The sequence below is a fragment of the Pezoporus wallicus genome, unplaced genomic scaffold, assembly GCF_028554395.1.
Source record: "Pezoporus wallicus isolate ANWC-B61680 ecotype Strahan unplaced genomic scaffold, APGP_CSIRO_Pwel_v1 contig_4191, whole genome shotgun sequence".
NCBI classification, from domain to species: Eukaryota; Metazoa; Chordata; class Aves; order Psittaciformes; family Psittacidae; genus Pezoporus; species Pezoporus wallicus.
In genome coordinates, this window is record NW_026641383.1 from 1,151,727 (window position 1) to 1,259,807 (window position 108,081).

Genomic DNA, 108,081 nt, shown 5'->3' on the forward strand with positions numbered 1-108,081 from the left:
CAGGGAGGTGTTCAGCCACCTCCAGGACAGTAGGGCTTCATCAGGCACAATGGCTACCTGGGAAAACAAACACCATCACTCCCAATATTCCTCTTTTCCTTCTTCCCTCGGCTTTACTGCTGAGCATGATGTCATGCAGTATGGGATATCCCTTGGGGTAGTCAGGATCAGCTGTCCTGGCTGTGTCCCCTCCCAGGTCCTTGTGCACACCCAGCCTACTCATTGGTGAGGAGCAGAACAGCCCTTGATGCTGTGTAAGCATGGCTCAGCGGTAACTATATCACCTCTGCGCTATCAACAAATCCAAAAGTAGCCCCATGCTAGATACTATGAGGAAAATTAACTCTATCCCACCCAAACCAGCACACCACCACCAAAAAATGGTATTAAGCAGAACTGGACTGGAAATCCCAGGACCTCTCCTTCCTGTGCCAGTGGTGAAAACTGTGTTGGCTGTCTCTTCACTGAGAATGAAAGAAATGTTAAAATTTTATTTAAAAGGAACTGGATTTGGTTTGTTGTTGCCTGTTTATGACCCCTGATTTAGAATCGTAGAATCACAGAACAGTTAGGGTTGGAAAGGACCTGAAGATCATCTAGTTCCAACACCCCTGCCATGGGCAGGGACACCTCACACTAAACCATGCCACCCAAGGCTCTGTCCAACCCGGCCTTGAACACTGCCAGGGATGGAGCATTCACAACCTCCCTGGGCAACCCATTCCAGTGCCTCATCACCCTCACAGTAAAGAACTTCTTCCTTATATCCAATCTAAACTTCCCCTGTTTAAGTTTTAACCCGTTACCCCTTGTCCTATCACTACAGTCCCTAATGAAGAGTCCCTCCCCAGCATCCCTATAGCCCCCCTTCAGATACTGGAAGGCTGCTATGAGGTCTCCACGCACCCTTCCCTTCTCCAGGCTGAACAGCCCCAACTTCCTCAGCCCATCTTCATACAGGAGGTGCTCCAGTCCCCTGATCATCCTCGTGGCCTCCTCTGGACTTGTTCCAACAGTTCCATGTCCTTTTTATGTTGAGGACACCAGAACTGCACACAATGCTCCAGGTGAGGTCTCACAAGCGCAGAGTAGAGGGCACTCTAATCCTGTGCAGGTAAAAGCCAAAAACATCCTTCAAGTCACAATAGGGAAAGTCAAACCCCTAATTTGGAAACACCAGCAGGGTGGACATCGGAAACATGCAGACTCACTCACTGGAGAGCTCCCAAGACCGACAACCGCTGAAATGAAAACATGACATAACAGATCAGTCAATGGTTCCTACTGAATAAGTCAGAGGGCTTCACAGTTAATCACTGCAGCCATCCATGAACTCTCACAGGGTGCGGACAAACAATCAGCTTTGCCTTTGGGATGATGTCCATTCGATGGCGGGAGGCCCACATGCTCTGATTTCTTCTTGGCAAAAGCCTTGTTATCTGAGGATGTGTTAAGAGAAGAAGGATAACTGTTTGGATCAGTGCTAAAATCAGAAAATCAAGAGGGGAAAAGGAGGAAAACTGGGAATCTGAATTCTCACAGTGTCATTGACCAGGAGGCTTGATGCGAGCATCCCTACATCAAGGTGTAACTCATGAAAGGTTGGCTGTCACCAGCCTTAGCCCTGGTTGAAAACCATGCAGTGGGATCCACGCCTCCGGAGGTGTGTGTTCCTGCAGGTCTCCTGGCTGCGCTCTTGGCACTGCTCTCATCAAAGTCATCCCTGCAAGGACATGGGGAGATCCCCCAAAAGAGAAGGAGCCTACTATTGATTCACATGCTGGAAGAGGCTCTGTTTTAGCTCTTGTGCTGATGTCGTACATGTGCTGCTATGAACGAGTTCTCCTATTTAGCATGTTTGGACTTCCCTGAATCTCTCCCCTTGCTTTTCAGTTTGTGTATGGAAACAGCATTTCTGGCCAGTGGTTTTAGACTCCTTTGTCAACTGTAGCATAGAATAAAGACTGACATATTTTTGTATTTATTTTATATTTTTCTGTTGTACTTTCCCTTCCCCTTTTCTCTTCCCCTTTTCACAGGTAAATGGAAAGAAAAAAGGGTGAGGTGGGTAGAGAACAGCTGGGAAGAACGTAAGGGAAAAAAAATGAAGCATGATGTTTTGAGGAACAGTCTCAAACTAGGAATGAAAAATCCATTTTAGAAACGCTTCCGATGGGGAAAGAAACAATTATTTTGGAGGGTTAATTCTTTATTATTCACAAGAAAAAAGCAATCAAAACTGATTTTAAAAGAACCACATAGCTTTTTGTTGCTTTTGAGGTTGGTGGAACTGAATGTCTTGACAGAGTTTGCAGATACTTGCTTTCCTGTTTAGTTTAGTCTGTTTCCTGTCTCTGATTACCCTAATTTGGTGGAATATTCATTCCCAGACTTCCACAAAGCAAATGTTCCTCAGAGGGAAAGTTATCGAGAGAAAAGCATTTAAAAACAATAAGAATATGCCCGGTATCTCGAGTCAAATTTTGGTGCTAGGGCAAGCTGGGGGTCAAGACTTTGCATTGAGCTCTGGGGTAGGTGGTGGGGGATGCAGTTGCTTGTCGATGGTGTAGTTACTTATTTAGACAGAGATGATTCCCAGGAGCTCTGGCCATGGTGTAGGGATCATTAGGTCTGTCCATGAGGCTGGAAAGCAGAAAAGAGTCTTATTAAATCAGGATTATGGCCCCATCATGCCCTGCCAGTCTCTTTAGCCTGGTCTACTCCAAAAGCAGATGTGTGGCTGGATGTTTTCACAGTGTTTTCTGCTGTGCCTTGCTGGTGCCAAGGGGAGGAACTGAAATGAATCTCCTTCTAAAAGCCAAACATTGGCAAAGCTTGGGCAGTGGGCTCTGTACAACCACGGCAGGGCTGGACCTTCACGGCGCTTGTGGATTTGAAAGCTCCAGGTGCCCCTGTCAGACCCTTGTACCGTCAGAGACATCGTCTGCTCCTCAGACAACCTGCTCCTGACAACCAGACAACCAGGTTCAGGCTGGTTCCTCAAGGAAGCATGCTCAGAGCCCATGCTTCCATGCTGCCTGCCACCCATGAGCCTGTGGGATGGATGGTTGGACTGTGGGGACCCGGAGCACAGCCACAACCTGTCCTAGAGCAGAGGGTGGCTCCTGCCTCTCTGAGGGGTTCCTGGAGAGAGGAGGGGGACACTGAGAGGATGTGTGTGATCTGTGGGGACACTGTGGGCATGTCTGTGAGGCATGGGGACACTCAAGGGGACACGGAGGGGACATGTGCAAACCATGGGGACACTGCGGGGGATGCTGAGAAGAGATGAGTGAGCTGTGGGAATGTTGATACAGGGCCATGTGTGTGAACCAAGGAGACACTGAAGGGGTGTGTATGAACCATGGTGAGACTGAGGGGACATGTATGATCTGTGGGGACATTAAGGAGACATGTGTGAGCTATGGGGACACTGGGCGGGACACTGAGAAGAGATATGTGTGCTCTGGGGACACTGACAGAGACATCTGTTGAACCATGGGAACATTAAGGGGACATGTGTGACCTGTGGAGATACTCTGATGGGAATGTGTGTGAACCATAGGGACACCGAAGGGACGTGTGTGAGCTGTGGGGGCACTGACGGGGACAATGATGGGGATGTGTGTGAACCATGGGGACACCGAGGGGACATGTGTGAGCTGTGGGGACACGGAGGGGGACACAAACACGGATGTGTGTGAACATGGGGACACTGACGGGGATATGTGTGAACATGGGGACACCGAGGGGACATGTGCGACCTGTGGGGGCACTGACGAGGATGTGTGTGAAGATGGGGACACCGAGGGGACATGTGCGACCTGTGGGGGCACTGAAGAGGATGTGTGTGAAGATGGGGACACCGAGGGGACATGTGTGAGCTGTGGGGGCACTGAGGGGACAATGATGGGGATGTGTGTGAACCATGGGGACACCGAGGGGACATGTGTGAGCTGTGGGGATACTGATGGGGACACTGATGGGGATGTGTGTGAACCATGGGGACACTGAGGGGACATGTGTGAGCTGTGGGGACACAGAGGGGGACACAAACACGGATGTGTGTGAACATGGGGACACCGAGGGGACATGTGTGAGCTGTGGGGACACGGAGGGGGACACAAACACGGATGTGTGTGAACATGGGGTCACTGACGGGACATGTGCGAGCTGTGGGGGCACGGAGGGGACTCGCATGCTGGATCCACGGTGACGCCTTTGGGGACCCTGAGGAGACCCCGGAGCGCACACGTGCGAGGTTGGCGCGGACACTGAGAGGGTCACGTGCGACCCGGCGCGGGTGGGCGGGGCCGCAGGGCGGGGCGGGGCGTGTCGGGGCGGGGCGCGGCGGCGGGGTCCGCGCTGTCAGTCTGGGCGCTGCCGCTCGGCAGCATGGAGGCAGCGCGGGACGGGAAGGCGGGCAGCGGCTCCAACGGCCATGCCGAGGGCCCGGCGGCGGAGCGCGGCCCGGGGCGCCTGCGGGGCTGCCGCGGCTTCCTGCGCCGCAACGCGCTGGTGCTGCTCACCGTGTCCGGCGTGGCGGCCGGCGTGGCGCTGGGGACCGCGGTGCGCGGAGCGGGGCTGAGCCCGGCGCAGGTGGCCTACCTGGCCTTCCCCGGGGAGCTGCTGCTGCGGATGCTGCGCATGGTGATCCTGCCGCTCGTGGTCTGCAGCCTGGTGTCGGGAGCCGCCAGCCTGGACACCCGCTCGCTCGGCCGCCTGGGAGGCATCGCCGTCGCTTATTTCCTAGGGACCACGCTGCTGGCGTCCGGCCTCGCCGTCGCGCTCGGCTTCATCATCCGTCCCGGCGCCGGAGCCGCCGGCCTTAACGCCCCCAGCCTGACGGGCGCCGTGCCCACCAGCAAGGAGACGGTGGACTCCTTCCTCGACCTCATCAGGTGAGGCCGCCGCGCTCCCCTTCCCCCGCCTTCCCCGCCGGAGGATGATGACAGACCCGGCAGTATTGCATGCTGCAGCCGCGGAACACCCCCCGTTCCCCCTCCTCCCCTCCCTCCTCCGCCTGGCTTTCCCAGCGGCGCCGCTTGCTGCCCGGGTACCCGGTCAGGTTTAGGGCCGCGTGGTGCTGAACCTCTCCCTCCTTCAGGCTTAACTGTGGCTCGAGGATGGGCCGGGGCTTGCTCGGAGATCTGGGTGCCGGGACCCGTCTTTAGTCACGCCTGGAGGGAGAGCGGCTCCTGGGTGCTCGCTGCAGGGCAGGCATGGCTCGCTTGGCACCTTCTCCTGTCCCGCTGCCTGGCCTTGCCCGTGTCCCGCAGGCAGGGAAGGGCAGGGCAGCTCTCCACATCCCTCTTTCTTTTATTCCCCCACGCTTCGCTTAGTCTTCATACACAAATCATAGAATGGTTTGGGTTGGAAGGGACCTTAAAGCTCATCCAGTTCCAGCCCCCTGTCCCAGGCAGGGACACCTTCCGCTAGAGCAGGTTGCTCCAAGCCCTGTCCACCGTGGCCATCCAGGGATGGGGCATGCCAGCCTGCCTCTTACAGCACCCTCTCCATTGGTGCGGGCATGGAAATGCAACCCCATGTTTCCATCATATCCAAACATAGTCCTGGTATGAGGACACGATGTTAGTGAACTTCATTCCACCTCTGCACCTTGTAAAAGATCACCCAAACTAGCTAGAAGCAAGGCTTCCGCTCATAACCAGGTTGCAGTCTTGGTTTATCCTTATTGCTCCTTGCAAAGCTGTAGACTTCACCATTGTTTTTTTCTCAGAGCTGAGTTCTGTCCAGCTCTTTAAATAAGAGAGGAACACTTACATAAATGAGGCAAACATCCAGCCAGCTTTTTCAGTGCCGGACTTCCAGTTGCAGACTCTTGTGCTTTGATGAATCTTGGTGCAGAGCCCCAGATGTGAACAGCTGATGTGGTTTTGTTATCCCATGTCTGGCTCTGCTGCTTGTTCACATCCAAGCAGTGTTGAGCAGTCATGGAAAAGTGTATTACAGGTGCCTGAGAAAAGCAGTGGAATAAAAGAAAACCGGGTCTCTCCCAGTGAGTGTAGCTGAGGGGGTGATGGGAAGTGATAGCCATCAATAGAGAGCATGGAGGTTTGCTGAAACATAGGAAGATGAACAGCTTTGGAGGTAGTGAATGTTGCTATGAAGATGCAAACAGAAGAGCAAAGGGAGGTGACCTGCATACGAGCAAAGTGGCTGGACAGTTGTGCTTAGCAAATATCTTGGTAATTACAAAGCTGTAACCCTAACTGTGTTTACAAATCCATGGTAATGCCCTTTTCTTTCCCAGAGAGAAGTATATTCCCTTTGCATAGAAAGCAAGCTCTGCTTTGTCCCATTGGCAACCACGTGCTTCATGTCCTCAGCTCACCTCTTGTTCCTGACAGAGCGCGCTGAGAAGTATAACAGGGCAGTGGGAGTAGGTGGGCTGGCAGTGGAGTGACTTGGAGTTGAATGGAAATGTAGGGAGGTGAAGGAAGATTGCAAAAGAAAGGAATCAGCACAACCGGGATAGTTGGGAAGACGACTGCAGCAGCGGCTGCATCGGGTGCATCCTGGCGTGGCTGCTGTAGCTGGTGTTTCAGTGCTTTGTTGCCATGCAGCACAGAGTAGGCTGTAGCTGAGAAACAAGGCAGGGATGCTCCAGTGAGCTTCAGGCTGTGGGTAACATCTGTGAAGTTGGGAGCAGAAAGCAGCATCTTGCTCTGGCCTGTAAATGCAGGTGGAGAGTTCATCTTGAAGGGGTTATAATGGTGGTGGGATTGTGTCCTTAACTCCAAAGTAATGCTCATAATGATGAAACTTGGGTTAAGCATGTGGGTTGCAGAGGGATTTCCTTCTGGGAAGTGAAGGGCCAGGAGCTTTCCCCCAGTGCATGTACAGTGGACTGTGAATTCAGCTTTTCCTTGGAGCCCCAGGGAAGGGCTGTTGCAGCCACACTGTTGGGCAGTCCAGGTGTCACAGCAGCAACAGCGAAATCCAGTCCAGAAAAGATGTGTTTGGACACAACCATCACTGAAAGTCCCAGTCTTAGCGCAAATCCCCAACAGCAAGTGATGTGATTTTCTAGAAATAATATCTTTCTCCCTCTGCCTTTTAATTTATTATGACTTTTTTTTAACTATTCTTGAAAATGTGAGTGTTCTGGTTTGAGCACTGATCTCGGTCCCTGCTGTGGTAGAAGGTACCAGAGTAACCTCATCTTCACTTAACCCTTCAGTCTATTGGGCCTGTGGGGCTGAAACCTTTTCTTTCTGTGTGAGTGGGTCTTGCAGCATCCCACTCTTTGCTTTTCCTTTTCTCTCTTTTGGTCACGAAACCAAAAAAGCAAAAAAACTTTGGTTTCAGTTGTGTCCCAAGAGTGGCTGTGTCCTTCAGAGCTTCACTGCTCAGTTTCTGATAATGGGTAAAAATGAGGCACAAATGGGTAAACTGAGTCCGTCTGCAGCACTGAAAGCAGATGTAAAACGTGGACCAAGGAAGAAAGAGCAGAGGCAATCACAGCTGTGAGTCATGGCTCCTTCCGAGATGACACAGGGTGTCCTTTCCCAGGATGCAGATTTCTTCTGCTTTTGGGAAGGGTGTTAGTTAATGACCAAAGACATTAGTTTCCGTTGTCACAGCAGTGTCTGGAGGCCAGCTTAATTCCTGGTTGCGGTTTTCCAGTTTTCCATTTCGACGTCTAAAGCTTCCACATAAACACACACATACGCATGCAGGCATGGCCTCTGGAAAAGACATTTGTCTTGGGCTTTGATAGCAAATGAATGATTACTCACTGGTGAATTGAAAAGCTGTCTCTGTTTTGTTTTGTCCATTGACCATAACCTCTGGGTCTAATTTGTCTGATGGAGCACCTTCCTAGCTTCCTTTCTGGCAAGTGCAGGAGGCAAGCCTTGAGTGTGTCTGGCCACTAAACTCTGGGACATGGGGTGGGGACAGTAGAGCTGTCCTGGAGGTGCCTTTGTGCCCCACAGCAGGAGTGGTGACGGCCCATCTCATCTCATCTCATCTTGGGTCTGTCATGTGGGCAGATCTTGGAGCTCCCTAAAAGATGAGCATGGCCCAAGGCAAGGAGAGGCTGCAGCTTAGTGATCATGGAAGGGATCCAGCAATTCAGAGGTGCTTCCACAAGGCTGGTGACTTAAAAAAGCCAAGATCAACAACAACAAAAGAAGTGGGGTGTGCTCTGAACCCAAAGGGTGACCTTGGATTTCTTAAACTCTGTCCTACACCAGTGAAGAAGGCCAGGCTCTGGAGCACTCTTGCTCCACAGGGTCTTAACTGAAGATGGGCCTCATGAGCATCTCCAGAGCATCTGGCATGAAGAGCAGCTTGGGTGTACCAAATAGGCAAGTGCCAAGCACCAGCAGAAGATGAGGAGAATGGAGGGAAACTGGTTTTGTCCCTTACTCATGTGTTGATGGAGAAGGCAAAACAATGGAGAATAAAGAGTGCTCGCCAGCTTGGCTATGAAGTGGGTAGCAGGTGGAGGAAGATGCTAGGTGTGATACCGTGGGATTTGGGGCTCAGCATCCCCTTGGGTAGGTGACAGTTTGGCTCTGATCATGTCAGATCTCTAACCAGAGAGAAGCAGGTGAGGAGGAGAGAGATGGTGACAAGGAGGTGCCTCCAGCCACCAGCTAACACAGCCTATATAGTTTGTTGGAAAGCAGTTGAAAACCACCAGGGTCAAGTGTTGTGCAAGAGTCTATTGATTAGTTACTACTTTTGACGGGCAATTGTCAAGAGTGCATGTTTTGATAAGGTCAGAGTTTTGATTCAGCTCTGATTTTTTATTTGCTGATACAACAAAATCAGACAGTTTCACAGAAACCTATTGATCCTGTCAAAGTTTCCAACAGTGGGTGATCCTGGCAATTCATTCCAGTGAGGTCAATGTTTTCCTGTAATTTTGTACAAAAGACTTCAGTAGAAAATCTCAGTCATCAAAAAGGAACAAAATATTTTATAATATATTTTTTTTTAGTGGCTTTCTTTGCCCGATGTTGGGATGAAAACATGTTTTGAAATTGCGGGACTGGCTTTGGGAAGGGAATCCTGTTTCTAATCCAGCCCTAGTTGTAATAGTCTAGGGAGGGAAGGAGGTGGTAGCATCATCTGCTTTTTATAGTAAGGGTACACAGAGGTTCAGGTGTCTGCCCTGAGTAGGGTCAGGGTTCCTCAGCCTGCCAGGCAAGCCTGCAAAAGCAGTTTACATTTTATTGCTCCTCACTGCCCATTCTGTCTCTCTGCCAGCGTTCACCAGCAGTGCTGCCAAAGGGAGTACCCACAGCACCATTAGCAAGCCCATGCATTGGCTCTGTGTGCCTTCAGAGCGGGAGGGGAGGCAGGATGAGCTTGAGTGCAAGGAGAAGCATCGGTCGTGTTCCACTGGCTGGGCTGCAGAGCGGGTGGCCAGGGTGGACCGTGGGGTCCAGAGCACTCAGCACCAGTCGCTCCGGTAGCACTTGTTTCTCATAGCCTTGGCCTTCCTGGTGAGTCACTCAAAAGCAGCAACCATGAAGGCTCTGGAATCCCAATGTGGAAAGAGAGCAAAGCTTGAGGAAAGGAGCGGGAGATGGCACCTTTGTAGTGATAAATAGAGCAAGAAGTGGCTGGGGAACAGCTGCAGTTACACCACAGCACATCCCTGAGTTAGGCTTACCACTGGGTTTGCAGCTGTATCTTAACTCTGGGTACCCTCAGAAAAAAAGGAAGTAGTAAATGTTACTGTCCACTTTGTGTCATTTTCTGAGTCTGGATCCTCTCTTGAAGTATAGGGCGTCCTGACTGGGTTTTCTAGGAAGAACTCTGCTTTCTCATTCATGTGCTGGCACTGTCTGATGGGGTTTTTAATGAGCCTCTGAACATTTCTGCTCTTTCCTTTTGTTCTTTATATTCCCTGCCTTTTACTACTGACTCCCCCTAGTTACGGTTTATTTTACAAACAACGAAGATACAGACTGCACCATTAAGGCAAAAAAGGATTAAATGATCTGCTCTAAGTAAATACGTTTTCATGTTTCTCTGTGTTAAAGCAGATGCATGCACTCATGTATCTGTGCAGGACATGCATCGTGCACTCACGTACATGTGAAACAGCAGATGAGAAGGACTGGTGTGTGATACTGAATGAAAATCTTGGGACAGGAAAACACTAAAAGTACTGGAGCAATCCAGGCTGAGCTCTGGCAGGTTGCCACCGATGGCAGTGAAGTTGCTGTCAGTGGACTCCTACCACTGAAAACACTTCATTGAGACAGGAATAGGAGATAACGCAACAGTTTTTTCTAGGCTTCCTCACAAAAGTGTGTTTTCCTGCAGCAAGGGTTTTGGCCTCAGAAATGGAACGTTTTTGTAAGAGGCAATGCAAGAGGAATGCGTAGTATTTTAGGGTTTTGTTCTGCTTGCCTGGATTTCCCTTCATGCTTTTGCTGCCAGAGCAAAGTTGTTTGCAGAGCTCTAGCAGAAGAATTGCTTAGAAACAGTTATTAATGATAACCCTTACACATGCAATGAAGGAGTTCCGGTGCCATCCTTATCCCACTGGTGGGAAGCTACCGGGGTAAAGAAGAGAGGAATTTGACCATAATAGCAAAATTGAGAAGGAGGGGACCTGAAGCCCCTTTTTGCTTCTGTTAGATCTTGAGGTTTCCGTAGGCATCTGGAATTCACAGCAGTGGATGTTACAGCAAAAATACAGTGAGACTTCCCTGCTAAATTCGGGGAGTGATGGTCCCTTTTCGAATGGTAGGAAAAGCTTTTCACTGGAGAAGAGGAAAAAGCTGCATTTATCTAGATGTGCATGGGGAGATGGTATGACAAGCACAACATTCGAGCAGGAGGTATTCAGACCCTGAAACTCCTGTGACTTTCTGGTTCCTGTTTTAAGAGGATGTGAGATGGGTGGTTTCTCACACTGTGTTTCGCAGGTACATGAAGGTTTCCTGGCTCAGGCCAGCTGCCAGTTGAGCCCCAGGACACGGATGTCACCCTTGACAGTTCTCTGATGGGTTTGATTTTGGTGGGGGTGGGCTCTCTGTATAAATCGCAGCAGGCAGAGACTTTCCTGCCTGGTGCTTAATAGGGGGGTACAGTCCCTCTGTATCACTTACTTTGCCTTTCCACCACAAAGGCAGTTTGGTCCGTAGGTGGTTGATCCATCCCTCTCCGTGGAGGAGATCCTGGCAGCAGTGAATCACTGGGGTGCATGCAGCCCATCTGTCCCTCTGCTGTAACGTCATGCGTCGCTGGCTCATCTCATTCTTTCCACGTACAGCATGTTTTGTCTGTTTGCATCACGGGGCCAAGGCTGCCTGATCCCAGACTCCTGTGCTGGGCTCCTTATCACCCAGACTCAGGGTTTCCCCAGTGGTGTGCTCTTGAGATAGCTCACATCTGCTTCAAAAAGGTGATTGTGTTCTGCGGCCCATGGCATGGCAGCAGCAGGGATGGGGCCGTTAGAAACAGCAGCAACAGTCAGCAGTCCAGTGATACAACCATGATGATTTTCGTAAGCTCCATGTTCACATCTGGTACAATCTTTCAAAGCAAAAAAACCCCTTTCTCAACATTTGCAAAACCAGCTGGCAGACACCCACATTTAATTTGCATGCCCAATTACCCAGCTCATCAGCTTTCCTGTGTGCCGCTTCACCCGGACAGGAGGGATGTTCACACATCCCCATGCTTGGGCTGCTTGGGCTTGGGGACACAGTGGATGGCGAACACCAGCTCGCAGGGACAGAGCTGGGTCTGGGTTTCTGCAGCGGGTGAACTTTGCCTCGCTGCGCGTGATGAGCAGTGCCTGCAGGCACGAGCGCATGATGAGCCCAGGCAGGTCACCAGCCTGCTTTTGCCTCTCCCTGCAGCACACAGCATCCTGACCCATTGTTCTTTGTAGGTGCCGCTGGGGTGTTGTTGCATGAATCTATCTTAAGGTGAAATCCTGTGGTCTGACCCACCTGTAATTAAAGCTTAATTTAATTTGCATGCTGACTGATCTTAGGTGAGCAATGAGTGTAGTCTGTGCAGAACTCGTGCCTCTGAGACAAGCCATTTATTTCTTGGTTGCTTTTTATGAGCTGATGCATTTTGTTCTCTAACTCCAGGATTTGAAGCGGAGAGGAACAAATCATTACTTTATGTATTGCTGGGACTTTGCAGGCAGGTGTACCTAGAAGTTGGGTTGAACAAAACAGAGCTCCCTCTGAGCTGCTGAACTAAGATCCATATATTTTACTTGTTGGATTGTCAGAAAGGCTCTTTGCTGTCCTCAGAGTCGAGTCCTGTGACCAGTGCTCCAGGGATAAAGAGTAGTGAGTGCTATACGCTTGTATTTGAATAGCTTTAGTGCTATTCACACTTGAAGCAAGAACCTGCCCCTTGTCTTGCCGTAGCAGGGCTGGTGGCATCACTCAAGTATGTGCATTAAGTATATGCTTGGAGTTAAGGTTGTGTTTAATTACTGAGACCCATGACTGACAGACTGTAAATTACGGAGGGTTTGGTTTCTTGGCCACATTCAAACGTTGGAGAGCCATATTATTTAGGCTTTAGGATTGCTTCCTTTGGCTTTGTTTTGTCAGGACAGAAAAGCTGATTTAAAGAAAAAAATAAAGTGATCTGATTCCTGGTTGTGTTTCAGTCTTTTTTCATCTCTTTGCTTCTTCAAAACCCAGTCAATTCTTTCCTCTTATAAAGCAATCATCCTGCTGTGAAAAGTAGAGGGAAAAAAATATCCTCATTATCCCAATGGCATGTTTTCCTTCTTTTGGTTAGAACTGTGCATTGAGCCGGGCCCATTTCTGTATGTGATATTTTACTCCTGATAAAAGTAAGTTTGCTTTTATTTTACATGAGGTTTTTACCAGGTGGCTCCAGCTGTGCAAGTATTGATGCACGATAGCGGCTCCGTTGCTCTTATGTGACCAGTTAGTTCTTAGTGTCTTTGCAGCGTTAGAGCTCACTCTCTCACTTTCAGACAGACACCTATTTTCCCAAATTTTAATGGGAAAAAGTTGCTGTTGCTTTCATGCTCAGTGGAACATGGGCCCAAGAAGCCAAGTTATTCTTACGGCAATTTGGCTTTTGCAACTGCCTCCCAATACACTTGTAATGCTACAGATAGAGGCTGAGGTAGTTCCCAGCAGCCACTTGCTTGATGAAGGTCCATGTACTTTACCTTGCTGTCAAGGCTGTGGGAAAACCCTCGTTGTATGGCAGGATAATGGAGTTATGCCATGAAAAAGACCCAAGTCCTTCTCTGTGCTATATCTTAATCTCCCTCTTGCTTTCAACGACTGGACTCTGCTGCTCTGTTCCTTGCTGCTGTCTGGATTTGCACTTTCCATGTCATTCATGGGCTGATCACAACCAAAAGCCTGGTTTAATATTGGGTTTGTCAGAGTAACTGTGGCAAAATCCAGGGGGAGGTTGGCAGGGCACAGCCTGCAGGTAGCTGCAGCTTCCTCGGAGCAGGACAAGGAGCAAAGGATGGGAAGAAGCTACCCCACTGTTACTGCTCTGGGTAATGTCTTTTGTTTCCATGAGTTCTCACGCCGCCTTGATGCATTTGGCTGGGAGTATATTCAGTCCATACCCCTAACCTTCCTGCTCCCACCAGCAGGGTCCTGCTGTGACCCCAGAGATCAGCTTTTACGCCTATTTGCTTTTTGTCACAGCAACAAAGGCTGCCATTTGGGCTAGGGGAGCACAAGCTCTTTGCCTCATATAAGGGAGGAAAGGAAGCATAGCCTTAAACCAACTATAAAGTACAGCAAGAAACAACTTTTTTTCTTACATGGTGCAGTTAACCATTTTTCCTGTCCTTGTTGCTTCGCAGATGCATGTAACACTGGAGGCCCAGTGGAAATGGACATCACTTTGCATGCTGTCTCCTCCACACAAGCCTGATGCTCGATTTGTGTTTCTGTATGAAGGCATTAGCAAATCCAGATGTTGCAGCTTTCCATATGAGCTGCCCTGCATTCATCTGTTCTGTTTAAGCCCTTGCAGAAAACTGTGGCCCATGTATGTCAGTGTTGAGGGAAGCTGACCTTGTTGTATTGAGGTGTTGAGCTGTTCTAAGTGGATTTTGCCGACTGGCTTGTCCTTCGTGTTGATGCAGTGAGCAAAGTGTAATCACATGAGTAATGTTAAAAGTCTGCCTGACCCTGGAGCTGTTGCTGCAGCTGGTGTGGCTAAGCCAGCTTCAGTAACCACTGGCTGATGTATAGCTAGCATCGTGTCTGATTGCCCCTGGTGTCTCTACCCACATGGTTAGGTGTGGAGACAGGCAGGGACCTTTTTGTGTGAGCAAAAGAAGATGGCATTCACACCTCTGGAGATGCAGCAAGACGTCTGCCCTGTGCTGCCACAGTATCTTACGTAGTGTGTATCTCACTGATGCCAATACGCTTGCCTTTGCAGAAGGAACTCGGTTTCTGAGGGTAAAATCTTGTGGTGTGTTTGTTGTAGAAGTTCTACAAGAAATATTTCATTCTCTTGTTTGTATTTTACAGAAACCTGTTCCCTGCAAATCTTGTTGCTGCAGCTTTCCAAACGGTAAGATATGTGTGGGCTTCGGACATGAGCTACAGTGCACAGACAGACAAAGGGACTCCTCTTTTGTAGAAAAGGACTAGTCTCATAGAGTCACAGAATAGTTAGGGTTGGAAAGGACCTGAAGATCATCAAGTTCCAAACCCCCTGCCATGGGCAGGGACACCTCACACTAAACCATGTCACCCAAGGCTCTGTCCAACCTGGCCTTGAACACTGCCAGGGATGGAGCATTCACAGCTTCCCTGGGCAACCCATTCCAGTGCCTCACCACCCTAACAGTAAAGAACTTCTTCCTTATATCCAATCTAAACTTCCCCTGTTTAAGTTTTAACCCGTTACCCCTTGTCCTGTCACTACAGTCCCTAATGAAGAGTCCCTCCCCAGCATCCCTATAGGCCCCCTTCAGATACTGGAAGGCTGCTATGAGGTCTCCACGCAGCCTTCTCTTCTCCAGGCTGAACAGCCCCGACTTCCTCAGCCTGTCTTCATACGGGAGGTGCTCCAGTCCCCTGATCATCCTCGTGGCCTCCTCTGGACTTGTTCAACAGTTCCATGTCCTTTTTATGTTGAGGACACCAGAACTGCACACAATACTCCAAGTGGGGTCTCACGAGAGCAGAGGGGCATGGTGCAGAAGATACCAAAAGTTAATTTACTTACAGTAGGTTGGATTTTTGAAAGCACCTGATGCAATCAGACACCACTTCCATGGCAAATGGTTTGATTTTGAAAAATATTCCTCAAGCAAAGGCATATTCATAGCCTATTTCTGTACCTCCACCAGAAACGTTCTTTAAACCTTTATACTACAGGTGCTGTGTTGGGCAGCAGTGGCAACTCTGCTTTGTGCCAGGCTGCTGGGACAGCCTTCCCCTGCTTTGTAGGGAAACCCTTGGGTACATAGTTTGGAGCTGAGCTCAGAACAAGCTAAAGACTTTTAGGCTCCCATGCGTGTAAGCATTACCTGTTGCCTGCTGCTTTTATTTGCTATTTTTCCATTGTATCCCTTGCTGGATTAACTGTTCAGCCTGGCTTCTCTTCCGGCAGAGGACAAAGTGTGGTAGGGTGGCACTGACACCAGAACGTAGCATGGTTTAAACTGATGGGTAGGAGCTGTGGGGCTCCTAGAAGATTTTATTTAGTTTTTATTGCTTATTTTAGACATTGGGATAAACACTGTTGAAAACATTGCTATAGGGCAGAGTGATTCTTTACGGTACAGGAGCAGAATAGTAGTTTTTGCCTTCATGGTATTCTGTGGGTTTGTTTTTATATCAAAACTAAGGTCAAACTTTCAAAATCAAGTTCCATTTTTAGTGTCTATATAATACTGTACAAGTCAGTATGCCATAAATAAAAATAGGAGCAGTACAAAAATACAAGTAAGAAAAGGGTATTCTATGATATCTCAAGTGTCAGGGTTCTGTATGTTCAGGGTTGAAATAAAGAAGTACTCCTTTCCCCTGTGCTGCTGTTGTCACTGGTTGTCACATAAGCTTTTCTTTCCCCTACTTTAGATCTAAAGAAAGCAAGCCCAAAGAAGTGCCCTGCTTTTGCGAGGTGTCTCACTTATTTATCAAAGTAAACTGCTGCCCTAGATTTTAGGTATTTTACTGACAATATTAATGCCTGCCCTGCCGTTTCTAACAGTGAAACAGCCAAAGTGCCACTTGCCTTCTGCAGGAGCCAGTGTGACAGCGTGGTGTGTGAGCAGCAGCAGGGTGGAGGGAAGGACAATTCCTTGGCTGCTGCCCAAACCTGGTTGCTCAGGGGGTCACTGAGCACTTTCTCTGTCACCACATAGGGAAGGAGCCGCATACGCTGCGACTCCCTTTCCTTGCACAGGGCAGACTCCTTACCTTTCTCAGGAGGGTCTCCAGAAGAGGTCTTCTAGCAGTAGTCTCCTCCTTGTGCAGTCCTAGATGATATGGTCATAGTGATGGTCTGATCAGCAAACACTGTGGTTGTGTTTGTTTTTCTTACCTGCAGTATGCGACAGACTACAGGATGCTGTCCAGAAACACTACCTCTGGAAATGTCACATGGGAAAAGGTAAGGTCACTTCTTAAGTTCCCATACAAACCTGTGTCAACTGTGATATTTGACTGCTTTGCAGTCTTTAACCCTTTCCAGCAGTCATTGGAAAGAAACAAGTACTTTTCTTTGCATGGAACTGAGACGCACGCAGAGCAGATGAGTTACTCGCAGCCACACAATAAAGCTGCCGTGGACAGGAAACTCGGGCTTAGCCGATCCTACCCTTGAAACCTTATTTTTAGGCATCCTTTCTTAGACCTGATCTCACTTGATCTAAATTTTGATTAGTCACTCTGTTATTTCCAAATAACTTTCTGTAGACCTGGAATTAAACAGCAACCAGGCTGGCTGGGTCTGTCCCCCAAACCTGACTCTGCAATAACAGTTTGGGGAGAATGAGCTTTTTTCCACTACTTAAGGCTATTTTAAGAGTTAGTTGAGAATTTTTTCTTGTTGCTATGCTGCTGGAATTTTGTTTGAAGCGGTAACAAGTGGTCTGATATAGACAGAACATTACAAATAGGCATTCACCCCATCTGACATGCGTGCACAGCAATGACTGCAGAAGGGCCATGCGATCCTTAAAGAGTACTTTCTCTTCTCGCGCCATTGCATCCTTGGGCAGTAATTCCCATACAGCCTAATGCTGCTAAAAACCAAGTTCAGTGTGAAAGGCTATAACAGTGTTAAAAAAACTCTAAAAAATTAGAGTTTGCAGGGTGTAGTTATTCTTCAGGTACCTTTCATTTCCCCCTGCTTAAGACTCTTATTTACCTTCAGTGTCAAGTTGATAAGGGCTCTGTGGCAACCAGGCATCGATCAGGGCCAACCATATCCCCTGGACACAGACTTGGCTGTTGAGTATTTTTTTAATGCTTGTTCACAGCCATCACTCTTCTTGAAGATACCAGAATGCATCTTTTGGCAATTTAAAATGGGAGGTGGTTTTTCAGTTTTCGTCTTTCCTTTTCCCACTTATCAGGCTCCTGTTTGATGCAATATCAGAAAAAATACCCCAAGTTTGTCACCAGCACCTGTTTTTGCCAGGGGTAATGATGTAAAGGTTATTTCTGCTATGATTTTTCCAAAACTTTTCATCAGATGTTGGAGCAAAACCAGAGCTGAGCTGCTTTAATTCCACAAGACGCCCGACTGGCCCTAGGGAAGAAAGGACCAAATAAAAAGAAAGCATTGTCTCAGTTTTGTTAGCTCAGTTTCAGTACTGCTCTGACCATATTATTTATGGGTAGATGAGGGTTTAGTTTGGAAAGGAAGAGTTATGATTTTTGGATAATATGTAGTATAAATATCAGAGAGATAGAAGCTGGGTTCCAGGGAAAAAGATGCTATTCCTATATAATGTTTTCTTTAATCAGCAGAATACTTGATTGAAGAGGAGTAATGTTTTCTGTTTTCCATCTGAATAGGGTAGAGCAAAATTTTCCATTGATTATATTATTTTCCCCCTCGCTGGTTAATAGGTCTTGTCTTCTCTTGCTGTTGATAAGAATAGTGGGGCACGTAGATGTCTGCTCAGCCTTGTGGTTTTTGTTGTTTCACATGCTCCCTTCATGTTTACCTTGCTTTCATGGCTATATCCTCTCCGTCCCCTCAGCAGCAAGGTTTCCTGGGGCACAGACTATCTCAGTTCCCCATCTGCAGCACAGGGAAGCTGTGGGGGGACTCTGGGTTCCTCCTGTGTAAAAGTACACAAACCAGCGGTTGCTCTTCTTCCTCACATCACACGGCTGCATTCTCTTTTCAGCCGCCTACTACTGGGAGAGCTCAATGGCAGCAGTTGTTTCCTTGATAAGCATTTCATTTCAAGAGCTAAAAAACAATAGGATTTTCAGAGAAATTCAAGGACCAGAAGAGCTCCCTGCATCTTGCTACCAGAACACATGATTTAAAGCAAACAATAACGCATCCCATAGTTTATCCAGGAACAAAGCTCTCATTAAAGCTCTTTTTGTTTGGTGTCCACAATGCTGCTTAGTTTGGCAGCTCCTTTGGGGTGATGCACTCTTCTATTACAGTACAAAAAGGCTGTTCAGCATTGGCCAGTTTTAGGGCCTGGGATTGAGAGAATCTTCCGCTGAAGATTTACTGCTGGACTCTTTCCATGTTGTGCTCCAAGGAGGTGAAATTCCCTGGATGCTGGCAGATTGTCCTCTTGATTTGCAGGGAGCAATTTCTTGCAGTAAGTTACTAGTCTGTGCAAATGATGCACCTTCTGCCCACATCTGTGGTGATGGGAGGCAATGGTGAATGTTGGGTGACATAAAGAAACTGGGTCAAGAGAGAGAAAGGGAGAGCAAGACCTGAAAACAGGGACCTAGAATAGCCCTGGCCTTGTCTAGCCAGGGAAGTGGCATTCCAAATTAAGCACTAGGAGATTTGGCCACGGTTCTCCTGTGTGCCTTCCAAGCTCTGTCCTGCTCTGTGATCCTGTGTGCCCTTCACAGCTGGTGGGAAGCTGAGCTGAATCTTACAGATTCAGTACACTTCTGCCCTGTTCCTGAGAGTAGAGCTGTGAAAGCCCAAAGGACAGCTGGTTGCCTCAGGCTCGTACAGACTCACACCACTGCTTTCAGTGAGTCTCCGGTAGAAGGAGCTTATAAAGGACAGATGCTTTGCAAAGCTTTCGTATAAAGTAGTATAATGGAATTCCCTCCCAGTAACATCCATGTGGGAATGCTGGGCACTTCCAGCAGCTTAAAGCACTGAATTTCTGTTCCACAGCAGAGTCTGATGTATATGTTTTTGTCTGAATGAGAATCAAAAAAAAAATCACTCAGTGTCTTTAAGATTATTTTGTGTGTGTGCATGTGGAAAATGTTTGGGCCTATTATGGTAAAATTGTTGAATGAACCCAATATAAGATGTTATATTATAAACTAATGAGTTGGGAAAAAAACCAAACCCTAAAACAACCCCCCAAAAAATCCCAAACCAACAAGGTGAAAAGTTGTGTCAAAATGAGAACGGGTTGCATTCACTCCATATGCATAAAGTGTTTCTTTTCCGATGTAAAAACTTTCACATTTTGCCCAAGTTCCCATTTCCCAGAGAAAGCTTTGGTTTTGATGAACGGACGTGGCAGTGTTATTTTACTCCACATCGACTTTCTTCCTGTTAATGAATCAGTCCTATAATTTGAGACTCGTACATAGATTTGTGTTTGTACTGATAAATTGTCACTGAAATTCTTAGTTTCTCTTCAGCCTCATGGTAAGCTGTATCTCCTACCTAGAGTTATGTTTTGCCAGCAGAAGAGAACATGTGTGCGCCACGTACACAATCAGTTCATTCAATAAATAGAAGAGTGTCATTTTTTTGTCTTAACTTTTCTAAGCACAGAAGAGTTTAGGGCTTTCAGGGACACAAAATGGAATATAGACAAAAATGTCCAGAGAGAAAAGTGTTACTGTGTGCGGAGAAAACAGCACATTTATTCAGATAGCTTTGGAAATAACCTGTGCCTCGTTCTTAATACCCTGTTCATGACTGCAGATCTTTCAACTGGAATGCTGACAATTTAGCCCTGAACAAGTAACTACCATTACATTGCAGAGCTTATATCTGATTATTTTGTAGGTAGCTAATAAAAAAGCCATAACCTTTGTTGTTCGTAAACGCTTTTGTTAACAGCAGTTCAGAGTTAATGCTTTTGTGTATAACTCATGGTTTATCCCCTTCCCTGCAGTACTTTATTTCCCCCTGCCACTGAGAGACAGGCCAGGTGAGCAGTACTTCCAGCAAAAACATCATCTTGAGCAGGCTGGATTTATAGAATCATAGAATCACAGAATAGTTAGGGTTGGAAAAGACCTTAAGATCATCTCGTTCTAACTCCCCTGCCATGGACAGGGACACCTCACACTAAACCATCTCACCTAAGGCTTTGTCCAACCTGACCTTGAACACTGCCAGGGATGGAGCATTCACAACTTCCCTGGGCAACCCATTCCAGTGCCTCACCACCCTAACAGTAAAGAACTTCCTCCTTATATCCAATCTAAATGTCCCCTGTTTAAGCTTGAACTCGTTACCCCTTGTCCTGTCACTACAGTCCCTAATGAAGAGTCCCTCCCCAGCATCCCTATAGCCCCCCTTCAGATACTGGAAGGCTGCTATGAGGTCTCCACGCAGCCTTCTCTTCTCCAGGCTGAACAGCCCCAACTTTCTCAGCCTGTCTTCATACGGTTTAGCATACCAGGTTTAGCAGCTCAGTATCCCAAGTTCTTTACTCAATGTTCATTTCAAGCTTTTAGCTCAGAATATGTTTTTCTTTCTTAAGGTTGAGCCAGCGTCTACTTAAACCAGCCAAAAGGCCAACACTTGTACACCGACCTAATCTGTTTGAGAAGCTCTTCCAAATAAAACAACAATTTGACATGAGCTTATGCTGCCAAGGTGGGGAGAAAAAACACTGTCAAAGCAGTTGTATTTTTATGTAGCCACAAGAACACTCATTCAGTTCATAGGATACTACCCTGGCAAACCAGCTCCGGTTGTCTTTGAGAACTGTGAAGGACCAGCAGAGCAGACTGGTTTTTGTCAATAGGTGGATCTTGGTTTTCTCCTCTGTTACTGTGCAGCCGCATGATTTTTGGGAAGGGGAACGGGTATTTCTTCTATTCTCTCTGCATCTCCCACAGCTGACATGGACAGATGAATGAGCAGTTTTCACAGTTTGCTACCTTTCTCTACCCCTCTCCCCCCTTTCTGCTTCATAACGTTGGTTATTTGCCCTGGTTTTCACCTTGGTATAAATATTGCACTAAAGCAATGGATGGAGCTGGCAGTTTCTGAGAGCAGATTCCCATCAGAGGTGTCAGAAATAAGAGATGTTTGGGGCCAGCCCACTGCAAGCCTCTTGGAGGTATGATTTGTTTAGGCAGTAGAATATCGTAGTGTCAGCAGTGAATGATGCTTTGTGGAATAAGCAGAGGTAGGAAGTCAATATCACCAGTATCTGCCATTTATGTCTGCGGTCTCTCCAACACCCATCTTCTTTTATGGGGAAACAGGGGTTTCAGTCTTTTAACCACAAATGGATTTGGTGCCCTTACTGTTTCGCATCTGCAGTGGAGCTTGTTGTGAGTAAACTGGGGATGTTTGCTGTTCAGGTCACTGAAAGCACACATTTCATATTGAAGGGAATGAGGGAAGGTAGCGTCAGACCCTTTCCTTCTCCAGTGAATCCATGCCAGCTCATAACTAGGAAGGTTTGTATCTGGACTGTGTCCAGATCTTGTTTGGTTTCCTTCAACAAATAGGTTCTTCCTTCCCAAGGTAGGTTCTGCTTGTTGATTTCAGATCAATTGGACAGCAACAAAATGAAGTGATACCTTTGTTGGGTTTTGTGCTGGTCTTGCATCTAACAAACCGCCGGTTTTCTGCCTCTGCAGATCCCTGTCGGTACTGAGGTCGAAGGGATGAATATCCTGGGACTGGTGCTGTTTGCTCTGGTTTTAGGAGTAGCACTGAAAAAGCTTGGCCAGGAAGGGGAAGATCTGATTCGCTTCTTTAATTCATTCAATGAGGCAACTATGGTCGTGGTTTCCTGGATTATGTGGTAAGTGTGTGACTGCAGTGTATCATTATGTTTAGCTAAGGAATCTCACCATTTATCCATCTTTCCAGCTTTTTCCTACCAGATCTCTCATCACAGCAAAAGCAAATGTCATTGTGTCACTTGATGGGGTCTTTCCTTCTTGCTTGTGCCTTGTAATTAGTCAGTCACATACCTTAAGGTACCAGTCTGGAACACTTCAGAGGCTCTCCAGGACTCATTTTTGATTAATCAGTGGAAATGTGGGTTTCTACTTCAAAGCAGCATAAGCCGATGGCTAGCTGCCATCATGTGCCTAAAGGGACTGACCTTGAATGAATACAGGAGATGGAAGCAAGTGAGGAATATGGTTATGTGAAGGCCAGGAGTGTCTGTGCTTGGAGTGCACTTGCAAATGCAGTGTGTAACTAAAATCATACTCATAGCTTCATGCCTTCATTTTTCTGTTGGTCAGAAGGTTACTTTTAGTGACCTGAAAGATATCCAAGGGGTTTGAGAGAAACCCTGTTGAGTGCATGAGTACAGAGCACCACCTCTCCACTTGTATCAAAGTGTGATGGAGAACCTACATCCCTTTGTATAGAAGGGAGAAACAGTCTCTAGGGCTATGCTCTGAAATGGTAGTGCTGGCTATTGAGTGTTTGCCATTGTTGCCAGCAGAGCCTGAGTTACACAGTGGATTTTAAACCTCTGCTCCTCTTTTAAGATCTCCCTTGTTTTCTTGGGTAAAGCAGGAATTAATGTTCCCAGCAGCAATCAACTGTTTGTGCTTGTTTCTCCAGAGATTCTTCTCTTTTCCATTTCACATCCCTGAGAGTAGATATTTCCTAAGGTTGATCTTTTATTTTGTCTCCTGCTATTAATGAGCAAATCCATTGTTTCACTTACTTCCCTGTAGTCCAGACCTGTTTATAGGCTGAATGTTGCTCTGACCAATCTCACAAAGCTTTTGGCACCAAATAAAGTCTGTATGTTAGGAACTGGAGTGCACTGAACTTTCTCTCTAGGCAAGAAACCAGCAGTGGAGGAGGCAGGCACCTCTAGAGAGCAGTTCAGGCCACCTCAGCTGGGGTAGGACCAGCCTCCTGACTGGGTTTTGTGTCAGGTAGGGTGAATCTGGGCCTCAGAGCAGTATTATGGCTGGTTTTGTGCAGCTGGATGGGTCTAGGCTGCTCCTGTGAAACCAACAGTTCTAATACCTCACACACAAAACCAGACATATTCCTAGGGACAGCTAGCTAAAAATCAACAGTGGGACATTCCTTGCTCCCTTTCTAAAGCTGCTGGAAAAGCTATGAGCTTATCTTAGAAGAGGTATTTTTATTCCCTTCATTCTGCATTTTTCGTTCCTGCTATTTGCTTCCTTCCAAGAAGTAAAAAGGTTTTAACAAACCACCTGATTTTACACAGGCAGATCTCTGTTAGTTGCTGTCATAAAGGATTGAAAAATTCAAAGTCTCAAAGTAGCTTAAGTCTTTTGAGTGTAATTCCTTGGACACTGAATACTGATACGAGGCAGTTCTTGTATTCAGCTGATTGCAGTGCTAACACTTGAAGCCAATCAGTTGGTATATAATCCTTTACTTTATGGATTATTGGGACCACAGCTGGCTTTTAACACTGCAGTGCACCGTAGCCCTTACTTGTTCTCTTTCCTTACTTATACCTCTTGTGTCGTCCTGGTATTTATTCAAAGTCTGTCAAGCTGCATGTACCTCCCAAAGGATATTTTGGAATGGGGGAAATCATACTACTAATTAAAAAAGGCAGCTTAAGCTTGTATTTAGTCCCATGCAACAGCAGCACTTTGGTCTCAACTTTAGTTCCCTCCCTCATCAATGATCCAGTCTCAGCTCTGAATCAGTGTTCGTGTTTGCAGAGCTTGCACAGAGCCAGGGCTCAGCTAGATCTGGCTGATTGGGGTGCTAAGAAGCGAGGTTCAGAGGCAGTATGTGCAGAACTGGCAGAGGCTAAGTGGGGACAGGTCAACAGGTTCCCCATGAGATTTGACCGAGGGAGCACAGAGGGAGTGTGCTCACACAGGCTACGAGGAGCTCATAGAAGGAGTGATGTGGGTAACTTTAAGGCTTGCCCCTTTCCAAACCTTTGCATGTGTAACCATACGTTCTCAAGTTTTGTCCTGACTCCACAGATCAGCTTTTCTGAACATGGGCAGTGGATTGGAGGGAAGAGTGGGAGAGAAACCATTCTTTATTCCCTTAATGTACAGGCAGATCTCCTGTAGTCATGTGTGTGCCTGGGGCAGGGTTCTGGGGAGCTGGGTGATCTTTTTGTGTTCTCAGTCTTAGAAGCAGAAATCTGTGGAGCATGGACAGCATCTGTAGAGGTGCTCATACACAGGCTTCCCAAGCAGAACTCCAGAGGAGCTGACCCTGGGCATGAAGTGATTCCTGCAGTTCATTAGTAGATGTGCTGCTGTAGGAGCAAGGGCAATTCCGTGTTTTCAGGGCTGTTCCCAGCTGGGACCAGAGGTGTGGCTGTGGCTCGCAGGTTGGCCCTACCCCTGGATCAGCTCCAAGTGCTCCTGACGAAGGCAACATCAAACAAATGCTGACGTCCTAAGACGTGGCACGTTTCTAGATAGGGGGCATGGGAGTGTGTGTGTACGTGGCTGTTGGCTTGAGTGTTGCTCTGAAAGCCTGGTCACTTAACTTCGTCTTTGTAGGCATATAGCAGAGTTAGCTGCTGTCTTTGGCATGTGCATCCACAGCCTTCAGCTGCTATGGGCATAGCTTTTTCTTTCCTGCGCTAAATATGTTGTCACCCTGTATGTCTGCCATTGGAATGACCTAACTTCATACTTCTGCTGGTAGTCACCGTGTCTGTAAGATCCTACTCTTCCATCCCTTTCTGTGCTCCAGTGACATGACACGGCTCCTTTTTCTTTCCTACCATCTGCTGTCCCTTCAGCAGTGACTTTAACTTTAGGTCTTTGCCTGCCTCCCTGATAGACTAAAACTCCACACCAGTGTGTTGTGCTTATGGCTTCTGCCAGCATTTCTGCTTCCCGCTTGGCTTCCCTCAGCATTCTCCTAGCTGAAACAGAGCTCTTTCAGTTTGACACTCTTCCAAGCAAGAGTGTTAAGAGAAGCCTTCCAGATCTGCTTAACCTGTGCGTGTGATGAATAAGGTGTTACCTTTCACTAGAAGCAGCATATTCCTTAGGAGAATGCTGTCTCCAGGACAGAAAATGCCATATTTTCCAAGACCTTTTTGTTTGTACTTAATGACAGGCACTGTTTCTTTACACAGGTACGTACCTATTGGCATCATGTTCCTTATTGGGAGCAAGATTGTTGAAATGGAAGATATTGTGGTTCTGGTGACCAGTTTGGGAAAATACATCTTTGCCTCTATTCTGGGCCACTTCATCCATGGAGGAATCATTCTGCCACTTATTTATTTTGCATCCACACGTCAAAATCCGTACCGTTTTCTCTTGGGACTTATCACACCATTTGCCACTGCTTTTGCCACTTGCTCCAGGTGGGTTTCTGTGCTTCTTTGGGGATTATAGTCTGGTTACATTTGTCAGTGGAACCTGGTTATATCCCAACACCAAACTGTTTTGAGATTTAGGTGTGAGTATTGTTCCTGAGATTGCAAACAGATACTTGTGAACATAGAGGGCCTCGCTGCTGTCAGCAGCTGCCACACAGCACATACTGGTAAATAGCTGTTGAAAACAGTTCCTCAAAGTATTAGGACTGTAGCATGATGCTGAGTTGGAATTTTGGGGGGGGAAATGTGAAAGAATTGGCCTTAAAAATGATCCTGCCAGCTCTCTTTTCAGTTTTAAGTAAAGTGAGGGTCAGTGGTGAGGGACTTTGTCCTGAGAATTTCAGTTCTCCAAGTTCAGAAGGATCTGGAACAAGGTTAGGCTAATTTTGCAAGAGCAAAGCAGATGACATGGGTGACATGATTTAGTGTGAGGTGTCCCTGCCCATGGCAGTCGGGTTGGAACTGGATGATCTTAAGGTCCTTTCCAACCCTAACTATTCTATGATTCTGTGATATATTAGTTAGTGTAAATGGACTTCATATTGTTGATGTCAAAGATTTGGCCTGATCAACTTCCATTTGTCATATCCAAGCTGTCAAGCATTTCATTTACACTTCTCTCAAGAGGCAAACACCTGATCAAATACCATAACTATACACAGTCTTTTCAGGTCATCTCCAAAAGCAGATGCATGTCTGCCACAGGAGCTAAGTACATCCAGTAGGAGAGGGTAACTTATAGTGCAAGAAATAAATGCAACAGTGTTCATTCTGTTTGTTCACTTGAGAAGGTACTCGTACAACGTTAACAGAGATTGCTGTTGCATGTGTTGTGTTTATTTTGGCATCTGCCAGTGTCTTTTTGTGGGTTGAAACTTGATCATTCCACAGCCCTGCTAGGCTGCATTACTGCGTTAAGTCATGAGTTCTTGCTTCTGGGAGATTAGAGTTCTTATCAGCTATTTCTGGACGGAAGCAGATTATTAAATATCACTGCTCAAGACCAGCAAGGCGGTTCCCTCATTGCTGTCGTGTCAGAGAGGGACTGTTGAAATGGCATCGTTGTCTTGACAGCCCTGTCTGCAGCTTGTTAGAAACATGAAAGCCATGAGCCAGTGGCTTTCCATTCAGTGCACCCTGACGCTTTTGATGTTTGATTTTTCCCTGTTCTCTGTTTTCTAGCTCAGCCACTCTCCCGTCAATGATCAAATGTATTGAGGAGAACAATGGAGTTGACAAGAGGATCAGCAGGTTTATCCTTCCTATCGGGGCGACTGTAAACATGGATGGAGCTGCTATCTTCCAGTGCATGGCAACTGTGTTTATTGCTCAGCTGAACAACGTGGACCTCAACGCTGGGCAAATCTTCACAATTCTGTAAGCTGCTTGCTATTGCAACCGCGTCCTTCTGGCCCCCAGACACATTCATGCCTGTGGTTTCTCTGTTAATAGCTAGCAGTTTGCATTCCACATCTCTGACCTAAAGCTGGTGAACTGCTATGAAACATAATTACAGGGTGATTAAAGGATGGAGTCTTTCAAACTTGGTAAGATTTGCCTGAATCTCAGTACAAGGTGGAACCTGGGAAGGGTAATTGAATTCCGAAACAGACTTTGAGCTGTTTAAAGCTGTTTCTCACATTCCTCTCCTTCCTCAAGCATTTCACTTCCCTACCCTAAGCTAGGTAATCGAGGCATGCTGCTCTACCCAGAAAACTACCCCTGATTCCTCCTCTGGATGTCCTGGAAGATCCTTCTGCCACCTCCTCAGTTCCTTATGTATTGATTTCATATGAAAGACTCTGCTCCTGCTTACCTCTGCCCTTCCTACCATGATGTCATTGCCTTCCCGGGTCAGACCCGTTATCATTCCCCTCCTGGGTGCTTTGCTCCACTATTCCTCTACCACCTCAGCCCTGCCTCCTTCTGTAGGACTCTCTCCCCTCCCATGTCCCATAACCTATAAAGTGTCATTGCTTTCATTTCCCTGCTCCTGAAATGAGGATCCTACAAGGAGTTCTAGCCCCTCACTGCTAAGAAGTCAGACCTGTATCCACCAGATGCCTCTTAAGGCTGGTTCCTGGCATTTTTTACCCTCTGTGGCCAGGTTTTATTTCCTTCCTTATTGCATTTCTTGGTATATTATTTGTTTATCTAAGGCAGGGCTGGCCCATTATTTTCTTTGCAGCTGGTCAAATTAGCCTTTCAGGTATTCTTAGTGAATCAGGAGTTAACACAGGCCTGAGGATTACGCAGTGATCATCCAAGGAGAACTCAGTTGTAGACATCCGTACATGAAAAGGTGTGTGGTCCATGTCTATACCACATGGACTGCAGGTTTCCAGCTCCTGATGTAGGGTTTGTGCTGGAATGCAAATGAGACAGAGAAGGGGCAGTACTCTGTATGTCAGGGTTTACCTTTATACACTTAGGGGCAGGAGGCATGATGTACTTGGCATATTTGAAGTGACAGATGACTTGGAAACGGATATATCGGTAAGGCAGCAGGATCTGGTTGTGTTGGTTGGGGTGTTTTGCCTTTTTCTGAAAGGGCAATCACTGTATTAAACACAGAGCCATGGCCTTGATAGCTGCTGTGGATGCCTGCTGAGCCACTGGGCTCTGCACCCATCACTTTGCATCAGCAGGCAGGAAAAAGATTTGCCTGGGAAGCAAATGATCCTTGTGTCCCATGCTGGCAAGTTTGTTTACAATTCCCATAGTGGGGAAGCGTGGGATGCGAGTGTGGAAGAGGAGCTGCTGCTAATGGGGTGTGCAAATTGATTTGCAGTGTGACAGCTACTGCATCCAGCGTGGGCGCAGCCGGGATCCCAGCCGGAGGAGTCCTCACCATCGCCATCATCTTGGAGGCCATTGGACTTCCAACCAACGATCTTTCCTTGATATTAGCGGTGGACTGGATTGTGTAAGTACTTCAGGCCACACATATCTGCTGTTAATGATGTGTAGCTGGAAACATGGAGCTTCGTAGTCAAAACAGTGCAGGGTAAAATAAAACCGTACAATATATGGTTGCCTACAGGACTCTTGATAGATAATGGAAAAGGGGGTCCCTTCTCAATTAAAAGAGTAGGATAAAATCAGAGTCACAGAATGGTTTGTGTTAGAAGGGACCTTAAAGCCCATCCAGTTCCAGCCTCCTGCCATAGGCAGGGACACCTTCACTAGAGCAGGTTGCTCTAAGCCCCATCCAACCTGGCCTTGCCAGTTTTGAAGTCCTCCAGTGAGTTAAATGTGGTTGCACACTCTGTTCTGCTTTCACAGTGGTGCCTTTGAGCAGGCAGTTCCTTATGCAGCTGGAACTGGATGGGCATTGCCAAATGTTTCTCTGTGAGCACTTGGCAAAATGAAAACATATTTCTTCCTGGTCTCAATTTCCGTAGGAAGATTGTTAAAAGTTTGTTCAGAAAGTGTTGGTATTGCTGGAAATCAGTTGGAAATTCGTGTGGAAAGGGGGGAAAAAGGAAATGGAGTCTGCATGGTGGTGGCAAGCTTTTTTGTCACAGGTGGGAAGCAGTCTCCATCAGAAGCGGTTGTCAGCTATTGTTGTTTGAACTGTTTTTATAGTTCAAGACTGGTCAAAGCAACAACCAAAACGTCACAGAGAGGTGCCATCCATTGGCAGGGTAGGGACATAGAGGGTTCGTGACACTCATCACAGTGTCACAGCTGGAACATGCTGCTGGGAGTTCCAAGTTTAATACACAGTATTGCCACCTTTCTTTTCCATCTTCTGGGAAACCGATAAAAGGTCAGGATTTTGCTTTTCTTCTTTACAAAGCCCATTCCCTCTGCCTGCCTTCATTTCAAGATGTGTAGCATCCCTCTGTGGTCAGCAGTGTTCTAATCAAGGAACTGAGCCTTGTGGTAACAAAAGGGGAAAGGAGGGAGGGAGAGTCCAGTGTCTTGTTTTAGTGCCAGCTGTGTGATCACCAGAAAGGACCACAGTTACATGTTGAGCACATGTTGAAGTTGGGCTCCAGAATGACCAACAGAAGTCTCAGAAGGCACGAGAAGAAATTGTTCTTCTTTATGACCCATAAACTGCCTCCATTAGACCTCAGGACACAGTAGTTTTGTGACATGGGACCAAAGCTACTACTGGCAAGAAATCCAGAGAACGCAGTCATTCTGCCTGCTCCTCTTCAGAAGGCGTTTGGGTTAAGGTACAAGTCTCTATAGTTAAAAAGAGGGCTGAGTGCTCTGAGTCACCTTCTGGATAAGCCCAAATTAAGGTCCTGCTCTGAACTTGCATTTGAAAGCTGCTCACCTGGGGAAGGGGAAGAGGAAGGAGGTGGGCTGGGAAAAGCGGGATGCCTGAGAAAGAGTAGTACCATTGCTGCAACCCACTGAGAGACCAGAACCTGGTCTGATAGTAACAGTTGGGCTGACCTTAAACTAGCTTTGGTGCACAGTTTTGGTTCTGAGATGGTGATGATACTTCTGTGGAAAATACCTGTTGTAACAACCTCTCCTTTGTGTAGCTCCACTGAAGCCAGTGGATCAGCAGGGCTGAATCAGCTCCTCTTCTTGTGTTGTAACTCTCTTAAGCTAAAAGCCTGCTGCTTTGTTTCTTGTTCCTGTTTAACCAGGGACCGAACCACCACAGTTGTGAATGTGGAAGGGGATGCCCTGGGAGCAGGCATCCTCAATTACCTGAATGAAAAGGAAAAGAAAGACAAAGAGCAGGAGCTAAAGGAAGTCAACGTAGAAGCAGTTGCTAACAGCAAGTCTGAAGCGGAAACATCGCCTTTGGTAACCCACAAAAACCAAGTCTCCAACACGAGCAGTACAGCAGACCCTGAATCCAAGGAATCAGTATTGTGATGAGGCTGTTCGTCAACACGTGTCCTAGAGGTGGACCAGGGACTTGCTAACGCACCTAGACCTTTGCAGTGCTAACAAGGGCTGGATGGCTCTTGAAAGCTTTCAGTTCCAGTCTGTTTTGGGATATGCTGGCCTAGGGAAGGAGAGGGAGGTGGGGTGGGCAGAGCAGGGGTGTTGAGAAAGAACACTCCCTTTATAGTAGTATTTTGATAATTCATGTGTGTACATGTGTATGTGCTCCACACGCACACACATATACATGTACGTGGAAACTGCCATTGAAACTTCTGGTTTAACAAGGCTTCTGTTAGTAAAGGCACATATGGGTTGGAGATGGGGAAGTAGAGAAACCCAGTATGTGCTTGTGATAGGGAAAAATTAGTAAGCTTATTGTGCTGCTGTTCGAATGGAGATGCAGGCTAGAAACTCCAGAGTGGGGGAAAATGTTGCTTGAACTTAGTTTCTGGCCTGGAAACACATATTGACCGTTACAGACATGATATGAAGCAACATTTTTCACCTACTCCTCTTCCTCTCCTCTTCTCCAATCCCTTAAAAATGTCAAATATGTCCTGAAAAATAGCTTTGTTTTTTTTTCCATATCTGAATTAATAGCTTGTTCCATCCCCCCCCCCCCTCCCCTGCAGTGCAGCTCATAGCAGCTTTTCTGCCTTTTGGTAAGTCACTCCCAAACTTTGGGACCAAACATAGGAGATCTTCATGCAGATCAAGGACTGGTCTTCTCCTTTCCTTTAACCAAGCTGTTAAGGAAAAAAATCCAGAGGAAACACAAATTTTGTTAAAGTAATCCTTCGGGAGCTGAAGAAAATGCAGAGTCTGTTCCAGCATAAATAGGTCTGAAAGAAGCTTGCCTGTGACAGCATCAAGAGATCAAGAAGTCAGTTCCCTTCATGCAGACTCCTTCGCTAGCACGCTATGTGCTACTCCTGTTTATTTAATGGGCCAGTCCAAACAAGTTACGTCATATCCCTCTTCCAGCAAAATTGAACAGGGGAGGAAAAAATCTGAGCACACATCATGTGGGAACTGGCGACAGGCAGGTCTGAGTGGTGGCTGGAAAGGGGAAGAGGCGGGTTTATAACACCACGTAGGTCAGTGATGTGTGTGTTGGGGCAGCTGCGTACCTGTTACTGGAGTCTGGTCCTTCTATAAATGTTTTTCTGGCAGCAGCTTAACGTTTAGTGCTTGTGGGTGGTGCCGGGCCAGGGTAACACGTAGTGGCAGATGGTAACCGTTGCTTGAGGCTGAGCAAAACGCTTCTGGATTCTGACTCCATCTTTTTCCCTTTACAACCTACTTCCTGAATTTGCACCCCAAACCTGAACCCAGTCCAGCAGAACTCATTGCAAAACTCCCATTGATTTATCTGGGCTTTTTGGACAGCACATAGTTATGAAATGATATCTGTGCATATGCCAAGATCTGCCTGGACCTGCGACACTTCCCCTTGGCTACTTTAGCAAGATGACTGCGTATAGTCAGTCTCCACACAGTTAATTCAGCAATATACATTTACAGTTAGCTTTGACATAAAGTAATACTGAGTCTCCCTTTTTTCTTTCTCCTGTCTTGCTTCAGAGGAAGCTATCTTGGAAGGATACCCAGCTGCTGATGCGTATGGTCACGGCACTAGGAAAAGGCACCTTCAGTTTCATGCGCTTAAGTTGCAAAGCATCCTTCCTGGTAAAGGGACACAATGAGCGTTGCAAAAAAGATGCTCAGAGTGAGATGTGGCTGCCTCTGAGGGAAAACACAGTGAGTGCATCAAACGTGGCTCTTTAATCATGTGCAGGAGGGCTGCACAAACAATTGAAGTAGGAAAGCATTAGTCAGCCCACTGAGCAACTGCAGGTGGACTTTCTTTTTAACCAGCTTATTTATAGCCATGTCCACAAAATTTGGTCATTCCTTGGCTCATCTTCAGAATGGAAGGAGACAAACACGATTTCCTCTAGGGACATCTTTTGCCCAGTATTTATTATTCCATTTTTAGCAGATCAAGACTTGCTGAAACTTTGCATTTCCTCCCATTAGATTCGTCCCAACTCCTTTCAACTCAGGAAACCAAAAGCGCGCTTTGTAGCTGACAGTGAAAGTCAACAAATAAGAAGTGTTTTGAAAAATGTTGGAGGTTTGAAAAAATGGGTCTCAAAAACCTTATTTAAAAAAAAAAAACCACCAAACACAAGTATTTATTTGAAAAATCTGAATTTACCAGAACCCCAAATACTTTGATTTTAAAGTAATATGTGTCTGTCTCAAGGAAGCTGAAAAACAAGACTGTTCCTTGTGGGCTGGGTTCTGTAGCTGCATTTCATCCCCCATCAGACAGCTTAGCTCCTGTGATGTTCTCCCTCACCATGACACATGCAGCTGGGATGAGGACGTGAGAGCAGGCAGCACTCTCACGACATTTCCCATGGAGCATCACAGCACCATTGTAGACTAGAATATTTCCCAAGTTTTACTTTTTTTAACCCAAAGGCTGTTACTGCTCACAGTTAAAAGTACTCTCCTGGAGAAGTCCAAAGGCTGGGCTTCCTCAAAGGCAGCACCTTCCCATTGCTTTCTTCCTTGTGGTGCTGCAGCTTGATTGCACCTCCCTTGTAATAGTGTGCCATAGGCTGCAGCACATTCCTTCATCATAGAATCAGCATGGAATGGTTTGGGTTGGAAAGGACTTTATGATCATCTAGTTCCAACCCCCTGCCATGGGCAGGGACACCTCACACTAGACCATGTTGCCCATGTCCTTCTGACAGCAGATCCCAGGAAATGGTAAATTAAGGCCAATACTTAAGAGCTGTCATAGTATTTTCCAGTATGCAGAATCTCAGTCTTTGCTGAAGGATGCCTCTCCCAGTCCCTCCTAGTGGATTGCTACATTTGCTACATTCCATTTGGAATGGCTAGTCCCATGTAAAGCTTGTTAGAGCAGTCAGATTTAAAGAGGTCAAATCATTCTCATAGCAAGATTTTAACCAAGGAAACCTAACACTCCTCCTGGAAACAGGTGCTGTGGGGTTTATATGAATCACTAGTATTTGGGTTTTAACCAGAAATCTGTAATCTTACAGAAGCCACACTTTAGACTTACAGAGATGCCAGTTCTGTTGTTCTTGCACAGCAAGAGGGATCTATGGAAGCAGGAATGCTGGGTAGTTACTGCTTGTCAAAAGATTTTCTTTGTCTTTTCTTTGTCAGCTGTGTCAGAAATGGCATTTCTTGGTTTTCTGTGATGTTCCCATTCCTCATGATAGCCATCCCGCATCTCCTAGGGCTCTCCACCCGGCTTCACATTGTTTTTTCTTAAGGTACAAATGTGAAATATCCAACATTACACTCCATTGGACTGTAAGATATTTGACACATTCCAGGAACTGCCCTTGTAACGATGTGAATCCTGATCGAAAGCCCGATGAGACAGAAGACTTGCCATGTGCTCCAAGTGGTCCAGGTCTTCAGGTAAGGCCACTGGGAGAGAACTGAAAGGGCTGTTGAAGGGGGTGCATTTCGGATGCTGTCCTGGACCTGCAGTGCAATGTGTTATACTGGGAACTTCCTATTTCAGCCTCACTCCAGAGGCTGAGCTCAGAAGGTGCTCGGCAGCGGTGCAGGTACAGCCGGTGGGACCTGCTCTGCTCTCACCCAGGCACTCCAGAGCCTGGTGCCGCTGTGGTACTTCACTCCAATGCCTCTGGACCAGATGTGTGTTTTATGTCCTCCCAACGTGACTGTACAGTGGAAGCCTTTAGCCAGTTGCTTCTTCTTTCAAGAGGAAATAAATTCCGTCGAGAAAACACTAATTTTTTCTTTCTGGTTTTAGTCTCTTTCTTTAAGGTACAAATTCTCTCCTTAGGAAAGCAGACAAACAGCTGGGGTCCTGCCCTCTAGTACAGCAGTTGCTTTTGGGGGGAAAGATACAGGAATACGGAAGAGACGAGTCTGCAAGCCTTTGGCATATGCACTCTCATTTTGTCTCTGATGCCGTTTATTCTTCCACTTTTACCTTCTGTTTTTCAGTGAAGTTTATTTGACTGTTTTGGACCATCTTTTATTTATTTTTCTCCAGGATTGGCTTTCCACTCCATGCTTTATCCATCACTGCCTGGAATTCCACTTCCTGGAATGCCCGATGCTGGTTTTATATATAGGATGCTCAGGTATAAATGGGAGAGTTTTGAGGGCTCCAGCTTGTCCTTGGAAAAGTAGTTCACATTCTGCCTTGCTATGATGTGCTTGGTATTTCAGTAAAGACCCATTATTCCTAGGAACCAAACTTCAGCTGGGTCTCGCTGGTGTGTTGGTGATTACACTACAAGAGGCAGTAATTACAAAGGGCATTAAACCCTTCTGGGGGCGTCTTGTGCAGTCGGGGTGGGTTTTGTGTTGAGAACAGTCTAGGGCCAAACCCAGAGCTTCCCCTGCAGGGGTGTGCCCTTTGGGCATGACAGAAACGTGGAGCCAGCCGAAGTGCCACATGAGCTGGTGAAATAACCTCTGCTTTGTCTTTTCCAGGCAGCCCTGTTACTGCCTGAAGAGGTTGGAGGGACAGTATGGGGGCAGGAAGGTTTCATATGTACTTGCTCTGTTCCTGTGCTCTTCCCTGGGTGCTTGCTGTGGCCAGGGCCAGAGATGGACATGACTCAGTGTCACCATTCTTAGACTCATTCTGCTGTGGTTCCTCTGTATTTTACAGCAAGAACACAGATGTTTAGGCAGTTCCTCTTTCAGCTGAGTCAAAGACCCTGGTATCTTTGTGACTGGCCACCCTGCCGTATGTTACAGGTTATGTCCTCGAGTGCTTTTAAAAGGTACAAACCCACCTCCTCTTTCTGCAGAGATTTGCAGTCCCCAGTCCTGACTCTTCACTCTGCTCCTTTGCTAGCACAGCACATTTCACCAGCCTCTGGAAAGCACCTCCTGTTGGGAATCATCATTTTTAATCCTGAGCCTCCCACAGGCAGTGAGCAATGGGCCTCAGGTAGGAAGTCCAAGGACCAAAAGACAAGCTGTTGAGTTTACAGATACTTTACCTGTGTCTCACAGGCAGTAGTGTGGAGGATAGCGAGTTGCAGTGTTTGGAGAGCACTCCTAAGACAGAGAGCACTAAATCTTAAATAATAATGAGCTTTCCAACACTCTGAAGGGAATCAAACAGCTACAGTGTGCACCATGAAGTCAGGATTGCATTGTGCTACAGTATGAAGGACTGATGGAAAGGAGATCTAGTGTATGCATTTGCTGGGCTAACTCAGGGGAAGCAGGGGAGCTAGTGTCAGTGTGAACTGCATTTCAGAAGGCAGATGTGATTTAGTCAAGGGGGCACAGTGCCCTGTATATCTGCCTCTTTCCATCTTCACCTGGCATGCCATGAAAGCACACGTTCAGGTAAATTAACAGACCTCACCATGAATTCAACATTAATTAGGAGCCTTGACAGCTTAGTTTCTGTCTAGTTTCAGTGGGAGAAAGTGCTTTTCAGCTGAAAGAACAAGTTGTCTTGTTGACAGTATTGGTGAAAAGAGGGGAGAAAAAGAAGGAAGAGCTGGAAGGATGCAGGGGGAGCATTGCAGAAGGCAGGGTAACAAAATGGATAAAGAAGCTAAGACCTGAAGGAACCATCTCTCCCTTGGCATTTCAATACAGACAGCATCAACAAGACCGCAGGCATCTCTCCACCATGTAGCAGAGGATGAAAATCCCTGCCCAGGGATTAGCAGGGAGAGGCAGACACGAGCGTTGGTGTTTCTGAGGTACATCATCACTGAGCAACAACGAAGCATGCAGCGTGTCAGCGTGGAGCTCTGATAAGCTGCTCCTGGCTACGAGCCATGACCACAGACATAACGGTGCAGTTCTGGATCAGGGATTGACCCACATTCCTCCTTGCAGGATAGCTAGGACAAATGCTCCTCAGATAAATGCGTGGTAGCCATTATTCTCTGGGGACAAAGATGTTATCTATGCGAGCATACTGATGAAAGCCATGTTCGCTTGCTGCTTCAGTGTCAGATAGGAGGGCAAAGGGTATGACGAATGAGTTGAAACCTTTTCCAGGCATTGGGCAGCACACTGAGACAGTTGCCATTGAGTATTTTAAATCTGTTGAGAAGTGATCAAGAGCCCTATTTGGCTCGCGTAGCTCTGTCTTCACATCCAAGCAGGAGCTGGGAAATGAATGTTAACATGGTATTCATTCCCTGCACGGGGTCTTCACAGACATTTGTGACCAGCAGGCACTGTTTCACAGCTGCAGCAGTGAATGCATGCAGAAAAAGGTGAAAGAATGCTTCTTTGAGTCACGTGAGGAGTTGCCAGGCAAGCGAGGAGCAATCTTGAATCCTGAAACCAAGTTCATTTTTAACTATCACCTCCCTAAAACCACTAGCATTGCACGTTTGTAAGTACATTTGAGTATTGATACACAGCAGTGTTAGTGCAGGGTAATACCTTCTCTTTTTTGGAGGAATGGAAGAAGTGTAGACGTACGAGAGCTCTCTTCCTTCTACGATGTTTCTTTGATGGAAAAGGGAAAAGGAAATCTCTTTCATTCAAGAGTTCATGGTACGGTTCCCTATCAGATCCTGTCTCAGTGTCAGCAGTTACATCATCCTCACCAGCAATGAAATCTCATTGGGTTTAACCACTGATGTCGGTGCCAGCAGGAGGTGAGGACTGCGGACGTTTCAGCAGACCAAGTGCTCTTGAAGTCCTGCTCAAGAAATATTTGTACTTGTCTTTCCCAAGGCCACAGATGCTGTTTGCCTGCCGACAGGAACCAGAATGAGGAAATGAATCTGGAGCCAAGCCTGTTGTAATGCAAAGTTAACAGTGTGGGTTAAAGCCACAGAAACCAAGAAAGTTGGTATTGGATTAGATTCAGATCCTTAGAATGACTTTCACTTGATCCTTCTGATAACAGAGAAAGTAAGACCCTTCTGCAAGGATGTAAGTTAGCGGCTGAAGCTAAACCGCGTATGACATGTTGGTGTGACTGAAGTTAATTGCAGCTACAGGCTGCAGAAAGAAATCGCCAAGGGAAAACTCTGTATGAAGCTGTTTCCACATGCCTGAATCCCCCTGGATTACATTCCCACAGAAAGAATTGTGCTTAGCCAGAAAAGAATACTGCAAGAGTTAACTGGATTGGACTGTAGCTTAAGGACCAGAAGGAATGCTACCAAATGGACAGGCCAGGGCCTTCACTGATGTGCACGAATGCAATTTCCTAAGCTTACAATGGCCTGTGGGCTCGTGATGGAGATGATACCTCCTTAGCAGTGTAGGGGTTTGGTCTGGTCCTCTTTAGATGATCACGTTCAGTAAAGCAGCAGTAAAGGAACATGTTTAAAACCCCTTGGCTGTAAGTAGAGTCATTTGTCATGCTCACGGTATTCTCATGCCGTGGTGCCCTCAAACACATTGTCTTTCCTAGATAGTGTTGATGCGGAAGCAAAGCTTCCTCATTTTTTAATTGGTTTTCCTTCTCCATATCCCTCCTGCAGAGTCTGCTGCGGTCCTTGGGAGTCTGCCCAGACCCCAGTAGGTCCAGGCTCCTATAGTACATAGATCAGAGATATTAGAGTCCCACGTGAGGACATAGGCTGTCTCACACCCTGTTACGAGGGGATGAAGATGTAGCTTAAACTTTGGAGGAGGGACTGCTTAATTAAGACAATACCTTCATGATGTTTTACAGTAAGTCAAATAACTATTGCCAAGCTGGCCCAGCCCTGGCTGCCTCCCTGCGCTGCCCCACGGTATGTCTCTGCCCCTCTGGTGACATTATTTCCCTAAAAACCAATGGAGGAATGTGTTGGCCATCCATGAATATTCAAATCTTTTACAAATATAATCTTATTTAGACTTTCTCTGTTGCTATCCTGGCTACTCTTTCATAAGGTCATCCACATGCTGTAGGCGATGGAGACCACTTGTAGCACTACAAATAGCTGAGTGTACCTCTGCTAAAGGGAGATGAGCCTCTTCTGTCTGACTAGCTTCATGGTTATAGCAAATTGAGACTGACGCACCCACACCTTGTGAGGGTGAGGATTTTGATTAGATTCTGATTAATGCCTCTACATTCAGGGACAGCAGGACCACTCTAGGACATGAGGAGTCTCCTTCTGCAGCAGAGGTATGCAATCTGCCTTACTATCCTTAAAGGTGCCTTGTCCTGGTTCCCTTCGGGACAAATTCCAAGTTGCTATTTGGCTTTGGAATACAACTATGCACCAAAGGTGAGAGAATCCATTATCCCCGAAGACAGGAGGGAGAACATGATGTCCTGGTGTGGGACAGGGAAAGTGAGTTTCTTTTCTTTATCCCATAAGCTCTCTGTCAGCCATCCTGCCTCTGATGTGTGTATGCGTGTGCGTGCTTTTATTTCTACATGAACACAAATTGCTCTAATTAGGAGGGAGGATTCTTGTATTTTTATATGCTAAGCCATTTTGATTAATTACTTTAATAAAATGACAGACAGATGAACTCTGGAATTCACTGCCATCTGCTCCAGTACAGTTCACTATCACCGATACGAAGGTGTCGGCCTTCAGATAAACCCTAGTGTTTAGAGTAACCACTCCATTGAATAAGTACTTGTGCCATGTGGATGTATTGATCCTTGTGAACATCTGCAACTATTCCTCTGTAAAAGCTATGGGTTTGATCCATGTGGCTCTGTATCAGCCTTTTTATTATCTACCAAGAACAGATGTATGTGCATATATGCAAGAACAAACCATATTGCTGTGTCTGGGGGTGTGTGACCCTGGGGTAGATATTACAGATGTTTATTGTCTAGCGTACCCTTTGGTGTAAAACCTCTCCCTGCCTGTCCAGGAAGAAAGCAGTCCTGTGGCTCAGGTTGAGATGGTTTGTTGTATTAGAAGGGTGACACAATAGGATGCTCTCTTTCTTCCCTTCTCTCATGGAAATGTATATTTGTTCTTTCTTCGTGTAACTTCTCAACCTGAAATAAAAATCACTCCGAATAGAATTCACGTTTCCATCTTTGTTTGGAGAACATCCAGAGTTTTAGCTGGGTCAGCCTTCCATAAGCAGCTGTTGCCTTGCTGGACCGGGCTTTTTGTCTCTGTCACCAAGCAAGCTCTCTGTGACTCCTTTGGGAATGCCCCTTAATGAGAACTGTAACTTGGTATTCGACTTCAGCTTCCCAAACTGTGCCCTTTGCCAGCATGCCCCCTTTGCCTGCATGCTGGTGTCACCGGTTACCAGCATACCACTCCATTTAACCCCTTTCCCTGGAATCCAGGGCAAGTCTACCCAGGGTAGCATTTCTGCAAGCCCTCTGCGCAGGTACTCAGCTCTCAAGGGCCTTTGGGAGAGCCCAGTTTAGTAGGTATTTGTATTGATGTGCGCCATAGTGGAGCAGCAGGGCTGACAGACCTGTTGCCTATTCTGCCAAGCAAAGGGACTTTGTTCCCTGGAAGAGGATTGACAAGTGGAAGAAATGATGGAGCAAATCCTTTGCAATGGGCAACTGGGATGGTAAGGTCAGGGAAATCTTGCATTTGACACACAGAGTGAGTAGTGTGCTGGCTCCCCAACAGAGGGCCTGGGTTTGCTATCAAAGTGGGTTTGATACAGCTTTTCCATTAAAAGCCTACATATCTCCATAGGGTAGACTTTATCCTGAGATGCACAAAACAGAACATCAGAAATCCTGAAGAAAATCTATTCAAGTGTAGTGTGGTTAATTTCAAGCATGAAATTCTGCTCCCAGAACTAATAATAGTGCAATAGTTGCAAGAATTGCAAGCACCAGAAGAAAGAAGTATCATTTGAAGACCTGCCCAAGTATGACTTACAAATTGTGACTGGTATTGTGCCATCAATGTGGGGGCTTCCAAAAAGCCTATCTCAACCCATTGGTTGTGTCTTTGTCTTCTCACTTCCTAGCTGAAACCCCAAAGAGATACCTGGAGGAATCCTAGACCAGCAGTTGACAGACATGTCCTCTTGCACCTTAGCCTCTGTCAGTTTTGGATGCAGAGATGGCTGTTGCCTGAACCAAGCAGGTAAGTGGTGGTTGTCAGAGCTGTAGCGCCTTGCCATTTGAAACCCATGAAGCTTTATGAGACCTGCGGAAAAATGTGGCACGATCGCTTGTCTTTAATGAGAACTGAGTCAAGACTTACACTGAGTCCCAGCTGACTCAAGCCAGACATTATTAGAGCTTGCTAAGCCTCATTATAGATAAACAGGTAAAGTTTCTTGTGATATTTCAACAGAGATAAAAGTTGGAAGAAGTTCTAATTAAACTTCAATGACTTTATTCTGTTTTCATAGAATCATAGAATAGTTAGGGTTGGAAAGGACCTTAAGATCATCCAGTTCCAACCCCCAGTGGTGGTTTCTACTACCATCTACCAATCTGGCCATGTGTTCCTCATTTCTGCCTTCTAAAATGTCTGGGCAGACAATATACATTTGTCTAGTTCACACGAAGAGAAGCATTTCAAACTAAGTATGTAACAAAAGCCACTGCTATTGTTGTAACTTAATATTTGCAGAGGAAATCCAATTACAGCCAAGGAACAGATTAGTCCTTTTTGATTAGTCCTTTTATTTCAATCCCCAGTTTGTCTGATTAAGATAGATATAATGACAAGGAAGTGCTTTGTGAGTTAGTTAAAGGGAAGACAACACCACTTTGTTCTGCTGTGAAATGAATGGTTGGAGTCAAACAGAGTGTGGTAGAGCTGTGCTAAGAGGTCATCTTTAAAACGTGGATGGATGTTAGCTCATTGAAAATCAAACCTCTGCTACCTCCCCATTATGAGCATTCAAGTGAATGTACAAGTATGTTGTACCTCTTGGGTGTCTTGTGAGCTGTGATGTGCGTGAAAATAGCTTGACAAGCTTATGGCTAGCTTGCTGTTCTTGCAAGTTCTTGCATCTTGGGTGGTAGAGTCAAGCCATCATGCTATGGAATACACCTGTGGTTTTAAACCGGGCAAGCAGGGTGGCAGCTGGAATTTATTTCCACATTTTGAAAGTTATCCTCCTGACTGTAAGGGTTGGGTTTGCCAAAATACATACCAGGGACCAGACAAATTACAAACTGGCTCTGAAACCTAGGACCGGAGATGCAATGCAAAGCCACTCCACGGGCTTGGGTAACAGGACTTTGCTGTCTCTGCAGGACACTGATCAGCAATGCCATGTAAATGACTGTAATCACTGTGTCACCAAAGCATGTACACAATCAGGCAGATCTGGATTCTCTTCATCGTACTGTGCTAGAGTATAACCAGATGGCGATGCCTACAGCTACTGGAGTTTGAGGGAGGCCTACCAGCATTCACAACTGAGTGGGTTTCAACCAACAGCAACCAAATCATTAAGATTAAGCTTCCCTGGTACTGCATCATTAATCAGTTCAAGTAATTTGACTCACCAAGCATCCTGAAAACATCAGGCTTTGAGCTTTTAGCAGTACCATTCTTGCTAAGATAGAAAACCAGCGTAGCCAAACTCAATATGAGATCTTACAGAAGGGGAATATGGTATTATTTACATTTCAAGCTGATTTTACTAGCCTGCACTTGTTCTCGTATAGATACAATTCACTCGATGCTCACAAGCAATGAAATAAGTTGTTGAAGTGGTCTGGCCCCAGTCACTTGCATGCAACATACACAACAAGGGATGACAGCTGTCAAGTCTTCACTAAGCCTCTCAATTTTGGGACAGTTCTTAAATAATCTTTAAGAATTGGCAGTTGCTTTGTAGTGATCCTTGGGTGCAGTCTCTGCTCCTGCTGGGCTGCCAGGAGAAGGAATGGGATGTGATACAGAGGGTTTTTCATGAACGAGTTGTGTGTGCTATGGGCTTATCAGTGTGCAGTCCTTCTGGGCTTAACAAAAACAACATAGTCTCAATTGTTTCAGCTGGGAATGGTGTCATTAGTTATGGATACAAGTTGTCCTTAACCCCCCTGCCCTGCTATTCCTTCTGACACTTCTGACACTGAAACGGATTTTCATTCATACCAATCCCAATATTGCTTTTACAACTGGCTCCTGCAGATCCCAGCTCCGGTTTTGAAGAACCTCTGGGTTTTGCTCATGACTGCATACAAATGACAAAGGGCCAAGACAGTCCAGTAATTAAAAGTGAAAAATAAGTCCCTCACTGACAGCACAGTAAAACCTCACGTTTAAAAAGCAAAAATAATTCCAATTATTCATTTCCCATTATAATTCACATTGATCAAAAGCTGCCATCACCTCCTGACCATCTGGCTCCTATTGCTTTCACAGCCATGTGTCACCTTCATCCAACAAGAGGAAAGGTGAAGCACCTGGACCACACGAACTCCGTCCCCTTCGTCCCCTTTGTCCCCTAACCCTGATCTGCGGCTATGGGGTGGTATAGAGGGGCTGGATAGAGGCAAGGAGATGCTTTGTCCTTCAACCTTCAAACACCTGCCTTTGTGGCCGGGTCTCTTGCTGCTGGCAGTCCATCCAGGCTGTTCGTGGTGTGATGGGTACATCGTGTGGCCAGAAAGGAGAAGTGCAATGTCTAGTTGAGCTTTTTCTTGGGCTAAATCCTTCTGCTCTGCCCAGCTGAGCAACCGAATGATAAAGCTCTGAAGCTGCCCAGCTGCTAGCACTAAAGCTCATTGCTCTGCACTTCAATGTTTGCATTAAACCAGATGTCATTCTAGTTTTCCCTCTGTTCTTTATTAATCCTGCTTTACATGTTTCATTTGTTCAGCTGCCTTGGGTGTCTCATTTTCAGGTGCTTCTCCAAAATCAGGAAGAAAAAGCAGCAGCTACCTTTTTTTTTTAGGGAATATTTAGCAATAATGCAGTGGAAGCTATGATGTTGTACAAGAGTGAGGGAAAGTTTGTAGGCTTTCAGTGAACCTTTTCATAACCTTATGAAGAAACTAAAGCAACATGGCTCAGTTTGAACCTGCTTATTTAGACCCTAAGGTGAAGGACTGGATTCCTCAGGGGCCTTCTGTAGGTCCAGGACCATAATTAGTGAATTAGTGATACAAATGTCAGATCAGAGAAAATCTGCACGTCCCACCTGGAAGAAAAGGTCTGGGAACACGGAAAAGCACAGGGCTGAAATTCATAGCAATGAAAGAACTGGGAGAGGGTCTGGGAAACATGGAAACTAATCTAGATGTGAGTAACTGCACTAATACTGGTGGGAAACGGTGGATTAAGGAGCAGGATCAGGAAGTTGAGGGCAGTCAGAAGCATGAGTCAATGCCCTGCGCTATGAATAAGGCAGATACTATACCAGGGTGTGTAAACAGGAATGCATCCTGGACTACCATAACAGTTTTGCCTAATTATAGCCAAGCCCATGCTGGAGTTTTGGACCAGATTTAGGTGTTGAGCATTAAAGAAATGTGGCCCAAAGAGTGAGAATCAAGAGGAGAACAAGGGGAACAGTCCAAGACGTGGAAATCCTGACTTGTGGGGAAAAGGGCTGTTAGCCTCAAGAGGAGAAGGACCTCTCCCTGCAACCACCTTTGAGAGAGGGGTTAAGCAGAGAATTTGCCAGCCGGGCCGTCCTTATGGAGCTGGAATGCATTGCTGTCGGCTTGCAACATAGGTATTTTTATAAATCAGTGCCTGAGCAGCTTTACCACAGGAGAGGAATAGTGAACACTTCAGTGTAGCCAACAGAAGCAAAGGCAGCTTGCGGCAACTCCTTCCCATCTGGATGACAACACTGGAAGATAGGCAGGTGTACTAACAGGTTACATGTAATATTAACTCTCTGGCTCTCTGAGGCACAGCATCAGAAATGGGACAATTTTCCAAATGCAGGCAAATCCTCCCCACAGATAATGCCAAGAGACGACAAAGTGATTACAACCAGATTTTCTGTTCCCTGCAGTACTCTAGCAATACTGCTAACAATGCTCTGCGAACAAATAGGTCAGGTCCATGCCCTGCATTTGCTGACATCTCATCCACCCCAACCATTTGCATTGTGAGACTGAAATCTGATGCCAGAGATAGTGTAGATGCTATTCAAGAGCATATGGTGCACATCCAGGCCTCAGGTTTCATCGCAGAGTATTAACTGTCCAGCTTGTAGTGTGAGACCATCCAAGGTAGAAACAAATTACAAACTGATGTGCCAAAAGTTCTGGATAACAGCATAACATTGGTTATGGGCATATTAAAACTCTGGATACGCACAGCTGGTGCTCCTGATGGATCTGGTTCTGTACAAAAACATGGATATTCCTGCCAAGAAGGTAGAAGTTTTTTGAAGACAATGGATTCTTCCTATCCCAGCTTCTCACATATACTAGAAATGAGCCACTTTCAAATGTGATCATTGTACGCAAGCTCTACTTCACGTCATAGGTGAGGGGATTACTGCTGAATTATTGCATCCACAGATGTGGTGAAATCATTTGTCTTTGCTGGGGAACCTTCTTGCTAAAAAAACACAGGTCTGAAACATCTTGAGGTCTAAAATCAGCAGAAAATACCCATGTTCGTCTTTGCCAGCCTTCAGTGACTTTGGGTGGGAGTTTGGCTGGGTCTGACCCTGCATTATAGATCAAATACACTAGTGACTCTTCAGCAGAGCTCCTAAGAAAGGCCAGATGTCAGCAGGAAAGAACCACTAGCGTTCCCTCAGCTTTTAAATACTCTCTCCTCTAGATCACCAGTTTATTCGCCTTTGTTTATTGACACCCTCCCAGCGTGAGCCCGAGGAGAGGGGAACGATTCTGCGTCGCCCTGGCTGTTCCTGCAGACATCCTGGCACTCGTTTGATCGGAGGCGGAACAGGACGCAAACCTTTCCTGCTGGGGCTGAGACCGCAGCCGAGCGCTATTCAGCTTCGAGAACAATGTCTGGCAGCTTGCGAGTAACTTAAACCAGCTAAAAACAGCCGAGCCCGGGTATGAATCATGACCTATCCGTGTTTGCTTCAGCCTGAAATCAGCGCGGCCTCTACTGGCAGGCAACCGGCTCCCTGGAGAATAAGCAATAAACAACATCAGAAAGGACTTCTCTTTCACAGGGGCTCTGCCTGTGTTGAATTCCAACGAAAAGCCAGCTCTCAGAAGCGTGCATCCGAGGCAGGGGAATGGATGTGCAGCCCTCCGGAAGAGCTCCACCAAAGGAACCCCAACTGCAGAACTGTGATGCAGGAATAGAGATGATGCGGGCTTTTCCTTGGCTGTGAGTTCTGCTGAGAGCGCCGTGCCATGTTACACAGTGGCATTACAGCTCTGCTTTTTGAAGCAGCCCTGAATCTGATATTCCCACTCTCTGTTCCTTTAAAGAGAATAAAGAAGGTCCTCCCAGATGGTAAATGGGCCCGGTTCCATTGAGGTCAGTAGAGTAAACCTGTGTCACAGCAGCTGGGAATCTGGACTATAATACATAGAGTGGCAGACTGGAGCATGCTGCACGGGTGAGCACTGTGGCCAGTAGCGGTAGCCAGGGACTTGGGTACCTACCTGAACGAACCTGAGAGGTCTCTTTGGTCCTTCACGGCCTAAAGCTGGCAGCAATGTCTTTCACAGATCCCTGTATCAGATAACCGACCTCTGGGAAATCTCAGCATTGCCTAAGAAACAAGCTCCAGGAGCAGGTGATGCAGACGAAAAACAGGATCAGACTCTGGACACAAACAAGGGGAAAGGTTTGTATTTTCCATGGGATATGGGTGCTCCATCCACCAAAGAAGGGTCAGGTAGAGCCCCAGAGCAGCCTGTTTCAAACCTGTGGTGTGAGCATTTACCCAGAAAGCCGGGTAAACCTCCAGCCTAATGGAGGTAATTATGCTCAACATCAGTTTGTACTTAACGTAGCATCTTCTGAGAAACAGAGGTACCGTGGTCAACCATTAATTACTGCACATCCAAACTGTAACTGTAAAGTTTGCTCTGACATGCCAGGCACCACTGGCACCCGATGGGCAGCACCTGAACACACTCACAGCCTGCTCCTGAACCAGACCCCCTCTGCTGCACTGGAGGAAGCTCCTGGAGCGGGGGGGGTGCAGGGCCTTTGCCTCGTCCTTGTAGGATGCTAAAATCCATTTCCCATTGCACGTACAGCCATTGACCATGCAGCACCACTTGTACGTGGTTTTCCATCCAGGAACCCCGCGGGGAGCGGGGCAGCGGCTGCCGGGGAAGGTCAACGCACAGGCTAAGGGAGGCACCCTGAAGCTGCCACTGCTCTTCAAGGGCACTGGAGGTGACGCTGCTCCGACACCAGCACCCGGAGCTCCTCAGCCTCCGCTGCCCGCCGGCTCCTGCGCTCCGGCGGGAGGGCGCAGAACGGGCGGCTTTACCCTTCGGAAGCCCGTCCCCGTTACCTACAGCGCGTTCTGTGCGTGCCGCCAGCAGTTCAGGGCACCCCGGGGTGCGGTGCGTGCTCCGCTTGTTGCCTTTGTGTCGGAATTGTTGCGTTTAATACGCGAGTGTTCAGCTTTGGAAAGGTTTGTTTTCGGGCAGAAAGCATGTCAGAAAAGGAGCAAAAAGTACGAAACCTCACATCCCGCAGGCCTGAAAGGCAAGAGCGGTGTGATTTCCCCCCAAAACAGACCCCAAACCACAAGAAAACCAGAGCTGGTGGGAGACAGAAACTATCAGCGGACTCTGCCCTTGTTGGAGTCTGCCAGCCAAGGGACGATGCCCACGGGCAAAGGGGGGTCTCTGGCTGGGACAGAGCCTGCGTTGTCCATTGGGTTTTGTGTGGATCTTTGGCAGGCGGCTTCTGGTGACGTGGAAAGGAGGGGGATCGCTTTCCTGGAGGGCTCCCTGTGGACCTTCTCCCATTGGAATGAATGAAGCGGCCACTGTCCTCATTTCCTATCAGTCGCGGGTTGTGTTTCTGTGCCGCCCCGGCGCTGGGGAGACAATGGAAAGGGCTCGGGTGTAGCCGGGATTTCTGGCTGGGTTCCCTTGGGTTTAAGGGCAGTGGAAAGTCTCCGCCGTGCCCAAGGCTGTGGTCGCACGTCTCTCCTCAGAGCAGTGCCTGTCCTGACCGAGGACTGGGGTTTGCTTCTTCCTGGCGTGAGCGTTAATCTTGGTGCGGCACCGCCACTGGACCTCTGAGATTGAGTGGTTTTGGTGGAGAATGGTGAGAAACCTCGTTTGATGCGAGCCTGTGTAGCTGGGAGGTGCACTGCGTGGCACTGGCGTTTTCACCTTGGTTTTAAATAGGACTCTTCGCCTGGTTGTCCTGTGCATGGGGTGTGTGTGACTTCCCCATCCAGTTTGCATCCAAGTGTGGTTGGATGTCCACCTCCCTCTGAAATGAGCTGAAATTAGCTGCCTGAGTTAGGGGCTTCGGGAAATAAGCGAAATCTCTGTCATCCCTTTGACTGCCTTATTCTGAAAGGAGCAGATTTACTCTCGCTTGTGTGTGTTGGCAGGTTTCCTGGGTTCTCTTTAGCTTCCAATTAGCTTCTGGAGATTTAATGAACCTGTGAAGCAGCACTTGCTCTTTTTTTAATGACTGATGGCCTCACGGAAGTGTGCATCACTGCAGTGCTGCCTCCGTAAGATCAGCAAACAGCCCTGAAAGTTCAGATTAGTCCAACCTTGGCGCTCCTGCAAACAGCTACAGAAATAACAGTTGGGTTCTGACCTGTAATTTCTTCTAATGTTGTTTCACACATGCTGTTTAGATTTATGGTTAAGCTTATATCTGGTTTATAGTTGTTTTTACTGAGCTGACAACATGACTCAAGCCACTGCATCTGTTGGAAGTAATGATGTTTGAATTTAATGTGGCACCGTCTTAAAGGTAAAGATGTGCTGTGGGTGAGTGTTAATTGCTGCACATTCAGTTTGAAACTTTAAACTCGAATTTGATGCCTTGTTAAGCTTTTCTTCCTTTTCCGCATCTTTTTAAATCACTGCCCAACAACAGAACTGGTTGTTGAGGCGTTTATGTCCTAAGCTACGGGTGCCCAGCACCCTCCTCTTTGTTAAGGTTTCTATTTACTGGGTCATTTTTGGATGTAAGGCACTGCCAGGTATGTGCAAGGAGGAGTTAGAGCTGCTGAGATGCCTGTTCATATCATGGTAATTAGTGATGTTCTCTGCTGAATCACCTGCTTGTCACAGGGGAAAGCACCCAAAATGGTGAATTTAAAGCTTTGAAATGGATCCTGGAATTGAATATGTGCTCATTAGGTTTTGGTTGGAAGAGGAGGTATCCAACCAGGGAGCATTGTTTCTCCCTGTCTCCAAGGCCCTAGCTTTCAAAGCCAGTAAATATATCTCAGGGGGTTTTCTGGGCATTTAAATCACCTGTAGGCTGGATTTGGCCTTTGATTCACTAATGTTTGCTTGCCTGTCTGTTTAAACAAAACTGATTCAGAGGGACCAAACAGGAGGTGGTGAAGGCTGACAGGTAACAGGGGCTGCCTGTGGGGGCTCAGGAGACCTCTGGCCTAAACAGTCTCTATGATGGATACGTGAAGAAATCATACACATGCTGTGTGGGAAACACTCATGGGTTCCTGAGTGGTTTGGGATACTCTTTCTGTTACCATCAGAAATCTATCTTCTGTTGAACAAGTTGTATATGCTTACATGCATTTTAATGATACACCGTTGTATAATATGTAGGTAATTTAGCAGGGGTGGGATTATCAATTACATTTACTGCAGTCCGCACGCCTTTTTGTTTGGATATACAACCTCTCTGGGGGAAAAGAGAGCAATGCCATTGATTTTAGGGTAACGTGATGTGCGTAGGGTTGTTCGATAGTGACCGAAGTGATGGAGCGGTTGAGTCCAGGTATCAGCAGAGGCTTGCATGGAGGGCTGGGAGAGCCCAGGCTTCACTCGCCCTCTCCACAGCTGCTGCCATGCTCAATATAGCTGTAGCCCTCGGGGAGGGGAAGGCAGCTGCGGTGCCGGGGTTCGGGCTCCTCTGGAGACCCGGCATGGCCCTGCTGCTCTTTGTTCTGTGCACGGGCTCTGCCCATGGGAAAACCCCTGTCTCCGGGAGGTGGGATCATAAAACGAGGTTGTGACACAACAGCTAATGGAGGATGTGAGTACCAGCTTCTTCCCCATTTCCAAGTGTTGTTTGGGAATACTCTTCTTCCTTCTTTTTGTTCTTTATTTGAGTTTGCCGTTGATGTTCCCGTTGCTGCCTCTCCATCAGTGCCCTGGCACTAGCTGCATGAGTACCAGCAAAACCACTCTGCCAGTGTTTTCCTAATGCCAGCACTCTGCTTTGGGCTGGAGTTGCCGAAAGAAGCTTTGGTATTGCCAGCGCTCTGAGGATGTGACTGAGCCTGGGGAGGGGATTTTGCCAGTGCCGGTTTTGGTGCTTTGTGAGTAGCCCAATTGGTGTCACTTATATTGAGAGTGGCTTCGAGTCCTGCTGGCTTGGAGAACGCAAGCAGAGGTGCTCAGCTCTGGTGTTCACTGAACAAGATCTGTTGGGTCTCCTTGGTTTGGCTCTGCTGCAGCTCCTCACTCCAGGCCAGTGAGAGGTGGTGGTGGAGCATCTCTGTGCACAGAGCACTCGGGGCTCAGCTTTGAAGCGTCTCATGTTAGAAGGTTCTGCAGCAAGATGCAGTGGGCTTGGCCATGCAGCGGGCTTCAAAATGTGTCACTGGTTGAGCAAGTCTTCCCATTAATTAATTGCACAAGGAGTTAATTCCATGAGCTGAGCTCGAAGCTGCCAAGTGCCACGTTTGGGTTTTGCAGCCTCCTGCCTCCCCCTCTTATTTTTTATATATACTTCTCACTGCTGGGTGGTTTCCATTTCAAGGCTTTGAGTTTGCCTCTTAAAACCCCCTCAACTTCCCATCCCAACAGCCTTCAGGGCTCAGCCACCCTAAAAGGTGCTTCACGTCCTACTTAATGTCTCATTTGGGCCCAGTTACCGCATGGGGTACAAGCTGTTTGTGAGATTGGCCATTGATCCAGGAGACAGTTGCGCTGTGCCGGCGAGGTTTGAAGCACAGGTTTGGTCTCAGTGCAGCCAGAGCTTTAATTAGGTTTTCCCTGTCTGTCATGTCCTCAAAACCAGAAAACACTGCTGAGACACAAAGGTTTGCTCTTTCCTCTGTCCCACTCGATGCCCAAGATGCGATTTTCAGGTCTGACTCAGTAAATGCTTTATCCCTCCATTATTAGACATACCCAGTTTCCTTACTTGGCATGGAGACGAGGGGGTCCAGCAAGTGCTGCTACCGTGTGTTGTGTGTTTCAGAGAGCCTGAGGCTTGGCATCATCCTGTCCCAATGGCTGTGGATGTGGGAAAATCGCTTTCCGAAGCCTCGCTGAGTGGGAAGGCCGAGAGCAGCGGTCGGTGGGACTGTGCAGAGGTGGAGACGGACTACCCAGAGCTTGCACACAGCCTGCGCCGGGTTGCAGGGGCAGAGCAGGCCAAGCCCTGCCCGCAGGGGATGGACGGCGTGGCACTGAGCAGGCACAGTCGCTTGGCCACTGGTGTTACCCAGGGAGGCTCGAGCTACCACCAGGAAGTGCCTTCAGCATCCGCATCCAGGCTTCCCAGAGCAAGGGGAAGCCTCTTGGAGGCAGAGGCATTGATCTATGGTGACAGTGGTGATGTGCCTCTTCACGTTAGACACCGGTTCCTGTCCTCAGAGGAGCAGCAGGTGAGCGGGGTGTACATACGGGTGTTGCTGCATCACCACGAGGTCCCAGGTGAGGTGGGGACTGGTGTGTTTGGTCTGTCCTAGTAAGGGCTTTCCCCCTCCTGCACGCAGAGCGTGCCCTGGGCTAAGCCTTGAGCTGGGGAAGCGCTTGGGCTCCAACGCCAAAGCCGTTGCCTCCATTCCCATATTGCTGCTGCGGAGCTGGGAAGTCACTCGGGACAGGGCTCCTTAAATAAGTGCCTCTCGCTGCCAAATGACTTGTGCAGCTTCCCAAGCCCTCGGGATGCCTTTCCTTAAAAACAAGCCTTACTGCAGGCTTCAGGCAGCTGCATGCCATCCTGCAGACGGAGCAGAGCTCCCCTTCCAGCCTCTCCTTGCAGCAGGTCCAGGACTGGCCTTTCATCTCCATACCTAGCACAAAGGGGCCTTTTGTTTGGATCCTGTGCTTCATTTTATACCTCTCTCTCTCCCTTTCCCCCCATCCTGGAGCAGGTGAAGGCATCGGGCTGTTGGGAGCCCGTGTCCAGCCCTCCCAGCTCTGCAGAGGAGAGCATCCTTGCTGGTAGCTGCCACGTTGCCGGCCGGCAGAGCCAAAGGCTGGGGGCTCAATCCCCACTTTCCTCCACGCTGGAGCTCCTGCAGCCTCAGACCCCACCGAGCCCCAGGACCACCCTGCGGAGCCGCTCCGCATCGAGCTGCTCCGCTCTGTCTTCGGAAGAGAACGGCCTCTCCGAGGAGCCATCCCGGAGCTTGCCGGCCAGCGTGGATGTGCCTTCCCCTGCCACCAGCACCCGGGACCTGTGCCGCCGGTGGGGAGCAGCACAGGGCAGGGCGCTGCGGGTGCGCAAGCCCTTCGGTGCTCTGCTTGACTACCGCAGCACCGGGGGGTGCATCAGGGGGATGTCATCCTATCAGGCTGATTACTGGGCATGTGCCCTCCCGGATTCATTGCCCCCGTCTCCAGACCGTTGCTCGCCCCACTGGAACCCCAATAAGGAATATGAGGACTTGCTGGATTATGCTTATCCACTGAAGCCAAAATACAAGCTGGGAAAGGTGCCGGATCCTTTCTTCCATGACTCGGGGATAGGTTTGGACAGCTTTTCTCTTTCCCCTGAAGGCACATCAAGGTCCACCAGCATCTATGGCCGAGGTGGGCAGGCTCAGGGAGGCAGAGAAGGTGGACGCTGGGGGTTCATGGGCTCTGCAGAGAGGTTCTCTACCGTGGAGCCTGGAAAAAGGGGCCTGTCATCCTGTGAACCTTTACCTATTGCAAAAACATCCTCCACAAGAAGTGCTTCCTCTCATCCTTCAAGAGGCTTTGCTAAGGATGGAGCCACGGAGTCAGCTGGGACGGGCTCATCTGGCCGCCCTGCTGCGGATGGGAGAAGCTGGTGCACCAGAGGGAGCCCCTTCCCAAAGGACAAAGGGCAGGCGAAAAGCACTGGTAGGTTTTTACCTACAACGGCAGTGCTCCCCTTGAGGAAGGAGTGGGACGGTGATGAAGAATTCCTCTCTCTGCCTCCGAGACTGCTGGAGCTGGAAAGGCTGGCTCAGTTCTTGTCTGATCTTTCCTTAACTATAAGGACTCCTGGGCATGACCATCATGAACTTCCATGTCACAGCAACAGCAGGAAGCCCCGTTCATCCCAGTTGGCTCCTTTCGGAGGAGCAGGTGGCAGGGATGGAAGAGGGAGTTTTGAGGGTTATGCTGGGCTGTGGCACCCCTGCAGCTCTCAGAAGTCCAGCCAGGAAAACACTGAATTATGTGGCCGCATCCATAGGGATCCTTTGCAGGGGCTTTATCTACCGACTGGTCTCAGAGACACGTTGGATGGCAGGTACCTAAACGAACCACGGGTCAAGGGGCATCCCAGGAAGAGCCTTCAGAGCGAGTCCCTTGCCCAGTGCATTAAGGTAGGCTGAGACCAGAAATAAGGTTTATTATGGGGAGCTCTCACATGAACTGTGCCTGTGTTTATGGCACAGTTACTTAAGGCTTCCCCTTCTGCATGGCGTTTGGTGCCTGGCAGCTGTGTGTAATTTATGCAGGGGGGGCTCACTGGAGCAGATAATTCTTTCTGATGGAGCAGGAGCCCAGCTCACTTCTCCTGGGGGGATCAGCTTCCCACCACCCATCCATCCTGCAGCACTGCTGCATCAGGGAAGAGGCCGGAGCTGCAGCTGAGGCTGGTGTGGAGCCCAGAGTTTGCTGCCTGCCCCGTCCCTCCCACTGTTCAGTGCTATCCTTCCACTGGTGCTGTGCTCCCCACCTTCCTCACCCCAGCCCTGTGCTGCATTGGGAAGCCATGGTGGGCTGTTGGCTGGAAAGTAGTTATTATCCTGCACGCAGCTGCAAACACCAGGGCAGCTCATCCCCTCCTCTTGCATGGGGATAACTGCTGATTTAAAAGGGCCTTTTCTACTGTCAGCATCAGGGTGTATCTCACCTCAAATCATGGTTCCAGGGGGGAAGTAGCTCAGCTTTATAGCAAATTCCTGACTCCTGAGGAGCAGGAGTACGGCTGCAGTCTGGTTTCAGTGGGAGTGTTTAGGGATGCTTATATGTATGAATGGGAGGACAGGAGAGAAGCAGGGAGCAGGCACTTTCCAAAACAGTGTGGGCTCACCTGTTCCTGTCCCTGCCGTGTCTTTGTTGCAGGAACAGATCAATAACCCCTTTTGTTGTGCTCTGTTGAGCAGATGTTTTGCTGCCAGCTGGAAGAGCTGATCCGCTGGCTGTACAACGTCGTGGACATCACTGACAGCTGGGTACCACCCTTGCCGGATGCCAAGAGCATGAAGGCATCGCTGCACCGCTGCTTGGTAGGCATCACCCCTGGCTTTTGTTTCCCCTCTGCAGTGCTGGCATGGTCCAGGCAGGTGATGTGGGATGCATTGGGCGTGCAGAGCTGAATGTGGGAAACTGCTCCCTGGGCAACCTGCAGTACATGTGTTTCTTCCAAACACCCTTCTAAGCAGCGCTCCCTTCTCCTGTCCTTCCCAGGAGTTCAGGAAGGACGTGGCCAACCACCGGAGCCTGACAGAGAGCGTGCTGGAGAAGGGAGAAGCTCTCCTCGACTGCATGGCATCAAATTCACCAGGTGAGGAGGAGCAGCTGAGCAGGGGCCGGGGACACAGCTGTGATGCTGGCCATAGCCTCTGCCCCACAAAATCCCTGGCCCCTGTGTGTGTGGAAGCAGTGGGCACAGCTTGCTCTTCAGCAGCTGTATGGGAAGAAGGGGTTTACATCTCCATTGCTGTCTGGAGACTTGAAGCTGAGGTGTCTCAAGGGTTCAAAGTGGTAACTTTCAGCTGCACCATGCCTTGACCCTTGCCTTGTGCCGTGCCATCCACTGTGGGTGATGGATGTGTTTGCTCTCTTATAGGTCCCTTAGGTTTTATCTTTACTGCAGCATGGCCACTGGGCTGTGGGATGCTGCCAGCCTGCAGCTGGGAGATGCTTTGGCCTGGTGCAGGAGGGGTGATTTTCACACCCTGTTTGCACTTGGTGCATCCCAGGCTGTGGCATGGCACACATGGAGCAGCCGCTCCGGTGACCTGGTGCATCCTGCGTAGTGTGTTTCTAAAGGGTTGGCTGCATCTGCAGTCATCAAAGGGGCTTTAGTGGCTGAGTGCTGCATTATGGGATGGGCTTTCTGGCACAGTCCCAAAGGTCTTCTTTAGGAGGCCCTATTTCTGTATCTTCCCTCTTAACCTGGAGCCTCCCAGGTCCCTTCCCACCGTTTCCAAACTCTGCATCACATCTTGGATGGGGTGAAGATCAGCTTAGTGATTTCTAGCACATTTCCTTCCAAAGCCTGCCCAGATGAGTGGCACGCTCTCCCTGCGCTTACAGACATGAAATTCTCACATTACTGCCACCTCCGTTCATACATTCCTGTTTTCCAGTTCTGAAGGACACGCTGGGTTTGATTGCGAAGCAGTCAGAAGAGCTGGAAACCCACGCAGAGCACCTGTACGAGTCCGTTCTAGCTGCTGTGGGTCCCATGCGGGGCAAGGATGGGGTGGAGGACAAGGGGGTGCAGCAGACTGCTGCTCAGTGGGTAAGGAGGGGCAAACCAGCCTTCTGAGGCAGGGGGAGAGGGGGGAAGATAAAACACCTAAATTAGCAAACACCATCCATCAGGCTTCGTTATTATTTCTGTCAATCTGATGCTTGGAAAGCCGAGAAGGAGAAGAGAGCAAGGGTGAGCTCAAAAGGGATGCCCCATGGTCTGTACGTGTGTGTCAGGGAAGAGCAGGGGGGTGGTGACCCAGCTGATGAAACCCAAGAGCACGATGAGAGCGGTGGCAGCTCCTCGGAGGGACACAGGGAGCGGGCAGGTCACTGTCAGTCAGGGTGCAGAGGACAGCAGCAGAGCAGCTGCTCTGATGGAATCACTTGGGCAGCAGAGGGAAGACCAGGAAGGGGTGTTTTGGGGGGGGGTATTTCCTCAGAACCATTCTGCTTTGCTGTGTCATGGAGGGAAGGGGGAGCAAGTGAATCCCGGTGTAAAAGGGGCTAGAAAACTTGTTTGCTGGTTGTGTGTCCAAAGGGCAGTGAAGGGCCTGCAGCACAAGTCTTGTGAGGAACAGCTGAGGGACCTGGGGGTGTTTAGCCTGCAGAAAAGGCGGCTTTGGGGACCTTATTGCTCTCTACAACTGCCTGAAAGGAGGAGATGGAGCAAGGTGGGGGTCAGTCTCTTTTTCCCCCATGTAGCAAGTGATAGGACAAGAGGAAAGGGCCTCAGGGTGCTCCAGGGGAAGCTTAGACTGGATACTGGGAAAAGTTGCTTCCCAGAGAGGGTTGTCAGGCACTGGAACAGGCTGCCCAGGGCCATGGTGTAGTCACCATCCCTGGAGGTATGTAAAAGCCGTGTAGATCTGGTGCTGGGGAGCATGGTTTAGTGGTGGGCTTGGCTGTGTTAGGATCATGGTTGGCTTGGATGATCTTAAAGGTCTTCTCCAACCTAAATGACTCTGTGATTTCTTGACCATCTTCTTTCAACTAAAAGAGAGGCAAAAGCATCTCCAGAGGGCACGGCAGGAGTGCCAGTGAACAGGGGTGCAGGGGTGGCAATGGCATGTGGTGTCTGCAGGCAGAGGCACCACCAGCTGTGTGCTGCCATGGGTAACCATGTCTGTGTGGAATGGAACGCTCATGGGTGCTGGCGCTGGGGCCAAAGCACAGGAAGGCTCTTGGCAGCTTTTAAGCACCCAAAGGCAGGAAGTTAGGAACTGCAGGATAACCTTGGCCACCCCCTATTACCTCAGACTGTCGACATCCCCACAGCCTGCTCCATGGCACGCCGTAACATTTGGAGTTACAAAAGGGAAACGGTATTTCCAGCACTTTAGAGATTAACAATAGCTTAAGTGTTCAAGGCCAGGTTGGACAGGGCTTGGAGCAACCTGGTCTAGTGGAAGGTGTCCCTGCCCGTGGCAGGGGTTGGAGCTGGATGACTTTAAGCTCCCTTTCAACCAAAACCGTTCTCTTATTCTGTGATAAGTAGCCTGTTTGTTTAATTGATAAATATACCTCTATGAGAGCTATATCCTCTCACTAGTGAGCAGCTCTGGAGGTGATTTAAGGAAGTACAGCATGGGTGTTTTCTTTGGCTGTTGGATTGCAGCCAAAGCACAGTAGCAAACTTAATCCATTTCATTTCAGGTGCTGCCTCTATCAGACCTGGCCTTGATCAGCCAGGCACGGGATGGCTGAGAGCTGCAGCAAGCACCAAAGCACCTCCTTCCCCTCCCACAGAGACGCCAAAACACGTACGAGCACTGTGTAGGGAGTTAACCAGCTGGGGCTGATTTTGTGCTGGTTCTTTACTGTGGCTTGAGAAGGGCAAGCTGTACAGCAGTTATCTGGCTGCTGGGCTGTGTAGCTCATGGTTGTGCGAGTGAGGAATGTGCAGCTGGCCTTTTGGGGTTTGTTTTTTAATGTAGCTTTCATGGGGTTTTTAATCGAAGTGGCTTTGTTCCATGTGTGAGCAAGAACGTCAGGAACACACCCGTTTGTAACTGAGTAATCCACCGTGTGCCGTGCAACTCCCTCCTAAGTAAAGCCGTGTGATTTGAATAGCTGTGGTCTCATGGTTTGTTTGTGATCTTCAGAAATAGGTTTGAGAAGCCAAGAAATAGCAACTCCTCCTGCATCTTGGGAGCAAATGGAACTCCTGTTTATACTTAGCCACAGTCCCTGATGGAGAGGGATTCTTCATCGGGGCTGTACCAACAGGACCGGGGTGATGGGTTCAAACTGAAACGGGAAGTTCAGGTTGGATATAAGGAGGAAGTTCTTTACTGTGAGGGTGGTGAGGCACTGGAATGGGCTGCCCAGAGAAGTGGTAAATGCTCCATCCCAGGCAGTGTTCAAAGCCAGGTTGGACAGGGCTTGGGTGAAGCATCCCTGTCCATGGCAGCAGGGTTGGAACTGGATGATCTTAAGGTGCTTTCCAACCCTAACTATTCTATGATTCCTGTTGAAGCAGAGCCTGTTGAACCTCCAGCTTCCTTAGGCATAAACACAAACAGCCAATATACTATAGAAATCTTAGTAATAATCCGGTGAGTACCCTCAGGGTTATGCATAAACTGCTGCTTGCTGTTACTTGCAGTAGTGGTCTTGATGCTGTGCTGGGGTCCCCTAGGTGCAGCTCTTGCCTTTCCCCTCTTGCAGCTAGCATAATTCATCATTGTTCACATAACAGTCACAAAAAGCCTCCATACCCTTTCTGCAACAGAAAAAGGCATCTCGAGTAGCAGAATGAGAGCAGTAAATGCCCAAAGAGTTACAGCCAACTCTAGAATGTTGGTACTTGGCTTTAATTAACCTTTCAACTCAATGGTGATCAGCATGTTCTGGTGCAGAAGATGTAATTTCCTCCCATTCTTGTGAGCAGAACAACATGAAGTTTCTGCACTGCACAAGCACAAACTGAAGCAGTTACAAATGACAAGTAACTCACTGAGTCTTGTGGGGTCTTTTTGGTACTCTCCCGTCTTGCACGTCCTCAGCTTAAAAAAGGGCAGTGTCTTTTATTGCCAAGGTGCAGGTGACAACTCAAAGAAAGCACCAGGTGAGGCACTGGCACAGGCTGCCCAGAGAAGCTGTGGCTGCCCCATCCCTGGCAGTGTTCAAGGCCAGGTTGGACGGGGCTTGGAGCATCCTGGTCTAGTGGAAGGTGTCTCTGCCCTTTGGCAGGGGTTGGAACTGGATGAGTTTTAAGGTCCCTTCCAACCCAAACTATTCTGAGTCTAAATTTCAGCAGAAAGGCTCAAGCAAATGGTTACAGCAAGACTGGTCTCACTGGCATTGCCAGCACCAGGTCCCATACCTATGGGCACTCAGAGTAATGCTTAAACAGTTTGCATTTGAGCTCACAGGTTAAAAGACAACAGTGCCCTTGTTCCAGGTTTCTAGGTCTGCTCTGCTCTCTTCCACACGCCTCCAGCCCGACCTCTGCCGGCTCTAGCATTTAATAACACCAACCCGGTAACTCGGTAATGACTTAGGGACAAAAAATAACCACCAAACAACTGGTGTAGCCCAAGCTGGTTTTGCAATGCTTTTATTACTGTATATATTAACATTGTTTTGGACAGTATGTAGCAGGCATCTTGACATTTAAGTTCATTTGTGCACTTCTCTGCAGGGAAGATGTTTTACCCTCAACACACCTCCTCCTGGTTCACTCCCTGATCTTGGCAGCACTCACTACTCCTACTGCTCCTGCTCCCAAGGAGGAGCAAGTCACATTGTATAATGAATTATACCAACAAGCACATCTCTAATAGAAAGCACATCACTTTATTGTGAAGGTCTCAAGTGGAAGAGTTCAACTTAACCATGACAATACTTCATGTATTACAATTGCCTGTTGATTTATGCAACTATGTTGAAGAAAGCTGTTAGCCAAAGTCACCCCCCCCCCCAAAAAAAAAAATAATCAGAGGATATTTGCACCAGTTTTAGTTTATACCTCACAACATACCTAGGCTATATTTTTTTTTTACTATCACAGGGTGTATTTACTACTAGGGGAATGTTACATGGTCTTTCAAACATGAGACTATTTACAGAATAGGCTGAACATTGGAGTTTAGATAAAGCTGAACAATTTTACATGTATAGGAAGTGTTATAGGCTAGCTTTCCTGTGGCTTTTAGCTAGACGTCAGGCACTAATGATTTGATTAGCTCTGTACAAAGAATCACACACTGTCCAAAACCTCCTGGCTGCTGGTTAGTTCCAAATTGTTCCAGATAGCGCCTACTTTGAGCAACAGGCTGGGGTGGGGCCTCCCTGTCCCATTGCATCCTTCTGGTGCCTCTATGCGTAACAGAATAGAAGCTAAGCTGTTGCACTAAGTCAGAAATGGACTGATTAGAAGAGGATGGAATCAACAGTATATAGAAAAGACATAATATACTGGTAGAAAGTTATACCACCTCAAGGTTACACTGAAGTCATTCATGTTAGGGAAACACTGTTCTCTACCCCTGCTATCAAAGCGGACAGGAATTCCCTAAGTAGAGTCCTTGAGAAATAAATTAAGTTCCAAGACCAAGTTAGGGAACTGTTGTACATTCAGAGTGCATTATGCCTCCCTGAACATCGGCTGGGTGCTTCTGGTACAGCAGATGTGCCTTAAGCACCATGACCACTCAGTCTTTTGGGCCACAGTCACTAGTTTTACTTGCAAGGAAGGGCTCTGGTCTACTAGGAGGTCTGAGCGCCATGGCTGCACACAGATACATTTTGTGCACAATGCAAGCCTGATTTCCCCCTTAGCCATACAAATTAAGACAATATTTATCACCATACAGTTTGATATTACTTCCAATAAGTACAATATTTATTAAACATTTTCTTCAGTTTTGTTACATATTGTGCAACAAATTACAATATTCTGCAGCCACAAATTATATGCAGAGTATGAAGAAACTATTAATCAGATAGTGTGATCTCTCCATTTATAATTCTACAAGAAGGAACTAGCAAATCAGATCTTACATATATCTTACTAAATTTTATGCATGGAAAGTGACAGACACTGTTGTGCTGTTTGATACAAAATGGCTAAACTTCATCTTCAGAAGACTAAACCTGACATCTAAACATGCCAATAGAAACATCAAAACAAAAATACATCCTAACCAACCACAGGAAACAGTCTGGTATCAGGAAAAGCAACAAGGATTACACGTTTATAAACCAGCACACAAAGGTTTAAAACAGTTCTGAAAATGAAGTTAGCTGTCTTGAGTCAAGGGAATAAAAAAAGTCAGTATTGACCATTTACAATCTCTGACCTTTGTGGAGACGGTAAGAATCTGTTGTAGTGCAGCTACATACAGTACAATTCAGGCAATTTTTTTGTTTTTCACTTGGGTTCAGATTGCAAATTCATTGTTGTGAGACAAAAAGGGGGGAGGAGAGTTTTAGCAGCAACCTCCACTAGACTGCTTGACTGGAGTGCTCTGAATTTTAACATTGGACTTCTCTGCACCACCAGCTGTCGCTCCGGGGCCCATTCGTTTTTTAATCTCAGCAGCCATGGTCATGAAAGACTGTTCTACATTTGTGGCATTCTTTGCACTGGTTTCCAAAAACGGAATTCCAAGAGAATCTGCAAATTCCTGCAAATCAAAAAAAAGTGAATAGTGAGCTCACACGCTGCTTAGTACCTCACCTTGTTTCCTGGGGCATCGCTGGGTAAGCTGCAAGTTCCAATACCACCACCCCATTCCCAGGCTCCAGCCTGATGAAGACGTGCATTGCATGGGGTCAGTGAGCTGCTGGCATTTATGGTACCTTGACATCTGCATACCAAGACACTTCTTTGCACTAGAACTTACTCAAGTGTGTTACAATCCAGATTAGGTGCTCAACTGAGCAAACTCATTAACATCAACATACCTTTGCTGTTGTATAGTCTACTACTTTCTTTGTGGTCAGATCACATTTGTTCCCCACCAACAACTTGTTGACGTTTTCACTGGCATAACGGTCTATCTCCTGCAGCCACTGTTTTACATTATTGAAAGACTCCTAGGAGATAAGAGAGCAGTAAGCAAGACCCTTAAAACTAAGAGGAAAGCTCAGCATTATTCAAGCAATGACTTGGAAAGAAGATAAAGCAATGTACTTCATTTATCAGTGCAGCTCCCAACCACAAGAGAGCTCCCTAATGCTACAGTACTCCCCCTGATTGCCTCAGTCAACACAGGGTCTGTGCAGCTCCTCAGTCCAAGCCCTACACAATCAGCACTTCTTCCCCTCCTGCACTCCCCCCCATTATTTCTCCCTGCTCCATATCCTGACTATTTAGCTTCTTTCATCTGGGACTCTTCCTCCTCTTCCTGTAGCACAGATAAGACATAGCCCAGCTAAAAGCAGAAGAATCCCAAGCATTTACAAAGCACCAGGTATTAGGTGCAAACCACACTGCTGTAGAGATGGTGGAACAACCTTTGACTCCAGCAATGCAGAACTGCCACACTGCACCAATATCCAAGTTAACAATTGAACCCAATTGTTCTTTTTCTATCAATTCAGGAAACTCTACACTTCCCAAAAGCCCTTCAGACAGGGCTACTGCATCAGTAATCTTCAGAGATCTTTCACAGAAGACACTGCCTCAGTTGTACCCTGCACACATGCTGACAATGTTCTGCTTCAAATGCCAGGTTTTGCTGCAGATCAAAGTTCAAATACCTTAAGAGATGTTTCAACAACTTCCACCAGTAACTCAGACTTCCTGCGACCAAAAGCAGGGTGAGACGTATTCACATTAAACAATCAATTACCCGCCCAGCAAGTTTTAGGTTAAGCCTGAAATAAAATGGCTAGAAAGCCACAGATCCCATTGCTCCTTTTATTTCTGTGTTTAGCCCCAAACCAAAGACTAAAACATACATTCGGCTTCATAAGCTTTTAACACAGCCTGAATAATACGGTCACTGTCTCCTTAGTTAGTGCTCAGTTGTTGAATTCCCAGTCTTACTTATCAACCTAGTGTATTCCACTAGGAGAAACTCTCCAGGGACAGGTTTAGCACTTACCTGATCTGTAACATCATACACAACTATGATGCCATGAGCGCCTCTATAGTAACTGGAAGTGATAGTTCGAAACCTCTCCTGTCCTGCCGTGTCCCACTACAAGGCAAATAACAGGACTGGTTATTGCAATGTACCTGTTCCAGTGTTTACATACTGGCTTCAGAAATACAGCTCAGCTGATCAGCTATCCAACTACAAGCACCTCCAAGTCACAGCTACAGGAGCGGCTCTGAAACTGTGTGCATCAAACAGAATTTGAGAAGATCAGGATACTTTAACTGAGAAGAATTACACTTCAGTAGGTACTTTTCTAAAGTGCTCATTTGTTTGCTTTCAGGCAAGTACAGCCAAGAGATCTCACCAAGGAAAACATTAAGCAGTTGTGATCCATGAAGGAGCCATGGTTCAGTAGTCAGAAGAGCAAACATGAACCAGGGCTTGAAAACCTGCTAGGAATAAGGTCAGAGAGATAGGGGTCTCTAACATGGACACTCCCTTCAACTTCCCTTTGTACAGGAGCTGCAGCAATAGATTGAAAGGCAACATCCTCTTCAGAGGATGAAATGCAACTCACACCAAGCCTGGTTCCCCTCCAGGGAGAGTTAAGGAGTAACACTGGGTGCTTGACTTCTCCCCCCAACCAGGGCAGAACAGCACTCACCCAAACACCTCTCTGCCTGAAGCCACATCAAGAATAGGGCTGGCTGCATATAAAAAACAGTCACTCACAGCCAGATGTCAGGAGTGACAGCACTCCTAGTGGGCTGCTCTGGACTCGGGACGCTCACAACAGTCTGGAGGCTCAGACTCAGGTTTCTGGCTGTAAACTCTACTTCTGCTCCACAGTATGGCCTGGAATCCCTGAGTCACTGCCTTCCAGTCCTGACAGCCTCTGCTTGAGCTGGAAGCAGTGGCTGACAAGGATTGTGTGACCTTGCACAGATATTAGATTTCATCACACCAGTCACCCTTTTAGAGTGCTTCACGATTAGAGGAAAGAACTGCCAAGTCCCTTCCCCTGCTTAATTCCAAGTGAAAGGCCAAAAGCATAACTAGAAAACACTGCCCAGTGCTAAAGCAAACAGGCCAGTTACCAGCATCTGTGTCAGTTTTTCCATTCAGGTCAACAAAAAGTTTCCAGCACTGGACACTGCAGTCTGCTATTAACAGCTGCTGCAGAATTCTTGGCATTTTGGACAACTGAGTTGTGATACTCCTGCACTTGCACAAATTCTTGCTAAATACTGCAAAACTATCAGTTTTGAGAAGAGAGCACTTCAGCACAGGATTCCACCCTCCAGCTCACAGCCCCTAGTGCCTTTTAAATACTTCAGCTTTTTCTTCTTCCCAGGAAGAAGAGTTTGTAACAGGTCATTTCCTCTTTCAGGCAGTCAGCCTTGGTAAGCATCCTTCTTTAAGGATAGCACATGGAATCCTGTCTTGTAAAAACTGCCTAGCCTCTTGTAGCAGGGAAGATACTGCTTCTATTTTAATGATTAAGGTACAAAGATAACTATTAATAGTTATGTAGTTCTGTGCTTCAACAGATTCAAGTACCCAGGAATTGAGAAATACTACTTACTATCTGAAGCTTGATTGTTTTCCCATCTAGTTCTATAGTTCTGATTTTGAAGTCCACACCAATCGTGCTGATGTAACTTTCTGTGTACGTGTCATCCTAGGAGAAAGAGTGAACAGAAGTCAAGCCAGCTGCATCTCTTCCACGGTCACCTACTTTATTATGCAACAGGCAGGCACCAGGCAGACAAAGGTACTTAATTCCCCAGCAAAACCAGTTTGATCATTCATGGCAAAATCCAGAGGGTAGAAAGTATTTTCAGAGTTTTTGCTTTACACATTCTGCAGTTTCTTAAAAGCACCTCAAACAACAAGAGTTATGTTCCAAAGAGCAGTTAAAAAGCCCCCTCTGGAAATCCTGTAGTGTTAAGGCCTTTTGAACTGTAGTTGAAAAACAGTCTCTGCTCATGTTGGCAGATTGAGGAGCTACTTAGAATAACCATTACAGTTATTAAGGTGCCTCAGCCTTTCATTTTCCTTTGATGGTTTTTCATCTGTATTATAGAGCAGCTACCTACAAGTCAGAGGCTTTTCCTCAGTCACACTCCACATCTGAATTTCAGATCCTCTGCTGCCACAGCTGGTTGCTAAGGCAGTTTAGTTACAGATGAGGTACTTGTGTTAAGTCCTCAGCTCTGCAGCCTGTGTAAACACAGGAAGGAAAACACAACCCTGTTTTAGGAGCTTAGATGGGCCTGACTGCAGGGTCTCCAGCAGGCCTTAAGACACATAGGAAGTGCTGGATGAGTCTCTGCTACCTTCTAGTGACTGTTAGCTTGCCAGCATGAAGGAAGTTCCTATTCCCAAAGCGCCAGCAGGATAGAGCTTCATGTAAAATATACCACAAAAGGCTTTATGCAACCAACAGCTATCACAAAAGCTACATATTTCTTTGGTTGTGAATGGAAGACACATTAGGCAATATATCTACCCGAGGGAACACATGCAAGTAAGAAACATTAAGGCTTTCGGAATGACATGACATTTATTTCCTTAACATTTCAATACTCAAAAGGGTATGTTTGAAAAGCCTGATGCAATTTAACCTACAGCAAGAACACAGGTAAGTGAATGCTGTAGTAATTCTTTATGTCAGGGTAAAAGTCACATTTCTAAAGGAAAAAGCTAATTAGTTGAAGAAACGCCAGATAAACTAAGCCTAAACTTAAGCTGCTGGCTATCCAAAAAGGGAAGCTGGATTATTCACATGATGCCAAAATTAATTCAGAAGTATCTGCAAGAGAAGCAGGCAAGACTGATCTGGGAACACTGCTCAAGCCTTGGTGTCATTTCCAACCCAATGCCTCCAGGTCCATGAGCAGAGCAGGATACATGCTTCTAGTGTTCATACTGGTTTTAGTGTCTCCCTGTCCTAATAGAGCACAAACAGCAGCTGGAACAAGTTTACTTTAGGTGATGCTGTTTGTAAGCACCAGACCAGTATTTCATATTAACAACATGAAACGCAACAGGCTGCCTCCAGAGGTGCCTAAAGCAATTGTTTAAGCTGGGAAACTGCTGCCATCACCTTGTAGTATGAGACTCAAGTTTGTGGACTAGTGCTCCACATTCTCCCTTCCTCTCCCATGACAACGTAAAGCTACACTTTGGCATAGACAGAGTTCACTGGACTCCAGCTTTTTCTACTCAGAGCTGTCCAATCCCTTTTAACTTCTCCTGTTGACAACAAAACTTGAGTTTCTTGCATCAAATTTCAGCCACAGCAGCTCACCAGCTATTTTAACATTTTATTATACATTCATTCACTAAAGGAAGCATAAAGCCTTATTATTCCTAGAGCATTATTTAAATCAGTCCTCCCCCTGGCTAAGCAATTGACAGACCTTTTCAATGAAGACATCAAACTTCATCTGGCTGAAAATATTCAGATCAAGTAGTAACTGATGAAGGTGTTGCCCTGACACACTTGTACTCTTCTTGCCTGAAAGCACACACCCCAGAATTCAAGTATGTTCTTCCATCTTCAATGTTCTACCACTAGTGTAATGATGGAAGTTAAATTAAGATACCTTGCTCTCAGCTAATAGGAAAATGAAAATTAAGCTTAAGGCATATTCATGATACTATTTCTTTCCATATTACTCATACATCAACTAGAAACAGAAGACAGGAAGGTTCTGCAGTATTTTAATTATTCCTTAGAAAACCAAACCTGACAGACATCAGTCCTTTCAAGAAGTTCTTGTAGCAAAGAGGTGCTTGCTAAGTACCTGGTAGCTTTTTTTACATAGAGTTTTCAAGCACGATCACTTACTGCAAACCTAAGTAGAAGGCAAGATTTCCCAACACCGGAGTCTCCAATCAGAAGTAGCTTGAATAAATAGTCACTGCAGAAGGAAAAAAAACACAAGATTAAGTCACTTAATGACAAACACTATTGAGAACCAAGTTCCTTATAGCTAGTGTATTATGAAGGGTAAATTAATTTACTGCTGGGGAAGGCACCTGTAACTCCAAGCTTCTCTAGCCTAAACTGGCTAGATACTCGCAATTTACTTGGGAAGGGAAAATGCTCTGAACACAGCAGTTTTGCTTCAAACTGTACTTTCCTAGGAAGTTACTCTGCGGCTATTATGTGACCATCAGCAAGACTAACACAGTCCTGCTTCAGCTCTTTGTGTTCTAGCTAAGATTAAAATCATGCAATTAAGTGCAAGGCTCACTGCTTGGTTGAGTGACTCAAGTAACACACAGATGGTAGTAACAGCCTGCTGCCCACCAGAGCCATTGTCTCTGCATCTTCTTTAAAGTTAAAGGCCTGATTTCACTGCCCAGCTTCACCAATACCACATAGCTGGCCAAAAGCAACCAATTCTTTCCTCAGCTTAAGTTACCCAAATTGAAGTTCCAGCTGAACCCAACAGCACAATATGAAATTTAAACACACAAACTATGAATGCTAAGTTTAGTGGCCTGCTAAAACAAAATGAACATCCACCTCCCACCATAGACTATTAACAGCTGACAGCAACCACATACTCCACTTGCCTTTCAGGAACTAAAATAGAGCTAAAGCCATTGCCAGAGGAGGTTTTGTTCATTCTCCAGAGGATGTCAGATGCGATATTAGGAATTCTCAAGTCACACTGAAAGAGGTGACATTTTATTTGCTTAATACTGAGTTCTCCCAGCATTGAGGGAACAAGCATAGTACCATCAATGCCCAACCTAGACTTACACTTCAACAAGTAGTGAACACTTCATTGATGGCATACATTAGATTGTGTTAGTCATAAGACTAATGGGGCAGTTTAATACTAGAGATCAAGTAGCACAGGGAAAGCACCAAGCCACCAATTACACAAGCTATTTTATTTTGCATGTGCTAGACTAAACCAGTCTATGTTTACAACTCTTCAGCCCTACAGTGTCCAGGATTAAGCCCTGTTCTTGTTAAACCACAGGAGTTTAAAACAGACATATTTCCATGCCCTCTTAATCAAACTGAGAAGGTAAAGTATATGCAAATGCCCAAAGTCAACTGTCCCCACCTATTATTCCTCAGCACTGACACTGACTCTGGCTGGCAGGAATCCAGCCAGGAAACTGCATCCATACAGCCAAGCAGATGGTCAACTGCTCTGCTTGTCACTGCTCTGCTCCAGTGCCCAAATAACCATCATCATGGCTGGTCCCTGTCAGCAAGAACAAACTCAACTGAAACCTCCCTCTGTTTCCACACCACTTCTCTTAAGACTAGAAGCCAGAAACAGCAAATATAGCAACTAAAAAGCTGATCCTTAAAATGCAAGCTCCTCCCACAGTGCAAACCTAAAAGCACTCAAGTTATTAAAAATAAAATCAAAGCCAAAGAATACATAGCAGTGTACAGTCCCAGAACTCACTACTCCACCTGTCATTACTAATACAAGGCAAGATGGTTTTAGTATAGTGACTGTTAACCTAAACTGTTCAGGGGAGGTAAGTTACATTACATCACATCACAATCCACATATCACAGAATCATAGACTCTTACCAGCTTCAAGACAGCTGAAACATTATTACTGGCCAGAAGCATTGTTACTGCTTGTGCTCTTACACTGGTGATAACAGCCAAAATACACTTTTCTTGAAGCTTGGGCCTGCCCAGAAGGGGACACCAAAATCCCTCCTCACAACATGGAGTACAGAGCACTGCCTCCCTGTGTGCTTTAGGAGAGTTTTGTGTTTCCTGTGGCTCCACTTGCACACACCACAGCCACTCTGACCAGCCAGTGCTTGGGGATGCACTTGTGCTTCATCACAAGCAAAAAACATGTTTTAAGCCTAAGCATCACAAAAATAAATGGTTTAAGCCTCAACATCACTGAAGCAGGACTGTACTGACCATTGTTCTAGTCAGACAACAGAGCTACCCAGCTCTGTTGTCTCTCATCCACCAACTCCCATCAGGAACAGAAGGAAGGGAATACCCAATAGCAACTGCAGCAAGACACATTTAATACTTCTTACCCCACTAATAATTTAGCTCAAGAGTAGCAGAGAAACCTGGGTCTCCAGGTTACACAGACTAAGTTACAACAGCTCTGAGACCTGGTCCACTTAAACCTATGCCTTCTTCCCCATGATTAGGCATAAACTGAAGCCACAATTGCCTAAGCCTTCAAACAGCTCCTTCCTACCTCAGCAGGAAGCTTTGGTTGTTCAGTTCTCTGCAAAACCAGAATTTTCAGTAGGCCTGAAGTTAAATTATTACTTACAGCAAGCACTAATACACTTGAAAGTATTAGAGCTTGTAGCATGTTATAATCCCCTTAAGAATGGTAGCACATGAATATTACCACTGTGTTGTCTTCACTAAAATTAGTGGAGAAAAAAAAACCCCTTCCTAGTGTAGCAAAGTAAAGCTTCAGCAATGAGTCTGAAAGAGTTACTTATGAGCCTCCCCTTGCTTCCAAGCCCCCAAGATCAAGTAGCTTGTCTTCCCCTGTTACTCTTAGCACTTAGAGCAGCTCTGAACCGGATCTACCCTGCCATTAAATCTTTTACTGTTCAGAAGCAAACAATAATGGTTTATACACAGCACTACTGTTGAGTTAACACATCAAAAACCCAGAAGCTTTATACTGGGTTTGACATCTTTGTTATGAAGACTTTCCCTCACTTTTGCCTTCAGTACTTCCTGAAGGAAGTGACAACCCCGGGCTCACATGGTGACTTAAGCCACCAAAGCCAGGGCCAGCACCCATCAGGCTGCAGCATGGCTGGATATGGCCTTTACCAAGTGAGCTTTGTCCCCAGCCACAGAAACGGGTGATGTGTCACAAAAAACGAGTTTTGCCAGGTAAGAAAGACTGACACTTAGACCTGCATCAATCCAGAGGTAATTTAAGAACCTATTTAGGTTTTAAAGAGATTAAAATCATTCCATATCCCAGTGATACAGTGCTTTCCTTTCTAGATACAGCTGCTCCAAAACCTTTTAAAATACAGCAGGTGCCTTGAGAGCAGCCTTGAGAACCAAATCAGCAGCTTGTTACACATGGTGTGCTGCTAGAGGCAGCTCTCAGGGTACAGCAACATTTTAGATCAAATAAAAATGAAAATAAGCTCCAAAAATGTGCAGAGATCTATTTCTAGACTGAAGTACACTGAGAGAACATTTGTGTTAACAGGTTCAACTGTAGCAATGTGGCCAACAAACCCTGCAGGTTAATTCTGGTATTTGCTCCTGAAGAGCCACACCACCAATTCTGAAGTCACTGAATTTTACTCTTTAAACTCAAAAGCTTAACTCATCGGCTCTTCTAGTTTAGGGTGGCTTCACAAAGCAGCATAATCTTCTCCACAATACCTGGAGGTAGTGTGAATTCAGATTTATCATTCAGCTATTTCTCACCATTTATATAAGCAAGTCATACCTCACTCCTGTAAGACAGCACACTGGAAGAACATGTGCAGCAAGGCAGGTAGGTTTGTACTGTCAGTAAGAGTAAGGCTTTCAAATCCTTCCCATCAGGAAGAGGATATGGCAACTTCCTCTTGCTGAAGAGATAAATGATACATATGTGTTAATTGCCTCTTGCAAAAAAGGCACCTCCAAAGCAGCCCTGTCAAATTCTCAAGCCGTGAAGCAGCATCTTCCTGCTACAAGCATTTCCCATACAGCAGTCAGCAAGTTCAGCAGAACACCAGGAAGTCAAATTCAGGACAGATCTGGGAACACCTGTGTAGAACAAGGGACCTCTGGGCCTCCGATACTGCCTTTTGTACAGCTAGATGTGGGGATTTTTTAAATGCCAGGGAGGTTTAATGCCAAAGCAGACAAGACTAGGTGGTTACCAATATCCAGCAAAGAATTGCTGGAAACTGCTTTAATCATTATGTCAGCTGCACACTAACTGTGAACAGGTCCTTGCAGCAGCCTCAAATCCCCAGTCTTTGTTCTACCACCCAAGAAAATTTGAAGCACAGCTGGCTGATTACACACTGCTCATGTAAGTAAACAAAATCCAGAAGACAAAGCCACTCTGCATCGCAGATTGCTGTTTGGAAAGGTGAGAACACAAACAATTTCAGATGATTCCAGCACCCCAGAAGCTGTCACTCAATTCTTGTCTACTGAACATCATCACAGAAGACATCCCCCCCACCCCTCCCACTATTCACTAACCCTTCTGAAGGACGCAAACCACCCAAATTTACTCTTAAAAACACTTCATCTCCTCATATCTCCTTGAAGGAGGTATCTAGAACAACATCCAGACACTACAGAACAATGATCAAGACTAACTGCTGATACCACTTGGCTGTTAGCTAGTGCACCCACCAGTGTGTTTATGCTAGTCCACCTACTACATGCAAGTTGCATAAGGGGTAGGAAATGCCGAACCTGACATGACCTAGTCACCAGAGTCAATATTGACACTTCCCTCATTTAAACACCATAAGGGGGGAGGAAGGCAGAAGGAATACATCCCAGTGCCAGGTGGGCAGGTGTTCCCAGATTTTAGCTTCCAAACACTAGCACTAATATCTCATTCATCCCTCTTCAGCTCCTTCACTTGAAGGAAAGTGCATTAACTACTTCACTAAGCTGCCCCACAGCTCTGGAAGTTAAGGAAGCTCTAAGAACACGTAACCATCCTTGCAAACCCTTGCACCAACAGCTGCTAATCCTGTAACTTTAGTATGAAAACTGAAAGAGGCAGGTCTTTCACTTTGAACCAACTCTCCCACTGGCCTCTGACAGTTCTGGTACATCCAGGAGAGAGGATTTGGGGCTATAGCCTGATCTGAAGTTGTGATAAGGAAGTGAGATCGTGTTACATTATAGACAAGGAACTTTTAAAAGGACAAATGGTCATCTGTATCTGTTACAGGTAACAGAAGGAATAGTGTTGTAAACCCGTAAGTCTTATTCCTGCTTTAAAACTGACCCAAGTACACATATTACAGTGACAGATAATTTCTGTTCATCTCACCACACCCTTCCCATTCTCCTATCCTCATCCTGCAGACACAATCCTGTCAGGAAGTACCAATTTAATACTACAAATTAATCTTAAAATACAGCTTTTCCTCCATCTCAAGGACTCGGCCCTCACCACTAGGAACAAGCACTCTTCAAAGGCTGAACCTCCCTCAAAATGTTTTCCCTATCTTCATAACATCCAGTATCTCACTTCAGGGAACTCCTCTCTGCATCAGTCTAGAAAGCAAAGAGGCTTTACCAAGGGTAAAAATACCTATGAAAAAAGCCCTCTTCAACCCGTTTCTGTACACTGTTAGTGGTCCAACACTTTGCTGGCAGTTTTTCACTACAAAGCCCACCAGTCTGCAAGATAAACTTTAACTCTGACTATCATTACAACCACAGAGGTACCAACTATTTGCTGGTCTTTCACCCACTGACTACCTCCAGTGACTGTTTTGGTGTTTTCCAGAGCCACAGGAGGAAGGCTGTTATGTCATCTTGCCAAGATGTAACCCGAGTTCCTGGCTGTACCTCTTAACTACCCCCAACAATCTCACACTACCAAATGACTGCTTGGCCTTCTACTCCTGCTTGCTCTTCAGGTGATTTTAAGAGGCCCAAAGTGCTTGCAACCACACTACCATAAGCACTGAGTACAAAAGCCGTAGCCACACAAGTCAGTAGCCTCAACTGTGTGGCAAAGCATGGTTTGAGGACTAAAGTTGTGAAAGCACCATCCATGATGAGAGGCAACGGATATCTAGAGCTGTAATGTCATATACCACACGTGCATTTGAATACCATAACCACTTCAGTTACATTAGAGGGCACAGCAGCTTCACCATTTCCCAAACTGGAGCGTCAGCAAAGCCAGCATCTGAAATACTAAAACCACCCTTCAACCATAAAGTGTTGAGAGCACAGCAGTTTTAAAAGTGCTTTTTAAACTAATCCCAACTCCCTCCCCTTATTCACTCAAAAAAGCTGTGAGCAAAACAAGGTTTATGGCCCCTGACATCCTGGTGGGCAAGTCCCTGCTCTTCTAGTTGACAGCATACAGACACCTATTGACCAGGGAGCTCAGGCATCGCTACTCCCGAGCAGGCCAATTACAGAGAAAGGCCATAAACGCAATGCGAGGTACAACAAACCTCGAAAAAAGCCTGTGTCGTTACCAGGTTTTCTAGGCAAGCTCTATTTCAGGCCAAGACAACCCCAAGAGCGTTTCATTATCAACTCCCAGCGTTGCAAAATCTACATAGGCAAGAAGTGTTTTGCAAGAGCCATGTGACACACACATGACTTGCAGCTAAAGTGAAGGGTGGACCTCTGACTACTAAGCTGCCAGCAGCAAACCGGCCAGGAAGATCGGCTTTCACAAAGCGCTGGTTTCCCCCGTCACTTGTTGGAGCTTGGGCCCCGATGCGCAGTATCGAGACCTGGGAAAATCGCCGTCCGCTGCTCCCGTACTTACTGCGCTCCAGCGGAGGGAGGCGGGATGCCGGAATCACCGGCCCCACCGCGCCGGTTTATGGCGGGGGCATCATTAACTTTTCATAGCCCGCCGTGCGGATATCCCACCCCCTCCCGCCCCGCCAGCGCCCGTAACCCAACCCCCGGGGACGGCTCCCGCAGGCCTAGCGCCTCCACGGCCCCCGCAGCACCACTCCGCCAGTGGCCAGGGGCCTTCAGACCCGAAGGCGGTGAAACCCCTCCGTTTTTAGGAGGGGTTCAAATCAAACAGGGGCGGGTTGACATCTGTGGTGAACCGGGCACCTGCAGGAGCTCAGACCTCCACATGCATTAATAAGTAACAATCCCTTTATTTCGCGTTCCTCTTCTCAGAAGCATTTTACAAGCATTAATTAGTTACCTTCTGTAACATTCTTTGGGCATGGTAAATGCTGCTAGGCTCGTTTTACTGCTGGGAAGTGCATGGAGAGATTGTCACACACCTGGGATCTCAGAGCAAACAGCTTGTTAAAGCTGGAAGAATTCAGAATATAGGAGATAGTTTTCACTTAAATCCTTGATGAATATCAAGTTGTGTCGCTGACGTTTTATGTTCTCGGGTTTATTCCTAACAAAGTCCCAGCCTTTCCAACACCACTGGGAAGAGCACATCGCTGCAGTGCTGGGCATTGTTGCGACTCAACACAGGGCACTGCTAAAAGCTCATGAGTCTTAACAGCTCCTTGTAATCAGCTCGGGAATTTAAATCCCCACTAAATACATATTATCTGATGTTATTTCATTACAAAGGGCATAGTATAATACATTGACCGAAGTTTATCTGCCATCCAGCTCAAAGGACAGGAGGAACAATCCGCAAGTGGATTGCGAGATCCCTGAAGTGTGTGCAGGGCTCTGTTTCTGCAAGCTGGGCGGTGTCACTCCCGCCATCCAGGTGTGCCTTCCATCAAGCTGCAGGTCACCAGCGGTGTAAGTACACCCAGGGACTACTGAAATAACCAAACTCGACAGCGACAGAGCAGAGCTGAATCCCCAGAGGAACTGAAATTGCAGTCTTGTCTGATGTTTTCCCCCCACAAAGATCATGAAATGCCACTCACACTCCACACATCTTCATGGGTTTAATATAGTTATGTTCAGTGCCTTAAAAAGTAATAAACTGTGCCAGCTATAACTGAAAATATAGAGCACTGGTTAAAAAAGGGTTTGTGTTTCCTTTGCTTTCTTGCATCGCTTGTTCTGTAACATAATCTCCAGATGAATCCACCATATAAATTACTGTACATACTGCTGCCGTGGTGGCCATCGCTGAAGATCCTACTTCCCTTTCCCCATTACGTAGTGTGTTTGTGAAACACCACCCATTCTGTTTGATGTTTGCCATCAGAAAGCCAATGAATCCTTTGAAACTCTCTTTCCTCTCTCTTGAGACAGTCTGTGGAAGGTGTCCAGATGTGCAGGAATATCCCAGATGAGAAACGTCACTCAGCAGACAGCACGTCATTCTCTGCCAAATACAAAACTTGCTTTATGAAGGGATATTTGTAACAGTTGTGCTTTTACTCCTCTCTTCCCCAGTGAAACAAAAAGCTCCAACCACCTCAATTCCTTATTCTGTTGTGAGGAATAATGCTTACAGGCCAGAGTAAACAGGGCTCTGCCACATACGGTGCTACATAAATGTATCCAGCACAGTCAGAGCAGACACAGGGACAAACCAACTCCAGCTCTAGCTAACTATGAAAACCACAAATTAGATTTACTTCTGAAGTAGGGCACGGGTTAATAAGACTGTGGGATGCTGTTTCATCTCACAGAAATAATAGCTTCCGTGTCTGAGAAGAGCATATTTAATCTGTGTGACTGCACCAGCAGCATGGCAGGTGTAGCAACCCATGGATGCAGGCTGGGTGTAAAGGCTATGTAAAAAGCGGGTTTAATTCAGCTCTGCAGGGTGGGCTTCCTGTTGGCCATGTTGCAGGTTGAGGTTGTCTGCTGCACCGATGTTATCTGCAGCTGAGTGCCTGCACATGGACCCGTTTAACTGGATGAACAGGCTCAGGACCCCTGCCTGTTTTCTAGCTGGAGTGATGATTTACAATCCATGGATCACGTTCTGTCCTGTTCCTCCTCCTTCCTTAAGTGGGTTTGCACAGCTTGTCTTGAACATCATGAACCACTGGATGGTCAGAGAGGCCTCGCTTGTCTCTCGCTAATAGGAGTGTAATGCAAGGAGCAATATCAGATGCCAGTTAAGGAAACATTATTCATATACCTTCAGGGCTGAATTCTGCCTGTGCCAATAGAGGCTGATTTTATCCTCTTAGTGGAAATCAGATGCAGAATTTCCTTTGGCTTGGGCTGTAGTGCTCTACCAGAGCGGCCCAGGAAAAGCCGTGAGCAGAGATTACCTTGAACTGCAATCACCTTCCCCAGTCCTCTGCACCCCAACCTGCTAACTCGTGTTCTTGAGGTTGAACTCTGCTGGGTCCTGCTTCCACTCAGGTGACCCTTCCCTCTCCTCCCTAAGCCACAAAAGGTGTGTGACAGAGGAGGCTCTGAGCAATGAGGAGACAGGAGGACACAGGATAGAAGCGAGGTGCAGTGGCTGCAGGGAGGTATAAGAGGGGAGAGGGAGGAGGAAAACCAGCATGAATGATGGAGGAGGAATGTTACAGCTGCATGAGCTCACGTTGTGCATGCAGTATGAAGCCTGAACACCTGCTGTGGGGCTGTCAGTGGGACCGTGAGGGAGCTGACCATGTGGATTGCAGCCTGCAGAAAGCAGTGAGGTGGGTAGGGTTCATTCTACGATCCTCTTCTGCCCCTGTTTCATGTGAAATGGTCAGTATTTTTTAGCCATGTAACCACACCACCCTGTCACAGGGTACAGGAAGGTTTCAGGTCTGCTCTCTACCACTCTACCGCTGTTTTTACCTTGAAAATGTTTTTCTTTCCCCTGTGTAACAGATCTTGAACCAAAAGTAGGGGGAATCAGGCTTCTGACCCAGTACTGCCTTCCCATAAAGCTGTCATGTTAGCACAGCAATGTTCAGATACCATTTGTCCCCTGCCAGTGTCCTTTTCCCTAAACTATGTATAAAACTAGAAAAAATAAAGAATTTAGGTATTTATTTCCCTTTCTGGTTCCTTTGCTCTTCCCTTCCCCTCCCCCTTCTCAGAGTCTGATCCGTGTTGTGGGAAGCTCGAAGGCTAAGAGATGCACAACAGCCACACGGAGAAGGTCAGGCACCAGGAATGCACACTACAGCTGACTGGTTTGCTACCAGGAGTGCTGGGGAACAAACACTGATTTTAGCTTATCAGTAGCAGCAGGTCTCTCTCGTACTGCTCACAGTCCTCCCATGTATTTAATCTCTCTGCAGGACTTGTCAGCTACCAGTGTTTTTTCTGACAAGATAACCATGCCATTTGTGCTATGGTTAGCACACCTAAAATGGTGTTAGCAAATTCTTATTAATTCTTGATTTAAGAAGTAAAGGACAAGGAAGGAGTAAGTTGCCAATGGACCTGTGGTACCACTGGGAGGCACAGAACAAACACCAATACACCATACCCAGGTGTAATCTGAGGTCAGAAAAACAGGTATAGAGAGGGAAATGGTGTTAATGGTATTTTGTACCTGTTTAAGAGAGCTGGTCCGCTATTATATATTGCTTCTTACACCTGGAAGGTAACCACATGGTGCAGTGGTACTTACTGGTCTGCAAGTCACCAGGAAACAGCTGATGTCCAGCTCTACCTCTGAGTTCTGCCTCACACAGCCTGTGCTTTCGAATCCTGCAGTGAGGGGAATGAAGCCAGAGGTTTCACGTTGGTTAAAATCACAGGCAGAAGCCAAGCAGATATAGGCAGGGTGAAGTGTCAAGAGCATGTGGTGAATGTGAAGGGATAGCAGTACTCAGGGAGAAGACATCCAATTCTGGTGAGCTAAATCACTTTTAGGAAACTCCTAGAAGGACATCTGGTACCTTGTTCTGGCTCCTTTCTTCAGAATCCAGGCCCAGTTGTGAGCACATGGGAGTTTCGAGGCAACCGTCACCCAAATTTGAAGCAGAAAATTATTTCAGCAGGACATAAAACTCTGCAATTGGTGACAACTGGAGTTCCTCAGGGGTCAGTACTGGGACCAGTGCTGTTTTAACATCTTTGTTGGTGACATGGAAAGCAGGACTGAGTGCACCCACAGCAAGTTTGCGATGAAACCAAGCTGTGAGGTGCAGTTGACGCCCTGGAGGGAGGGGATGCCATCCAGAGGGACCTGGACAGGCTGGAGAGGTGGGCCAGTGCAAACCTCATGGAGTTCAACAAGGCCAAGTGCAAGGTCCTGCACCTGGGTCAGGGCAATACCAAGCACAAATACAGGCTGGGCAGAGAAGGGATTGAGAGCAGCTCTGAGAAGAAGGACTTGGGGGTGTTGGTTAGTGAGAAGCTCAGCATGACCCAGCAGTGTGTGCCTGCAGCCCAGAAAACAACTGTGACCAGCAGGTTAAGAGAGGGGATTCTCCCCCTCTACTCCACTCTCATGAGACCCCACCTGGGGTACTGCCTCCAGCTCTGAGGCCTTTGGCACAAGAGGGATCTGGACCTGTTGGAGTGAGTCCAGAGGAGGCCAAAAAGATATCAGAGGGCTGGAGCACCTCTTCCATGAAGACAGGCTGAAAGAGTTGGTGTGGGTTGCCTGGAGAAGAGAAGGCTCTGGGGAGACCTTTTAGCAGCCTTCCAGTACCTAAAGCGGCCTACAGGAATGCTGGAGAGGGATTTTTTACAAGTGCGTATTGTGACAGGACAAGAGGGAATGGCTGTAAACTGAAAAGGGGGAAATTTAGATTAGATATTAGGAAGAAATTCTTCACTATGAGGGTGGTCTAGTGGAAGGTGTTCCTGCCCGTGGCAGGGGGTTGGAACTAGAGGAGCTTTAAGGTCCCTTCCAACCCAAACCATTCCATGATTTTATGATTCTACGATAAGCTGGCTACCTATTAACTTTAATATCTGTCTTTACTTTTTACTTTACATGCTTGCCATGGTTCAGATCTTGATTTGCCAACCTTTTGCAAAACCGACAGTACCACATTTTGTATTGCATGGAGGAAGCACAGGGGTTTGGTAGTTGGGTTTTTGTTACACAAGCCTAGTGGGAGCAGCATAATATTGCAAGCTTAGGACAGTAACTGAACACATTTGCTAAAATCATACTAAAAAATAAGGTTGTAAGAGACACCAAGAGACGATCTTGTCAGTTCCTCTACTTTAGTTGCATCTATTTCAACGTCCAGAAATGCCAATTCCACTGTTCCCACAGGACATTTATGACAGCACCCACAAGAAAGGTAAAAAAAGCTCAGTGGTAAAATGATTCCAAGGATAAATTAAGCAGCTTAGGCTTTTACTTAAGGTTGCTGTTGAATTTAGTACACTTTACTTCATCTGTTATATCCTGGGCATCTTTTAAAGCACAATCTTCAGTGCTACAAGAGATAAAGAAGACAGAGCTCAAGCTGAGCTTCTGTGGCTCTGTGCCAGCAGAGAATCTGGCCTGATTGTTGTTTATAGAATGGCAGATCAGGCTCTGGACCACAACTGTGCAATAGGAGGTTGGGCTCTGAGGTTGCCGTCTCCTGAGCATCTGATATCCTGCTTGCAGGACTTGTTTCCTTCTAGTAAATGAAACTTCTCTAATGAATGCAGACCTTGGTTGACTGCCACATAGACATTGAGGCAGAGTACTACTAGAATGCACACTTGAAAACATCAGGAAGTAAGAACACAGGGTCTTGTGGGGATCATAGTACTCTCCACACATACTGCCAAGGGCTATCTTCTACCCCTGACTCATGCATTTTGCAATGCAGCAGAGATAGCAGGGTAGTGCACCATGGAATTTGGTCGCTCTGCTCTTTGCCTAGGTATCTATTTGCTTAAGAGTTTGATTCATCATACCAGTTATCATGTAAACACTCTGGCATGTATCTAGCTGTGCTGGCATCTCCCTGCTTGGCACAGGATGTTGTTTAACACTGGCAGTTGACTTAATACTGAAGGTTGTTTCATTGGGTTTTGCAGGTAATTTTGATGCCAGAGTTCTGGAAGGGAGTTTTACCCTGTTAAGCTGAAAAGCTTGTATTTTCATATATATATATGTCTTTATGGCATCCAAAAGTGGCAAAAGGATACAATTCTAATGAAAAGCAGCAAATCAAATCAGTGGCTGTACCTTCTTTCATCTTTCCTTCTACTATCTCAGCCCTTCTCTTCCATACCAGCTTTTGTGCCATTATTCTCTCTTCTAACCTCTTCCTTTTTCAAAACCTTTCTTCCCAGTTTTCCTTTGTTCCCAGTCCTCCTCTGTTTGCTTATTATTTTTGCACACCTGCCTTGCACAGCATCTTCCATACTTCGTGTGTTGCACACTGACTTGGGCCTGCAACATGTTATTCAGCAACAAAACGCTCCCCCTGTTTCATGGCCTGGCACTGATGTTGTTGTTTTACATTCCATGACCTACATTTTTAATTTTTCACTGTTCTTTGTGCTTTTTCCTCTTTCTTGCCCCTTGGCATTTTGTTCTCTCCCTTGTAAGCTCCATCTCAGTTGGTCTGGCGCATTCTGGTGCAGGCTTGTGGAACTGCTTGCATGTGCCTGTACAGTTTAGCTGTATCACAGAAGAGAGAGCCTCAGACCTCTACAATGAAATTTGCATCTGCAGTTGTGTGTTAGACTGTCTTCTGGAATCATCTATTTTCACAATGGCTATAAATGCTGGGAGAAAGAAGGAGCCACCTCCCACACTATCCAGGCACAAGTGCAGATCTTCATGAGGAAAAGCCCCAGAGGCACTTTGCTCTCCCTACACAGGATTAATCTGGAGCCCTGGCAAGGCAATGGCTGGACGCACAGTTTGAGAAATACTGTTACAGCTCAAAGATGCAGCACTAACTAGACCCCCAAAACACAGCACATACTGAGCTGTTCAGTGCTTGAGCTTCCACAGCCTTCTAAGCTCAAAGGTTTCTCTGACAGCTCTCAAAAGGCTTTCTTACAACTCTGTGTTTTTCTTATCTGTACTGTCTTTTCAGTTTCATGCTATATTTCATGCTTAAAAATGGCAACAAAACCACTTGGTCTACCCAAAGCTCTAAATGAAACTTCTGTTTGGTGCTGTATCTTTCTGTAAGCAGGTGCATTTCAACTGAAGAGTTTTACTTTGTTAAGTATTAGGGGACTTGGGGAGATTTGAAAACAAGCTTACATAATTGGTTTATCCTATCAGTAATGTTGATAACTGCATACCTTCTTTGGCTGCCAGACTAAACTCTGAGTAGTCATTCACTGAATTAAATTAACAACCAACAGCAAACCAGATGGGACTCATCTTTTGTTATTGTTATTCGGCATGAATCCTTAAATGCAACAAGAGCTCAAGGGAAAAAAGCCCAGGCGTTGGATCTGGATGTTAAGAGGGTCAAATGCCTTCATCTTCATCCTAGCACAGGATAAAGAGAACTGAGGCTAGCTTACAGACCTGTCATTGATAACTGTTATTTAAAATCCTACAGATGTCAGTTCAGGATTAGGTACCATCACAGTGGCTTAGCAACTTCATTTGCTGGGTCCTGAAGGAGCTGGCAAATGAAGGTGCTAAGCCACTGTCCATCAGATTTGAAAAATCATGGCAGGTGAAGTTCCTGATGACTGGAAAAAGGGAAATATAACCCCCATTTTCAAGAAGGGGAACATGGATGATCCAGGGAACTACAGAGCAGTCAGTCTCACCTCTGTGCCTGGCAAAATCTGGGAGCAGATTCTCCTGGAAGGCATTCCAAGGCACATGAAAAACAGCAAGGTGCTTGGTGACAGCCAGCATGGCTTCACTAAGGGGAAATCCTGCCTGACCAATTTGGTGGCCTTCTATGATGGGGCTACAGAACTGATGGACAGCAGTAGAGCAGTTGATGTCATCTACCTGGACTTGTGCAAAGCATTCGACACTGTCCCACACGACATCCGTGTCTCTAAATTGGAGAGACATCAATTTGGTGGATGGACCACTCAGTGGATAAAGAACTGGCTGGATGGCCGCACACAAAGAGTTGTGGTCAATGGCTCCATGTCCAGCTGGAGACCAGTAACGAGTGGTGGCCCTCAGGGATCAGTGTTGGCACCGGTCTTGTTCAACACCTTTGTTACTGACATGGACAGTGGGATTGAGTGTGCTCTCAGCAACTTTGCCGATGACACCAAGCTGTGTGGTTCAGTTGATATGCTGGAGGGAAGGAATGCCATCCACAGGGACCTTGACATGCTTGTGAGGTGGGCTGATGCCAGCCTCATGGAGTTTAACCATGCCAAGTGCAAGGTCCTACACCTGGGTTGGAGCAATCCCAGGCACAGCTACAGGCTGGGCAGAGAAGAGATTCAGAGCAGCCCTGCGGAGAAGGACTTGGGGTGTTGGTTGATGAGAAAATGAACATGAGCTGGCAGTGTGCACTCGCAGCCCAGAAAGCCAACCTTATCCTGGGCTGCATCAAAAGGAGCATGACCTGCAGGTCGAAGGAGGTGATCCTGCCCCTCTACTCTGCTCTTGTGAGACCTCACTTGGAGTATTGTGTGCAGTTCTGGTGTCCTCAACATAAAAAGGACATGGAACTGTTGGAACAAGTCCAGAGGAGGCCATGAGGATGATCAGGGGACTGGAGCACCTCCTGTATGAAGACAGGCTGAGAAAGTTGGAGCTGTTCAGCCTGGAGAAGGCTGCGTGGAGACCTCATAGCAGCCTTCCAGTATCTGAAGGGGGCCTATAGGGATGCTGGGGAGGGACTCTTCATTAGGGACTGTAGTGACAGGACAAGGGGTAATGGGTTAAAACTTAAACAGGGGAAGTTTAGATTGGATATAAGGAAGAAGTTCTTTACTGTAAGGGTGGTGAGGCACTGGAATGGGTTGCCCAGGGAAGTTGTGAATGCTCCATCCCTGGCAGTGTCCAAGGCTAGGTTGGACAGAGCCTTGGGTGAGATGGTTTAGTGTGAGGTGTGAGGAACTAGCTGATCTTAAGGTCCTTCCCAACCCCAACTATTCTGTGATTCTATTCTGTGATTCTATTCTATGATTCTATTCTGTGATTCTATGATCATTTCTATTATTTCAGACAGGAGCTCATAATTTGTGTCATTTGTACCATTTGCATTATTTGTATCATAGGAGCGTATACCAGTACAATCCTATGAGGAGGATGGTACAATCAGTTTAATAATGTCTTTGAAAAACCAAAGAACTGTCTTTTAACTGTGAAATACTGTGATTTTTGGTAGCAGATTTTGAAAAAAAAAATAAAATAAAGGTTTAATTCTGCTTCAAACATTAATCAGTGAATTCAAGTGGTAAAACTCTGCATAGTAGTAAAGCCAATATGAGATGCAAGCACTCAATGGGTTCTTTAGTCCGCAAGTGGTAAGGAACCTAGCTCCTGCTTTACTGGAACAGGTACACCTGGAGGCTTCAACAAATAGGCAGTACATCCTATTTTACACCACTTACCACTTGCAAAAATTTGAAGATGCACCTGTGAGTGGAAGTGAGAACAGACATGAACCCCTTATCTGCATTGTACAAAGGGAAAATTAGGAAATTGCACTCGGGATTCATGCAAAGTGTGAAAAATGTTCCATGCAATTCAACATTTTTATGACCGGGTGAATTTGTTTCCCTTCTCTCACTCTCTTGCTCTCTTCTTCTTCCCCCTCTTTTCTTTTTTGCTGTTTTAATACTTTATTTTCAGATTGTACTGTCCACACTATCCTGGTACAGCCTATTTAGACACACAGCCTAAATAAAGCCAGAAACTCTTAAATTCCATAGAGGTGTTTCATTTTCAAGCTAAGAGGCAGCAGCATTTAATTAGTAGCTCGCTAATCCTGCTATCATTATTCACTGGAATCACTCAGCACAATGGAAGGGTGCTAAATTGATTCTAAATGACACTGTGTGATGACTAACCTAACAAACAAACAAACATGAAAGCAAAGGTGTTAAGTTACCAGGCACTGCTGAAAAGTAGTAGAAAAGCAGGATTCAAGACTAAAATATGCACAGTGGAAACTGGTTTTTCTCTTTTTGTTTTTGTTCATAAGGCATATAATGTGAAGTTTGAAATTCTGTATTTAGGTGCTTAGCTTAATTTAATTTAGATTTAGACTGAGCTCCAGGTATACCAAAATATATCAGGTATACCCAGACCTCAAAGGCTGCTTACCACTGTGGGTGAGGGATAACCAGTCTGGCTGATTAGTCACCTATGGACTTTCTTGTAAGATGCACCCTTCCATAGCTGGGAGGGTTGTTGCACTAATCCATCAATGCAATTCTTTTCCTGAGCCCAACCACAGTGTGGAGCTGGCACTGATGAAGCAGCTCTGGTTTCTCCCTAAAAGCAAACAAAAGGTGAGATAAATCATATAATTTATATATATAATAGATATAAAAGGTAGATCATTCCAGGAGCTATAGATTTGCCATTGAGAAATTAAGAAACTATTTACATTCCACTGGCTATCATGGTGAAAAATAATTACAATGAATGCTACTCAAGCCAGGGTACTGAAATTATTTGCTCCTTTTATCTTAAGAAAAAAAAGTGCTATTTAAAGATCGAGTAATTCATAGTTAAACGCAATCACTCCCTACACACTGCATGCATTGCCTGTGTTCATTAACTGATGAGATGCTTTTTGTACCATGCCAAAAAAGGTCGCATTTTGAATACATGACTAACTATTCAAATTAGGCTGTCATCTAACACAATATTGCCCCATGTAATATTCATTCAATAACTGGGATTTTACGTCTGAATATGAAAGCTGCTAAAATACATGGTTCAAAAGACATATTAATATCATACCTAAATCAAGAGCATCGAAAAGTGGTGTGGGGCAGAAAGTCACAGAGCCTTATTTTGTGAGACAGCACTTGAAGAAAATAAATAATCAGAAGAACTACATTTGCTTTCCTATTTGGTATCCATGGAAGAAATATAGCACACATGGGAACAAGGGTGACAGTCTCTGCTGCGATGATTTTTCATTGCTTTTTGTACTAATACTGTAGTTCAGAAAGGGCAATGGACTACTGTGCCTTCCATCAACATGTAATTAACATATCAGAGACCTCAGCCTCCCTCATTGATTCAGAGGAGTCCGTCTAACTTTTTCTAGGGTATGTCCAATTTAACACTTGGCAAACTGAATGCCCACCCCCCTCAGAGCAGCTATTTTGTGAGGCAGCCAGTTCTACAAAGATATCAGGTCACAACGCTCCCCCAGATCCTACTTTGCAAAATAATCATCCACCCTATTTTAGTGGTCACATTTTATGATCCAGGTCATAAACCTGAAAGATTATTGAGGAGGATGCAGCCTATCTCAAATTAAAAGGACAAGGAGAAATAGTGCAGCGGCAACAGGTAATGTTGTGATGTACACTGCAACCCCAGAAGCAGAGAAAGCTGAAGACCTCTGTAACCACTTTCTATTTGTGGATATTACAAAAGCTGCACAGACCTTCCTTATAAAAGCTGAAGTGATGCATCTTCATTTTCTTTTGGTGGGCAGTCACTGTACATGATAAAAAGAGCTACATAAAATAATTTGTGGTACAGCCTATAGTCCAGCCTTAGCTTTTTCAGTCCCAACAAACCCATTAAGCTGAGCCAGAAATGACTCATTCTTCTGAATAACGTTGATCCAAAGCAACTGACTGCAGAGAATCAAGATACTGGCATATGACAGCAAGAGAGAAGAGAGTGTTCTGACTAAGTTCCAACTATACCTTTATGTTCATTGCAATTATGCCAAGTTCAAACACATTTTTTCTCCTATTCACTGGGCTGTATCCTGCAGGACAGGCTGGCATACATCCATGCAGGCCCTGAAAGAAACTGAGATTGATAAAAGGGAATGACAGGGTAAAAATGCTGCTCTTTGCCCTTCATTGCATCTAGACATATATGAAAGTCACCTGGTACTGTAGACTCCTTCCCACAGTGGGGCCAAAAGCTAAGTGTTCAAGGCAGAGCTAAACTGTAGGGAATGATCCTTTCTTTTTATAACAAGATTCTTGTTAGCCTTTCTGACCATTTCAGTTGGGCTCTACATATATATAGCTCATTTAGCAACAATGTTCTTAATAATCCATTTACATTTTTAATTGGTTTAAAGCGTAATTATTGTAGTTAACTGTTCTTTTTTAAACTATTGATATAAAAATAGAGACTGAACCAATATCACAACCGGTAAGTTTCATTTTCACTGAAAGACTAATAATGGCTGATGTAATCTGCTTGTGCCTACTGATGTAATCACAACCAGCTCAGATAAAGATGTTCCCTTTCATCGTAGCTGCACTTGCTTGTTCACTGTAACACTTACAGAAATGTTAGTTTAGCAGCAATTTGCCATCTAAAGTGAGCAAAAGTTGGATATAAAACCTAGAAACTCTGACGCCTTGGTTTCACTTTTGCTTTATAGTTTATAACTGCAGCTGTGAAGCTGCAATCTGGAAAGGCTCCATTTTGCTTCTGTAGAGGAGTCTCTGTCGACAAGCTTGCAAAATAGGTCTCCAAGGAATGTATTTGGATTAAGCAGGGAAGAAAAATTATACATAGATGGAATATTCATTTAACCGGACTGGCACAAGCCACCTGAGAGTAATCTATTCATTTTAACCAGCAATTTAAATAGCAGAGATTTTAAAAGTGTGGCTGTTCAACTTGACAAAAATCTTTACATTGTATCATAGGAAAAGTGACCAAACAAAAAGGAGATGTTTGAAGTTGGACTTTTGACTATGTGGAAAAGAGATGTATGAAGGGGAGTAAGGACAGGTAAGGAGCCTCCACGTTTGGTAGGGTGTTCAGGATGTATTGGGGACTGCAGTGTGCGTCCCTGGTAAGCTGAGTGCTGCAAAAACTTGGTCTGAAAGGTCCGTGTTCCTTCCAGAGGCTAGAAAAGCAGAGTGAATTTTACCCTTTTCAGAAGGTATTGAACTAACTGCTTTAATATGTGTGCAGAGAGTGACAGTTTCCTGGTGGGAAGCAATCACCTGCTACCCCTCCAACACTACCAAAGGAGATCATGTGCTGAATAAACCGGAACTTGTCTGGTTCAAGTTTGACATAAATGACCTTCTGCATGCAGAAAGCCACTCCTGCATCAGTCTGTATCAACAGCTGGGGGAGAAAGGAGGGAAAAAGGGAACTTTCAGTGGTTTATTTGATCTAAAGCATGTAAAAAAACCTGCTTTTTTTTCTAAAGAATGCTGCTTTACAATAAGATAACAATGGGTTGTAAATTACTGGATGTAAAGAGACAATCTTGATAGAGATTAGACTGGCAATTTATGCTACTTACATGAAATAAAAAAACGCATCCTTTTGCTGATTTTTATAGAAAATACTATTATATTCTGGCACAAAAAAGTCCATCAGCTGAGGAACTATCATCTCACAGTGAGTGATGTCTATCTCTGCCAATATTAGTTTTATGGACCAAGTAATAACATTATGTTAATAACTGCTGATTGCTATTTGTGTACCAGCCTGTTCCAATACCATGGTGATGAGCATGCTGTTGGTGTCTGGAACAGATGGACAGAACACAAGAGATATTTGCCTTGATTCTAAGACAAATAGGATTACCTGTTTCATTAATAATGCTACATGAAAGCACAGACAAAACCAGATGATTCTGTCTCCACCTCCAGTAACTGACAGGAGGAGAAAGGCAGTGCACATTTATGAAGACACACACTGGGTGCAAAAAACAATTTACCCTAACTTTGAGGGAGAGCAAATCTTTGAATCACTTGTAAAGCCAATGCAGCTGCTTTATACTGTTGAGAGTGGAAAGAAAATTCACCCCCTCACTGTCAGCAATACAGCTCCTTTGCAGTTCTCTGCAGAAATGATACTTCAGGCTGGAGATGAAGCAATTGCCTACATCCCGTCCAACACAACCGATTCCCTCCTTGCTGCCTTAAACACCCCTTACAGAAAAGAAATCTGACAGATTCCCATCATTTCTGTAAGAAGAGAGCTGAAAGAACAATGAATGCCATTTCATCTCGTATTTTTGATATGACAAAGAAATAGGGAGAAAAGTACACTTCAACTCTACTATGTTGTTTCTTAAGCCCTATCATCAGAGAGCCACTTTATTCTGCACTCTCACTCTTTCACAGAAATGAGGAAGAAAGAGCAAGACACAAAAGAAGAGGGAAATATTTCCACTGTAGGTTGTGCAGTTCTGTTTAGAATTAAGCCCGTGATATTGGGAAAAAAATATCACTACAAGATATGAAGCTGTATACCTTTGACAGATTGTTTTTCAGTGACTGCAAAAGCAGTTATGTGGGGAACAGAGCTCTGACACAGAGCACTGGGACCATAACAACAACTCCCTTCCTATCTCAGTGAAAAGCCAAAAGAGGAAACTGGAATCTTCTGCTTTCATGTAAGAGCTGCCAATTTCCCACTGGTATCAGGAGCCAGTCATGTTTGGAAAGGAAATGACCTATTGCTGCATGGCAAAGCTAGCAGGTGCAGATGGCATGTGAACAACTTTCCCAATTACTTCCCTGCCAAGGTCACAAAACAAAAAGTACAAATGGTTTTGAGGAAAGTAATTCAGCTCCTGCCAGGTCATCCACAGAGTCTGAAAGCTCTTTACTCAATTTGGCATCCAAAAAGGTTTGAAATAAGGTCACCAACGTAGGTGATGTGTCAGATCACTGCAGTGATGTATTCCCTTCTCCCAACACACAGAGAATCCTATAAATTACATAATGTCAACGAACACTGAAGCACCACAATCATTCAAACCAACACAGTGGCAATGCCTCTCTTTAAATTGAATCATCAGTTAATGCAGCCAGAAAGTTGCTTGTCCTGCAGCACTGTCTGGCCTGCAGACAACCTCTCACTGTCAGACTGCAGCAGAGCTGTGAGAAAGGAGCTGCTGGGTGCCGCTGCCAACACTACAACAGCGAGCAGGGACCGTCTCACTGTGTGGCCATGTAAAATGTGTCTCAGGATGAGAGGAGCAGCAACCGGGCAAAGAGCTGAAGGTCTTAGGAAATGAGATTTAGCATGCAGCCTTCAAGAGAAGTCAGCACTGGGGAAGGCTGTTAACCATGGTGTGTTGGTATTAAGCATCAAATCCTCAGAACTAAGATGAAAAAACTTTCTGCCATGCTTTCGCTTTCCATTCCTTTTTACTGGCAAACAACACCCATCTACATCTGTCCAAGGAATCATGTCATTCCACTACAAACATAGACATTTTGAGTAGGTCCCTGCTCACATCTGAAATATACAGCTTGAGAAAATAACAGGAAATAGCAGAGCAAAGACGGTTTCCAAGAACCACAGAGCCAAATCAGCACTTTCTTCATAGTGCATAAATTAAAACTTTTCTCTGCTGCTCTGTGGAGCAGAGTGAACTATAGCAGAATTACTTCTATTTCTGCAGAACTTGGCCTTTGCAAATACTGAGTGCATTTTCATATAATAGTTAAGGTTGGAAAGGACCTTAAGATCATCTAGTTCCAACCCCCCTGCTATGGCCAGGGATGCCTCACACTAGACCCTGTTGCCCAAGACTCTGTTATAACAGAATGGGGAAGGTATGGAAAACAACGCATGCATCACAACTTGAAAACCAGGATTTCAAACAGGAATCAGACCTTCCAGACCTATCTGGACACTTCTAATCACAGTCCTGATAAACACTGCACTGTTACCTCCAAATAACTCTCTATTGTAATATGGTTTATCTCAGATTTGCAAAATATAAGTTTCTTAAATGGCTGCTCCTAAACCAACTAAGTGAAGTAAGGAAATGGAGTGAGATTTATCAATGACTATTTTACACATTTTGTGGAATGGAGGCAATGAAGAGTCCTCAGGGTCTGAATTTCATTTGTTTGCAGTAACAAAACCAGGTTGGACAGGCTAGTTAGAGTGGGATTAATTTGAAAGCTAACCAATGATAGCTGCATGTACAAGAGAGCATCCCTTCCTCCCTCTGAGGGATGAGTGCTCTCTCCTGAAATGGGTATCAGAGATAGAGGGAAGTAATAATTTTCTGCATTGCCTGTTTTCTCTTTATTGACTATTGACCATTTGCTGAGAGAAGCTGGCTGGAATTTAAGCTGTGATTCATTTTACTTTGTCAATTGCTTCTGAGTTCTCTTCAATAAGAAAAGCAAAGTTGTGTACAATACCATCGTGGGACTTATCTTTATTGTCTCAATAACTCAATCTATTCATTTTCATTGGGAAAAAACACAGACTTTCTATGCTTGGCCACTACATTTTTAGCTTAGGTTCTAGAAGTTAAAATACATGCTTTTTGTTAACTTCAATATCTCTGTATCTAGCAGATGTACTGCTAAATGAGTACCACAAATTGGTCTGGAATGATGAGGTAGTATTTCAGGCCATGAGACCTGAGAGTAAAAGTCCTTATAAACAAGGTTTTGCCAGCTTCAAGCTGAAAAAAAAAAGCCCGTGGAGAGAAGGAAAGGAAAAAAAAATGAATGAAAGACTGTCCTGTTTGTGAGCTGTAGCTCTCAGATTTTCTTACCTATTTGTCAATGAAATCACTGAAATATTCATGATCCTCAGTTAATTTCCAAGCTGACAATATTCAAAATACTACCCAAGGAAATCTGAAAGTGGTACTGGAAAATGTGATCTGAGATACAGTGACTAAGGCTGATCATGTTAAGAGGAACTCTGTGACTGCTATGGGCATGGCCTGTGCTCTTGGGCAGCAGAGTCATACTCTGCATAGCCTTTGTGGTTAAAACTTGTTTTCCATGATACAGACACTTTCAATATGTAATGTCAAAGAAAGACTATTCAAGCTACGGTAAGTGTGTAGTGAGATGCTTCCTGTAAGCACTCTCCCAGTCTCCAGCTTTCAAAACAATTTGTCCCTCCTGCAGCCGTGAACACATACACATGTCTGCTGCCAGGATCACATAAAAGGACCTCTTCCACTCACAGAATCATGGGAACCAGGTACAAAGAGCTCCCCAAACTACTCATTTAGATTCACAGAGTACATAAAGGGTTGATATAAACATTAAAGAGGACACTTAACCTTCATGATATCTGAAGTAGGCCTCAAATTGGAAGACAGCTGTTGTTTACAGTATGTACCCAGCAAATGCATAGATGATACCCAAGGCTCAGTTCTAACCTGCTGGCAAATATGTTCAATGCAGTAAAATGGTAAGGAGCCTGAAACCCTACCATGACCACTTGTCCCTGGAGTTGATTCTGATGTTGGCTAAGCTTATGGAAGCACTGATGTGAATGGTCAAGATACTTCTGCTGGTTTACAACAAGCCCAGTGCTGCTCAGGCAGGAGTCATCTGAGCACACCAGTCACAGCACCTATATCAGAACGTTGTGAAAGAGACATTTGGCAGGTTTGACACCATCCTGAATTCCATAAAGAGAGGAATCCTAATCTAACTACCTCAGTGTTGTTCAGTATCATAAACTGCAATGTTGAAAGTGGGGTTCATGCCCTGCAAGCTGACTGCTTGTTGGAACCGAAGAAGTAAGGCTTGGAAGGCAGGAACCGAATGCAACAATCTGCTATCTCAGAGTAATATAGGATGTGATATAAAAGCAGTGAATAGAAATGAATTCCTCACATTTAAAAAGAACTTATCCCTGGGTAAGAGCTGTGTCATTAGACAACATACACTAGGGTCTAGTCTACAACATATACTAGGGTTTAGTCTACACACAGGTCTTGTAGAAGCATTACTACTTTTTAGGAGGGTAAGTTATAGTTTGTTTAACTGAAATATTCTGACACAAGCTCTAGTGAGCAGTACATTCTTACTGAGGATTTAGTTGAGGCAAAGAAGTGTTGTTATCAGTTATTACACCTATCTACCCAGATTGTCCCACCCTAGTTATCTCAACAGCTACTTTATATTTGGTAGAAAAACTTTTGCACTTAGATAAGCCCCTAGATAAAGCATTTTGTTTTGTGCAGTATATATCTTTTTTTACATACAATGACATAATCTGCATGAAATCCACTTTTGTTCTTTCCAAGTCTGACACAAGGTATACATTACTCTCTATAGAATAAACTTTTAGCTGGTGTCAGCAAACGTGAGGTAGCTTACTCAAACCCATGCCTGGAGCTAAAAGAAGTTTTCAGAGACAGAGGGGAAAAACATAGAGCTGTTTATTCTGAAGAGTTCTTTTGATCATTTCCTCTTTCATTTGCCATTTAAACGTTTTTTTCCTAGGACAAAAGCACAGCCTGCCACTAGCATGGATTTCAGCTACAGGTTCTCAAATAGCCAAAGGAGAGTTATTTTTTAAGTCAACCAAAGCCTTAGCAAAACAATGCAGTTCTGACCTACTGGGATGAAAATCTGATAAAAACGTTGATAAGAACCACAGAAAATTGTTCTGGCTCACAAAATGTGCCTATTACAAGTGATCTAGATACGTGTTCAGGTAGGTTGGTTTATGCACCTGTTACTGCATTTTCTCATTCATACCCATTGTAGCTCCCACCTAGAAAAACAGAAATATATTGCTTTGGAATGAGTAAGAGGTTAAACAAAATGAATCCTATCCGTAACACCTGCCTAACAAACAGCAATAATATAAAAGAGTAATTGACATCTAGATTTACACCAACACCTGGAATTCTAACTATATGTATTTTCACCTAAAGAATAACCAAGATCCAAATAAACACCAAACATCCACCACGAGTAAAATGTTGTAAATCTGCACCCCAGCTCTCTACAAAGCAGCTCCAAAGACAGCAACATGAAAGCAGGTTTTAGTTCTGCTTCCATTTACCCCTTCTATGCCCTAATTTGAGATGATTTTGCCAGTGCTGGAAATCACCAAGTCTGGAGGAAGTGCCTTCTCCAACTGTTCTGATTTCCTAAGGAAAAAAAGGCCTTTGTCATCATATTTTGTGTATGAGTGCCTAATCTGCTGGCTTCACTTCCTCTTTGAGTAACCTCTGAATCCAGTGTCTGCTTTTCAACTAAATTTGAAAGTGAATCACAGGTTTCAAAGTACAAAGTTATCACAAGTTTAGTGGAAGTTGGCAGCCAGGTAGGAAGGAGATACAAACGGTGCCACTGAAAAAGGACGACCATGGAAAAGGATGTAGCAAAAGCCCCATTCTTATCAGACATCAGATGATCCACCTAGGACAGACCCAAGAAACGAGGCCAAGGGAAAAAGTTGCATGAGACACAAATCCATTGGAAACCAGGCTTCACTGTCCATTGCTTATGGACCTGCTTGATCATTTCTCTTAGATCTTCCTACCACACAGAGAGCTAGTAGGGTTCCTGAATATCTGCTCAGGCTATTCACAGTCCAAGTTACACTTTAACTACATCTTCTTCTTGAAAACTCCAGTGTATCTTTCATGAGGACTTTTTTCCACATTCAGAATAGATCTCTTTAGTGCCCTAAAAAAAAACACTAAATAGTTCTTCAGATACCCTGTTTCCACCTAGCTACAGTTTTTCTTAGTGTAAGAAGCCATTTTCACATATGCTTCTGCTCGCTGGCATGAGTTTGTAAAAGTATATGAGTCAGTTGTTTTCCTTCTGTTTGCTGAGCTTAGATATTCAAGTCCCCAAGTGGTATTCATGTATCTTCTGTGCAGGCAGAAGTCTTGCCTGTGATGCTGTATGCTTCTGCATTATCAGCAGAGCTTGGGTTATGCACAGATCATTTCTTCTACATCTAGTAATGCCAGTGGATAGGATTAACAACCACAGATGCTCCTCACCACTCTTTGGATGTGCTAAGAGAAGAGTCTATGAGAGGACTGCTATCTCAGGTGAGGCAAAGGCAGCTGCCATACCTCAGACCTGGATTGTAAACTAACAACCTAATTGTGCTTAATATGAATTAGGGAGAACACAGAAAACCTGCTCTGTGACAGGCCAGGATGTAGCAGCTAGAAGCACCTCTGTGGCTGTGGCTGGAAAATTTCCTTGCTCTGCACATCTGGATCTGGATAAAAACATCTACCCATGTTCTAAGCTAGGCAAGGCTGCAGCTACTGTTGTCCTAAGAAAACCAGTAAGCAGAAATAGAAGCTTTAAGACTCCAAAACCACCTATTTAAAATAAGGAAACTGTATTTCTCCAACAACACAGACATTATAAGGCCCAAGTTTATTGCACTTTTTCATAGAGCAAAATACTTTTTGGCACATTCTCCAATCCCATAAATATGATTGTGAAAGAGTGAAAATTAAACTAGTACACAGAAAGACTCTTAAGACTCAGCTTTCAACCCAAGATGAACATATTGATTGGCTCTATGAACTGTTTTGCACATTCTTTCACAGTTTCAGTGCCTTTATTTAAAAAACAAGCACACACAAAAAGACAGGTGCTCATCTTAGAATCATAGAATAGAATCACAGAATAGTTAGGGTTGGAAAGGACCTTAAGATCAGCTAGTTCCAAACCCCCTGCCATGGGCAGGGACACCTCACACTAAACCATGCCACCCAAGGCTTTGTCCAGCCTGGCCTTGAACACTGCCAGGGATGGAGCATTCACAACTTCCCTGGGCAAACTATTCCAGTGCCTCACTACCCTTACAGTAAAGAACTTCTTCCTTATATCTAACCTAAACTTCTACTGTTTAAACTTGAACCCATTACCCCTTGTCCTATCACTACAGTCCCTAATGAAGAGTACCTCCCCAGCATCCCTATAGACCACCTTCAGATACTGGAAGGCTGCTGTGAGGTCTCCACGCAGCCTTCTCTTCTCCAGGCTGAACAGCCCCAACTTTCTCAGCCTATCTTCATATGGGAGTCCCCTGATCATCCTTGTGGCCTCCTCTGGACTTGTTCCAACAGTTCTATGTCCTTTTTATGTTGAGGACATCAGAACTGCACACAAGGCTCCAGGTGAGGTCTCACAAGAGCAGAGTAGAGGGGCAGGATCACCTTCTTCGACCTGCTGGTCACGCTCCTTTTGATGCAGCCCAGGATACGGTTGGCTTTCTGGGCTGCGAGTGCACACTGCCTGCTCATGTTCATTTTCTCATCAACCAACACGCCCAAGTTCTTCTCCACAGGGCTGCTCCGATCTCTTCTCTGCTGAACCTGTAGCTGTGCCTGGGATTGCTCTAACCCAGGACACTAAATTGCATCGTTTTGATATTTGAAATGTGGCAAAATTAACAAATACCTTGTTCTGTCATAGACACTCAAAAAATTATGTGTTTCATACCTCTCCGGCATCAAGTACAGTACATTCCACCTTCAGAAGGACACAAGAATGTTTAAAGACAGGTTATTTAAAGAGCACCATGACAACCATACCCAGGTACGCCATCTACATATAAGAGGCAGAGCTTCATATTCACTATGTGAAGGAGAGGAATGTGTTCACATTGTGCTATCACCTCACTGTAGAACTTCCATAAACCCAGATTACAAATACTGCCTGTGCCTTGCCTTCACTACTGCTCACTGAAGTGAGAGCTATCCTCATGTGAATAAATTCCGAGCAACGCAACTAGTGAAGACTAGCATCTCAGACATCTGTGCCTCAAAGGAGAGCCTGAATGAATTTTCAGTTGTCTTATAAGAAAAGAGTTCACAGTTCAAGCTTTTCCTTACTAGAAGGTAGTAGTAGGATCTCTTTCCTCTTCCCAGCCATCCATTTTCACAAAATTACTAGGAAGCTGGAAGACTGGAGTCCCCTTCTCTCTTCCATATGAGTGAAATGGCCAGTGGGGTTCCATATTGTTACTGCTGAATGCTGGAATAGACAGGGTATGATCACATAAGCCTAATTTCATTAGGGAATCAGGCTCAAAGAATCATTCTCCACCCCCTTTTTGCACTAAAAAGGCAGCTATTAACTCACTGATCTATCTCCGACAGACGAAGGAGGTGAAAAAAACAAAGCAAGTAAGAGATGATGTTAACTGAGGGATAAATTAGACTTTGGTAGTCAGATGGAAGAAAAGCCTCTGAGGAAATTTAATCACCACACCCTGCTAGTTATTAAAGGACTGTGTGGAAGCCACGGCTGGGCGACTGCTTATGCAAACTTAGGGAAATGTTTGCTTAATAAAAAGATTAAACAGAAGGGTTCATGACAATGTCTGCTGCGTCTAACAGAACTGGACTGTTACAGAAAACCTGATCTTGCATTCAGATCCATCAAGGTGGACTACTGTGTCTGTGTGGAGCAGACACATTTGCGCACGCACAGGCTAACTGAAGGATTCAAGCCACAGGGAAAAAAGGGGCTGTATTTTTTGACTACAGGCTATGACAAAAAACAAGCTTAGAAAATCAGTTCTGTTTTGGATCAAGGCTTACATGTATATATACTTTCTAAGTAGAGCAGAGTTGCAACTTGCTCTATTTGAAGGATTTGTTGCTTTTCAGACTTCTAAAGGAAGACTTTTCATGTGCATCTGAATGAAAAAAAAATATGTAAATTGAGATTTGGTCCAGAATACATATTTAAAAAGTGTGGGGCTGTTGGGAAAAGCAATCCATAGATATACAACATTTACAAAATCATTTACAAGTAAAATTCCTGCTGTGAATACCCAGCAATGCTACAGAGCTCTCTTGGTTACATTTTGATTGCCCAGTGAATGGCACTGCTCACATTCTTCAGAATGACTAGTGGGATGTCGCATGTAGCTGCTGTGATTCATTTAGTCTTTTTTTGTCTTTTTTCCAACTAAGCATTTTCACAGGGGGAAAACAATGATGTCATCAAGTTCCCTTCTCTGCTGAGACTGTAACTGCAAAGTTTTGTGCTGATTTGTTCATGAGAACATTTCAATATAATGTTAGTAATAAAAGTAGGTTCCCTTGCCACTATTTTGTGGTAGTTTGTGAGGGAGATAGAAGCACCTCATGACCTGCCTGCAGACCACAGGCAGGGGATGAAGGATCACCCACCCTTCCAGGATACTTAAAAGAGCACCAGAATTAGACACACTTCATATTTGAATAAACCAATGTGATTATTTTATTGGAAGATATTCTTGTTTGCAACATGGTTTTCCTAGTTAGAGGAAACAAACCCTGATGAGAATGAGACAGATTAAGTTCTGTCTCTCCACTGTGCTGCACTCTTTCCCTTTAGGACTCTCGATCCAAATACCAAATAACCTAGGAAAACTCATAAACCCTGCATTAAAATTATCAAATAACTTAGGTACGATTTTAATTACCTGGCACAAAAGACAAAGTTAGTTGTTGCCATATTCAATATCTCAGCTTCTTGTCATTGCGATGTTTAAGAAAAAGGGCTCAGCTCTATCTCCGGTTCGGACCTGACCTTAACTGAACAGACACAGCAATGAGTTGCTACTCAAGACTGCCACCTCCTGTCTTAAATCCCTAGTAACTCAGTGGGAGAACCTGCAGTGAGCTTCTCCTTATTATACTCCCTTTGCTTGTAAAGCTAATTCCATGTAGAAAGGATGTTTCTTCAAAAATAACCAGACACAAATATTAACCTAAGTTACAGGAAGCAGAGAAACTCTGTGCTATGTTGTATCCATCTTACCAACAGTTACATGTCCATGGATATCCAAAGCTGTCAGACCTAATGAAAATCCAAAAAATTGATTATTTCCTTCCAGTAGCACTATGCTGTGCCTCACTGTTCCGTGTTTCAACAGACAGGCTTATCCATTTTACTATGCACATTAATCAATTGCCAGATAAAAATACCTTACTGACATCAAAAAAATGCTACTGCATTTATAAACTGTTGCTTAAAGGGAGAAAGATTATAGGGAAAAAGGTAGCATTTTTTTTTCACACAAAGATTAATACTAACTTTAAACACAAGTGGCATCCAAAAGTGCCAAAGTTGAGAAATTAGAGGGCAGTCTTACGCTGGGCACGCTTCTGATGTCTGACAGTTCTTTGCTTCCAATCAATTAGGCAACAACCTTGCGGTCTTTTATTCACATCTGAGACTTTCTCTTCTTAAGTCTGGCTACAGGAGTCGAAGTAAATGCTCTTTCCTTTGTTATGATCTAGTTTGAGACCTCAATATCCTCCTTGTAAGGAAACATAAAATTTCTCGTAGAAAACTTCGACTACACCGAAAAAAACCAACCCAAAACTTTATTTCCTTTTCCTTCTGTTTGCCTTATTTAATTTGGGCAAATGATTGTCACTGCAAAATAGCTAACTGAAAGTATCAGCTATTTTTCAGCATAACACAAGAAGAGAGGTTTTTCTTGTATTAAGCTACTGGTGCATCCACTTCTTTGAGCTATTTCCCCATTTTCATTCTCTATCTTAGTAAGTTCTCAGTCTTCGTTTAACCCGGGTAGCTTGCTGAAACCTGCACTTGGGAATTTCAAGGGCAGTACTCACTAATTCTCTCTTCAGTATGGAACATATTACTTCTCTTGTGCCATGGTAGTAGGAAGAGGAAAAAAAGGAAAGAAAGCACATCATTTTTGATGATGTCAAGCAGGCTTTGGGTTGCTTTCATATAAGTTTTTACAACTAAATGTAGTATGGTAAAAAAGCAATTGTGCTGAGCATCTGCCCTGCACATAAATCAGTGGATGTTGCAAATGTCCAGCATTTCTGAGAAATCCATTTGTTCTGTGTTAAAAACAAAGACGACTTTTTGAAAGACAAGTGAGAGGTGCAATTCAAACAATATAGAAATGTGCATTGACAATTCTTATGCCTTCTGGAAAAACTCCTTAATGGAACACATTGCACTTCATTCTGAATGTCTTCTCATTTAGTCAAACCTCCCTGGTCTTCAAAGCATTATACAGAGCTCACTGAGTGTTGAAGGACCAATGTTGTCAGACAGGTGAGCTTGAAAAATCCTGCAGCACAGCAGCAGAGTAGGGTTTCCTGCATCCCACAGAGCAGGAAACAAAGTACAGATATTTTCATCTCCTCTCCTCTTGCATGCTGCATGCTTGCAGGACTGAATCAATCAAGACATAATCCCTCAAACATCCTTAAACATGGCCTATTTATTAAGCCCACATATCCTGCTTCCATGGTGTGTACTGCTCTGAAATTTCTGGGTCTCACCTCGTCTTGCTTCTGTCACTGCAACACATAAAATCATAGAATCATAGAATGGTTTGGGTTGGAAACAACCTTAAAGATCATCTAGTTGCACCCCCCTGCCACAGGCAGGGACACCTTCCATTAGATCAAGTTGCTCCAAGCCCCGTCCAATCTGGCCTTGAACACTGCCAGGGATGGGGCAACCACAGCTTCTCTGAGCAACCTGTGCCAGTATCTCACCACACGTAGCATAAAAAATACCTTTCTTATGTCCAATCTAAACCTACCCTTTTCCAGTTTAAAACCATTGCCCTTTGTCCTGTCACTACAGGCCTCAATAAAAAGTCCATCTCCAGCCTTCTTGTCAGACCCTTTAGGAACTGGAAGTATGCTTTAAGGTCTCCCTGAAGCCTCTTCTCCAGGCTGAACAACCCCAGAACTCTCAGCCTGTCTTCACAGAAGAAATGGGATAAATCACTGTTTACTAGTTTCTAGTATGTACAGAGCATATTTTTCCCTCGAATGAATTGAAGCCACATTCTTTGAAAAATTGAGGTGCAAATAGACTTCAACTCTCAGAATTCTACCAGCAAATGAAATCAAAGCATATTTTGCATATGCTGTGATTGAGTTTTGAAAACTGCATGTATTTTTTTAACAAGTCAGTATTCAAGCTCACAGTATTAAAGAATCAGTGTTGTGGTTAATGCACAAGGCTGGGTATCAGCTGACTTAGATTCTAGTCTGGGCTCTATCTGAGAGTTCCCTATGAGGTAATCACAATTGTCTTTTCAGAGGTGGTAGCTAATTTTGGATAACCCAGCTTTGCCTGCCAGGCTTTAGTATCTGGAACCCAGTATTCAGAAACTGGTTTCACTGACTTCAGCTGGTATAAAAAGAACTCCAAATCTCCAGAAATCAGAGTCCTAAAACTGAATTTCCATTGGTTGCCATTTATATCTCTGCAAAGTGTCCACAAAATGTTGCCAGTGATATAAGTGGAGAATTCAGATTTATTAATACTGTGCATCCACTGCACATGCCTTAATAACTACAAAACACTTAGGGGGATGGAGGGCAGGGTCCAATGCACCCAGAGGCTTGCCATGAGCGAAGTACCCAATGTCCAACACACCTGATCTGTACAATTCAATGCTTCAGCTAGGGTCATCAGAAAATAAAATGTTTCAAATAAGAAGCCATAGCTGAAAAGGCAGATTTTCTTTGCCATAAAACTATTTATAGCCAATATAAATATATGATGCTACATGGAACTGAATTTGAGTTAAATTTAAAAAACCAAAGTGACTTTTACAAGTGTTCTTATGTGTATCTGGAAATGAGTCAACAAAAATAAGTTCATAGTCTGTAACCCTGTGACACTAAAGAGGAAAAACATTTTCTCCACCTCACAAAGAAACATTAGTGAAAAATCCCCAACAGTAAAGATCTGACCACATCATATTTTAATTAGATAGCCAAATAGCTCACTCAAGAATCCTGGTGTAACCTACACTAGATCATTCCATCTGTGTGAGGATGTTTTGCAATTATGCCAGTACTTCCAGATCAGATGACTCAGAATGGGTGGTGCTTATAGGGAGGAGATCCAGACCCTTTTGTCCTTCACAGGAACCCAGGCCTGCTGAGCACTCTCATCTGACACCAGAGTTGTCTTTTATTATTAGGATACCATGACCACACTGCTCCTGGCACCTGAGTGAGGTTGCTTTTGATAACCAGGAAAAGTATAAATGCAAGATTTGGTAAAGGTCAGAGTTCCTTAATGCTAATGAAGTAGCCATATAATGTTGGAGGTGTGTCTGATGAAGGCTTATCTTGTCCTTTAAACCATGATCTGATTAGAAGAAACAGAACTTCCTGAATGTTTTTAACTTATTGCATCCACTGTTTCATAAAATCAGCAAATGATACCCAGTATTTAGGGAATCCTAATGGATGCTTACTGTGAATACTTCTGATTTTCTGTTTTTGGCAAAGTAATGGAAGAATCCTGAGACAAAGGTAAAATGCCTCAATAAGAAACAAAACAGATTAAGGAGAGATTAATACTAATACCTAGGTAGAATGTCTTTCCCGTGCTCTGCCAAAACAACCAGCTTCATCAACACAGGAACTTGTTTCCCCAGCCAGCACTGGGCTGGCATGTGCAAAGCTTATATACCTGTAAGAAGTGAAAATGAGACAAAGAAACACTGCTATACTGTGTTTGCTCCTCCTGGACCTTCCTTTCTCTGCTATACTGAGCAGAGCTGTGGGACAGCTGCCCCCATAGCTTATTTTCCCTTTCTGTTCTGAGTATTTCTGGGTTCAAACTTAAACAGGGAAAGTTTAAGTTAGATATAAGAAAGAAGTTCTTTATTGTGAGGCTGGTGAGGCACTGGCATGCATTACCCAAGGAAGATGTGAATGCTCCATCCCTGGCAGTGCTCAGGGCCAGGCTGGATGGAGTCTTGGATGACATGGTTTTGTGTGAGGTGTGCCTGCCCACGGCAGGGGGTTTGGAACTGGATGATCTTAGGTCCTTGCCTGCCCACGGCAGGGGGTTTGGAACTGGATGATCTTAGGTCCTTTCCAGCCTTAACTATTCTATGATTCTATTTCCTGCTTCCTGCCCCTGCTTGTAGGGTTTCTCTGTGCCTGCACATTAGGATAAGCACGAACTACTCAATTGGCAAGTGCATAAAAACCTATTCAACTCAGTAGAAGACAGTTGTAGTACTTTATCTGATAAGCTTCAGCACTCTGTTCAGTCATCATACTTTTATTATCTTCTGTCACAAAGGCTTGCTCTCTTGCAAAAATCACAGCAAGTCACCACACCTTCTACTCGGAAACTGGGGGGAGTTCCCTCCATGGCTTTACGAGCAGCAGCAAGTGGATGCTATAGAAATCTTCTATGTACACAATAGTATGCAAAAGTTACTTTTTAACTGACTGCAGAAAATCTGAATTTTGAAGTATATATACAAAATTACCCTGAAAATAGAAAAAAAAATATTTTCCTCTATTTGCTTATTTCTTTAGAGCCTTCTAAACAAGTTGCACTAACTAGAATATACACAGAATGGAATATGTGCAATATATACACAAAGAAGATAAATCAAGAGTATATGGTACTCTATATTTTCACCCATCAATTCACTGATTTTTAAGCTTTTCCACTTCAAGATTTCTTTGCATCCTATCACTGATGTACAAAAGAAATACCAATCCCTGTGTATTTTGTGTATAGTTAAACTAAATCTGCAGCTATGATTTATTTATAAGTGCACTATACTATTAGCACAGTTCAGGTTCATAATCCGTTCATAAACACTGACATTGCAGGATCTCTGGGGTATTAATGATGTTCCTCAACACGACTCATGCAGAAAACTATCTCCTTCTCCACTGACACAACAATGGATACACTGGTGTAGAGAAGGCATTCCCTGTTACCCTGTTCAAAGCAAATGACACTGACAAGTACAGACCACGACAAAATTTCTCTCCCTGTTGCTTAAGAAGGTTGCTGCCATTCTCTGCACCTTTCTTCTTACAGACACTGCTCTTTCCTTTTCTTTAGAACAAGAAAAAAGATCTCAGTTCAACTAAACTAGCAAAATAAGTTTAAAAATAGACTTCCATCCAAACCACAATATATTTCCTCTCTCACATTGTACATGACCTTTGATAAAACACCAAAATCTTTTAAGGGTATCCAACAACTGGCAGCAATAGCTGGTAGCAAGGACAACAATGGATTTACTGACTGTACCTTGCAGTCCGTAAGTTCCTCCTTAAAAGGCCTCCTTTCGGCAGAGAACTTGCATCCCTTTCATATGTAATCTAATATGCTGTGCTAGAAGCAGCAAATTAACCATTTACTTTGCAGTGATTGGCAGCCCTCAGTCTCACTATGTCCTGAGTGACTTTAATTACACTGTAATTTCTGACTGCAGTTTTCAAACTAACCCTTAGTCATACAGTGTTTTCTTTAATAGTCAAAATCCCTGGTAGGAAAAGGCCTATGTGATAAAAATTACAGGAGATGTAGATGAATGCAGTAAAATTAAAATCATAAGCATATCTAAGGATCTAGTGAATATCTAATCTCAGAATAGTTAGTGAAGGCAGTTTGCTCTTTAGACTGTTCTTTTCTTTCTTCACGTCTCCCAAATTAAAACCTAGTTTGCCTCAGAGCAGAGTAAATTTTGCCATCACTGTACATGAGGAGGCACAGCTGAAGCATTCAGTCTGACAAATCAAGAGATGATTTGAACCAAAAATGACTCTTTTCTCATTCAGAGATTGCAGATGCTTTATTCATGAGCATTAATATGATATGGCATGGTACCATTCCCAGCTTATTGAAAGTAAGACACACACAGCTTAAGTGATGTGTCAGAATTGCCAAGCAGGACTAACAGCAGAACAGTAAAGGACGCATATTTCCCCTGTCTAAGCCCTGCAGCCTGTGTTCAATAAGCTGAGTGATTTCAGATAGACAGATTAATTATTTCTTTTCTGGACAAAGAGCAGGCTTTCAAGGCTTTCACATCTGGCCTCAACCAACAATGTAAACCCTTTATTTGTGTGAATATCAAAATGTCATGCCCCGAAAAAAAAGACTAGAAAATGAATGTTAAACATATCTGTATTAAAAAGCAATTCATACCCAGGTAAAGTTGCTACTGCTCAACAGTGATCAGGATGTCCTCCCATTATAGTGCATGGCAATGGATTAGTCCATGTTTATTTGCATAGCTTCTTCATCCCGTTAGGTACTGCCCCGTCTTCTCCTCATTCTCAGTATCTGGATGTGATTAAAGTTTAAAAAAAAAAAAAAGGTCAAATATCATGGCCTATAGTCTGTTATTTTTTAATTTTCTGATTGTTCAAACAGCCTGTAAAATTCAAGGCAGAGCAAAACATTACAACCATGACTATATACATATATACATATGTAACTCATATAGTTGTATAAAACCCCTTTTGCTTCTGTCGTTCTTGCTACTCCTGGTTGTAACAGCAATTGCTCATAGTGGACTGACACAGCTCATGGCACAGAAATAAAAATGGGGGGTTTGCTCCTGACTTCTTGAGTCTTGTGGAAGACAATGGAATTTGGGCAACACAAGCAACAAACCCCATACAGGGCTGTCAGAGATAAGCCAGGAGATGATGCTTATTCTTTAATAGGCCCCCACCAGAAAAATGCAAACTGTTTGTCAAGCAGACCTGGAAAAAACCTCTTGGGGCGAGTAAACGCTCTCCTGGGATGCTGAGCTATGAAGTAATGCAATAGTCTTGATAAACAGTCCTTTAACAGCTGCCTGGTTTCCCTCTGTGCAAAGAGAGCTGGCAGACAAACCCATCGGGGGGCAGGCTGCTGGGGAGGGGGAGGTGTGAGAGGGGACACCTCTCACCCCGCGGGCGGGCAGGCAGCCCCCGGGCCTGCGGCCTGCTGCCCTCGGGAACTTGGGACACTGTCCCTGCCCGGCTCCCGGCCACGGCTGCCCCGGGCACCTCGTATAAGCGTTCCTACGGCGGCAGAGGCGTCGCCCTGTCAGTCAGCCTGTCCGTGCCAAGGCGCTGCTCGGGGCCGGCGAGGGCCGCGCCCGCCGCTCTCTGCCAGTCCCGGCCCGGGAGGTCGGTGTGGGCCCGTGGAATGAATGGGCGGAGGGAGCTCGGCGCCAAAGAAGGGCGGCCCCGGTGGTGTGCCGGTGGTTCGATCGGTTATAAACTGGATAAGCAGAGCACACTCTCGGGGCTTTCGGTGCTGTGCCCGGTGCGCGGGTATCGCGCTGTGCTACCTCCGGCATTTTGCTGTTTTATCGTGAATGTAGTATTTCTCTGCATGGCCTGAGCGAGTGTCTGCAGCCACGAGTATTTAACCAAAAGTACCAATTATCTTCAAATTCTGAATGAGAGCATTATATATCTGGCAAACAGGGATGTGTGCTCCCTGTGCAGGGTGGTTAGTTGTAGGGAAATGCTTGGGGTAGGGTGTTTTTTTGCAGCTGCTGGTCAAAATGGAGCGTCATCCTGTCGTTAACACCTTTCTGATCTGAAACATACTCAAAATTGGCATTTTTTTTTTTATCCGGAGAAACGCAGAGGTTTTCTCCCCAACCTTTCACCTATTCTGCCCTCTCTGAGCATACAGGCACCCACTGGAAACTCACCCTTTTGTCAGTGGTACACAGGCTTTGTAGGCGCCCCACAGGAAGTGATAAAGATCCCGTTTCAAAGCAGAACGATACAGGATGCTGTAGCTGGATCTTTGCCCTCGGTGATTTTGTTTAGCAATCTGAGGTTTTCCCTGGTAAGGAAATATGGAGAATTAGCACAGCTGACAGCATGTGAGCATCTCCTGAACATTAGGAAAAAAAAAAAAGGAAGTGATTTTTGGTTTTTATATATAAACAGTTAGAATAAAGATACATTTTTTTTAAAGCCCAAGAGGGAATAGTTGAGACAAAGGATGTTGCTAGGGACTCAGTATCCTGAATTAGAGGGTTTTCCAATTAGCATCTGAAATGATTGGAACGGATCAGGAAGGGCATTGTATCTGACAGGTCTGGGATTTGACAGTTCTGATGTCATCTTGTTTTTCCTCCTATAGCAAAAAATTGGGGTTGGGATCTGGAGTCTGGGTACTTTTTACACTATCATTTAGCAAAAGGAAAGGAAAACAGGAGGTATTCACTGTTTTCTTCTTACAAAGGGATATGGAAGTTGTTTTGTTGGGGGGGGGGGTTTATTAGTTTTGAGGGTTTTTTTCTGGCTTTGGTTTTCTTTATTTTTCTTTTTTGTTTAATACTTTCATGGTCAGGCCCAGCTCTGAAAAATAATTTACAGATTCATCCTTTAGTGTGGCTTTTTACACAGCAATAAATCACGGAGTTAATGTTTAGCGTGTTAGCAGTGACAGCAGTGTTGTGCTGTGGCTGGTCTTGGGAAGGTGGGAGGCATGGGGTAGGAAACTGCTCCCCCATTTCCCAAGTTGGGTTTGTAGCGCAGATTTTGTGCGGTGTGACACATCTGTGTGCTTTGGAATCAAGAGACATACTGGAATGAAACATTTATTTTCTCTGTGAGTTGTACCAGCAGGATATAAATAGCTATAACGGTGGAAGGTGTCTTTGTAGTGCCATTGCAGAGCTGAGAGGAGGGGCCTGTGTTGCTTTGGCTTGTGCTGCTTTGGGTTGTGTTAGGCCTCTAAGCAGAGCAACATGTGTATGGAACTACCCTGGTCTCAGGGTTCATTATGTGGGAGAGAAAACATCAAGGAATAATTTTTAAATTGGTGAACTAAAAATATTTAGTTGAATTTGGACAGTTAAACTAGAATGGGGTAAGTAATCTGGAAGAAAACTCCATTCAGGAAATCTTTTGAGCCTCAACTGCATATTGAGACTATCAAATAATCCTGTATTGCCAAACCAGTCTTTTTATTATCATTTTTTTTCTGTATGACAAGGAAGAGACACTTTGTCGGTGATTTCTGATACACTCTCATATGTCATCTTTAAAACCATGATTGAAATTAAATCTCTTGCTAGGTGCCAGAAATAGTACATAAGAATGGAGGCTGTCTTTAGAAAAATCACATGCAATTTTTAACTTTAGGCTTGGCTTTGAAATTTATTGTTGTTGTTATGCTGCAAGAGGACTTCTAATGTACCTGGCTGCAACCAGTCTTTGAGGAAGAGGTGCCTAGATGGAAGTTCTTGCAACACATGGGGTAGGGGAGAGGCAGGCAGTGACACCTCAGAGGTCTAAAGCATTAGAGATGGATGTTGGTGGTGGTGCAGGACAAGCAGTTAGGTTGCTTGCTGGCCTGTAGAATTGCTCTAATTGTATTTAGGGTTTTTGTTTGTATTGCGTCAATGGAAAGAATCAAGCTCAGAGACCTGATAAGAATATTGGTATTCATCTTAAAACTTGTCACGTGACCTGTTTGTGAGCTTCCTCATTCTTTTAATTTGAAAGAGTACTTATACTTACAAGTTCTTACTGTTTGATGACTCAGTAGGAAGTGAAAGAGTCAGTATAAACCACAGTGAAATGGAGAAGAAACTATATATGGTAAAACTTCTTACATGCATGGCGTTGCACACAGGCAAGCTAAGTAGCTCTTCTTAAAACATTCTGAACATGCAGCAAATGTGTGCAAAAATGAATGATGATGATCTCTTGGCTGCCCTAGATGCGTAAATTCATTGAATGTTGGTGTTATTGGTCAAGATATGGCGTGTACTGAGTATTGTACAGAATATGATAGTTGTTGCAAGAGGTGTGCAAATAAGAGATGGCATTGTCTATTTGAAACTCTCGAGTTTCAAATAGAGAATGGCAGGAACAATATTTAATGTCTGACACTAGGAAAGAGAAGCTGATTCTTTTCCAGACTACTGCAGTTAATAACACTTAACAAAAGATTTTGGGGGATCTCCTGTAAGGAACAGGAGGGAGAAGTATCTCATATTTCTTGTACCACTTCAGAAATGTAAAACTGTCCAGGATCTATTATTATATACATCTATGTTTCTTAGGTGCATTTACCTGTTGGTAGGTTGGCCAAGTCTGGTTCTTCAGCCATAATATCCAATGTTAGGTTATCACAAACCCAGTGAACCGGCAGCTGTATATTTGATATGTCAGAGAGAATACTGCAGTGGGGTGCTCTCATCGGAGGGGAAGCTGGTGCACAATGCCGACTTGTTCCCATCTTCACCAAATTTTCATGTAGCTGGGAGGGGGAAATTGTCACACCTGAAGGGGAGGAGGCAGAGTTAAAATTCTGCCCCTTCTACCAACTGCTGAGTTTACCCAACTTTGTAAAAATGCCTTTTTTTGTTGTTTTTTAAGGCTCTCTGTTCTGGCCTGAAAGAGGTAGGAAACAGACTGTGAATGTCTAAGCTTAATCTTGCTCATTGTAGTTCACAGAGATTAAATCTCGTTCTGATTGTGTTTTAGGCTGGTTGGAGGAATGACAGTCTGTTTTTAAAATCCAGGGTTTGTTAATTGCCAACTTTGTTAACTTTGCAGGAAGGTGTGTCAAGGTCTTAACACAGAAGGGGGCTGGAAGTTACTATTACAGTCCAGATAGTAAGAGCATAGAATAGTAATTTTGTAGGTCAGCATTTTCTAGGTCAGCACAGTTGTATGTGAGTTCGAGAGGTACTTTTTTAAGGTTGGCCAAGAGGCACTTACTGACTTTGTGAAGTAGTAGTTTGGGGCACATATCTCAGTGGCTGCTGTGTAAATCTTAAAGGTTATTTGCCCAGTTGGCTGGATTTAACAATATGGGTAGTAGAGCTTCTTGATGGATGCTCCAGGAGCTTGAGTTGTAAAGATTCATTTAGGTGTTACTGGTCTTCTGTTGACAGACACTGTTGGTGATGACTGGTAGGGAAGTTGCTTCATGCTGTAGGAAAGAAAAGGGATGTGAAGGTATGTGGGCTACCTGGAGGTGCCCAGGTTGAACTTGGAACAGTTTATGAAGCCCTAAGCTAGAGGATGAGATTGTATGGGCTGTTTTGGAGATCTTCCTTCTAGCACAGCCAGGCCCTGCACAAGGAGATTTATAAGAAGCATACCTAAATGTTACGGTAGCAGCAAAAATTGTGTGATTGCCCTGAATGCAGGAATTTGCTAAATCTGAAAGGAAGCTTATCTTTATTAAAATTTGTACCCAGCTCAGTCCTTCAAAATGTCTCATGTTCCCTTTGGTATAAAACTTCTGATTAAGTCTTCTGGTGGATTCAGGTAGTGGAATACAGAAATGCTTGTGGCTACTCTGCTTTCTTGTAGCAGCACTGCGTTCTTGAATCCACAGATAAGATCTCTCTAATTCCTGGATACTTCTGTCCTTAATATAAGCAAAAGAGTTGGTAAGTACTTGCCTTTTCAGAGAACTGGGATTAAAGCAGGATGAGTGAATTGAGTTGTCTACACGGTGTCCTTCTTCAGATACTCCAAACAGCTCTGCCTTTGGAAAAGGGATGAAGGCAATTAAGGTCACAAAACCAAAAAAGCCTCTCTTCCTCCCTGTATTAGCCCAACTTTAATTAAAATATCTCTTGACTCTTTCTATAACTGGCTTTATGAATTCTTTTCCACAGCAGGTGCCCTTTTTACTGCAGTACAGGCGAATAATTTAGAGCAA

At 45.4% G+C, this 108,081-nt stretch overlaps 3 protein-coding genes and 1 long non-coding RNA gene across 5 annotated transcripts; 2 read left to right on the forward strand and 2 right to left on the reverse strand.

Moving 5' to 3' along the window:
* The first annotated feature begins 4,382 nt into the window (after positions 1-4,382).
* On the forward strand, positions 4,383-32,734 carry SLC1A4 (solute carrier family 1 member 4). Its single transcript, XM_057423483.1, has 8 exons — positions 4,383-4,901; positions 14,511-14,553; positions 16,543-16,605; positions 22,005-22,171; positions 25,442-25,675; positions 26,873-27,067; positions 28,482-28,616; positions 30,304-32,734. Exons 1-8 carry the CDS (start codon positions 4,396-4,398, stop codon positions 30,536-30,538), a joined length of 1,578 nt encoding a protein of 525 aa, XP_057279466.1. The 5' UTR covers positions 4,383-4,395; the 3' UTR covers positions 30,539-32,734.
* Positions 32,735-47,910: 15,176 nt separating this feature from the next.
* On the forward strand, positions 47,911-57,248 carry CEP68 (centrosomal protein 68). 2 transcript variants are annotated; one of them, XM_057423420.1, is made up of 7 exons: positions 47,911-48,074; positions 50,782-51,190; positions 51,683-53,107; positions 53,894-54,016; positions 54,198-54,294; positions 55,103-55,257; positions 56,865-57,248. In XM_057423420.1, the coding sequence occupies exons 1-7, from the start codon at positions 48,061-48,063 to the stop codon at positions 56,913-56,915; spliced, it is 2,274 nt and encodes a 757-aa protein (XP_057279403.1). In that variant the 5' UTR covers positions 47,911-48,060; the 3' UTR covers positions 56,916-57,248. The 2 variants fall into 2 exon arrangements, with proteins under 2 accessions (XP_057279403.1, XP_057279405.1); XM_057423422.1 differs by lacking the exon at positions 47,911-48,074 and adding an exon at positions 49,516-49,608.
* Positions 57,249-58,754: 1,506 nt separating this feature from the next.
* RAB1A (RAB1A, member RAS oncogene family) lies at positions 58,755-74,062 on the reverse strand. Its single transcript, XM_057423407.1, has 7 exons — positions 74,041-74,062; positions 72,758-72,833; positions 66,120-66,192; positions 63,849-63,944; positions 62,267-62,362; positions 61,122-61,253; positions 58,755-60,841 (listed from the first exon to the last, which is right to left on the reverse strand). The coding sequence occupies exons 1-7, from the start codon at positions 74,060-74,062 to the stop codon at positions 60,644-60,646; spliced, it is 693 nt and encodes a 230-aa protein (XP_057279390.1). The 3' UTR covers positions 58,755-60,643.
* A 116-nt stretch (positions 74,063-74,178) lies between these two features.
* Positions 74,179-84,035, reverse strand: LOC130606852 (uncharacterized). Its single transcript, XR_008974086.1, has 3 exons — positions 83,675-84,035; positions 83,030-83,196; positions 74,179-74,263 (listed from the first exon to the last, which is right to left on the reverse strand). It is a non-coding gene; the product is annotated as an uncharacterized LOC130606852 (long non-coding RNA).
* Between the last annotated feature and the right edge of the window lie 24,046 nt (positions 84,036-108,081).

Coding starts and splice junctions, on each gene's coding strand:
- SLC1A4 (XM_057423483.1), top strand. CDS start 4,396: ATGGAGGCAGCGCGGGACGGGAAGGCGGGCAGCGGCTCCAACGGCCAT. Junction 16,606..22,004: donor GAAATGTCACATGGGAAAAG/GTAAGGTCACTT, acceptor CTGCCTCTGCAG/ATCCCTGTCGGTACTGAGGT. Junction 22,172..25,441: donor GTGGTTTCCTGGATTATGTG/GTAAGTGTGTGA, acceptor TTCTTTACACAG/GTACGTACCTATTGGCATCA.
- CEP68 (XM_057423420.1), top strand. Junction 51,191..51,682: donor TGTCCTCAGAGGAGCAGCAG/GTGAGCGGGGTG, acceptor ATCCTGGAGCAG/GTGAAGGCATCGGGCTGTTG. Junction 53,108..53,893: donor CCCTTGCCCAGTGCATTAAG/GTAGGCTGAGAC, acceptor TCTGTTGAGCAG/ATGTTTTGCTGCCAGCTGGA.
- RAB1A (XM_057423407.1), bottom strand. CDS start 74,062: ATGGCCACCACGGCAGCAGTAT. Junction 72,834..74,040: donor GGCCACCACGGCAGCAGTAT/GTACAGTAATTT, acceptor GGCTATGAAAAG/TTAATGATGCCCCCGCCATA. Junction 62,363..63,848: donor AAACAATCAAGCTTCAGATA/GTAAGTAGTATT, acceptor TTTGCCTTGTAG/TGGGACACGGCAGGACAGGA.